At 40.3% G+C, this 144,179-nt stretch overlaps 1 protein-coding gene across 1 annotated transcript; it reads right to left on the bottom strand.

The window, feature by feature from the left end:
- Positions 1-6,108: 6,108 nt before the first annotated feature.
- LOC149257293 (P-loop containing nucleoside triphosphate hydrolases superfamily protein) lies at positions 6,109-98,239 on the bottom strand. Its single transcript, XM_089413908.1, has 12 exons — positions 97,952-98,239; positions 97,749-97,863; positions 97,543-97,658; positions 97,361-97,452; positions 39,859-39,955; positions 39,673-39,753; positions 39,341-39,573; positions 37,309-37,503; positions 37,029-37,119; positions 7,030-7,152; positions 6,790-6,940; positions 6,109-6,576 (listed from the first exon to the last, which is right to left on the bottom strand). The coding sequence occupies exons 1-12, from the start codon at positions 98,027-98,029 to the stop codon at positions 6,353-6,355; spliced, it is 1,596 nt and encodes a 531-aa protein (XP_089270034.1). The 5' UTR covers positions 98,030-98,239; the 3' UTR covers positions 6,109-6,352.
- Positions 98,240-144,179: the final 45,940 nt, after the last annotated feature.

The raw sequence follows: 144,179 nt of genomic DNA on the forward strand, positions 1-144,179 counted from the left end.
GATTTGCACAGTGGATACCATCAGGGTAGAGTTGCAGAGCAAGATGCATGGAAGACTGCTTTCAAAACAAAGCAAGGATTGTATGAATGGTTGGTTATGTCTTTTGGCTTAACTAATGCTCCTGCTACTTTCATGAGATTAATGAATGATGTACTCAGACCTTTTCTTGATGATTTTGTTATTGTGTATCTGGATGACATTCTGATTTTTAGTAAAACGTGGGAAGAACATTTAAAGCATGTTAAGCAGAGATTAGATGTTTTGAAAAGAGAAAATTTACGTTAAACTCTCAAAATGTGAATTTGGCAAAACATCTGTAAACTACTTGGGTCATATAGTAGGGGGAGGTGAATTAAAAATAGACCCCTGTAAAGTGGCAGTGATTGTGAACTGGCCTAAACCCAGGTCTGCTACATAAGTGAGAAGCTTCTTAGGAGCAACACAATATTGGAGGAAGTTCATTTCTAACTCTTCCTCAATTGTAGCTCCCTTACATGCTTTAACAGGATTGAATAAGGTGTTTCAGTGGGGAGGCAAACATCAGAAAGCCTTCGATACCTTGAAATAAAATATTAGTACAACACTTGTACTAGCACTTCCAGATCTACAAAGACCATTTGAGATCCAAACTGATGCCAGTGATTATGCCATGGGAGCAGTGTTGACACAGCACGGTAAACCCATATGTTATCATTTTGAGACTTTTAATCTTGCAGTAGTTAACTATCCTACATATGATAAAGAATTGTATGCATTAGTCAAAGTATGAAAAAGTGAAAACATTACTTAATGGGCAAAGAGACAGTAATACATACTGATCATCAACCACTTCAATATCTACACTCCCAAACTAAGTTGCAGTAATCAAGACATTATAGATGGATGGGTTTTCTACAACAGTTTCATTTAATCATCAGATATAAAAAAGGCATACATAACAAGGTTGCAGACATCTTATCTAGACCCATTATAAATGCATCTACCATACTTAAGCATAATTCTGTGCTACATGAAAGCTACATAGAACAATATGCTCAGGATATGGACTTTAAAGATGTATATGCAACTTTGAGTCAAGGCAAAAGAGTAGAAGAATTGGACTATCATATGAAGGACCGACTCTTCTATCATTGTGGGAAACTCTGCATTCCACAAACTGAGAGGATAAAGATAATTAGGGAAGCACACACTTCTCTGATATCAGGTCACTTTGAGGTAAGTAAAACAGTGGCATAGCTGTGAAGATTCTGCTATTGGCCAAAAATGAATGAGACGGTTTCTAGATATGTAAGAGGGTGTGCCATGTGTACTAAAAGCAAGCCCAGCAATAGAAAACTAGGCTTGTACACTCCATTGCCAGTTCCTTCTCACCCTTGGGAAAGTGTTTCCATGGATTTTGATGGAGGACTGCCTAAATCTAGGAAAGGTCATGATTATCTATATGTTGTTGTGGATAGGTTCAGCAAAATGTGTATTTTGATACCTTGTAGTAAACAGATTACAGTTGAACAGACTACAAAATTGTTCTTTGAACATGTATGGTTTCATTTTGAATTACCCACTTCCATTATATCTGATCGAGACACTCGATTTGTGGGGAAGTTTTGGTCCAGTCTGTGGGAACTGATGGACACCAAGCTAAAGAAAAACACAGCTTTTCATCCACAAACAGATGGCCAGACAGAAGTGGTAAACAAGACAGTGATCCAGTTACTGAAAGGTTATTGCAACAAACATCCTAAGCTTTGGGATGAACACTTGTGTTATGTGCAGCATGCTTACAACAGAGCCAAATACTCTTCTACACAAAGATCTCCTTTTGAGACCTGTTTTGGTTTCACACCAAGGTCTCTTTTGGATTTTGTCTTTGGTAAAGATACCATGGTTGATGGACACAGTGATGTGGACAAGGCAACTAGGTTCATTGAACAGATCCAGGAGATCCACCAGGTAGTACAGGAACAGCTGGAAAAGAGTCAAGCCAAGTACAAGGCTTGGCATGATAAGCATTGGATGGAGCATAGTTTTCAAGTTGGAGACCAAGTCTGGTTGTATATCAGCAAGGACAGGATGCAAGGTGAAGGTAAAAAGCTAAAGCCTATCAGGTATGAACCTTTTAGGATACTTGAGAAGATTGGTGAAAATGATTTTCGCCTTGATCTACCAGCTTACATGCACATCTACTCAGTCGTAAATGCAGATTGCTTGAGATTGTTTGAACCTTCAATGATTGAGGAGAGCAAAGACAATTGCCTTCTATTGATGCCCTGCTACTTGAATATCTTAATGAGTTACAGGAAGACACAGTGCTGGACAGGAAGGTGAGGACAACGCGCAAGGGAGATGTTGTGTACCTCAGGATTGGTCTCAAAGGTTCAAAGCCGAGCAGTGCAAAGTGGATTGAGATTCGACAAGTGAGAAAACAATACCCTCACTTAGTTGATGCTTGAAAACCAACTTTTGGTGGTCCAAAAACTTTTTTAGTGGGAAGGTCGTGATCCGAATTGGATCCATAAAAGACTGTTAAAGAACCATGACTCTATCGGGTCGAGACAAATCTCTAAAGAATTCAAAACAACGATCAAAAACACCATGAACTAGTGGCAATGGCAGCCAGCGTGGAAAGACGAGGACCTCAGTCAAAGTGCGTTGACCGAGGCCCATGGAGACTGCGCAGGAGGTCAAAGTAGCCCCTGGGAGCCCCGGATCGGGAAAATAAGGAGGTTTTTGATGCGCGATTAACGTAATCGCGCATCGCTGGGCGAACAAGGCCATGAAGGAGGAAGCCCAAGCACTCGGACGCATGGCGGAGCCGAAGAACCGTGAGCGGAAAAGGTAAAAGTGCTAAAAGTACGAAGGCGGAACCTACGCTCTGGTAAACCGGCAGTATTGATCGGGATGCCCTTAAACGATAAGAGGTTTTGGACGAGAGCGGAGCGATTCCATTCATCGATCGATGCGTGGCAAGCGGAGGTGAGAGAAAACCACCGTTGATTGCGCGCTATCGATCGAGCAAGTCAACCGCGCAAAATGTGCGTATGGCGTCGGATCTAGAGGCCCCAGATCGGACGACTGAGATCGCGCCCGATGGAGGAAGCGGAATCGACAAGGGAATACACCGCGATTTGTAAAGATTTGGAATCCATTTGACCACCATAATGGAGGAAAGATTCATCCACGACGTAACTGAGGAAATCAACCAACAAAGCAGGCTGGCGACGTTTAGAGGAGGACATGTGACCACTCCCTGAGTGCTGATGATGACGCCGAACAGGGAACTCGAAGCGCAGCTACAGAAGGTGAATCAACAGAGGCGGAAGAGCAACCGAACAGGCATTGGAACGAATGGCTAAAAGCCATGAACAGGGACAAAATACACAGTTAGACAGTTACAGAGAGAGTCAGTCCGAGAGACGAAGATAGAGAGACCAGAATCCCGAGAGGACGGAACACAGAAAACAGTAAAGCAAAGCAGAAGAGACATAGGGCCAAGCTGACCAAAGGCGGCATCGAGCACCAGAGAGCTTGAAGACTCAAGCCATCCCATAGAGGATCTGTCCAGACTGAGCACCACATTTGGCTCTTTCCACTGTAGACCAGCAGGTCACAGAGCTGGTAGGAAGAAGAAGAGTTTGTGCACTCTGGCTTGGGGAATCCAAGAACCACCTTGCCAAGCAAATCTGTCTCAGGAGAACTCATATTGAGTCCCTGTATTGTAATTCTCTACTTAAGACACAATAAAACAAGGCCACCACTGAAAGCTAGACCGGAGATGTAGCCCTGGAGGATAGGGTGAACTCCTTATTAAAATTTCTTGTGTCTGAATGTTTGCTTATTGTATTTCTCTGTTGTCTTTCTATTTAAATGTCTGTGTATTGGCAATCTGATCGATCCGTTGTTTCAATAATACAGAACACACACCAACACATGAATCTGTAATACCTTTATTCAATAAATTCTTCACTGATGTCACTCATGGGGTGAATATCAGATCATCAAATGGAAGAAGCAACATGGAAAATGAATTGTTCATGTAGAAACACCCACAAATGGTCAAGTGTTGAGTACAATACTTTTTTGGAGGGTGGGCCATGTCAAGCCTATTTAAACCCCATGCCAACCCTAAAACCCTTTATTAAGCCCTAGATATTGAGTAATTACATTTATGTTGTCATATTGTTATGTAGGCCAAAATCTCTCATGATCCCATTTTATGATAATTGTACCATGTATCTTTTATATATATATAAAATAGACCTAGTCTTAGCAGCATCAAATATTTTATTGTACATTGTATTCATTATAAAATGAGGTTACCCCCTCAAAGAGGATTGTAATTATAGGTTTTTTTATCATTTTTATGGCACGAAGTTTGTAATACATTAAACGAAAGATATTCTAGTATCTCATAACACATAAAATGAATAGTCTAGGGTTAAACAAAAGAAGAGCCTACAAAAACACTTGAACAAAAACCAGCGAGCATAAATGAAAAAAGGAAGCACATGTTGAAGAGTCCAAGAAATAAAAATCAATAGTAAAGATTGTTTTATATCGCCTCCCACACCACATGGAGAAACAACAATCAACAAGACCAAAACATGAATATCAACAAGTTTACCATGTATTAACATGGAACCAAAGAGAACACTGACATTAAGGCACATGGAGAACTAAAAGCAATGCATGGAGATATCAAAGCAACATGAAAGGCATGGATCCCATGGAAAATCCAAAATCAAAAAAAAAAAAAAAAAAAATTGAACTCCCTATCCATATTTCACTAGGATGGCTGGAGGCTCATTCATGGTACCAATGGACAACGTAGTTCACTAGGTCATATTATATAACTTATTTCCATGTTTGGGTATGAAATATGCCAGCGAGAATGAAATAAGATTCTTCTCTATATTCTTGTAATGTTTATGGTGAATGTTTTGAATATGTTTAATGTTTCAATATGTCTATAAAGTTATGGTTTATTTTCTTATATCTATCAAAATTCACACTTTGTCAAGCCTATGAAAAATAATGCATTGAAATGTTCCTCGTATAAATTGTTGCCTTATTGGTTTTAAACTTTGAATTTTCCTTGCATTATAAAATTGCATTGAATAAGCTCATGTGAGGTTTGTTTGTTTCACCCTCAATGGATATCTCCAATTCACAATCTAAATAAAGGTCTCTATACACAAAATATAGATACAAATTTTAACATTGAAACTAACATTTTGAATTCTTCCTCGACTACTTCTAACTATCACACCTCTTCTATTTATGCTTTAAAAATTGATCTGAATTTCTCTGATCATTTAACCTTATTCTAATTTTTTTAAATATGTATAAATAATATATATATATATACCATTTATTTTGTTCATTTAGCTCTTCCATATTTTTGAAGATAGGTAGAAGCATTTCATCTAATACTTAATATATATACCAGTGATTTGGTATTTTTAATAGAGACACAAACTTGTTAAATTTAAAACTTAAAAATATATATTAATTAGTTCGTAAGTCTACTTAAATTTTTCATTTTTTCGTTTGGGATGCTGTACTTTATTTTGATTATACCACACACTAATATGTTTTCAATGTAGGCGTATGCATTGTATTGAATTCGTCATCTTTACGTGTATGGTTGCCCCAAAAAGACATAATGAAGAAGTTGTACGAGGGAATAAAGAAGATGATTACACGCGGAATGTAGAACATGGAGATTTAAAGTGTGGATTTCTCTTTGTATATTATCCCTTGTGATAGAAATGAGGTACATGACAAGTTGTCATTCTTTGTATTATTTCTTGTGTTATAAATTACTTGTTTGATTTGACGAGTAGCCATTCTTATTACTGCATCTTCGTTTGTTCATACAAGCATAATCTTTATAATTTGTATTCTAGTAGTCGTTTGTTCATACCAGCATAATCTTTATAATTTGTTTTCAAATAGTTAGTCCTCATGAATTTGATTAGAATCTCCACAGCCCTGGATTTGGCCTTAAAACCATAAACTTACCATAAAGAGATGTACATGGAAAATTCTACAAAAATCTAGCAATTCGGATGTACATGGAAAATTCTACAAAAATCTAGCAATTCTTGATAGTGATAAGTAGTTCAACTTGAGAAAAAAAAAGTTAAAAATTACATTTTTGGATGCCCGAGTAGAGTTCAAACAAATAATCGAACTCTAATAAGAATATGCTGCAGTTTTTTACAGCTTTGGTTACGTTGATGGCAGAAAATATGGAAAAGGGATCTCAAGCAAAGTACATCCCATAGAATTTTGCATTGGACACATGCCACAAACAGAAATTCCAGTTATGCTTTGTTATGTTACTTCCATATTATGCATACTTCTTGGAGGTATGAACTTCAGAAGGATTTGTGGAGATGGAATCACGTGCAGGACGGTGCCTTTTCCTTTTAAGCTTTGGTAGATTCAAAATCCATGAAGGAACTTCACAGCCAGATGACACCATGACGTTAGCTATATTTCGCAAGAATGGAACATCATCCTCAGTGTATAGACTAACTGCCTCTCCAGCACGTCCAGCTCTTCCACAGCGACCTACAGATAGAAATGCAACCGGGGACTATCTTATTCGCTTGTTGCAGCAGTATTATTTAAAAATAAGAAAATGTAAAGCATCACCCAAATTAAATTTGAAAATATAACACAAAAACAGCATCGCGAATGGCTAAGATGGAACAGGATTAAGTAAAGAAGACAACTAAAGCTTATTATGCACAATCATTTAGCTTTCAAAGATGTGAAATATACCAATACGATGTATATATACAGCAGCTGATTCAGGAAAGTCATAATTAATCACACAGTTCACACCCTTGAAATCCATGCCACGAGCTATCATATCAGTTGCAATTAAAACCCATGTTTTCCCCTCACGGAATTTTTCTACTGCTCTTTCACGCTGCAGAATCCAAATAAAAGAAATCCACGAGTCAACATTTCCAGCACAACCATTGAGGAAAACTTGACACAATTACAAGAAGCATGTACCTGTGCTTGGGTCAGATCAGCATGGATACTGTCAGCTTTTATATCGTCAAACGCAAGTTCCTTGTAAAGTTCATTTGCACGCTCTTTGCTTTGGACAAATATTAATACAGGAGGTTTCAAACTCTGTCAATCAGAGATATTTTCACATTGGGTTAGAATTTCATCTCTTAGTGTGAAAAAACCAACAAACATTGCTGCACAAAGAATGGGTGAATTCACTTCCAGTATGTTCTATCCCCTCATCAAATTGTCAAAGTTTTCATATTGTATCAACAACAGAAAAGCACATTTAGAGATTGACGCACGACTCCCCCTTTATTCATCCAGAAAATAACACATTTCCTTCATGATGGTCATTGTCTCGTGCTTCTCTTGCTCTTGCTTATTTGTCATACTCCCCCTTTATTCATCCAGAAAATAACACATTTCCTTCATGATGGTCATTGTCTCGTGCTTCTCTTGCTCTTGATTATTTGTCATACTTTCACAAATGCAACTTTCTACTATTTGTTAGGAGCAGACAAAATCCCAAGGACAAAAAAATGGCCCTTCAATTGAAATCATAGATATATTATACACTGGTAGATGTCTAGAATCAATAAAAGTGGAGGAATCAGGCAATAGTAAGTGTGAAATTAAAATGAAAAATTACAAATCAACACAGGTCACACCAGAGTTCTACATGATATGTTGAACAATATAAAAGGCGTTAGTGGCTTATCATTCTGAAGCTCTCTGGATCTTCAGAAACATTTGCAAGACCAAGGTGCGAAGCACTGGACTCGTTGGATCATAAAGAAATCATCATTCCTTTGGATAATAAAAATTTGCTTACAAATCCAACCTAAGCTTCAGCTTCAGACAGGAGACATGAAGTGGGTGACCCATTAATTTTTTGATTCGTGGATATGCAGAGCTGATCCTTGATCTAAAAACTAATTCTGAAAATGAAGAAGTTCCAAAACACTGATCAAAGCAGCTTCTTTTTTAAACAAACACTGTAGAATGGCCTCATACACCTTTGCCCATGGAGGTTTTGTCAACATCAACAAACACCAAAAGTTTACGCACTACACAAACCTCATGTACTGATCCCAAAAGGATCCTTTGTAAACAGTGAAGAAATAGCCATGTTCTTAATCCTATTCGCACATCTCTCTTCTTTCATTCCCAGAACAGACCCTGGGGTACAACCTTCCATTTGTTTTGTGATTAAAAAAAGGAAAAAGAAAAAGACGATCAGAATATGCGGGAGTGTTTGTTATAGGGTGGCATACCTTTCAGCATTGCCATAATTAATCCATTCTAACAATGTCTGATGTTGTCGCTTTTGTTGGCCTTAGATAAAACCCCTGATGATGGATTAAGGAGGTCAACTCTTCAAAATGAAAACTTTAAAATTTTGATAAAAATTGCATGGCTAGACTGGGTGAGTTGAGAGAATCATTGGAGAAGACTAGTTGCACAATTATATCTCATATGGTCAGATGGATTGGAAGGGCATGACACCATAAATTTTGCAGTCTTGTCCCAAGAGATCAATATTTATTAATCTGTTGATGCATCCTACTAATGTTAAAAATGCTACAATGTTGCCAAATTTGTTAGACAACTTCATCATGGAGATAGGTATGGCCAATTTTGCCTGTGTCATAATAGATTATGTTGCCAATTAAGTGGCAGCTAGTGGAATGATAATGGAGACACATCTTACACTATTTTGGACTCCATGTGCAACTCACAGTGTCGATTTTAAACCAGAAGATATTGGCACAAATAAGCTTATTAAGGAGGTGATTGAGGAGGCTAAGACCATCACTAAACAAATTCATAACCAATGTTGCATGAAGCGGGGGCAAAGCAGGTGTGTTTTTTGGAAGCAAAGCATCGGAAGTATCATTTTCTAAAAATCCTTGAAAGTGAAATCATTATATATATATATATATATAGATATGTGTTTTTTGGAAGCAAAGCATCGGAAGTATCATTTTCTAAAAATCCTTGAAAGTGAAATCATTATATATATATATATATATATATATATATATATATATATATATGAGTTCGCTTTCGAGGATTTCTAATATATATATATAAGAAATCCTCGAAAGCAAACTCATTATATATATATATATATATATATATATATCATTGCATTTATATTCAAAAAACCTCCAGAATGTCAAATTAGTTGCAGAATATATGAAAGCATGCATATTGTACACAAATCAAGATAGAAATGGCATCCATAGTACATTAATGATTAATTATTCGAGCAACAACCATCTAGAATCTAGATTCTTCTCCTCTTGTCTAACCTTTGCATTTACCACGATTCTCTACGGATATTAATCAACATTGCCCAATTTTAATAAAACTGCCTAATCCAAGCCTTAAATATGGTAGAAAAAACCTTAACATACCTGATCATAACTTTGACTTGAGTGGGGTACATTTTCACTAAGGCCATGACAAAGGAGTTCAACAATCAACACCACAAACACTAGGGTACACATGGGGCTTGGTGCTCTTGATTAAAGAGCCCATACCCTCATACATGATTTAATCTAATGAAATGCCACAATCTCATTGATCCTGAAATCCTAAAAATTGCTAAGCCAGTTGAATTTTGAATGGGATGTGAAATTATATTTTTCTCCATAAAAAGGTCTGATGAAGTTGGAACCACTCTCAAACATCCTGAGTCATTTCATGGTAATGTTAAAAAATTAAGTAAATAGATGAAAAAGAACTTTTACTTTAAGAATTTAACATTAACAATAGGGAGCATCTAGGAAGCGTCTAGGGAGCATCAAGGAAGCACCTTGGCAGTATCTGGGAAGCATTGTTCCTCACATAGAGATTCCAAAATTCCAAAAACAAAAACAAAAAAAGTGACCCGTGAAACCGTGCAAGTGCTTCCCAAAACTACGCAAGAAGTGTAGCAAAACCATGTTGGAACTGCAATTCGGCTTATGAAATCATGACAGTTCCTACAGGTCCAAGAACTGTGATTTTCCAAGCGAAGCGCGGTTCTAAAATTCAAGTGTGCAGTTCCATCTGCAGTTCACTCATGGATCCGCAGGATTAGCAGTTCCAACTTTTGATCCGTGGGGGATGGGGAACGGTTCCTAAAACATTGTTCATAACCATGCCCCAGTACTTAGCCTCATGAGGGCATTCACAAAAAATAGTGTTGGTGTGTATCATTTCTCTTCAATCAATTCTATTTTGTCAGTTGGAGTTGAAGAGAAAGTTTGTTTCTACCAAGAGGTATACTAATCCATTCCACAGGAAACCAAAGGGGCAAGCCATTACTTCATACAATTACAAAGAATCATTTTGGTCTTTAGTATAGGAGTTTTGCGCAATGAGTGAACCTTTAATAAAAGTTCTTCAATTGGTTAATGGTGACAAGCCTGCCATGGGCTACTTGTATGAGACCATGGATAGCGAAAAAGCAATCTGGATATTTTATTACGGACACAGTGAGAAGGGACAGCTCACGACATCATGCTTTGAGATTACACTTATGACGGATGAAACTATTATCGCAAAATATACCAAGCCTAGTGCAAAGCCCCACTAGGCAATCTAGACCTTATGGCAACAAGAGATCAGCCACCACTATCATCTCAGCGGCCTTTCTCCAATTGTTTAGTGGTGAATTATATCCTACAAGGGAGGCTTCCCTATAAAGATCACCTAAAGTATTCAACAAAGAGGATTTAAGGTGATGCAAGGTCTAATAATTGAGGGAAAAGTATTGACAGAGACTAGGAAAGCTAAGATAAGATTTACCACAGTTCAAGTGCTTTATTATAAGTTATAATTTAGTGTTCGAGAGATATTCAAGCATATATGGCAAAATCTTCGCTTGTGACCACATGCCATCCCCTTACTAGACATTTTGGGACTCTAGGGCTCTAAGAGAACTGAAATTGGGTAGATACCCAATTTATTGTATTTTAGACTACTTTGGCTAAGGCTAACCTAGTTGTCCTCTTGGGCCTAGCACTCCCAACACTAAAGGTGTATAACACTCCTAATTTGTAATCATCTCTTTTATGCCTACTATTTTATCGATTTAGCGTTTGTTAGCTGGTCCCATTAGAATGTCACTTCTATTCCGTCATCTCAACAAAGAATGACCAACCATGATTGTCTTATAATTGTTGGGGTATACACTAGAAATCAATTTGTTTATCTAGCAGATAGTGTGGTGGGAACAAGTTGTGGGAAGCCTATGCTAACAACATGATTAAATAGGTCAACAATGTCATCATCAAGTGTATGAAGACCATGCTTGAACAACTCAACCTAAAACCCTTTGTTTACGACTCTATTGGTATTCATCAACACTACCCCCTAGATATATCCCAAAAAGGAATAAGTAGTGGGGGTGGTAGCAAAAGTAACTTGGGACAAAGGTTGTCTCGAGATATCAAAGAGAAAGGAAGTACAGGAGAACATGGAACTAGGATCAAGGTCAAAAGGGAGGGGAAAGTGTGAAAATTCTATCACTGCAGCAACTGATTTATTTTTCCTACTTATTTCATCATAAGTTATTCATGAAATTACTTTAACAAACATTAAAATAAATATTGCTGCAGATATCACACCGTAATACAGAAACAAACATATGCACACATTGACACAGTTATTTTGGACTAATGTCCCCGGAAAAACCCAATGTGGGAAAACCGGTGCAACAAGGGAGGATTTTATTATTCAGCAATTTTCTTGTACAACAGGGTGCCAAACTGGCTTACCCACAGATAGACAAACTTCCAACACTTTTCTAAACCCAGCGTAGGCCCTATTGACCTCTGCTACAGCCTGAAACCCTCTGCGTCAACCTGAAACCCTCTGCGTCAGCCTACTGAGGCTCTGCGCAGCCTCTCTAGGCTTCTGCGTCACTCCTGCAACCTCTGCGTGGATGACGCAGGGCCTTCTGGCTCTGCGCAGTCTCTGTTGCCTATGTGTGGCTTCCTCTAGCTCTGTGTCTGCCTCTTCTGCACTGATCTCCCATCTCTCTGTTCCGTACTTGCTGCCTCCTGACTGCTCACCAGACCATTGGTTCAATTTCTCAGCAAACACCGCTCCAAAAATTGAACTGACTAGTCTCCCTCAGTGTGTTCTCCAAGTGCCCCTCAAGCGTCCTCTTATACTTTTTCTGTTGACATCTCAACGGCCGAGATTAAGTCCCTAATCAACCACTAAGATTAGATTTGGCTTGATCCATGTCTTTTGGACCATTCTAACACTACACATTAATTTTTTATTTTCCCTAAGTTTAGACTTAGGGACTCCATTAAAAATATTAATTATTTTAATATCTCCTAATCTGTTTAGAATTTGCCCAAACCCTTTCTGGGTATTGGAGATCTTATGTGCCCCAACCTCTCCACCAAATGTCGTGGCTAGAGCACATCCAATGCTACGCCAAATCAACACTCCCTCTTAACGAGGATTGTGCTCTAACAATACTCCTTACTGAGTATTACTCTGATCATCTGGGATCGGTACCTGCCCAACATCCTCTACACTGTTGTCTCCTGTACTGCTGCCCATGACTCTACTACTGCCACTGCTGCATCTGTACGACAACTCCCTCTGCATCCGTGTTGTTGCTGGTCCTTTCTCCCAACACTGCATCCGCACTGCAACTTCCTCTGCATCTGTGCTGTTGTTGGTCCTTTCTCCCAACACTGCATCTGCACTGCAACTCCCTCTTCATTCGTGCTGCTAACACACTACTTCTGAAAGGGGTTCTTTACCATCCCCATCTTTTCCCTGAAGTAGTCAAATTTTGACTTTCCAAGGGCCTTGGTGAGGATATCTGCCACTTGTTCCCCTGTAGGAGTGTAGCTCAACTGTACAGCTCCTCGTTGGACACAATCTCTGACAAAGTGACACCGGATATCAATATGCTTTGACCTATCATGAAATATTGGATTCTTAGAGAGTTTGATGCAACTCTGATTATCACACATGATCCTGGTTGCCTCCATATTTCTTCTGAATAGGTTTACCAGCAGTTTTCTAAGCCATATGGCCTCACACGAAGTTGTGCTTGCTGCCATATATTCTGCCTCAGACGAGCTCAGAGCCACGGACTTCTGTTTCCTACTTCACCAGGAGGCTATTCCTGATCCAATGTTGAAACAGTACCCAGAGGTACTTGTCCAATCCACTGAACTTCCTGCCCAATCTACATCAGTGAATCCACTCAACCTAATATCCTTCCCTTTGTTGTACAAGAGCCCATAATCAACCGTTCCCTGTAAATACCTGAGAACGTGTTTGGTCGCTGCCCAGTGAGCCCTCTTTGGTTCCACCATGAACTGACTGAGGGTGTTGACAGCGTAGCAAATATCTAGCCTGGTATTGGCTAGATACATCAGAGACCCTATGAGTTGTCGGTATAGGGTGGGATCGACATCCTTGTCTTCTGATGCATCAATCTTCTTCCAGTTGGTGATCATTGGCGTAGCCATAGGTCTACAGTCTCCCATCCCAATCCTTTTTAAGATTTCTATAGCATACCTTCCTTGCCAAAGGAAGATTTCTCCTTTCTGCTGCCAAACTTCCAACCCTATGAAATAGTGCATTCGTCCCAGGTCCTTCATATCGAACTCTGTGGCTAGATTTTTCTTGCAGTCTTCAATGAGTCTGGATGATCCTGTCAGGAAGAAATCATCCACATATAATACCAAGATAAGTGGCTCGCTCTCTACGACCAGATAGTAGAGATTCGGATCCGCGTCACTCTTGACAAACCCCATCTTCTGCAAGCAGTCATTTATTCGACCATACCACGCTCTTGGTGCCTGCTTCAGCCCATACTAGGCTTTCTTCAATCTGCATACATGAGACTTCTTCTCATGAGTTTCAAAGCCCTCTGGTTGTTCAATGTATACTTCTTCTTCTATTACCCCATTCAGAAATGTCGTCTTGGCATCCATCTGATAGATCTCCCATCCCATCTGGGGTGTAAGAGATATCACGGTCCTAATAGATGTATACCTGGCTACCAGGGCAAAGGTTTCCTCATAGTCAATCCCTTCCTTTTGAGCATACCCCATAGCCACAAACCTGGCCTTGTATTTTTCAATACTGTCGTCCGCAGCATATTTGATCTTGTAGATCCATCTTGAACCTACCACGGATCTGTCTTGAGGCCTTGACACCACCTCCCAGACATCGTTTACCATTATGGAGTTATACTCCTCCACCATCGCATCTAGCCAGACCTGATCCTGAGCCGCCTCCTTGAAGCTGGCAGGCTCTCCATCCTGAGCTATTAACGCCTGATACCTGTCTGGCTGTTTTAGCTCCCTTTTATTGTTCCTTGGCTCTCCAATGAATTTTTCTGCATCACGTAGAATCTGACAAAGTTCCCTGCTGGTTCTTCCTCTGCCAACAGGTGCTTCTGTTCACTCCTCTTCCTCATCCTGAGAATCTTCCTGATCTAAGGAGGGATTCTTCACTTTCGTTGGTTGAAGAGGCATGACCAACGAATCCTCTTTCGACTGCTCCTTGGAAGGCATTTCGCGAGATCTTCTAAAAGCTCTGTCCTCCATGAACTTCACATCTCATCGTACTACTACCTTCCTGCTCTCTGGAAGATAGATCTTGTATGCCTTAGCGTTCTCGCTATATCTTGCCAGATACCCCTTTTCTGCAGTTTGATCCAGCTTCTTCCTCTTTTCTTCGGGTATGCAACAATATGCCAAACTCCCAAATATCTTGAAATGACTAACTTCAGGTGTCTTCCCAGTGAAGACTTTCTCTAGAGTAACCTTGCCCAATGCCAGATGAGTCCTGTTCTGAACGTAGACAGTTGTGTTGCATGCTTCTACCCACAGGAATTTTGGCATATCCTGATCATACAGCATGGCCCTAGCTACTTCTACAATAGTCCTGTTTTTCCTTTCTGCCACCCCTTTTTGCTCCGGATTGTAGGGAGTTGTCCACTCTCTTATGATGCCCTCCTTCGCGCAATAATCAGTGAAGTCCTTATCGACATATTCTCCACCATTATCTGAGAGCAAGACTTTTATTTTCTTACCTGTTAGATTCTCCACTAGAGCCTTGAACTCCTTGAATCGACAGAAAACCTCATCCTTGGTTTTCAGAAAATAGATCCAAGTTTTCCTCGAGTGGTCATCAATGAAGGTAAGGAAATACTCGGCACCGCTGACTGCTTTGACGGACATAGGTCCGCAGATAGCTGAGTGTATCAATCCTAGTACACTCTTGGCCTTGTGGTTGCTCCTAGTAAATGTCGCCTTGGCATACTTTCCTAGAGCGCATCCCCTGCATACATCATCTCGTTCCGTACTCAGATATGGAACTCCTGTTATAGTGCTCCTGAGAATTCTCAGAGCTCCATGGTGCAAGTGACCCATCCTTCTGTGCCATAATTCATTCAAGTCTTTGTCCCCATGACTGCCTATTAGTGCCATTGGAGATTCTAGTTGTAATCTGTACAACCGATTACTTCTGATCCCGATCTGCACTTTCTTTTTCTAGCTCAGGGGTTTGACGTATACCTTTTCCTTGATGAAGTAGACGGCATAGCCCTTGCCTTGTAGTTGTGACACGGAAAGTAAGTTCATCCCCAATCCTGGCACATGCAGCACATTTGTGGCACGGAACCGCTCTCTCGATTCTGTCTAAAAAACTATGGTACCCTTTCCTACTGGAGTAAACTTTGCCTTGTTCCCCATGGTGATCTGAAGTTCATCTTCTCTTCTCGATATTCTGAGAAACACTCCCTGATTCCCGTCATATGCCACGAGGCTCCACTATCTATGTACCATACTTATGATGATGCAGCACTAGTCATGCACGCCACTTGTTCTTCCAACCTAGAAGCCAACATAGAGAAATCGAAATCTCTCTCTTGTGCAATCTTTTGAAAATCTGCGTGTGCCCCCTGAGGTAGATGCCTCTGCATCGTGGTCTCGACCCATAACTGATTTTCCCTTTCTGTCTCTGATTACTTCCTCTGATATCATGTGAAAATTCTATTACTGTAGCAACTGATTTATTTTTCCTACTTATTTCATCATAAGTCATTCATGAAATTACATCAACAAACATTAAAATAAATATTGTTGCAAATATCACACCGTAATACAGAAATAAACATATGCACACATTGACACAGTTATTTTGGACTAATGTCCCCGTAAAAACCCAATGTGGGAAAACCGGTGCAACAAGGGAGGATTTTATTATTCAACAATTTTCTTGTACAAGAGGGTGCCAAACTAGCTTACCCACAAATAGACAAACTTCCAGCCTTTTCTAAACCCAGCGTAGGCCCTACTGACCTCTGCTACAGATTGAAACCCTCTGCGTCAGCCTACTGAGGCTCTGCGCAGCCTCTCTGAGCTTCTGCGTCACTCCCGCAACCTCTGCATGGATGACGCAGGCCCTTCTAGCTCTGTGCAGTCTCTGCTGCCTCTGCGTGGCTTTCTCTGGCTCTGCATCTGCCTCTTCTGCCCTGATCTCCCATCTCTTTGTTCTGTACTTGCTGCCTCCTGACTGCTCTCCAAACCACTGGTTCAATTTCTCAGCAAACCCCGCTCCAAAAATTGAACTCACTGGTCTCCCTCAGTGTGTTCTCCAAGTGCCCCTCAAGCCTCCTTTTATACTTTTTCTGTTAACATCTCAACGCTGAGATTAAGTCCCTAATCAACGACTAAGATTAGATCTTGCTTGATCCATGTCTTTTGGACCATTCTAACACAGATTCATATTAATACACATTAATATTTTATTTTCCCTAAGTTTAGACTTAGGGACTCCGTTAAAAATATTAATTATTTTAATATCTCCTGATCTGTTTGGAATCTGCCCAAACCCTTTCTGGGTATTGGAAATCTTATGTGCCCCAACCTCTCCACCAAATTTCGTGGCTAGAGCACATCTGATGCTGCCCCAAATAACAGAAAGCGGTAGAGGAAAATGGTGTGCCAAAAGGTTTTAGTACAATGGAAAAGGAAAGCACACAATTAATGCCTCATGATGAGTTGTTTCTTGTGGCTTAGGAGGCAACAATAAATGTTCCTAAGACTAAGGTAATTGAACAAATGGAAGGTCTTCCTCCCATGTAAATAGGTGCTTGAAGTTGTACATTCTACAAGTGCGTACAATCATCTCGTTAACTACCTTTCCATGTCCATCAATCTAGGGAAGGATGGTAGTCAATTTAGTCAGTTTGGTCTCCATCATGGACCAAAAGAGACTTAGTGTGAGAATATTTAATGTAAACCCAACATGACTAGTTTGCTCAACCTCTAGGACCACTTCATTTATGGTTAACCACTTTAGTAGTTATTGCAACGCCACCCACAAGGGTCTTAGGGGTAAACCCCAATCCTATTTATTGGTGAGACTCTAGACTCATTTCACATAATGCATACTATGCACCTTGCACACACAATGCATTGTGCTCTTTGGGATCTTATTATGAAGTAGTGCTTTAATGTTTAAAGGTGTTAGTCAACACCACCCATTTCACCCAATTACCATGGGCTCATCTTAAAATCTTAACATGGTATCAAAGTCATGGTTCTATGAGGATTAAAACAAAAGCCCTATTTTTATTATAGATGATATCAGTTCTATTCAAAGGATGACAACATGATCAGTAGCATACATTCATTCTTGAAGTGATGTTGAATCGCGATGCACTTCACATGGGCAACTAGACATGTCACATGTTTTGGGAAGTTTGCGTGATGGTCTTCAAACGGCTCAGTAGACATGTCACATTTTTTCCAATTCTGCATGATCATATATGAATATTTTACATTTCTTATGTGCTTAATACAAGAGATATAAAATGTAGTAGCTATCTCATTCTATGGTCACTGTCACTACAAAATCTAATAGGCCTGGTGCAAAGCCTCACTAGGTATGTCTAGACCTCGAGGTAACAAAAGATTGGTTACCATTATCACTTTAGTATCCTTTCTCCGGCTATCCAATGGTATTGAAACCAATGTTACATTTATAGTTATTGACAATTTATCATCGAGGGTCCAAAAATTATGGGCAATAATGGGAAAAAAATCAATATTATCGAGAAACTTAAAAAAATACAAAAATAATCATGTTTTTTTTCAATTTTTTAACTTTTAAAACAACATCAACATCAAACAAACACATAGATACATAAATATGAAAATAAAATCGATATATAGGATGTATAAAACGTCAGGTGATAAATCAGATATCGATATTGAAATATGATATTTATCCTGAGCCATAAGATCTAATAGAATGATGCAAAATCATATCAAAACAAAAATGAATGTATCTCATGAGATGAATCATGGCAACGAAAATAGAAGATTTCCCCCTATTTGCTTGATCGAAAATGGTCACGACATCCTCAACAATGTTATTAGAACTGGATCAAAAAATTGGTCAACAAAAAATACATAAAATGTTCAAATTTTGAAAAGACCATATAAATCATGTGCATCCATATGAATCCAAATTATTATACACAAATATGCAAAATTTCTCATATATATAGCACGGGTGCATATTGATACAGGTGGATCTTCAGATACAATGGCATGGAAAAACTAAAAATTCAAAGCGGCAGGAAAAGCAAGTATCCTGACATCAGATCGAAGTGCTCGTCGCCCTGGTTCCAACGGTGCGAACGGCACTCCAATCTGAGTCTGGATGATGAAGTTGTGGCAGAAAGAAGGTTGCCTTGTTCCTTTGTAAAATGAGGCTTTTTTCCTAAAAATGGCTTTAAGCCTTTAAAAGGCAAAATCGCAATCGGAGGGTCCAAAGGAGCGGACTTAAGGAGGCGCAACAGAACCCCCGATCAGCGATCTCCAATTAATCGGAGTCAAGAGCAAGCGATGGCCAATATCAGGACGCAAGACCCACGATCAGCGATTTCGATCGGCGATCGGAGAAGCGATCGAATTGGCGGGAGTGATCGGAACGACGGGATCGGTAGCGGCGATTGGAAGAACCAAACACTGGGACCCCAGGCCGTTGCATATGCCGATGCCATCGGCCAACGCTGATATCGGCGATCGGTGGTCGGCAAATCCCCCGCTAATAGCACTGTGGAACCAGCGATGTGCAATTGCGATATGGGGATCGGACCCGATGGGTCTATAAGCCCGATTTAAGGAAATTTGAAGTCCGGGACTTCGGTTTTCTTAGTGTTTTCTGTGTATTATCCGCTTAAATAGAAAAGGGCCATTTTAAAGGGGTTTGTTGCATAGAAAGGTCGGACAGTCGGCCCGTCGATCCTTTCAAGAAAACGGCTTCCATTATAATCAAAAAACCCCCGATTTTTAAGCAACCTTGTATTATAAAGCCCGATACACACAACAAAACGCAGAGAGAGGAATTTTTGGCACGCAGAGAGAGGCAGAGCTTACAGAAAGGGCAAGAGGTCAATTTGTCGGAATTGGGCAAATTTTATATGTTTTCAGCCCCTCTCAACGCCACGGACGCAATGGTGTTGTCCATTTCTCCATCTGAGGTCTCCATTTCACAGCCATTTTCCAGAATGGAGGTATAAGCCTCTTTTTATGTAAACTGATGAATGTATCCTCTTCTTTTCATGCCATTTAATGAATGAAGGCCTCCCCATTGATCGAGCAGGGCCCGGAGACGTAGTCCGAGTTGGAAGAACTTCGTTATCAAGTCTCATTGTCTTTTGTTCGTGCTTTTGTGTTTTCTTCTTCTTTTCTTGTGTGCACATTAATTTCTGTGTTAAGCTGCAATTTTCACATGTGATTCTTTCATACATCTATAAGCAAAAGATTCCTGGATCACATATAACCAAAATATCCCTAAGTGCAATCCATTTATGAATCAAAATAGATCAATAGAGATGCTCTATATTATAAATGGCCTCCAAAACCAAAAGAAAATCATGCTAGAAATAGTTACATAACATCAAAATTATTACCAAAATTGGGATCCTCGTCATCAAGATATCCCTCTGAGCATTAAAATAAGATAGAAAAAGCTTAACATTCTACTCAATGATTTTGCTTGAGTGAAGTATACATTTTCACTAGGATCATGGAGGAGCTCAACATCAATGTCATCAACATCGAGGTACATAGAGGACTTGGCATCTTGATTAAATGTTAGTTCCTTACCCTCATACATCGGAGAATCTAGTAGAAATGTTGCAATCCCTCCAATCCTAAAATCCTAAAAAATTGTAAATAGATTTTTGGAGCTGAACTATATGAAAACAAAAAAAAACAAAAAACAAAAAAAAAATTGTCCCTAAATATGGGCAGAGTGTCTTCCTAAAACGTTGAACGTTTCAACCTACTTACATAGCTCAGCTTCAGAAGTCTATCTATAATATGAACACCTATGAAAATGTGCATTCAAACATCCCAAAAACTATTAAGTCTACTAGATTTTGAGTGGAATCTAAAATTCTACTTTCTCCATATGAAATCCAATGAGGTCCAAACCACTTTCAAACATCTTAAGTCAATTAATGGTAATGTTAAAAATTTAAGTAAATTTCATCATTTTACCTTAAGAATTTAATATTACCATTAACTACTGTAGGAGTTTACAAGGTAAGTTCCTTAGATTAAACACCAAAAGACACCGCTCACAAACAAATCACAGATCAGTACACCAGTATTCTTGACGTGGTTAAAACCCTCAAAGAGCGAAACAGTGCGCGGCTTGAACCAACATAACCACTTCAAGCAATATTATTAATGTAAAAGAAAGAAAATTTACATACGCTTCTCTCATAAACGGTCTCCCACAAATGACCCTCCATGCTCTTTAAATAGAGATCATGGACCAATCGAGTGTTAAGCCACGGATCAAGTGTCGATAATACCAAGGAGAGAATGAACCGTCGGATCACTTCATGTCTAGAACATATTGTGACAGTGGAATTGTAAGTTGCAAAAAGTACATACTAAAGAAACACACTTTACCTAACTATACACTAGACCAAGTTATACTTAATTAATGTCTATGTGTCGAAATATCCTAACATCCCCCCTTAAGAACAACTTGGGATAGGATTGAAGGATGTACAAAGATGACACAAAAGGAGACGGAAGGAGGCATTAGAGCCTATCCCCCCTTAGTGACAACTTCCTGAACTCCAACCATAAATCGAAATTTAGTAAACTTCGCCTCTGTGAGAGCCTTTGTAAAGATGTCTACAACTTGATCATTGGTTGAACAATATTGCATTTCAAGGACAAGGTCATAAATGAGCTTTCTGATGAAGTGCATGTGTAGTTCAATGCGTTTGTTGCGTTGTTGTTGGACTGGATCTTTGCATAGTTGAATGGAACTTTGATTATCATACCAAAGTGTAGTCGGATGATGTTGCTGAAAACCAAACTTTGACAGGATCTGAAGAAGCCACAGGGCTTCCTTACTAACTTCAACGGCGCCACAATACTCTGCTTCTGCTGAAGAAAGAGAAATGGCACGTTGTTTCTGGCAAGCCCATGTAATAGGTCCAAAACCAAGAGTGAAGACACAATTGATAGTAGACTTCTAATCATCAGGGTCACCATCCCAATCAGAATCAGTGAAACCAACCAATAGAGCAGATGCTCCTATACTGTAATGAATCCCAAACTGAATTGTACCTCGAACATAGTAAAGTATTCTTTTAGTTGCTTTCCAATAACTTTCATGTGGTTTGTGCATAAATCGAGCAACAAGGCCAACAACAAAGGAAAGGTCAGGACGGGTATGGGTCAGATACAAAAGTTTTCTAACATGCTAATGTTATAAGGTAGCATCAACTTCAGGGGAAGTACAAGTGATTGAAAGTTTGACTCCAGACTGAAAGGGAGAAGGGATTGGCTTACAATCTTCCATGTTAAATTGGCATAGAAGTCACAGGCATACTTGGACTGGGAAAGGGAAATACCTTCTTTGAATTGCAAGACTTGAAGACCAAGAAAATAATGCAAGTGTCCTAAGTCTGTCATTTCAAACTGCTTTTCAAGGCTAGACTTCACATGGTTTATAAGGTTGGGATCACTACCATTAAGGATAAGATCATCAACATAAAGAACAAGAATGATAAGGGACTTACCCACTTTCTTGGAGTAGACAGTATTGTCAGAATGACACCTAGAAAAGTCAGTGTCTAAAAGAAAGCTATCCATTTTGGCATACCAAGCCCAAGGAGCTTGCTTGAGACCATAAAGGGATTTCTTAAGTCGAAATACAAGGCTAGAGTCTTTTTGTATAAAGCCAGGAGGTTGTTCCATATAGATGTCTTCATGCAAGTCCCCGTGCAAGAAGGCGGATTTAACATCCATCTGATCGACTTCCCATTTGAAAGAGGCAGCAAGGGAAAGAACAAGGCAGATAGAGTTCATTTTGTTAACAGGGGAGAAGGTTTCAGTATAGTCAATGCCTTCAACTTGTGAAAAAACCTTAGCAACAAGACAAGCTTTATGTTTAACAACTTTTCCATCTAATCCAAACTTGGTTATGTAAACCCATTTGCATCTAACAAGTTTTCATCCTTTTGGAAGAGGAACAAGGTCCCATGTATTATCTGCCAATAATGAACGATATTATTCATTCATAGTTGCATCCCAATCTGGATGGCTTGAAGCTTCTACAAAGGTGTCAGGATCATAATTCGCGGAAACTTGAGCCAGTAAAGAAGAGGCTCTATTGAACTAAGAACGTGTATGACGTTGATCTGTAGGATCACCTGCAAGAGCATTTGTTGCATCCCAAGTAGCGCGGACCTATTTTGGAAGCTGAGGAGCTGAAGGAAGATCCCAAGAAGGTGGGGGAGGATTGTCATCCTCGCTGTCATCATCTGAAGAAGGAATATTTTCAAAAGTAGAAGAGATAGAGAGAGGTGGCACATCCGTCGAACTAGGCTCGTAGGCCGATATATTTTCATCAAACTTTACATCTCTTCTAATGATTATATTTTTTGATTTAGGTTGAAGAAGTCTATATCCTTTGACATCTTCAGAATATCCAACAAAAATACCTTTTTCACTTCTAGGTTCTAAGTCTTTATGTTTCTCATCTGGAATATGGGCCCATGCTTCACTTCCAAAAACACGAAAGTGACTTACACCTGGTTTAATTGAGCTCTATGCTTCTTCTGGAGTGATATTCTTAAAAACCTTAGTATGAGTGCGATTTACAATGTAATTTGCTCAGTTAATTGCTTATGCCCAAAAATTAAGACTAAGTCCTTTAGATTGAAGCATACAATTAGCCATTTCCTTTCATGGGCAATTGTTCCTTTCAGCTACACCATTTTTCTGTGGAGTATATGGAACAATATTTTGCAATTGAATTCCATGCTCAGTGCAAAAGTTGATGAATTTGTTGTTAACATATTCTCTGCCATTATTAGATCTTAGCTTAAGAATTTGATGTCCATATTGTTTCTCAACAAAGGCCTTAAAGGCCAAAAACATGTTAAAGACTTCACTCTTGAGTTTTAAGAAGTATACCCAAGTGCGTCTGGAGAAATCATCAATGAGAGTTAAGAAATACTTGTAACCAAAGAATGAAACAACTAGAAGTGGACCACATCAATCACTATGCACAAGTTGTAAGGGGGTTGAAGCATGCCAAGAGGCACGTTTTTCAAAACTATCCCAATGATGTTTTCAGAAGTACACATCCGGAACAAACACCATCTCGGCAAGATACCATAGGAAGACATGTCACCATATTTTCTTTACATAGATTTTGAAGGCAGCGATAGTTCAAATGACCACATCGCTCATGCGAAAATTTGTTCACTTCATCATTCTGAGCAACAAATACCGAGGAAGAGTTGATGACCCAAAGTTGTTAAACTTATACAACCTTGTAGAATCACTAGCAATGCCAATAGCTAGAATTTGTCTAAGATCTCTTAGGTCCTTAATTACAACATCATGAGGTGAAAATTCAACGGTTTTACCTTCACCTGAATGGGTTATCTAAGATACAAATAAAAGGTTGCAGGATAAGGTAGGAACACATAATACATCATTAAATTGACCATTATCTAGATGAATAGTTGCAGTCCCTACAACACTAAGAGATCTATCATCACCAACATATATATTTCTGGTGTTACAATCATTTAAAGAAGAAAACATGGCTTTGTTTTTGGCCATGTGATAAGAAGCTCCAGAATCAATGAGCCACTCGTGAGAATGAGTAGAAAAAGATACATTTAGTGCATAACCAGACCGAGATGTTTGACAACCACATGCGGAAAGTGTTATTCATGAATATGAAGTTGAAGTTGAAGTTGAAGAGTGCTCCAAATGGATGTTATGCTTCTTCATTGCTACTTCCAAGGCTTCCATCTTCTTAAAGAAATTGGATTCTAAATGGCCATCACGATTACAGAAGTTGCAATGTCTATCAGTCTTCCTCCCTTTGTTTTTATTTGCCTCATCATTTTGTTGAGTTGATTTTTCATTTTGAGACTGAAATTGCTTAGGACCCTTGTTTGGTTTAGGACCATTCTTTTTAGGATGTTGCTTCTTAGGATTCTTTGAACTTGGTTGTTGTTGGGCTGCTAAGGCTTTCTTAGAAGAGTTTCCAGTATTAAGAAGACCAAGATGTAAGATTTTTTCTTGTTCTCTTATTAAAGAATCACAAAAGGAATCAAAATAGGGGGACTTGTAGTCTTATCCTCGAGAAATAAAGGCTTCTCTAGTAGAATGGAAGGTGGAAACAAACACAGAGTAGGTTGGTCCTAACTTAGAAAGAATTGAATAGATAAGGCTACCATCTTCCTTCTTAACCTTAACATCTTCCAAGAGAAGTCTAAGGGTCTTGAACTTGGACAAAAAATCTTCAATGGAAGAAAAATTATTGGGGTCCAAAGTAAGCAACTCATTTTCGAGTCGATGGGCTATAATTTCATTTTTAATTCCAAAAACAGTATTGAGCTTTTTCATTGCTTCATCGGGGGTATCCATTTCTGGGATATGGAATCTAAGGTGTTGTCACTCACTGGATTGTGATTTTTCAGTTGATCAAAGTTGCCAAAGAGCAGTGAAGTTTGAAGCCATCTTCCAGGCCACAAAAGTGCTCAAAGCCAAATCGGACCCTCTCCATTGCATAGTGCTTTGAACGAGCTTTCCAACAGTATATAGAAGTCCAAAAATGGACTCCTAGATTAGAAGTTATAGCAGATTAAAGATACCCCTTTCAAGGCCACAAAACAAAGGAGAAATGGCTAAGGGTTGAGCTCATCACAAATCGCAAATCGGGGCTTACTGAAGCAGCGCCAAAGAGGAAGACATCAAAAGTTGCTATCAGCCGATCCCCAATATCGCAAATCGCATATCGGCGGATCCGGTCTATCGGCGTATCGGGCATACCGGAGGCTCATGGCACATAGCGCATCGGTAGGTCACGGCATAGAGCGCTGATATCGCATATTGGCGATCATAGGCGCAAAGGGGTGGGCACACAACCACTTGGCCATGGAAATCGTCGAACGTCGATATCGCAAATCAGGCATATTGGCAAGACCATGTTTATTGACGATCGGCGGGCCCCAGGAGTTCATCACAATCAACGGATCAGCAATGATACCACTCTAAAACCTTGCAATATCGCGATTTTGCGATAATAGTGTAAAACGCCGAAAGGGCCAAGAAAAAGATTAACAAAGAAAAGCAAGGAAAAACAAAGGGCAGGCGGCCCCTTTCTCTCTCCTCCAGGGGGGCGCATGGTGGAATATGGTTGGTCCTGCATATCATATTTCTCGCAAATCGGCAATCCGCGATGTTGAACAAGACTAGGGCTAAATAGGTTGTGATGTGGGGAAGCGTCGATATAATGTTAAATCGTCGGGGAAGGCCAAAAACATTTAACGAAAAATTAATGCAAAAACAGAACAGAAGAGCCTTTTTCTCTCTCCTCCAGGGGGCCACGTGGCGAAATATCATTGGTCCTTATGAATCCACATGGAAGTTGACGTCATCCTGACGTGGCAGTATGAAGATGACGTGGCAGTACGAAGGACACGTGGCATGCAGATTCGGCGTTTTCAGGGGTCCTATGGGGGCATTTCCGAGTGACACATGTCACCACTCATAGGGTGACACGCGATAGTGATGACGTCACCCATCACAAATAGCATGTCGGTGATTGCTGAATTCAAGGCCCTCCTCCACCATAGTCCATCCAGGCTTGCGATTGCAATATGCGGGGGATCCTCCCGGATGCGATATTTTATTTGTCATATCTTATGAAGACTTCGCGTCCGAACAGTCGGCCTAAAAAGAGGTGAAGGGGTCTATCTCTCCCGACTTGCAATTGCGATATGCGAAAACCCTCCTGGATGTGATATATTATGTGTTATACCTTATGAGGATTTCGCGTCCGAACAATCGGCCAGCGCTATGAAAGGAGGTAAAGAGGCTTCCTCTCCCGTGTTGCGATTGCGATACCCCGGGCGGGCCCAATCCCACTGATCGGCGATCGCAATGTCAAGGGGAAATGCTAAAGGTAAAATGTTATAAGTCGTCGATATGCGAGATTCCAAGTAACAAAGGAAAAAGACCCCCGAACAAGAGTCTAAAGGCCCTAGTGCCTAAGGGATAAGCAGTTGTTCATAGCCCTCGGTCATATGAAGAATATTATAGAAAGGGGCCGAAGCAAAGGGGGCATAAAGGGGATCAGGACTCGCATGTTTTGCAACATTTTAAGTGATAAAGGCCAGCACTGGAAACTCCTCCATATTACACCATGAGCGCATCACCAAGCATATCAGGGCGTCGATAGTGCAGGACAAGGCTTTAAAGGTGTGATGGGTCGGCAGTAGCGGCTTTTAAGAAAACAGGTGGTGCATTCAAACCCGGCATGGGCTGATCTAGAAAGGCCCATTGTGACATGGAATCAGGGTCGGCGCTAACAAGAGTGAAAAGGGACTTAGTAGCTCGGGAGGATTTAATTATCAGGCATGGTGTCCCATACAAAGGGAAGACGAAGTACTGCCCAAGGGTCTCCTGTTTCAGTACTGCTGCATTAAACTGATGGCGCCCACTCCCAGCTTTGAAAGATGAATAGTTCAAGCAGTAGAGGCTGAAGCGACGGGAGTCAGCTGAGTAACATAGGAGGCCAGACCGCGAGCACAATCCAACTTGAAGCAACGGCGATCACAGGGATGGGCGCAGAGATATCTTCTTATCATGTTCATTTGATTTTGACTTGTTAAATTGGCAACTAGGGCCAAACTCTATGTGGGTCAGCTTATTTATGGCAGCTGATATTTTTATTGGATCCCTCTCGTCGAGAGGTGTAGGATTGATCTAAAGATCATCCGATTCCGATAAGTATTTATGGAGATATGAATTTATTTTGATTATGGAATTATTATCAAGCCGACCAGCGATTTGAGTAGGCTCAAAAGCCCAATAGACATGCCTATTCATCATCTACGTTTTAGTATAAATTGGCAAGGACTTGAAGTCATTTTAACACACACTCTTTAGGTGATCTCCTCTCCACGTCTTGGGTTTTTGGAGAAGGAGAGATACTAAAGAGTATGATGCCCTAGCTACCATACGATGCCCTAATCTGTTAGCAATGGGAAGCAACTATACGCACAGCAATGTGATGCCCTAGATGCAGTTATACGCAGTCATGAAAAGGAACCGTTGTCAAGGCATGGAGCCACAGTTAGAGGAGATCTGGCTGCAGTAATGGAGCAGCCCTAAAACGCAGTCAAGGGAGACATTGATACGTTGTCCTAGAAGCCTTCATACGCTGCCTGTAGCAGCCTAAACACAGACCTGTTCACGCAGTCAATGGAGGAAGAAGAAGCTGCAGTCATGTCAAGGAGATCTGGCCGCAGTTAAAAGGAGACCTATAGCTGCCAAGCCAATATGCAGTGTGAAGGTTTACGCAGACCTATACATTGTCATAAATAAGTTCTAATCACTGTACAGAACAGCCCTAATCTAAGGCTGTCATGAAACAAGGGTTTGAATATTGTGCAGCCTAACATTGTCATGGTGAGGACCTATGGAACCCCTATACATGAGAATATATATGCAGCAACAAGGATAGGTCTAAGGATCAAGCTGTTGTCATAATATTGGATCGCTGTAGGTGACAGCATGAAAATAGAAGGATAGTTTAAGATGGGTCTGTTGGAAGGTATCTGGAACTATAGCCTAGCTGCTTTGCTAGGCTGCAAGCCATAGCAAGCAGCTAAGGCTGATCTACTTATTGCTGCATAAATAAGGCTGCATGATACAAGATGCAGCATAATGGGCAGCATGATAGATGAGATCATGGGCAGCATGATGCAAGAGATCATGGGTAGCATGATGAATGGGCAGCATGATGCAAGAGATCATGGGCAGCATGATGCAAGAGATCATGGACAGCATGATGTATGGGCAGCATAGTAATCATGGGCAACATGATGATGCATGATGCAACATGATGGTGCTACACAATAAGGTGCAGCAAATGGACGAGATGCAGCACTATGATAGGTGAAGAAGTCACCTTAGAGAATCAGTTGAAGCAATATGTCTTTGATCTCTGTAGATATCAAAAAAGTGTTGACTCCTATTGTAAATGTACTCTCTTTCACTTTCTCTGTTGAACTTTGAAGAACATAAAAGAAGAATTGATCAAGGGTTTCCCCACATTGTGGGGTTTGTCCCTGGCTAGCACCACATCTTGTGTCCTCTTGTCTTGGCTTGTCTTCTGCAATTTATATTTATGTTCTATCTGCAGTTTAGTTTAATGCTGATGTGATTGCTAACTATGAAAATTTAAATAAATTGCTCTAGCATAGAACATACCTAAAATTAACATGGTATCAGAGCTGAGGTGAAGACAATGCCCAAGCAAGAGTGAAAGAGCAATCACCGAAGACAGTTGGGACAGGACAAAAGGATCAATGGGTTCCTCATCCCTCTTCTAATTCACCTAGGGTGAAGTCGAAGCAGAGAATATTATCAGAATGGCGCAGCGGAAAGTTTCTGATGTCCTACCTAAAGATCACTTCATTGGGAAGTTCGGATCAAAGGGTGGAAGGAAAGGCGAATGCCTTGAAATAAGTTCGGCCATTATGCAAAGGAGTGTCCAAAGGACAGGGACACATCTCTTGATGAAGATAATAATCATTCCAGGGACATCTTCAATGATCAGAGGAATGACAAGTAATGCAGGTCATCAAGGAAATGGTCAACTCTTCAAAGAAAGCAAGGAACCCCAGAATCTCCTTTATGTACCTGATTGCAAGAAGAACCTGGTGTCCATCTCGGAAATGGAAGTCAAAGGTTTCAGGGTGGCACTCATCGATGGAAAGGTACGTATTTGAAAATAGAATTTTCAAATACGTACACTGGGGACCATGTCCATTGACACATAGCACCGGAGGTCTGTGAGTCAGATGGTGACAGGGAAGCCTGAATTCAAAAGGAGCATGAAAGTACATGTCTGAGATGTACCGAAGGAAAATCTTACAAGGGGACCATTCCCCTCATGTAGCAAGTCCACAGGTTTGGAGCAACCCGTGGAGTTTGAGATTCATGAATGGGAATCTCATGTATACAGGTGGAAGAAAGCCCTCTATGGCTTGAAGCAAAACACCCCGGGCGTAATATGAGAGGATTGATAGCTGTTTGATGAAGCTGAGATTCACTAGGAGTGAAACCGATCCAAACCATTACCCAAAGGTTGTGGATGATAGACCTCTCATACCGGCACCTTATATGGACGAACTATTTCTGACAAGTGCAGACCCTCTCATTTGCAGAAGTAAGAGGGAGTTGGATTCCAGACATATGTTTTAGCATGATGAGCTCATATTTGGTTGAGCCTCACTAGATTGGTGCCAAGAATCTTCTAAGATATCTTCGGGGCACAATACACTGCCGGAAATATGAAAATTGCATGAGTATTCGAATGCTGACTTGGCAGGCAGTGTGGAGGATCACTAGAGCACTTTTCAGTGCTAGTTCTCTTTGGATTCTGCTTCGATATCATGGATGAGCAGGAAGTAGAAGTCGGTTGTTATAAGTACCGCCGAGACCGGATACATAACTGCGAGTATGACCTAGTATGAAGTTGCCTGGTTGTGGAAACTTTTCAATGAGTACACATTATGAATACCACTGTGATTCTCTGTGACAACTAGAGGTGGGATTCGAGTATTGAGGAATCCCATATTCAATGATTGCTCCAGCAAATAGAAATCAAATACTGCCTTATCTGGGATATGGTAAGACGATGAGCAAGGAGGCTCCATCGCACTGAGATGATGTACAGGTCGCTACACTTTTTCACAGCCCCTGGGAAAGATCAAATTTGTGATTTTCCCGGACGACTTGGAGTCGTCGAGAGACCCTTGTAAAAGGGTCCTGCATGTTACATACATTGAGCTCTGGGAGCTATGGGGGCTTGCGGTTCTTACTAGAGCAACATACGACCACAGGGAGACTCACCCTCCCCTGGTGGTGCCCACTATGAACAAGATGATTCGCTCTCTTGTGGAACAAGATGATTCGCTCTCTTGTGGGACAGGATGATTCGCTCTCCTATGTAGCAGGATGATTAGTTCTCCTGTGAGGTCTGGATGATGTGTTCTCCATGACGATTGTGTAGCAGGATGATTAGTTCTCGTGTGAGGTCTGGATCATGTGTTCTCCATGATGACTATGTAGCAGGATGATTAGCTCTTTTGTGAGGCCTGGATGATGTGTTCTCCATGGCAATTGTGTAGCAGGATGATTAAGTTCTCCTGTGAGGACAGGATTGATTAAGTTCTCCTGTCGAGGCATCCTACCCATGCAGTCTGGGACTTGTGGGAAGTACCTCTCATCTGATCAACGAGCAAGGAAATGAGGATAGGGACCATAGTAGTACCGATGGACGCATTGTTGTATCTATCGTACTCCTTATGCTAGGATGACCTTCATTGATCTGGGATCAATGATACTGGTCTGGGACCAGTGGTAGAAGTTGTACCTACTATGACGCTGACTTCGGGTCAATTGAGACTGGTCTGGGACCAGTGGTACATACACTAAGACTGACTTAGGGTTAGTGGAGGACTGGTCTGGGACCAGTGGTAGGAGTTGTACCTACTATGACGCTGATTTCGGGTCGGTTGAGACTGGTCTGGGACCAGTGGTACATACTCTAAGACTGACTCAGGGTCAATGGAAGACTGGTCTGGGACTAGTGAGAGTGGTACATGCTATGACACTGACTTCGGGTCGGTTGAAACTTGAGACTGGTCTGGGACCAGTGGTACACTCTTCTGAGACTGTTCATACTGGTCTGGGACCAGTAGTAGGAGTGGTACCCACTATGACGCTGACTTTAGGTTGGTTGAGACTGGTCTGGGACCAGTGGTACGCACTCTGAGACTGACTTCGGGTCAGTGGAGAATGGTATGAGACATTCTCGATCAATTCTTCTTCTTCATGGTTCAGCAGAGCTAAGTTGAGCAGAGTAGAGCAGAGCCAGCAGAGCAAAGCAGAGCCAACAAAGCTGAGCAGAGCTAGCAAAGCTGAGCAGAGCTGGGCAGAGCTTAGCAAAGCTGAGCAGAGCAGTGCAGGGCACTGATGGCAGAGATAGTACAGTTGGACATATGGATCAACGAATGGAGTTCTCCCTAGTTGAGAGGGAGTGTTAAATTGGCAACTAGGGCCAAACTCCATGTGGGTCAGCTTATTTATGGCAGCTGATATTTTCATTGGATCCCTCTCGTCGAGAGGTGTAGGATTGATCTAAAGATCATCCGATTTGGAGATATGAATTTATTTTGATTATGGAATTATTATCAAGCCGGCCAGCAATTTGAGTAGGCTCAGAAGCCCAATAGACATGTCTATTCATCATCTACATTTTAATATAAATTGGCAAGGACTTGAAGTCATTTTAACACACACTTTTTAGGTGATCTCCTCTCCACGTCTTGGGTTTTTGGAGAAGGAGAGATACTAAAGAGTATGATGCCCTAGCTACCATACGATGCCCTAATCCGTTAGCAATGGGAAGCAACTATACGCACAGCAATGTGATGCCCTAGATGCAGTTATACGCAGTCATGAAAAGGAACCGTTGTCAAGGCATGGAGCCACAGTTAGAGGAGATTTGGTCGCAGTAATGGAGCAGCCCTAAAACGAAGTCAAGGGAGACATTGATACGCTATCCTAGAAGCCTTCATACGCTGCCTGTAGCAGCCTAAACGCAGACCTGTTCACGCAGTCAATGGAGGAAGAAGAAGCCGCAATCATGTCAAGGAGATCTGGCTGCAGTTAAAAGGAGACCTGTAGCTGCCAAGCCAATACGCAGTGTGAAGGTTTACGCAGACCTATACGCTGTCATAAATAAGTTCTAATCACTGTACAGAACAGCCCTAATCTAAGGCTATCATGAAACAAGGGTTTGAATATTGTGCAACCTAACGTTGTCATGGTGAGGACCTATGGAACCGCTATACATGAGAATATATACGCAGCAACAAGGATAGGTCTGAGGATCAAGCTGCTGTCATAATATTGGATTGTTGTAGGTGACAACATGAAAATAGAAGGATAGTTTAAGATGGGTCTGCTGGAAGGTATCTGGAACTATAGCCTAGCTGCTTTGCTAGGCTGCAAGCCATAGCAAGCAACTAAGGCTGATCTACTTATTGCTACATAAATAAGGCTGCATGATAGAAGATGCAACATAATGGGCAACATGATAGATGAGATCATGGGCAGCATGATGAATGGGCAACATAATAGATGAGATCATGGGCAGCATGATGAATGGGTAGCATGATGAATGGGCAGCATGATGCAAGAGATCATGGGCAACATGATGAATGGGCAGCATGATAGATGAGATCATGGGCAGCATGATGCAAGAGATCATGGATAGCATGATGTATGGGCAGCATAGTAATCATGGGCAGCATGATGATGCATGATGCAACATGATGGTGCTACACGGTAAGGTGCAATAAATGGACGAGATGCAGCACTATGATAGGTGAAGAAGTCACCTTAGAGAATCAGTTGAAGCAATATGTCTTCAACTGATCTCTGTAGATATCAAAAGTCAAAGTGTTGACTTCTATTGTAAATGTACTAGCTCTCTCACTTTCTCTGTTGAACTTTGAAGAACATAAAAGAAGAATTGATCAAGGGTTTCCCCACATTATGGGGTTTGTCCCTAGCTAGTGCCACATCTTGTGTCCTCTTGTCTTGGCTTGTCTTCTGCGATTTATATTTATGTTCTATCTGCAGTTTAGTTTAATGCTGATGTGATTCCTAACTATGAAAATTTAAATAAATTGCTCTAGCATAGAACATACCTAAAATTAACATGACTGAATTGTTGCCATGTAATGTGCCTCCCTTCAATGAGGCAATTAATTTTGTAATGTTTTTGGGCCACAGAGCCATCCCTGGCCGAGACAGCTAGTCAACCTAACCGCTGAGAATCTGCCTAAGATATTTTTGATGTAATGAATGTTCAACGCTCCTCCTCTCCTGATAAATAGGAGGAAGCAAGACTTAACAAAGGTTCACAAATCCAAAAGAAAGCTCTACATGTTATTTTCGGACTGTATAACTTCATAATACAAGTCTTTTAGAATATCAAGCAAATGGTGGTGATTCCCCCTTCGAGTATTACAGTATGTTGTTCCTCTGTTAAAACTCATTATGTTCATGTTTCTTCTCAGAATTCATGTACTCATAGCTGTTGGAAATAGTTCAAGCTTCCTCACAGATTCATTGGTATTGATATGTTAATGCATATGCCTGTAACTTCCTCACAGATTCATTTGTATCGATATTGTTAATGCATGTGCCTATATGGATCATTGAAATTATATCTTTAATAGTTGCGCTCCATGAATCATAGCACCCAGTCTCTCTATTGTCCATTATATCTACCTGTAACTCAAATAAGTATAGGAATTCTTAAAGTTGCAAGCTCTATGTGTTAAGCATAGAATTCTTGATGTTGTAAGCTCCATATGATGAGTTGCTCCTTCTCCTTATCCTCTATCATTGCTCTACAAAGTTTATTAAACTATAAGTCCTCGAACTACTCGGCCTCCACTATTTTATGCATATATTTATGTGATTTGTACATGTAAAGAAGTACCAGAAATTCATGTTTTACTCCTTTAGATGAATGAACCAACCCACTCCCTTTATATATGTGTGTGTGTGTGTGCGTGTGTGTGTGTGTGGTCTCCATTTCATTCAGAATCATTTGAGACACTCCAAACTTAGATGTGCCCAGGCACTGATCTTGTAAGCAATCTGAGGCTGTATCTGAGAGCCACAACATAAGGTCTAGAGAAATAGACATCCCTATCAACCCACGTGCTTGGTCTTGCTTATTTTCTCATTTGGCTAGCTTATCTTCATCTTGAAGTTTAGACTCTTGGTTTGAAGCTATTCTATAAAGACCTTTACTTCTAAGTAAATCCACCATGTAGGATAGTCATTGGAAGCAGTTTGTGTTGTCAAGAATAACTAGGCATGGACTTTCCATTTTAAAATAAACTAAAGCTGTATATGTTAAAACTAAGTGTTCCAATAGAAAGATCTCGAAAAATTAAGTCGATTCAAAAAAAAGGCTTTGAAAACAGCTTCCGCATGAAGAAGTTATGGCTTTTCGAAGAAAAATTCTTGAAGATGCCAACGAACCACGTGAATGTTGGGAAGTTGATGATAATGTTATATTAAACCCCCCCCCCCAAACTTAATCTAATTAACTACTTTTAAAAAGACTATTTTATGTGACCCACTTTTATAAATAAGTGAAAGTCACTTTTACAATGGTACTTTATGAACTATCCACTAAATCGTAACTTAAATAAAAGATAAAGTGACTTTAGAATTATAAGTGACTAACTTTTTATAATGGGTAGCAACACTTTTAAGTAAAATAACTTTAAAACATAAGTTACATGTGCTTTTTGAAAAAGTAACTCAACAAAAAGAAAGACTTGAATCTAAGACCTCTATTCTCATAAAGTAACTTTAGACCAAGTGAGTCAATTAAAAGATTTAGTAATTGTCGAAAAGAAGGAAGGGTTTTTTTTCAATGAAGCTTTTGGGGCACGTGCTTACTTGAAAACCCCCTTTTTTGGCCTACAAAATAAAAAACAACCACACAAACCAAACAAACAAGCAAACGTATGCAAACCTTACAGCGTAAAGTTAGATTTGGGGTTAGTCCCCTGGAAACTAGATATTTTCCTCAATGTTTCTGATTTTCCGAGATCACACTATGGCGCAGTGGAAAAGAGCATACGCATGAGAAAAATCCTTTCTTTCTATTTCTGGTTTACCCAGATCGCGCAGAGTCGCAAAGCAAAGAGCACACGCAAAAATGAAAGGTATAGGTCCGGTAATAAAAAAATTATAGATGACTATAAACCGAAATAAACAGAGAGATAAATAACTATAACTGCAAATAAAGAGTATGTACCTCCAGATCTTAAAAATGACGTAGCTAGAGCTACTGGAAACCTTTTCTCGTGAAACGAAAGGGTTTCCTGACTGGAACAGATGCTCCTAACACAATAGAGCAGTCCTCTCGGCCCGAAAGCGGTCAAAAACAGTAGATCTAGAAAATGACAGTCGGATGCAGTTGTATCGGCTTCTGATTTGGATCACCAACGGATGCAGCCCTCAAATGCTCTGATACCATGTAGGAATTTACAGGGTAAGTTCCTTAGATTGAACACCAAAGGACACCGCTCACAAACCGATCACAGATCAGTACACCAGTATCCTTGACGTGGTTAAAACTCTCAAAGAGGGAAACAATCCACGGCCTGAGCCAACACGGCCATTTCAGGGAATATTATTAATGTAAAATAAAGAAAATTTACATAAGTTTCTATCATAAACGGTGTTCGAAAAATGACCCTCCATGCTCTTTAAATAAAGATCATGGACCAATCGGGTGTTAAGCCATGGATCAAGTGTCAGAAATACCAAGGAGAGAATGAATCGCCGAATCAATTCCTGTCTAGAACATATCGTGACCGTCAGATTGTAAGTTACAAAAAGTACATACTAAAGAAACACACTTTACCTAACTATACACTAGACCAAGTTATACTTAATTAATGCCTATGTATCGGAATATCCTAACAACTGCTAAGGTATGTATCTCATGAGATGAATCATGGAAAATGAAAGAAAAAAATAGATTTCCCCTTGTTTGCTTGATGGAAATAGTTAGAATATCCCCACAACTCAATCTCCTGACTCAATTTTTAAAAATTAGGGTTAAAATAAATTTTAAAAAAGGTAATAAGTTCAAATTGATAGAGACAATCACATTTTTGGTTGCTGTTTTCAGTGTAGGCCAAAATGCATAGGTTGCATAACACATTTTCAGTGATTTTTGGCTACTAATATTTGCTATTTAGTTTCCAACTACTACAGTGATACTTTTTACAGCTAGACACCCCATATAAGTAAACGCCTTCACTCTAGGTGACCCCATTTAAGGCATTGATCTAAGTAAGGAGTTACTTCAGGTTAATTAAAGGACTCCTCCCTTGCCCATTTGGGGAGTGGGGGGCATAAATAGCAGGGGCTTGGGCTGACGTGGAAGTCGGTCCCTGCCCTGTGTGAGCCTATCTAGCAAGTTGCTAGAATCTTAGCAACATTGTTGATTTGGTTGTCAACAGGTTGAATATCTAAAGTATTAACTGGAATAAGTAATAATGATTCCTAACAGCACTTCATTGGATGCCACCACTCTAATATCTGTCCCAAAGACAATACATATTCAATGCATCACAGGTCATTTCAGACTAAACAAGTTATTAATTCAGAATTTGTCTAAAATTAATTTACTTGAAAACAATGACATACGATATTGATGATAAAAAAGCAAACTCGCACATATTACAAAGATAATATACAAAACACAATACATAGCAGTTCTGAAGGACAACAGATACTCATGGACCTTTTCAAACGCACCTCCTCAAAAATCTGCCGAAGAGCAAGAAGTTTTCCTTCCTCATTTCCAACAAACTTTAATTTCTGTTGTACCAACTGTGAAGCCGAATTTCTGAAGGTTTACAGAAGAAGACATACCAGCCGGTTAAAATAGTGCACATACCTGGAAATCTATGCAATACTTAGAATGTTAAATGCATTGAAAAGTTGCTTGTAGAATAATGTTATAAATCCCAGTAAAGATCAAAATATAGAAATAAAAGGTATAAAGCAGGAAAAACATTTTCATTTTATAACTCACTTTCTACCAACAATTATTCGGACTGCATCATGCATGATGGTGCGAGCAAGCTCCTCAACAGAATCAGGCAATGTAGCACTAAATAATGAACGTACAATTGAGGGACACGAACAAGCATTTACTACTGAATCAATTTGTTCGATAAATCCGAGTTCAAACAGCTTATCCGACTCATCTAGAATAAGATACTCAACCCTGCATGAAGAGCCAATCACAAACACACAAAACATGATTATATGCAAATGCCATCAAAATTACACACACATTGTATGTAAGAAACACATTAACATACGTTGTAAAGCTTCACCACTCTCTCAAAGAACTTTAATCACACATCTACAACAAGCTGTGAACCTGTGGGATAAGAAAAAGATGACTTCCACTTTTTTGCTTCTGCACCTTTGGGTTTTCCAGTTCTTTTCTGATTTTAAAACAAAGATAAGGTTTTATGGGAGTTTGTTGCAGCTGTATGGTAAAGAACAATATACTATAAATCAAAAATAGGAAGTGCAATATGACCTGGGTGAATAATTTTGCTATAGTAATCCATGAAAGAAATTTCTTTCAGAGTCTAATCTAAGCACATGGGTAAGTGCTGCAGTCACAGATCGATCATGGGGCATTGCTGGACTGTATCAAAATCTTACAGCTAACTCGTATGATAAAAGATTCACCTACAACCTAAGATAAGATAGGATAGATAAGGTAATTAATAAATTATATTAAAGTCCAACAAGTGACCACAAAAGTAGGTCATTAAGACTAGCAGGTACAATTCAGTGTAAATACAATGCGGGAGTCCGAAAACAACTTCTATACTGATAATGAAAGTAAGAAAAGCAGAAAGAGGAAAAGCAGAGATAAATATCTAGCTATGAACTTTAACCTAGCAGTCCGACAAAAAGATATAAGTGTAGATTCAGTGATACAATAAAAGGACCAAACACTGAGGGTCTCAGTGCTGCACATGATAGCGAAATAAAATGTCAGAGCCTGCTCATCTTGATGATCAAGAGCAGGGGAGGGGATATAAGTATGGGCTTGCTGTCATATTCATCAAGCACTGTGAAAACTGAAGTAGTTGAACCTGTAAAAAGAGCTGAAGCTACTGAACACAGCATCCCTAACCTATATCTTATATTGGCAACAAGTATGCCTAGAAAATTGTTAATTTAAACTTTAAAGTAACATCAAGAAGCTCCTGAAGTCAATACTTCAAATAAAATTATAGAAATCCCCTTGTGAATATTATCCAATCAAGCATTCTCTGTCACCAAAAATGGTGCAAAACAACAGTGAAGGAAAGCTAGAGATGCTCCACATGTTTAGTAGACTAGAACTTCTGTGGACTGCACAAGGAGGTCCTGCTCTGAACTTCTGATACAATAACACCAGAAGATACCTTACCAAATGCATTGACACAATCACTCCTTATTTAGAAAATGACAACTTTACCACGTGATTATTACCAGAATGATGTTTCAAAATTGTAGAAGCCATATAACTTCACCATTAAATTGTCTGAAACTTCCCTTGTGCACATTTTAGCACCCCTGCTGTCTTTTCTTTGTGGCGGCAACAATGACAACAACTATCTAAAAGCATGAACATTAGTAATTTTCTACTAATAATGTTTCCAGGTGCTCCACTAATTACATTGTGAAATTTATTTGACTAAATGTTCTATGAAGCATTGCCTTCTCAATTTTTTAATAAATTATACCATTGGGAAGAAAATGCAGACAACGGTACCACGGCAGGGTTCATATACAATAGACCCCTCTCAACCTCATCTACAAGCACGCAATATGTCTCCAGGAGAGGACCTGAAGCTATCTCTGCAAGGTTTTCTACCATTACCACAAAAGAGATATATTGTGGCTTCTATACCTTTTCCCTTCTACGGAGCACCAACAAACTATTGATCATTACAGTATATAAATCCAGATTCCAAAATCACTTTCATCAAACAGATAACATTGCTTTCACAAATTAGCACAAGGAAACTTAAGGAAAATGAAGATTTACTTACATACTAAGGTCAAGTTTCCCCTTATTCAGAACATAATCCAGCCGAAGGGGTGTAGACACAAGGATATCAGCTGCTAGCTTTTCAAAATCACCACATCTTGCAAGAGTCTTAGTCATTAGTCTTACACGGAATTTCCTTCCTACAATAAGTTTCTTGCATTCCCTTGTTGTCTGTGCAGCTAACTCACGTGTTGGGCAGAGAATCATAGCACGAATTCCATTTTTGGAGTGTGCCTGTTAAATGCAAAGGTTAGCCTCCACTCATCATGTACACTACCATTGTCCTTTTTCCTGCACCTAAGCTAGATAGGAGATAAGGATATGACAACATACCTTCAATTTTATAAGAATGGGTATAAGAAAAGCCAGTGTCTTGCCTGAACCAGTTGGTGCGCAGGCAAAGCATTCTCTCCCCTAGAAGAAAAATATTGATGAAAAGCCGCTGGAATGACACAGGTTGCCTGAAAAGGATGTGAAACTCAAAACCCCAAGTACTTAGCATCAGTTTAGAATACTTACTGAGAGGAGAACAGGAATAGCCTGACGCTGAATAGGTGTAGGCTCTTTGAATCCAAGTTCAGCCAAATTCCTTGTCAAATATGACTTGCACCCATATCTATAATCACAGAGTAATTATAAACTATATGAGAATAAAGTTTAACTGTATTAGCTAGCATATAAATTATACTCAAAATGATATAGCACAGCACTTATCCTATAGAAATGAGGACTTCATAATATATCAAAGACTGATTAAAGGAGAAAATTAAACCCAATAATCACATCATGATTCACAAGTTATAGTCTATGATACATAAGACTCTAACTTCAATAATATTTTCTTTTCCCGGGAAAAAGTCAAGAAATTTTATTAGAGAAAGCAATATTATAATAGCGGATACAGAGTGGTAGCCCAACTGCCTCAAAAGGACATATACATATAGACTTAACAGTCTACATCAAAATATCAACAATCATATGTAAGTGAAGAGAGTCTGTCTTGCTTCTATCACTACCCTATAACCATCCCTTACCCAAAAAATTTCAGTTTCTGTATTGTTCAGAAATATACATGCAATTTCCATAAAAGGATCAAAAATTTACAAGTGTTCAGATCATTTGACCATAATCTCAGAAATAGTAAAATAATTAAAACTATGGTTCATGAAGATAAGAAGCAGATTGTCCTTCATGGGATTCAAGGGTTTCCCAAGTGCCTTCATGCAGTTCCAATCCTTCTTTGGAGAGCCTATCTGCTTCCATATTTTTGTCCCTGTAAACATGTGCATAGGAGAGGTGAGTGAATTTTATTTGCAAACTCTTGATGTCCCAAAATAAAGGTTGAAACATAAAACTTCTCAAGTTGAAGTATCCTTTCATCCATTGAATGACTAATAGTGAGTCTCCCAGAACTTGAATTTGTGAAACACCTTTATCAAGGGCTAGAATGAAGACCAGTCTAAGAGCCATGAGCTCACTGAAATTGTTTGTGGCCTGTCCGATTCCTGCTTTGAATGAGATGGTGTGAAGTGGAGAGAGGAAAATACTTCCCTTAGCCCCACCTCTGAATGGAATACCTTGAGAAACAGAAACTCCATCAAGGTAAGCCCAGGGAATTTCTTCAGTTATTTGGCCTGCCGCAACTCAAATTATGAGGGGAAGAGGAGAACTGGAAATAAGCACTTAGTATGTTAAGGCTTTGAGTGGCAAATTTGAGAGGCAGAGTGTCCTTTCCCTAGGATAACTTGGCATTTCTGGCCAACCAGATTCCCCAAGCATAAGTGAGGGGGAGAGCATTGTACCTCTTTGTATCCATATTTGGGCACCATTCCCTGATTGCTTCTTCAATAGTGTCCCCTTCCCATGTGTTGTGAAATCCTGATAAGCTTTTTATTTCTTTCCAGATTTGTTTTGATTAAAGATAGGAGATCATGAGATGGGTGCTGTTTGCAACAGCTACTTCATAAAGACAGCATCTACTAGGTCCTTGAAAACTTCTTCTTTTGCAGAATATCCCAGGAGAGCACCTTGTCATTAAGAAGAAGCCACATAAAGATTTTGTATTTTACAGGGCATTTAAACTTCCAGAGCATTGGGTTCTCCATTCCTCCCACGGCCAAGGCCTTATACCCAATTTTTGGTTTGTGAATCACAAAGGAATTTAGAGACCAGATAAGTTCATGATTCTCATCGTTTAAATTGATATAGCATTTCCTAAGCCTGTCGGATTAGGCCTTCCAAACATCTGCAAATTCTTCCCTAAGATCCAACTCCATCCACAAGAGCCACTGTTATTATCGGATATTTGCCAATAGTGTGGAGTCCTTGCTATATGCCGAAAAGTGTGGAGTCCTTTCCTAAGTTTTTGGACAACAATTTATAAGAGTTCTTGCTTCCACTCCAAGGATCAAGGCCTACCTGAACCTTGTGCCCCTTGCCTACTCACCAAATCAATTGATCCAGGTGGATGTTGGTGGCCACCCACCTAGCCCATTTGGACCCCCACAACTGTCTCTTTCAGCATTTTCAGTTTCCTTAATTGTAGCACAACTTACTATTTTTAGCAGCTTTTCAGGTCCTGAACTTTCGGAGCCGTTTTGAGGCCCTAAACGACGTTTTTTGGGAAATCTGGGGGCAACATGGGTCCATGGATCATGTTGCCCTACCCAAAGTGGTAGTGCTCGGATAGATCTTTCTAACGAGCTATTGTACGCGTCAAATGGAGATCGTATGCCAAAGTTACGACCCTGGGAAGTTGATGTACCAATTTACCTAACGGGGCCCACTATTTGGAGTTTCATCTTCTAGGGTTAGGTTTTGGAACGTTAAGGGTTTTCCATTGTTTCTCAACAATAAATAGGCCTTCGAGCCTCATTGTAACACAGTTCAGAGCCATGTAGCCACCACATCTCTTCTCAGAGATAAGCTACCATCACCCTACCTGGTTTATTTCCATTACTATTTGTAAGCATATTTCAATATTTTACATTAATGAAATGAAGTATTATTTCCACAGCATATCTGTGTTTATGGTTATCTTTGTAATTTGTTGCGTTCATGTTTAAGTCCGGATCAGTGGTATCAGAGCAGTCTGTTTTTTCTCTGTTTTTTTTTGCATGTCCCCAACGAGGTCAGGATATAAGAAGTTAGGGCTTGAACTGGTCGAACCTTTGCGAGACTAGCCTCGCAAATCCCGACGGCCTCCCATGGCAAATGAGAAGAAATACGAGGGGGCAGGAGATCCTATCAAAATCTTGCTCGAAGAAGCCCTCGAACGACAACGGAACGCGATGATGGACAGCTTTGCCCAGATCCTTCAGCGGCTACCCAAAGGTGACGCATCAGCTTCCAACAGCTACTCTGGAAACGCCACACCGTTTAAGGTACAAGTTAATTTTGAAATCTCCATCTTCGAGGGTTAAATAGATGCAGATGCCGTAGACAAATGGTTAAATCTGCTAGAGGGTTATTTTTCTGTTCATGAATTTTCGAGTCGGGAAAAGATTGTTTTCACTCTTCTCAAAGCAGCCCCCCACGTCAAGGACTGGTGGGAAACCTACTGCGAGCAGAAGGATGAAAGCACAAGCTCACTATTTTCAACCGCACCCACTTGGGATTCATTCCGGGATGCCATCAAGGAGCAGTACTACCCTGTCAAAAGCTATGAGGACAAATACATCAAATGGACCACACTGCGGCAGGGACGAGACCAAGATGTGCCAGAGTTCACCAACATTTTTCATACCCTTCGCACACAATTGGGTATCAAAGATTCTAATCTGCATCTGGTACTCAAATATCGTGGCTACCTACATAGATACATCCAAGAAGAGATGGAGTTCCTAAACATCTCTTCGCTCGGCACAGCGTACCGATACACTGTCAAAATTGAGCAAAAGTTCAAACAGAAGAAGCGAGACTTTGGATCTACAAATCCGAAGACCAAAGGACAAAGCCAAGGCGGGGTGACCCAAGACAACCCATCGAAGCTGCAAGAAAAGAACAACACCATGAAGCCGAAGAAGGACACAAGAAAGTGGTGTGAGTTTCACAAGAGTCCCACTCATAACACAAGTGAGTGTCGGACCAAGCAGTGGTTGGTGGCCGAGTTGAAGGCTTCCGAATCAGATGCATGTTCCGACCCTAAGCCAGAACCTGACAAGGGGAATGGCAAAGGAAGCAGATCATTGATGCGGATCCCAGCGCCACTATTGCCACCACCAAAATCCAAAAAAATGAGCCCGAAGAACCAGAGGAGGGGGAACGTCTTTTCCACTCACAGATGTGGGTGAAGGGTTCGCCGCTGCAATTCATTGTCGACAGTGGCAGCCAAAAGAACCTCATTTCAGCAGAGGTCGTGAAGCGGTTGGGCCTACCAACTACACCACACCCGCAGCCGTACAGTATCAGGTGGCTTCATGAAGGACGAGATCTCAAAGTTCGCCAGTAGTGTCGCCTTCCCTACAGCATCAAGCCCTTCACAGACGAGGTATTGTGTGACGTTACACCTTTGGATGTTTGTGATGTACTATTAGGCCAGCCATACTTGTGGAGGCGACATGCTGTGTATGAGTTAATGCCTCGTGCTATCATTATTTCTTTGGATAATTCATTATACAGGATACTGGAGGTAGCCCCACCTACCACCACCTCTTTGATCACTGCCAAGAAAGGCAGCAAGCTCATCTCCCAGACTAGGAAATTCATTTTCTGTCTGGTTTGCTCCCAAAGTAAAGGGAAGATCGTTGCTACATCCATGACCCCCGCAAAGGGTTCCTCCGCGCAGCAGCAGCAGCAAAGGGATATGGTCATGACAGAACACAGAAACAACTTCTCCTCACCCACAGGGGTACCACACAAGTTTCAGGTGGGCGACAAAGTTTGGTTACATCTGCAGAGAGAACGCCTTACCAAAAACTATCAGAAACTCAGACCACTCCGACATGGTCCTTACACCAGTACCAAGGCTACGAGCAACAATGCTTTGAAGCACAACACTCCTCCATTCCTTGGCTTGCACCGAGTGTTCAATGTGGACCGTCGTCGACCATGCTTCCCACCACTTCTGAACACATCAGAGATTGCAGAACAGCTCACCAGAGACCCAGCTCAGTAGAAGCTTCCTCATCTCAGGGAGGAACTCAACGCAATGGGGACCATTGCTTCCTAAGGGGTGAGGAATGATCCAGGTGGATGTTGGTGGCCACCCACCTAGCCCATTTGGACCCCCACAACTATCTCTTTCAGCATTTTCAGTTTTCTTAATTGTAGCACAACTTACTATTTTTAGCAGTGTTTCAGGTCCTGAACTTCCGGAGCCGTTTTGAGGCCCTAAACGACGTTTTTTGGGAAATCTGGGGGCAACATGGGTCCATGGATTATGTTGCCCTACCCAAAGTGGTAGTGCTCGGATAGATCTTTCTAACGAGCTATTGTACACGTCAAACGGAGATCGTATGCCAAAGTTACGACCCTGGGAAGTTGATGTACCAATTTACCCAAACGGGGCCCACAGTTTGGCATTTCATCTTCTAGGGTTAGGTTTTGGAATGTTAAGGGTTTTCCATTGTTTCTCAACAATAAATAGGCCTTCGAGCCTCATTGTAACACAGTTCAGAAGCATGTAGCCACCACATCTCTTCTCAGAGATAAGCTACCATCGCCCTAGCTGGTTTATTTCCATTACTGTTTGTAAGCATATTTCAGTATTTTACATTAATAAAATGAAGTATTATTTCCGCTGCATATCTGTGTTTATGGTTATCTCTGTAATTTGTTGCATTCCTGTTTAAGTCCGAATCATCAACCATTTCCCAATCAGTGGGAAGGCCTAAGTAGTTGCTTTCCAGATGAATGAAGCATTCTATGCTTTTTTTTAGTGGTCCTAGCCCAATCGACAATGTAATTATGGTCTAGGTATTTGTCCTTTATGACTTGCACCCACGGACCTTGTCCTTGCCCAATCTCCTTGACATTCTGGAATTTGTAACAAACGCCATGCCCTTTTTCTTTCTTGCCCAATGTTGGCACAAAGGGGTGACCCAGGGTTCAGAGTTAAGCCAACAAAACCCCCTCAAACGCCGGCATTTTTCAACAACTGCGAACAGGTGAGGTCTCACCTGATGTTATGTAAAAAATTAGTTAGTATTTAAATTTAGGTTTATTATTTAATTTTAGTTTAATCAGACGAAAGGGCACGATCATAAGATCATCCCTTTCCCCAAAGGGTGCCCATGGCGGTATATAAGCCAGGAACCCCATTGTAAACAGCATCATCTGTCAATTCAATTACTAATAAATATTTTTATATATTTTTATATATTCTCTGTGTATCGAGAAGTTTTACACTTCATCTGGTATCGGAGCAAACGATCTTATCACCTGGCAATCACCAATCTTCATTTTCGCTGCGTCATCTGTCAGCACCCCGTCCCAATCCGCCTACACCATCTCTGTTTCCGCTGCCACCGCAGTGACCCAGCATTACTAACAAACCCCCGAGCTGCGTATTCCCTCCGCTGCCCATCGCCTCCGCTTTTGTCCACAGCGCACCGTATTTTTTTCTACACCCATCCACTGTCTCCATCTACCCAGAAGACTGCGGCCTCCGCCTTCCCATCCGCTGTGCGGGCTTACCCTGTCTGCTTCTGCCCTTCCGTCAGCACATTTTTCGTGCGGCCGTCGTACCCTGGTGAACGCCAAGTCATCCATCATAAATCTGTGGTAAAATTCAAGTTTTATGAACAGTCAAAAGGATACGTCGTCACTGTTCCGAGTGGTAGTAACGCATATGATATATATATATATATATATATATATTATGGTATCATATACGTATATTATAATTAAATTTAATTATATTATATATATATAATTAATTATATATAATTATATATAAGTTATATATATAAGGTTAATTTAATTAATTTTTTTTAAATTAATTAATTAAAACCACAAAAAAAAAAAAAAAAAATTAAGCTGGCAGATAAATACATGCCCCCACAAACTCGCTCAATGTCGACAATGACAATGGCGGATTTCCAAAAAAAAAAATTGGACGCGGAGCATAGGATAAGTAACAACCACGATGAGGTCAGTAAAAGATTAGATGAATTCAAGATCAAGCTTGAGGGGCTGGCTAACAATATCAAAAAACAGGCTGACAAAATAAAAAATCTTCACGATACGACAAATCGAATGGAAATAAAGATGGAAAATCAACATGTCCAAACAGAAGTAGACATCAGAGAGGCCTTAACAACGCTGAAAATTCTGTGTAAAAAGGCGAATTGTACACCCAAACCACTACTAAAAGAAAATGAAGAGAATCAAGAACACATCTCATCAGATTCAACAAAGTCAACAGACTCTCATGAAAAAGTTGAGTCCCTAAAAAAATCAGCGACACCCCACCAAGAAGTGAGTAACGCAACCCTTACAAAAAAGCAACTCTGGGATACCTTTACCAATCAACACCTCTTTTTCGCTCAACCATTAGCAACATACCAGCGAAGGGCAAAAGTCAAGATGCCTAAATTCGATGGAAACGAATAAGGATGTTCTTCATGCTTCTAGGTCTTTGAGCCAAAGTCCTATTTGGACCGAATGTAAATGAAAAGAAAAGAAAAAAATTATGTAATTTTGGGTCAGAAACACCTCTAGATGCCAAGTCAGCCTACATGTCAAATCGACCTTGCCACAAAGGACATGTTTATTCACACCCCTCCAAATTATATAAATAAAGGGAAGACGAAGCTCATTTGGACATACATTCTTGGATGGTTTTGATCTGAAATATCGCAGAAAGGGCAGAAAGGATATGGAGAGTCGAAATCTGGAAAAGAAAATATCTTCTTGTGCTAGAACTTGTGGAAGATAGGTCTTGGTTTGTCTCTTGTTGTTGGTCTCTTGCCGATGAATCTGCTGGAAGGAAGGAAGGTTTAACTTGGCATCCGGAGGTGGAAGTTTTTATGGTTATGGGTCTTGGATATCTCATTTGATATGATTCTATAAGAATAGAATTTTTTGGGTTTTCCCCTTGAGGGGTTTTGCCTTGGGTTGAAGCCTATATCATGTGTTCTATTGTCTTTTGTGATCTTCATGTTTTATGGTAACTGCTTGATGAAAAAGGAATACATATTGATAAAAATGCTAACAGTCTCACAAGTAATTATCATGTAATGGAAATCTAATAATAAAATGAAGAACCTCCTGATTTCCAACATGCTATCAGAGCTAAGGTTTGCTTACAGAGGCTTGAAGATCACCTTTTATTTGCATTTAGAAGTCATCAAGTCTGTGACATCCAAGGGGAATGAAATCTACATTCTTTGTTCATGTGGCTTATATGATTCAATCACTTAGATCTGTGACCGATAATCTTTGGTAACTTGAAGGATCACACTCTCTTGTGGTTCGTTATATGACTAATCTATGGCATCTATGATTCAACTATATGGCTCAGTGGCTCATTTTAATGGATTATACTAAAATAGTAGATCAAATGTTGTGATCGATCAAATCTGAAATAAGCCTGCATAAATTTCTATGATTTTCAATGAACTAGATAAAATTTGAGCATATTCCTGTAGCTCGTATCTCCATTGACTCATTACGGATATCACATCTAGCTTGTGTTTCGTAAAGGGATCGAGTTGATGGTTCACATAAATTACAGTATAATATGATTTGAACATTATGTCATCACTCAAGGATTCGTTGGCTTGCATTCTATATCGTCTTGTGGCTCGCAAGTTTGTAGCTCACTTTCTAACCCTGCGTGGTTTTCATAATTGCCAGAAACTCCTCATTTTAATGGATTATACTAATAGTAGATCAAATGTTGTGATCGATCAAATCTGAAATAAGCCTGCATAAATTTCTATGATTTTCGATGAACTAGATAAAATCTGAGCATATTCCTATAGCTCTTATCTCCATTGACTCATTACGGATATCACATCTAGCTTGTGTTTCGTAAAGGGATCGAGTTGATGGTTCACATAAATTACAGTATAATATGATTTGAACATTATGTCATCACTCAAGGATTCGTTGGCTTGCATTCTATATCGTCTTGTGGCTCGCAAGTTTGTAGCTCACTTTCTTAACCCTGCGTGGTTTGCATAATTGCCAGAAACTCCTCGTAAATACTTTATGGTTCAATCTCAATATATTCAAAGACTCGCATTATGTGGCATCGCTTAATACAGAAGACGCACAACTATGCTTGGATCCACTATAACACAGTGGCATCGTTTTGTTCTACAATTCGATCTTTGTAACAATTGATTGACAGTGGCAAAGACATCGCATACATAGGTCTATGGGATCGGCAATAAGTGTGGCTCATTCTTGGTGACTATATTATTGGGCCATTGCTCCATACACTATAATGGCTTGAGAGTTATGTGTCTACAGTACAATGGAATTGCTTACGTTCTCATGAACTGATTTGTGACACAAAGGTTACAATACATGGTTTGACAAGCATAAATATTCAATAGCCAATATTTTGTATAGCACGTATCTCCTATGGCACACAAATAATTGGCTCGTGACTCTCTTTTGCAAAACTTGACAACGAGTTTGTTAAGACAGTGACATGGCATTAAATCTACCTAGGAATGACATATAATTGATATGTTGCATAAAAATCTGACTTGTAGATTACTTAATCATATATGTGGTTCCAGTTCGTAAGGCACAAACTTGAAGTATGAACAGTCAATGACTTGAAGGCATATGTGAGGAATGGCTATAATGTGCATAAGCAAGTAATCTTGAAGAATTATGATGGCCATGTCCTTAATGATATACAAGTGACCTTGATCTATAATATGGCAGTAAACGGATAGACCATGACAGCAATGACGATTATTGACAATAACAATCAACAGATAGTAGTATGGATCATTTCCAAGAGATATGATAACTCGGTTCAAGAAAGGAATGATATCTAAAGGTTGGCATATCTTTGGCTAGGCCATTTGTTGAAGAAGTGTTGACACATGGAGAAAGATTGAATCTTTAAAGGTATGAGGTATGTACAATAGTTTTGAGCATTTCTTCTTATGTGTCTAGAATATGGTAATGATCTTTTGAAAAGAGTCTGGATCGTCTTTAGGGCTTTTGCAAGCATACTTTGTATGATAAAAATCTAGGGTTTATAAACCTTACATTCTTGAAGGATTTTGGTATCTAGGGTTCATAAACCCTAGATGGGAATTAGATTAGAAAACCCTAGAAAAGGTGAAAAACCCTAATTCTAATTGGTTATTCGCTCTAAACCCTAGCTCTTAATATTTAGGGTTTGCAAGAAGAATCTAGGGTATATGGTAAAACCCTAGCAAGGGTTGAAGTGAATAAAACCTAGGACTTGAAAGTTGAAACCCTAGGACTAATATTTTCATTGAAAAGTAAAACCCTAACAAAGGTTTGTAACTAAAACTCTAGAAGTGCACCCTCTGAAAAGCCATGGAATCCTAGATTAACAATATTGACATCATGCTCCTATCTTTGTATATTTTGCTTGGTTGTACTTGTTGGTAAAAATTGCAAGTACATAAAGGAAGCAAGATAAGAAGGATAGCAACACTCATGCTTGTGGATTACTTGAAAATGATGAGCATGATGGAAGGAGGGAACTGTAAGGACCTTGAAGGAATTGATGCTAACAAGTTCATTAATGATTAAAAGAGTAAGCATGCATCGTTGCATTTTCTAAGAGTCTTTGTTGTTATGAAGCATGGCATCATAGAAGAAAGCATATGATAGTAGAAGACTTAAAATCTACATGATTAAGTTGCTTTGGAAATAGTCATCTAGCTGACATGAATGAGAAGATTTGGATCATCTTGCATATCATTGTTCATTCAAGTATTTTCTAAATGTTAGAGGTAGTCATTTTGCTCTCTGATGAGAACCATCATTTAGGAAAGGTTCTTGAAAGAAGCATTATGACATGACTGAGTATATTCCATCTAGAACAATGAAGGCATGCAGATGATCATGTTGCAGTTTGAAAGGCATAATTGAAGTCTTTTCATTCAAGGGAAAGATGACTAAATAGCCATGTATAAGAAAGAAAGAAGGTAGAATTCATATCTATAAGAAGTTTACAGAAAGAGTTGGTTATAAGAGCATAAGAAGTCTTCCATATACTTGGAAGGAGTTTGATATGCTTTAGATCAAGACTTTGTCACAAAATAGCATGGCAAACATGATAATGTTGATCAACATCAAGTATAGTCTCTAGAAGAAAGAAAGGGAGTTAACAATGACAACTCCAAGGAAGATATTACAGCTTGTTAATCAAGCTCGATCCATGGGCACTTTGATGATTGTATGGAGAAAGATTCATATGAAGATGAATCATGCAAAAGGATGTTGATCTCGAAGAACTCAAGTAAGTTGATACTTTGATAAGAAGGGCCATCATGACAAGGCAAGTCTGATATTTAACATTTTGATATCGGTTATTTGGTAACATATTGTTTTGCTACCTAGTAAGATATTGCAGGATAAATGATGACCACTGAGGCAAGATCAACTGTGGGTGTTAAACTCAATTCAACAAACATATGAATTAACCATATGGCCTTGGCAATCAAAGGTGTTCACATTATCACCTTGGTATTAAAAGGTAGCAGTGAAAGAAGATAACCTGATCACTCTCATGAGGGAGCTATGACTAGCTTGAAGTTTGACAAGGTTCAATATAATGCCTTCACTGATGATGACGAAAGGAAAGTGATGTGAAAGGTTGATGGCCTGAACCCTGTCACAAGATTGAAAAGGATGGCTCTAGAATTCCTAGGAAGGATGTTAAATTTGGACAACTAGGTCCAAACTCCATGTTCTGATGCTCAGATTAAGAGGCTAATATTTTTGTTGGATTCCTCTTTCTGAGAGGTGTAAAATCCATATAAAAATAGTCTTAATCCGATGAGCAGAACTTATATTTTGAATTTATTATTCTTAATAAATTATATGTGCAAAGGTCAGCGAGTTTTGTAATGTAGGCTCACATGCCCAACAGATGTGTCACACACCCTCATTGATGGATATATATATATACAGGAAAAGTTGGAGAGAATTTGATCACAACACAACTCACATCTTCCTCTCTCATCCTTAAAAGTACGAGCTACCTGGAGGACGAATTTCAGCCACACGTGGGAAGGACGAAGAGGATTTTTCTGCTGCTAGGGTTTCGCAGAAGTTTGACCAGCGTTGACTTTGGTCAACGCTTGGTCCAAACAAGCTGAAAACTTGTGGGAGGTTCGATTTTTGAAGGCCATACTACCTGGCACAAAAATCGAGGTCAAAGGGTTGACCGTTTTGCTACTGCGTTGACTTTTAGCTTGCTGCCCCTGCGTTGACTTTTCAGGACAGCATTGACTTTTGTAGAACTGACTTGGGTTGACTCATCTACTGGTTGGAGGGTTGTTGTGACACATGTTGGGCTGGCTGACCAAAGGAGACTTTGCTGGTTGAAGCATCCTGTTGACCGCCGAAACAAACACATACATTTTTCTTGTTTCTGATTTGTCTTCTGTAAGATCTGCTTATATGTTCTATCTGCATTTTGCTTATCTACCTGTATGATTGCTGTGAGAAAAGTGAAATTGCTCTTAGCATAGAACATCTACAAAACTTTACATGGTATCAGAGCTGAGGTGAAGACAAACTCTATCTATAGCAATCATCATCGAAGGAAATGGATTCCTCTAAGCTTGAATTCAGGGAGAATGACAAGCTGACTGGAAGTGATGACTTCCATGCCTGGAAGATGTTATTAGATCTCAAATTAGAAGATCATGATCTCCTAGATCATGTGACAGGGAAGATTCAAGAACCTCCATCAAATGCCTCTGCTGCTGTTAAACACAAGTATAAGAAGGGAGAAATCAGAGCAAAACTGCTGATCAGGGAATCCATAAATAAGAGTCTGGTTGCCTACATATCTGAACTAGGCACATCCAAGGAGATGTATGACAAACTGATACTTATGTTCCGAGTAAACAATGTGAACCAAGTGCTATTCCTCAAGAACAAGTTGAAGAATATGAAGAAGGGCCGAGACGAGTCTATTCAAACTTTCTTTATGAAGTTGACCGAAACCAGGAACAATCTGCTAGCTATTGGGGAGACAATAGCTGATCGTGAGATGGTTCTCACCGCACTTGGAGGACTTCCATATGAATGGCAAGTATTCACAACTACCATTCTCAACAATAATACCATCCCTAACTTTGATGAGCTTCTGTCTAGATGTATGCAAGAAGAAACAAGGATGAAGGAATTTGATAATGAAAGAAATGCTGCCTATGTTGCTCATTCCCGAAAGAAGAACTCTGGTGGTTCCAAGGACAAAGGAAGGACTAAGACTCAAAAGAAGAAGGGAAAATGTTTCACCTGCCATAGGACTGGACACTATGCTAGAGAATGCCCCTTCCAGAAGAATTCTCCCGATAGTGACGACAACAACAACAACCGAAGGAATGGGAATCAAAGAAATGACAAATCCAAAGGAAAGAGGAAGGCTCACTTTGAAGGAAACCATCCACCTTCTAAAAGGACCAGAAATACCATGTATGAGGAGTCTAATGTTGTTGATAAAAGAAATGAGTATATTCTAATATCTGCTCTCTCAGCTGCATCTCCGCCCGATACTATGGATGTCTGGCTAATCGATAGTGGTGCCTCAAGACACATCACTGGATTCAAGGAAGCACTTTCTGACATGGTTGAAAGGGATACTAATCTAGAAATTACCCTTGGGGATAATGCCACTTATCCTGTGAAAGGGACCGGGACTGTGACCCTCCACTTGTCTCAAGGACAAGTCCTCCATCTACAAGATGTACTCTATGTACCCAAATTGAAGAAGAACCTTGTGTCTGTATCTGCCATGGAAGACAAAGGATTCAATGTAACTTTCTCTGATGGAATGGTACTCATGTGGAAGAAGAGCTTCAAGGAAGCTATCTCAATTGGTTTTAGAGTTGGTACACTCTACCAGGTTGGAGGGAGTCCGTTGGGAGCTATGACTTGTGATACTATCCGTCAAACCGAACTATGGCACCGAAGATTTGGACACCTTCATTACAAGGCTCTTCCCGAAGCAAGGAAGGTGGTGACAGGGATGCCTGATTTTGGAAATAATCATAAAGGTGTATGTAAGGGCTGTGCTGAAGGAAAACATACAAGGGGACCTTTCCCCTCAAGTGTCACAAAGACATCTGAGATATTGCAACTGGTCCATTCTGATCTTTCCGGTATGTTGCCTGTAACATCCCTGGGGGGATGTTCTTACTATATGACATTTACTGATGACTTCTCTCGCAAAACCTGGATATACTTCTTGAAGAAGAAGGATGAGGCTTTCATGTGGTTCCGTACCTTCAAAGCCTTGGTGGAAAATATGACCGGAAAGAAGATCAAGATTTTGAGGACTGACAATGGCACTGAATATGAGTCAAATGAGTTCAAAGACTTTTGCAGAGAAGCTGGCATTAAGAGGGAGACTACCACTGCATATACTCCTGAGCAGAACGGTGTTGCTGAACGCAAGAATAGGACTATTGTGGAAGCTGCCCGTGCCATGCTATGTGACCAGGGTCTTCCAAAGTTTCTGTGGGGAGAAGCTGCAAATACTGCTGTGTACATTCAAAAACCGATGCCCTCATTCCGCTTTGGACTCCAAAACTCCCGAAGAGGTTTTCTCTGGTAAGAAACCTGATGTCTCACATTTTAGAATTTTTGGATGTCCTGTCTATTTTCATGTGCCGAAAGAAAAGAGAAGTAAGCTGGATGCTACTGGGAAGAAAGGAATGTTTGTGGGCTACAGTGAGACTTCTAAGGCATATAGAGTCTATGTACCTGGTCAAAGGGAAGTAGAGATAAGTCATGATGTCACTTTTGACGAAGATGCTTCCCTGAAGAAAGTAGTAGATCTTCCTAGATCTGAAGAAAACCATGAAGAAAGACCTGGAAATCTGGAAGAACCCCAGGATGAGACTATGCCTGATGTTGAAGAGCCAATGGACCCTGTTGATCCTTCCCCTTCTCTAGGAAAGAGGCCATCATGGCTCAGGGACACCCTCGAAGATGCTGAGGGTCATGCTGCCCCAAAGGGAACATTCCGAGAAAGCAAGAAGCCGTGTAGATACCAAGGGTATCTAGCTGCCATGAGTACTATTATACAATCTGAACCTGGATCTTTTGAAGAAGCCATCAAGCATCAAGTCTGGAAGGATGCTATGCATGAAAAATATGAGGCTATTATGAAGAATGATGTCTGGGATGTGGTCCCGAGACCGAAGGACAAATCTGTTGTCACCGCTAAATGGCTCTACAAGATTAAACATGGATCTGATGGGAGTGCTGAAAAGTTTAAGGCAAGATTTGTTACCCGTGGCTTCTCTCAAAAGGAAGGAATTGACTATGACGATATATTTGCACCTGTGGCTCGATATACCACCATCTGATCCATCATAGCCCTTGCTGCTACGCAAGGATGGAGTCTTCATCAGATGGATGTCAAGACTGCTTTTCTGCATGGTGCAATAAAGGAAGAGGTGTATGTAGAACAACCTCTGGGATTTGAAGTTCAAGATCGAGACACTTATGTCTGCAGGTTGAAGAAAGCCCTCTATGGGTTAAAGCAAGCACCCAGAGCTTGGTATGAGAGGATGGATAGTTACTTGATGAAGCTGGGCTTCACTCGAAGCAATGCTGATCCAAACCTTTACTTTAAGGTTGAGGAAGGAAAGCCTCTCATTCTAGTGCTGTATGTGGACGTCCTCTTCCTGACAGGTGATGACCCTCTCATTCATCAATGTAAGAAGGAGCTTGCTGCTGAGTTCGAGATGAAAGACCTAGGGCTGATGCCGATTGGGCTGGCAGTGTGGTGGATCGTAAGAGCACATCCGGATGTTGTTTCAATCTTGGTTCTGCTTCGATCTCATGGATGAGCAGGAAGCAGAAGTCGGTGGCTTTGAGCACCGCGGAGGCCGAATACATTGCTGCTAGTATGGCCTGTTGTGAAGCAGTTTGGTTGAGGAAGCTCTTTAGTGAGCTGTTCCAACATGTGCTAGATACCACTGTAATACTCTGTGATAATCAGAGTGGGATTCGTATGACTGAGAATCCTGTGTTCCACGACCGATCCAAGCATATTGATATCAGGTACCACTTTATCCGAAATATGGTACAGCGAGGCGCCGTAAGGCTCGATCATATAGGAACTGATGAGCAGGTCGCGGATATTCTCACTAAGCCCCTGGGGAAGGTCAAGTTCCTAACCTTCCGTGAGAGTCTTGGTGTCGTGGAAAGACCCTATGATGTGGGTCCTGTTGGACGATGAGCTCTGGGAGCTCTGGGGGGCTTTGGGGATAGCTTCTCGGAGCTATAAGCACTCATAATGCTTCTGCCCCACCCTTGTGATTATTGAGCTGGTTCGCCACTCATTTAATCTGTGCCCCGTATGCATCCTACCCATTGAGTTCAGGGCTCATGGGAAGTACCTCTCATTTGGCCAATGAGGTGTGGAAAAGCTAGAGACTATTAGCAAAGACTGATGGACGCATCAGAGATTGCCGTACTCTCTATCTAGGATGGCATGGTCCAACCACTTGATCTGGGATCAAGATTTGTGAGGTCTGGGACCTCTGGACTGATTATGTCAGTCGGGGAATGATGTCTTTGTGACTGACCCACTTCTGTTCTGAAATAAAGAAGCCAGCAAAGCAAGTTTCGGCGGGATGACTCACGATGTTAATTGCACTAATAGATGGAGTTCTCCCTAGTTGAGAGGGAGTGTTAAATTTGGACAACTAGGTCCAAACTCCATGTTCTAATGCTCAGATTAAGAGGCTAATATTTTTGTTGGATTCCTCTTTCTGAGAGGTGTAAAATCCATATAAAAATAGTCTTAATCCGATGAGCAGAACTTATATTTTGAATTTATTATTCTTAATAAATTATATGTGCAAAGGTCAGCCAGTTTTGTAATGTAGGCTCACATGCCCAACAGATGTGTCACACACCCTCATTGATGGATATATATATATATATACAGGAAAAGTTGGAGAGAATTTGATCACAACACAACTCACATCTTCCTCTCTCATCCTTAAAAGTACGAGCTACCTGGAGGACGAATTTCAGCCACACGTGGGAAGGACGAAGAGGATTTTTCTGCTGCTAAGGGTTTCTGCTGCTAGGGTTTCGCAGAAGTTTGACCAGCGTTGACTTTGGTCAACGCTTGGTCCAAACAAGCTGAAAACTTGTGGGAGGTTCGATTTTTGAAGGCCATACTACCTGGCACAAAAATCGAGGTCAAAGGGTTGACCGTTTTGCTACTGCGTTGACTTTTAGCTTGCTGCCCCTGCGTTGACTTTTCAGGACAGCGTTGACTTTTGTAGAACTGACTTGGGTTGACTCATCTACTGGTTGGAGGGTTGTTGTGACACATGCTGGGCTGGCTGACCAAAGGAGACTTTGCTGGTTGAAGCATCCTGTTGACCGCCGAAACAAACACATACATTTTTCTTGTTTCTGATTTGTCTTCTGTAAGATCTGCTTATATGTTCTATCTGCATTTTGCTTATCTACCTGTATGATTGCTGTGAGAAAAGTGAAATTGCTCTTAGCATAGAACATCTACAAAACTTTACAAAGGAAGAAAGCTCGACATAATGAGATGCAACTGAAAGAGGAAGCCATGCAGCCATCTCCATGAAGAACTAGTAGTTGGTATACTTATGGAAACTAACAAGAGAACTTGTGGTTAAGGCTTCCCAATTGAAAGAAGTCTGGAATCTCCTCTATATTTGGGAGGGAGTAAAGGAGTCTCCTTAAATTCTTAAGAAGGAGCAAGGATCTATTTCCTAATCAAGAGGAAATAGGGATCTAATCTCTGGTTGAGAGCGAGTGATGATGGACATCACATTTGTATTCTCTCCCTCATGTGTCATGCACTTGACCAAGACTAACAACCATAAGTCTAAGTGAAGGCCATTAAGAGAGAATGGAGAATGGAGGATTAGATAAGCATCTGCGATTTCCTCGAGGATAGAAACATCCATGATAGGAAATGTAATGACACTCTTTGAGGATTGGACAAGTATCCAAGAAAAGAGTGGTCTTATAGGATTGTTATGTTTTGACTATTGGGAATCCAAGATCAAAATAGTCCTAAAATGACATACCTGGTGAATATTCAGATGGGGTATGTGCCTTGTAGAGGTAGTGTGGTATCTCATGTAAAACCTCCTAGCATTATGCTCTTGTATATGAAAGAGCTTGTCAAAGTTAAGGCCTGACTATGTTGACAATATTGGTCATGATGTTGATGCTTAAAAATGGCTTACCGATCTCACTCTTCTTATGAGAATATTTCAATTTGAGAGTATCCATGTACCATGTGTACAATTATGAATACCTCCCTAGTTAAGAGGGAGTATTGGAGAATGTAACTAGTTTCGATCTTCATAATTTGTACCATTACGTATTTTTATGTAAAAAAGGCAAAAGAAAAGAAAAAGAAAAATTATTAATATTTTTCTAGATAAGCATGTTCTTCATGCTTCTAGGTCTTTGAGTCAAAGTCTTGTTTGGACCAAATGTAATAGAAAAGGAAAAAAAAAATTATGGAATTTTGGGATAGAAACCCCTCTAGATCCCAAGTAGGGCCTACATGTCAAGTCGGCCTTGCCCCAAAGGACATGTCTATTCACACCCCTCCAAACTATATAAATAGAGGGAAGATGGAGCTCATTTGGACATACACTCTTGGATGGTTTTGATCTAAAATATCGTAGAAAGGGCAGAAAGAATATGGAGAGTCGAAATCTGAAAAAGAAGATATCTTCTTGTGCTAGAACTTGTGGAAAATCTGTCTTGGTTTGTTTCTTGTTGTTGGTCTCTTGCTGATGAATCTGCTGGAAGGAAGGAAGATTTAACTTGGCATCTAGAGGTGGAAGTTTTTGTGGTTATGGATCTTGGATATCTCAATTGATCTGATTCTATAAGAAGAGAATTTTTTGGGTTTCCCCCTTGGAGGGGTTTTGCCCTAGCTTGGAACCTATATCTTGTGTTCTATTGCCTTTTGTGATCTATATGTTTTATGGTAACTGCTTGATGAAAAAAGAATACATAATGATAAAAATGCTAACAGTCTCACAAGTAATTATCATGTAATGGAAATCTAATGATAAAATGAAGAACCTCCCGACTTCCAACAAGTGAGAGACTATAAGAGCAAGTCAATGGGACTTTGGAGAACAAATTCAAGCAGTTCGACTTCCTAGTTGCAGTGATTGGTAAGGGCACAGTTGAAGTGGAGGGACACCAACAACAAGGGTTTCAGCCAGAAAAACTGAGGAATGATTATCGAAGGGATTCTTCACAAGATTCTAGCATTCTGAGAGAAGGGAATAGAGGCCGGATTATTTTGCAAAGAGGCTACACTAGCTAGTGTGAATTATCCAATGCACATTATTGGGCAGTTATTCAATTTCCAGTTGTCAAAAATAGTTGCCAAGAGAAAAGCGAATAGCTCAGTCGAGTTGTACGCAGAAAAAGGAGTTGCAGGAAAAATTTCTTGAGGCAGTGCGATTACAATGTTACATACTTGACCGGCATGGGAATTGAACCTCAAAGTGAGAGGGTTCCCTTTACCTCTTCCATCCTTAGACCCCATGGTGGTTGGGACCTTATTCCTTAGAGATAATCTAGATCTCCCTGACGAGACCCTTGATAGCGATTGACTTGGTTCTAACTCCACTCTTTTTCTCTGATTCGGGAATGCAGTTGATCAGTTTAGTCTCTTAGAGCAAAAGTTGCCCTTCTTAGCGATATTTTCATTGATGAAGATCTCACTAGAACACAATTAATTTGGCCTATAAATTCTGCACTTGAGTAATACAACCTCTGAATATTTCGGCCCTCCTCTTCAGCTAACGCGGGCTCTCTCTTTCCTAGCTTCGACTTCATTGAAATTTTATCTTGAAATTCCTTGTTGCAATTCTCCCCGCTTCTCTTTAGTCTAATCGAGCCTCTAGCTCTTAAGAAAATCCTTTCCTCAACATAATGTATCTTCACCTCTCCCTTAGGGTTATTTTGTAATTTCATCAGACCAAAGTCCCTAACGCTAATCTCCTACATGATCAATGGCTAGAATTAAATCCTAAGCCTCCCTTGAGATCAATGATTAAGATTATATCTAAGTCACTTAAATAATTTTATTATTAATCATTTTGGCCTCATAGTCCACAATAACTAATTAAATTAATTATTGTACTTTTATTAAGTACACCTTAGAAAAGAAATCATAAAATCACTTACTCCACCGAGAAAACACCTAAAGAGGCAATCAAATATCTTCCACATGCTAAGAGACCAAACCAATGTAGAAGAGCTTCTAAGGCTACAAAATCAACACTACCTCCTGGCAAGGAACTACCTCCTGGCAAGGAAGGGCTTCTCCACCACCCCCAGCTTGTCTCTGTAAAACACAAACTTACCTTTCACTAGAGGATTGGTCAGAATATATGCTACGTACTCCTCTATGGAGATGTATTGCAATCTCACTACACCTCTCTAGACCCTGTCTCTAATGAAGTGGTATCTTATCTCTATATGCTTGGACTTGTCACGAAACATTAGACTCTCAAATAGTTTAATGCAACTCTCATTGTCATAATGAATCACAAACTGCCCCATCTCAAGACGAAATAATCATGTGAGCATCTTCTGAAGCCATATGTCCTCAAAACTCGCCAAACTTGCTACCATGTACTCGGCCTCTGCTGAGCTAAGTGCCATTGAGTGTTGCTTTTTGCTATACCACGAGACCATAGTTGATCCCAAGATGAAACAACAACGTGAAGTACTCTTCCTATCCAATGCAGTCCTTGCCCAATCTGAGTCTATGTAGCCCTGCAACTTCACTCCACCAACTCTGACATGCCTCAATCCACACTCCATTATACCACAAAGATACCTGAGCACATGATTCGTTGCCACCCAATGAACCCTCCTTGGTTCCACCATGAACTAGCTGAGTGTGTTCACAGCGAAACAAATATCTAGCCTAGTGTTTACCAGATACGTCAAGGACCCAATGAACTACATGTACAATGTGGCATTCACTAGCTCACCCTTAAAAGCACTTAGCTTCCTCAAGCTGGGGATCATAGGTGTAGACATCGTCCTGTAATCCTCCATCCTAAATCTCTTTAGGATCTCAATTCTATACTTGCACTGCCCTAGGAAAAGCTCTTTTCTCTACTTCCACACCTCTAATCCCAAGAAGTAATACACCAAACCAATGTCCTTCATCTCGAACTCCAAAGCAAGGTCCTCCTAGCACATCCCTATGGACCTCTCTCAACCCGTGAAAAAGAGATCATCAACATACAATACCAAGATAAGCGGTTCACAATCAACAAGTACATAGTACAAGTTGGAGTCTGCCTCACTCTCGGTGAAGTTCAATCCATGTAGGTAGCCAAAAATCCTAGAGTACCATATGTGAGGTGCACACTTAAGTCCGTATAAGGCCTTCTTCACTCTGCATAAATGGGACTCCCTCCCATGCACCTCAAAGCCCTGAGGCTACTCAATATACACCTCTTCAATTATCCCATTAAATAAGGTAGTCTTCACATCCATCTAATGAATCCTCCACCCAATCTCTAAAGCAATAGAAATGATCGCCCTAATAGATGCATATCAAGCGACAAGAGCAAATGTCTCCTCATAGTCTACTCCATCCTTCTATGAGAACCCTCTCGCCAGGAACCTCGCTTTGAATTTCTCACTTCCATTCGTTGCAATCTTATAGATCCATCAAGAAGTGGTTGTTAACTTCCTCTTAGGCATCAGTACTATCTCCCAAACACCATTCCTTATGATGAAACTATTGTTAAAATTGGCAACTAGGGCCAAACTCCATGTGGATCACCTTATTTATGGCTTTTGATATTTTTCCTAGATTCCTCTCATCGAGAGGTGTAGGATTGATCTAAAGATCATCCAATTCTGATAAGTATTTATGGAGATATGAATTTATTTTGATTATGGACAAATTGTCAAGGTTGGCCAGAAAACTTATGTAGGCTCAGAAGCCCAACAGTCATGTCTATTCAACCTCAACATTTTCATATAAATGCAAGGAGCATTCTCCTCATTTGGACAATTCAATTCACTCATCTTCTCTCTCTCCCCTACGCATAAAAGGAGCCTCTCTCTCTCTCTCTCACACGTGTGGCTGAAAGGAAGACGTCCTAGGGCAAGGAAGACGCAGAAAGGAGGACGCTAGGGCAGCAGGTCATCTCTTTGACCAGCGTTGACCAAGCGTTGACCTTCCTGAAGTGCGGATTGGGTGTGGTTGCCTCTCCTAGGCAGGGCGCAATTTTTGGCACGAAAATCGAGGTGATCTGACCTCTGGTTTGACCGGTGTTCACTGCCCTAGTTTAGGGCTGCAAGTTGACTTCAAAAATCTGCAAATTGACTGAACTTTTGGGGCTGTTCAAGGGTTGTTTCTTCACGCTGTTCGAGGACAAGTTGACCGGAAATTGACCAAGTATTTTAGAGGTCAATTTCAGCTAGTTTGACCAAGTTTGACTTCGCTGATCTAGGGTTTGCTGTTGCTAATATAAAATTACAAAAATCAGATTTTGTAATATTTCTCTCTGTTGAACTATTGGAAGATAAAAGAAGATTTGATCAAAGGGTTTCCCTGCATTGGGGTTTGTCCTTGGCTAGCCGCCACATCTTGTGTCTCTTGTCTTGGCTTGTTTTCTGTTGATCATTTAATGTTCTATATGCACTTTACTTAATGTATGTGTGATTACTAATCTGTGGCTAATAAGAAGAAAAATAAGTAAACTACTCTAAGCATAGAACATGCCATAATTTAACATGGTATCAGAGCTGAGGTGAAGTCAAAGCCCAAGCAAGAGCAATCACCGAACAGAAGGTTGGCAAGGCTATCTTAAAGAAATCATGGGGTCCTCAACACACTTCCCTTCTGAAGACAAACTCTGTGAGAAGTCTCACTATCACGGATGGAAGATGTCTCTCGATCTAAGATTAAAAGAGCAGGAAGTGTTGGACCATGTGAGAGGCGAGATTGTTGAGCCTCCGTCAAATGCATCCGCTGCTGCTAGGAACAAATGGACCAAGGGAGAAGTCAAAGCAAGGAAGATCATCCGAGACTCTATCAACAAGCACTTGGTGGCCTATGTTTGCGAGCTGAACACCTCCAAGAAAATCTACGATAGACTGGTGAGTTTATTTAAAGTTAATGATGCAAATCAAGTCTTGTTTCTTAGAAATACGCTGAAAGAAATTAAGAAGGGAAAAGATGAGAGTATGCAAGCATATTTCTTAAGGATCACCGAAATCAAGAACGATCTCCTATCTATTGGGGAAGTAATTCGTGACAGGGAAATGACACTCACAACTCTTAGAGGACTGCCATTTGAATGGTATATATTCAGGACTACTCTTCTCAACAATAACGTAATTCTTGGATTTGAGGAATTAATGGCCAGACACATTCAAGAAGAAACGAGGATGGAAGAGCAAGAAATGCCCATACTTAAAGGTCATCCCTCTACCTTTTCTGCTCATACTAAAAGAAGAAACAATTATGGGGCTAAATTCAAAGGAAAGGCTAGACCAAAGGGTGGAAGAAAAGGACGATGTTACAATTGCAATAAAACGGGTCACTATGCAAGGGAGTGCCCTGATAAAAGGGACTCACACCGAGACGATGATCAAAATCCCTCTCAAGGCAATCAAAGGAATGGTAGGTCAAATGGCAGAGGTAAAAGAAGTGTCGGAAATCAAGGAAGAGGAAAACCATTCAAGAAGGCAAGAAATTCCAGGTATGAATCTAACACTGTTAACAATAAGCAAGATGAATATTATCTACCAGCAGCTCTATCTACTACTGCTCCTTCGAACTCGCTGGGAAATTGGCTTATTGATAGTGGTGCCTCAAGGCACTTCACTGGTTACAAAGAAGATCTCTATAATCTAATAGAAAAGGAAACCAACCTCGAAATTGTTCTTGGAGATAATTCAAAATATTAAATGAAAGGCGTAGGAAATGTCACTCTTCAATTGAATCAGGGTAATACCATCCACTTACAAGATGTATTATATGTACCTGATCTCAAAAAGAACTTGGTGTCCATTTCGGCAATGGAAGACAAAGGCTACAAGGTGGCCTTCAGCGATGGCAAGGTACATGTATGGAAAAAGAACTTTAAAGATGCTTTTACTCTTGGATTTCGAGTTGATTCGTTATATTAGGTCGGTGGAAGTCCGCTAGTTGTCATGTCTTGTGACACATCTCTTCAGTTCGAACTATGGCATCAGAGGTTTGCTCACCTTCATTATAAAGCTCTACCCAATGTAAGAAAAATGGTGATCGGGATGCCCGAGTTCAGATTAGAGCAAGAAGGTGTATGTCCAGGATGTGCCGAAGGGAAGCTCAAAAAGGGACCATTCCTCTCAAGCCAAAGCAAGACCTCCGATATATTGCAGTTGGTTCACTCAGACATATTCGGTATGATGCCTATGAACTCCTTGGGAGGATATTTATATTACCTCACTTTTACAGATGATTATTCTCGCAAGACTTGGATATACTTCTTGAAAAATAAGGATGCAGTGTTCTTGTTTCGGGAATCAAACCGAAAAGAAGATCAAGATCTTAAGGACTGATAATGGGACGGAATATGAATCCAATGAGTTTCATGACTTTTGCAAAGAGGCTGGCATTAAGAGGGAGACTACTACACCATATACTCTTGAACAAAATGGTGTGGCGGAAAGGAAGAATCATACAATTGTGGAAGCTGTCTGTGCTATGCTCCATGATCAAAGACTTCCGAAGTTTCTATGGGCCGAAGCTGCAAATACCGCCGTATATGTACAAAACCGATACCCTCATCAAGCATTGGGTTCCAAGACTCCTGAAGAAATGTTCACCGGTAAGAAACCTGACGTATCTCATTTTAGAATTTTTGGAAGCCCTGTATATTTTCATGTGCCTAAAGAAAAAAGGAATGAATTGGGTGCATCTAGAAAGAAAGGAATCTTCGTGGGCTATAGCGAAAATACTAAGGGCTATAAAATCTATGTCGCTGGCCAAAGGGAAGTCGAGATTAGTCATGATGTCACCTTTGACGAAGATATGGCTCTTAGCAAGCTAGACAATTTTCCCACGTTAAGGGGATCTAAAGAAGCTGACACCGAGGAAAAGAAGGAAAAAGAAGATGAGACGATGCCCGATGTGGAAGAACCTATGGATCCTATTGATCCTCCTCCGCAAGAGACTTCCTCTTCTAGGAAGAGGCCTTCATGGCTTAGGGGGACACTTGATGATGCTGAAGGACACATTGCACCCCAAGGAACCTTCCGTGAAAGTAAGAAGCCGAACAGGTATCAGGGATACCTGACCATCATGAGCGCGATCATCCAAAATGAGCCTTCGTGATTCACAAATGTCGTCAAGCATCAAGTATGGAAGGATGATATGACCGAGGAATATGAGTCCACTATGAAAAACAATGTCTGGGATGTGGTCCCCAGACCCCGGGACAAAGCAGTTGTCACTTCAAAATGGCTTTAGAAGATAAAGCATGCAATGGAAGTGCGGAAAAGTATAAGGCTCGTTTTGTCGCTCATGGCTTCTCCCAGAAGGAAGGTATAGACTATGACGAGATATTTGCACCTATTGCCCAATATACCACCATCCGCTCGATCATAGCCCTTGCTGCCTCGCAAGGATGGAACCTACATCATATGGATGTCAAGACTGCGTTCTTACATGGTTCTATCAAAGAAGAGGTCTATGTGGAGCAACCCGAAGGATTTGAGATTTATGATTGAGAATCTCATGTGTGCAGGTTGAAAGCGGCCCTCTATGGGCTAAAGCAAGCACCCCGAGCATGGTATGAGAGGATCGATAGCTACTTGATGAAGCTGGGATTCACTAGGAGTGAAGCCGACCCTAACCATTACTTTAAGGTTATAGATGACAAGCCTCTCATACTGGTGCTATATGTTGACGACCTCTTTCTAAGCACCGCCGAGGCAGAGTACATTGCTGCTAGCATGGCCTCCTGTGAGGCAGTCTTGTTGCGAAAGCTCTTCAGTGAGCTGTTTGGATTTACATTGGATACCACCGTGATTCTGTGTGACAACCAGAGCGGGATCCGTTTATCAGAAAATCCCGTATTCATGATCACTCCAAGCATATCGATATCAGGTACCACTATATTCGAGATATGGTGCAGCGAGGAGCAATAAGGCTCCAGCATATCGGTATAGATGAACAGTTCGCCAACATTTTGACAAAACCCCTAGGAAAGGTCAAATTCCTGACTTTCCGAGAACGACTTGGTGTCGTTCAGAGACCCTCTTATGAGGGTAGAGTATGATGTATTGAGCTCTGGGAGCTCCAAGGGGCCACACGATACTTCTTGGAGCGACATGTGACCACAAGGCGACTCACCATCCCCTAGTGGTGCTCTATGTACAGGGTAAAGGTTCAACCTTCCCCTGTGACACCCCGTGGCGACTGTGGAATAGGATGATTAGTTCTCCTGTGGGCTAGGATGATTCGTTCTCCGTGGCGACTGTGGAGCAGGATGATTAGTTCTCCTGTAGGCAAAGAGGATTAGTTCTCTGTGGCATCCACTGTACAGGATGATTCGTTCTCCTGTGGACAAGATGATTAGTTCTCCTGTCGAGGCATCCTACCCATGCAGTTTGGGACTCATGGGAAGTACCTCTCATCTTATCAATGAGCAAGAAAATGAGGATAGGGACCATGTAGTACTATCGATGGATGCATCGCTATATCTACCATACTCCCTATGCTAGGATGACCTCCATTGATCTGGGATCAGTGGGAGTGGTTTACACTCTGAGACTGACTTCGGGTCGGTGGAGGATGGTATGACAAATCCTCGATCATTTCTTCTTCTTCATAGTTCGAGCAAAGCAGAGTGGGGTCAAGCTGTACAAGATAGTGCATTTGATGGATGGATAGCAGCGATGGTCTGACAAATTGCAGATGAAGTTCTCCCTAGTTGAGAGGGAGTTTTAAAATTGGCAACTAGGGCCAAACTCCATGTGGATCACCTTATTTATGGCTTCTGATATTTTTCCTAGATTCCTCTCATCGAGAGGTGTAGGATTGATCTAAAGATCATCCGATTTCGATAAGTATTTATGGAGATATGAATTTATTTTGATTATGGACAAATTGTCAAGGTCGGCCAGCAAACTTATGTAGGCTCAGAAGCCCAACAGTCATGTCTATTCAACCTCAACGTTTGCATATAAATACAAGGAGCATTCTCCTCATTTGGACAATTCAATTCACTCATCTTCTCTCTCTCTCTCCTACACATAAAAGGAGCCTCTCTCTCTCACACACGTGTGGCTGAAAGGAAGACGTCCTAGGGCAAGGAAGACGCAGAAAGAAGGATGCTAGGGCAACAGATCATCTCTTTGACGAGCGTTGACCTTCCTGAAGTGCGGATTGGGTGTGGTTTCCTCTCCTAGGCAGGCCACAATTTTTGGCACGAAAATCAAGGTGATCTGACCTCTAGTTTGACCAGTGTTGACTGCCCTAGTTTAGGGCTGCAAGTTAACTTCAGAAATCTGCAAATTGACTGAACTTTTGGCATTGTTCAAGGGTTGTTTCTTCAAGTTATTCAAGGACAAGTTGACCAGAAATTGACCAAGTATTTTAGAGGTCAATTTCAGCTAGTTTGACCAAGTTTGACTTTGTTGATCTAGGATTTGCTGCTGCTGATATAAAATTACAGAATTCAGATTTTGTATTATTTCTCTCTGCTGAACTATTTGAAGATAAAATAAGATTTGATGAAAGGGTTTCCCCGCATTAGGGTTTGTCCCTAGCTAGACGCCACATCTTATGTCTCTTGTCTTGGCTTGTTTTCTGTTGATCATTTAATGTTCTATCTGCACTTCACTTAATGTATATGTGATTGCTAATTTGTGGCTAATAAGAAGAAAAATAAGCAAACTGCTCCAATCATAGAAAATACCATAATTTAACATGGTATCAGAGCTGAGGTGAAATCAAAGCCCAAGCAAGAGCAAGAGCAAGAGCAATCACCAAACAGAAGGTTGGCAAGGCTATCTTAAATAAATCATGGGGTCCTCAACACACTTCCCTGCTGAAGACAAACTCCGTGAGAAGTCTCACTATCACAGATGGAAGATGTCTCTCGATCTAACATTAGAACAGCAGGTAGTGTTGGACCATGTGAGAGGCGGGATTGTTGAGCCTCCATCAAATGCATCCGCTGCTGCTAGGAACAAATGGACCAAGGGAGAAGTCAAAGCAAGGAAGATCATCCGGGACTCTATCAACAAGCGCATGGTGGCCTATGTTTCCGAGCTGAACACCTCCAAGGAAATCTACGATAGACCGTCGAGTTTATTTAAAGTTAATGATGCAAATCAAATCTTGTTTCTTAAAAATACGTTGAAGGAAATTAAGAAGGGAAAAGATGAGAGTATGCAAGCATATTTCTTAAGGATCACCGAGATCAAGAACAATCTCCTATCTATTGGGGAAGTAATTTCTAACAGGGAAATGACACTCACAACTCTTGGAGGACTGCCAGCTGAATGGTATATATTCAGGACTACTCTTCTCAACAATAACATAATTCCTGGATTTGAGGAATTAATGGCCAGATGCATTCAAGAAGAAACGAGGATGGAACAGCAAGAAATGCCCATACTTAAAGGTCATCCCTCTGCCTTTTCTTTTCATACTAAAAGAAGAAACAATTATGGGGCTAAATTCAAAGGAAAGGCTAGACCAAAGGTGGAAGAAAAGGACGATGTTACAATTGCAGTAAAACGGGTCACTATGCAAGGGAGTGCCCTGATAAAAGGGACTCACACCGAGACGATGATCAAAATCCCTCTCAAGGCAATCAAAGGAATGGCAAGTCAAATGACAGAGGTAAATGAAGTGTCAGAAATCAAGGAAGAGGACAACCATTCAAGAAGGCAAGAAATTCCAGGTATGAATCTAACACTGTTAACAATAAGCAAGATGAATATTATCTACCAACAGCTCTATCTACTACTGCTCCTTCGAACTCGCTGGGAAATTGGCTTATTGATAGTGGTGCCTCAAGGCACTTCACTGGTTACAAAGAAGATCTCTATAATCTAATAGAGAAGGAAACCAACCTCGAAATTGTTCTTGGAGATAATTCAAAATATCCCGTGAAAAGCGTAGGAAATGTCACTCTTCAATTGAATCAGGGTAATACCATCCACTTACAAGATGTATTATATGTACCTGATCTCAAAAAGAACCTGGGGTCCATTTTGGCAATGGAAGACAAAGGCTACAAGGTGGCCTTCAGCGATGGCAAGGTACGTGTATGGAAAAAGAACTTTAAAGATGCTTTTACTCTTGGATTTCGAGTTGATTCATTATATTAGGTCGGTGGAAGTCCACTAGGTGTCATGTCTTCTGACACATCTCTTCAATCCGAACTATGGCATCAGAGGTTTGCTCACCTTCATTATAAAGCTCTACCCGATGTAAGAAAAATGGTGACCGGGATGCCCGAGTTCAGATTAGAGCAAGAAGGTGTATGTCCAGGATGTGTCGAAGGGAAGCTCAAAAGGGGACCATTCCCCTCAAGCCAAAGCAAGACCTCTGATATATTGCAGTTGGTTCACTCAGACATATCCAGTATGATGCCTGTGAACTCCTTGGGAGGATATTTATATTACCTCACTTTTATAGATGATTATTCTCGCAAGACTTGGATATACTTCTTGAAAAAGAAGGATGAAGTGTTCTCTTGGTTTCGGCACTTCAAAGCCTTGATCGAGAATCAAACCGAAAAGAAGATCAAGATCTTAAGGACTAATAATGGGACTAAATATGAATCCAAAGAGTTTCATGACTTTTGCAAAGAGGTTGGCATTAAGAGGGAGACTACTACACCATATACTCCTGAACAGAATGGTGTGGCGAAAAGGAAGAATCGTACAATTGTGGAAGTTGTCTGTGCTATGCTCCATGATCAAAGACTTCCGAAGTTTCTATGGGCAGAAGCTGCAAATGCCGCCGAATGTGTACAAAAACGATGCCTTCATCAAGCATTGGGTTCCAAGACTCCCGAAGAAATGTTCACCGGCAAGAAACCTGACGTATCTCATTTTAGAATTTTTGGAAGCCCTGTATATTTTCATGTGCCTAAAGAAAAGGAATAAATTGGGTGCATCTAGAAAGAAAGGAATCTTCGTGGGCTATAGCGAATATACTAAGGGCTATAGAATCTATGTAGTTGGCCAAAGGGAAGTCGAGATTAGTCATGATGTCACCTTTGACGAAGATATGGCTCTTAGCAAGGTAGACAATCTTCCTACTTTAAGGGGATCTAAAGAAGCTGACACCGAGGAACCGAAGGAAAAAGAAGATGAGACGATGCCCGATGTGGAAGAACCTATGGATCCTATTGATCCTCCTCCGCAAGAGCCTTCCTCTTTTAGGAAGAGGCCTTCATGGCTTAGGGGGACACTTGATGATGCTGAAGGACACATTGCACCCCAAGGAACCTTCTGCGAAAGTAAGAAGCCAAACAGGTATCAGCGATACCTGACCATCATGAGCGCGATCATCCAAAATGAGCCTTCGTCATTCACAAATGTCGTCAAGCATCAAGTATGGAAGGATGATATGACCGAGGAATATGAGTCCATTATGAAAAACGATGTCTGGGATGTGGTCCCCAGACCCCAGGACAAAGCAGTTGTCACTTCAAAATGGCTTTACAAGATAAAGCATGCAATTGATGGAAGTGCGGAAAAGTATAAGGCTCGTTTTGTCGCTCGTGGCTTCTCCCAGAAGGAAGGTATAGACTATGACGAGATATTTGCACCTATTGCCCGATATACCACCATCCGCTCGATCATAGCCCTTGCTGCTTCGCAAGGATGGAACCTACATCAAATGGATGTCAAGACTGCGTTCTTACATGGTTCGATCAAAGAAGAGGTCTATGTGGAGCAACCCGAAGGATTTGAGATTTATGATCGAGAATCTCATGTGTGCAGGTTGAAGAAGGCTCTCTATGGGCTAAAGCAAGCACCCCAAGCATGGTATGAGAGGATCGATAGCTACTTGATGAAGTCGGGATTCACTAGGAGTGAAGCCGACCCTAACCGTTACTTTAAGGTTATAGATGACAAGCCTCTCATACTGGTGCTATATGTTGACGACCTCTTTCTAACAAGTGTAGACCCTCTCATTCACGAATGTAAGAGGGAGCTGGCTTCTGAGTTCGAGATGAAAGGCCTAAGACTTATGCACTATTTCCTAGGAATGGAAGTCTGGCAGAAACCAGGGGAGATTTTTCCTATCTCAAGGAAAATATGTGGTGAAGATATTGGAGAGATTCGGCATGGTGAACTGCAAGCCCGTAACTACCCTGATGGAGATTGACTTCAAGAAGTTAAGCAATAGTGCTGCCGGACCTATTTTACGAAATGCAACCGAGTATCGTCAACTCGTCCGAGCATTAATGTTCTTGGTGAACTCCCGTCCGGATATATGCTTTGCAGTCAACACATTGAGTCAACATATGGTTGAGCCTCACCACTCACATTGGATTGGTGCCAAGAATCTATTGAGATATCTTCGTGGCACAATCACTCATGGGTTGAGATACACTGTCGGAGATGTGAGACTACTTGGGTATACTGATGTTGATTGGGCAGGCAGTGTGATGGACCAAAAAAGCACTTCCGGGTGTTGTTTCTCTTTGGGATCTGCCTCGATATCCTGGATGAGCAGGAAGCAGAAGTTGGTGGCTTTGAGCACCACCGAGGCAGAGTACATTGCTACTAGCATGGCCTCCTGTGAGGCAGTCTAGTTGTGAAAGCTCTTCAGTGAGCTGTTTGGATTTACATTGGATACCACCGTGATTCTGTGTGACAACCAGAGCGGGATCTGTTTATCAGAAAATCTCATATTCATGATCGCTCCAAGCATATCGATATCAGGTACCACTATATTTGAGATATGGTGCGGCGAGGAGCAATAAGGCTCCAACATATCGGTATAGATGAACAGGTCGCCGACATTTTGACAAAACCCCTAGGAAAGGTCAAATTCCTGACTTTCCGAGAACGACTTGGTGTCGTTCAGAGACCCTCTTATGAGGATCGAGTATGATGTATTGAGCTCTGGGAGCTCCAGGGGGGCATGGGGTACTTCTTGGAGCGACATGTGACCACAGGGCGACTCATCATCCCCTGGTGGTGCACTATGTACAAGGTAAAGTGTCAACCTTCCACTATGACACCCCGTGGCGACTGTGGAACAGGATGATTAGTTCTACTGTGGGCCAAGATGATTCCTTCTTCGTGGCAACTGTGGAGCAAGATGATTAGTTCTCCTGTAGGCCAGGATGATTAGTTCTCTGTGGCATCCACTGTACAGGATGATTCGTTCTCCTGTGGACAAGATGATTAGTTCTCTTGTCGAGGCATCCTACCCATGCAATCTAGGACTCATGGGAAGTACCTCTCATCTGATCAATGAGTAGGGAAATGAGGATAGGGACCATAGTAGTACTATCGATGGACGCATCGCTGTATCTACCATACTCCCTATGCTAGGATGACCTCCATTGATCTGGGATCAATGATACTAATCTGGGATCAGTGGGAGTGGTTTACACTCTGAGACTGACTTCGGGTCAGTGGAGGATGGTATGATACATCCTCGATCATTTCTTCTTCTTCATAGTTCGAGCAGAGCAGAGCAAAGCAAAGTGGGGTCAAGTTGTACAGGACAGTGCATTTGATGGATGGATAGTAGCGACGATCTGACGGATTGCAGATGAAGTTCTCCCTAGTTGAGAGGAAGTGTTAAAATTGGCAACTAGGGCCAAACTCCATGTGGATCACCTTATTTATGGCTTTTGATATTTTTCCTAGATTCCTCTCATCGAGAGGTGTAGGATTGATCTAAAGATCATCCGATTCCGATAAGTATTTATGGAGATATGAATTGATTTTGATTATGGACAAATTGGCAAGGTCGGCCAGCAAACTTATGTAGGCTCAGAAGCCCAACAGTCATGTCTATTCAACCTCAACATTTGCATATAAATACAAGGAGAATTCTCCTCATTTGGACCATTCAATTCACTCATCTTCTCTCTCTCTCCTACACATAAAAGGAGCCTCCCTCTCTCTATCTCACACGTGTGGCTGAAAGGAAGACGTCCTAGGGCAAGGAAGACGCAGAAAGGAGGGACGCTAGGGCAGCAGATCATATCTTTGACCAGTGTTGACCTTCCTGAAGTGCGGATTGGGTGTGGTTGCCTCTCCTAGGCAGGCCGCAATTTTTGGCACGAAAATCAAGGTGATCTGACCTCTGGTTTGACCATTGTTCACTGCCCTCCTTTAGGGTTGCAAATTAACTTCAAAAATCTGCAAATTGACTGAACTTTTGGGGCTGTTCAAGGGTGGTTTCTTCAAGCTATTCGAGGACAAGTTGACTGGAAATTGACCAAGTATTTTAGAAATCAATTTCAGCTAGTTTGACCAAGTTTGACTTTGTTGATCTAGGGTTTGCTGCTGCTGATATAAAATTACAGAATTCAGATTTTGTACTATTTCTCTTTGCTGAACTATTTGAAGATAAAAGAAGATTTGATCAAAGGGTTTCCCCGGATTAAGGTTTGTTCCTGGCTAGCCGCCACATCTTGTGTCTCTTGTCTTGGCTTGTTTTCTGTTGATCATTTAATGTTCTATCTGCACTTTACTTAATGTATATGTGATTGCTAATCTATGGCTAATAAGAAGAAAAATAAGTAAACTGCTCTAAGCATAGAACATACCATAATTTAACAGCTATACTTTTCCACCACCCTCCAAACCTATTAGTTCTTGCCTCCTTAACATGCTCCTCAACATCTCTCAATGTTTGCTCAACCCATCTCGACCTTCTCCTGATCTGAAGGTTATGCCCCAACTACTGGTGCAGTTGGTCCCTGCTCAACCTTTAGAGCCTCTTGCTCTAAATCCTCTGCCATTGGTGGAACTGTCCCATGTGAACTCCTCGCGGTCCTAACCTCCTCAAATCTGACATCCTTCTTAACCACTATCTTCCTCTGCCTTGGAATGTAGACCTAGCAGACCTTTGAAGTCTCATTGTGTGCAACAAAAATGCCCTTGTTGAAGGAAATGTAACTAGGTTCGGTCTTCATAAATGTACTTTTGATATTTGTATTTGTCCAAGAAAAAAAATATTATTTTTATGATATATGTCAATGAGTTTCTTGCTCATTAAAGTAGATCTAGCACATGTTAAAGTTTTATAGGTAAGTCCAAAGGTCAAAAGAATTATGTTAAAGACCTTACAGGTATTTACATTGTGTGTAAGAGTCAAAGAAGTCACCTCCAAGCAAAGTCAAGTCTCCTCCTAGCAAAGACACCATCAAAAGAAGCAATGGCACCATTAAAAGCACCCATCGAAGCAAAGGAAGTCAAGTCGGCCTCAAGGCAGCAAGTCGGCTTAAAGGAGGGACAGTCCTCTATATATAGAGGTTGTCCACTCCTCCAAAGATAGTGCAAATCATCTCTGAAATCAGCGACTAAGTGAAATCAAATAAAAGGTGGAAAAGTCGAGTTTAAAGGAGCCTTTAGTGCAGCGAAGGAGGAGGAAATATAACCGAAGTATAAAGGATTGTTTTAGGGTGAATTGCAGTCACACATGCAAGGAATAGGAGGGTTGTTTGCGGTCACTACAGCAGCAACATTAAAGTTGCTCATCTCTCATTGTTTGGGCTACAAACTAGGCCTACTAGGCCCCCTATCCAAGCGAAGAAGGAAGGACCTCAAGCAAAGGAAAAAGAAGCCATATAACATCAACAAGAACTCTCACACGTGCAAGAATTAGGGTTGCAGTGTTGTCACACTAAGCCTACCATTATACATCAAGAAGGGAATCGATTGCCCAAGAGAAGGAAGGAGTATTCTTAGGTGAAGGATATCACTAAAAGATTAGTATTTCTTCTAGAAGTGTCAGAATAAGGACGAAGTGTCGAGGAACGAAGAGCCGGAATAAGGACAAAGTGACGAGGAACGAAGTGCCGGAAGGAGGTGGACAAAGAGTCGAGGAAACAAAGTGCAAAGGAAAGGAAGGACTTGACTTGTGCTTGGAGGATCTTCTAGTCAAGGGTCTAGGGTTTCGCATTGATCAAGAAAGAAGCTTCAATAAGAGTAAACTTACTGAAGGGTTTTTCTCTCAAGAGAAGAGAGGTTTTGGCCCTAGCAGAGAGCCAACATCTTGTGTTCTTGTTCTTATGTTTTAGATAGCAGTTTGATGAAGTACACATACATCCATTAATAAGAAGAAGAAGATTAATCATTAAGCTAACAAGAAAAGTGAAAAGACTCCAAAAATTGTTATCAAGTCAAGAAGAATCATACTAAACCTAATTGCCATAGATTCTTCAACAGCCCTCTCTAGTGAGGCTCCAATTTAGTCTTCTCTAAAGGAATGTGGACATACAATGGACTACTAAAGATGCGCAGATGGCTCTCCTCTAGTTTCACTCATGTAAAGCCTCCTCAGGAGTCATGTCCTTCACTGCCCTATAAGGAATCCTATTCTACAAGTATACAACCATTTTACATGCATATGCTCACAAGAACATAGGCAGATCCTAATCATGGATCATGGTCGTTGCTACTCTGACTATAATCATGTTCTTCCCCTCTTCCACTCTATTCTGCTATGGATTGTAAGGAACTATCGGCGCTTTCTTAATTCCTTCTTCCCTACAGAAATCCTTAAACTCATTGCAAGTATACTCCCCCCATTATTTGATCTCAAGACCATAATCTTCTTCCCAATCTGGTTCTCCACAAGAGCTTTGAACTCTTAAAACATATTGAAGACCTCATTCTTAGCCTTCAAGAAGTAAATCCATGTCCTCCTAGAATAGCCATCTATGAATGACACAAAATAACTGCTCCCCGAGATAGACTCCACTGACATATGACCATAGATGTTGGAATGCACCAAATCCAACACTTCCTTGGACCCGGTCTCGCTCTCAGGTAACGCTACCTTAGCCTGCTTGCCAAGTGCAAATCCCTTACACACACCATCATGATCTATATTGAACTCCAAAAACTAGTGAAAATATCCCGTAATAATGACGAAGCCTTCTGGTGTAGATGTCCCATCCTCCTATGCCAAATCCCTCTCGTTGTCACTTCTATGTACTAGGGCTTTCACTAGCTATCCTCCCAACAGATGTAGGTTATTCTCCCTGCTGCCTATAACTCACCTCATGCTAAGATCAGCCACTTTCGACCTAATAGCTACCTCACCTCCCATGAAACTGACCTCAAGTCCTCTGTCTTCCATGGCCAAACTAATAGTAAATTCTCTCCCAACCCAGGAATATACATTAACTCCTTCACTTCCATGAGACTTCCTAAGTCTAGGGGGAACTTTATGCTACCAGTGCCCTCAACTGCATACCTAGTATTGTCACCAAGCTCCACATGTAGATCTATGTGCTCCTTGACTATACTAGTGAAGATATCATGAGATTTCATCATATGACGAAACTAGCCTGCAACCTAGACAAACTAGGGCTTGGCCTCCACAAAATTTTAGAGTGCACAGACCATATTGAACAAACCTTGACCTCCTCGGAAATTCGAACTTGCAAAAAGGCATAATTCAGCCTCTAAAAACACTAATTTTGGCATGCAACAAAGAGCAAATTTGGGTTGCAACAAGGTTGACTTTAGGCCTGTTGAAGTCTACTCCAAGGCACAAGGACGCAATGTTGAAAAATATCCCCAAAACAAAGTCAAAAAGAGCCACCTACAACTTGAGTAGAGGTAGGGAATACCTCACTCAAACTTCTCTAGTTCGGCTTCACTTCTCTTCTTATTGGTTCATGAGGTATGAACCTCAGACCTGCTACCTCTTCTTCTAATATCATAACCAGAAATGGATGCTTGAGATTAGTCCTAAACTCCTACATACAACGCCTATTTATAGTGAGATTTGGATACTAGGTTAGGGCAGACCTTAGGGTCAACTTGAGCAAAAGGCAGGATATTTAAAGATATATAAATGAATACATTCAAAAATGATGCAGGTCCATAGATGGGGCAATAAATTTGATGAACACTGGACAAAAGTTTGCCAATGTGATGGGATGGTCACATGATGATGTTGGGAGAAATTTAAATATTTTTGTAAGAAATTGTAAATATTTGCATAAGGAAGTGAGTTTTGTTTTAGAATAAATTGGAGGAATTATTCCCTAATGTAAATGTAGTTTCAGCTTCCCTTATTTTGTGGAGAAGAGTTGTTAAAATTGGCAACTAGGGCCAAATTCCACTTTAGGCAGCTCCTTTGAAGAAGATAATTGTGGCATTGAATTCCTCTTTTCAAGAGGACCAAAATCGACCTAAAATCAATAAATTTGGATAAGCAAAAATATATTTTTGAAAGTAAGCCCTCACATATGTAATTTATCAAGGTCGACTTGGGGTTAATTATCAAGTTGAACCCCTCTCTGTCTTATGTAAATAGAGGTGACCTCCAACCTCATTAGACATCCTATGGGCATTAAACTCAAAGGAAACATCTTCTGTGGCAGCCACAGCACAAGGAGGACAGGGCCGAGGTAGCAAAGGGTTGTTTGGAGGTCTGTTTGTGGGTTTTGGTAGGTCCGAAGTGCAGCAGAGGCAGGCTGAGGCATATCTGGTCAGATTGGTGGATGGTTTGAGTGGTATTCTCCCTGTTTTGATAGGCCGCAAGCCTGGAGGTAATTGCAGGAGCACCACGGGCCTGTTCTAGGCTAGTTGGAGGGGTCATAAGGTCTAATTCCCATAGCAAAGTCAAGCTACAGGCAGCATGAGCAGGCTACATAAGGAAGGAAGCTAGCCGCAGTGATTGGAAGTACTGTTGAAGGAAATTGAATAAGCTAATGCGGACTATAATCAAGCCCTAGCCAGATTCCAGTTCTACAGTTGTTACATCATCACATTGACCAGGCTTGCCTGTCCAGTATAGAACTGTTTAGGGTTCATTATTATCAGTAAAGAAGGTCGCACTAACTGGACTAGGACGAAGCTCCTTTTTGAAGATTTCTTTGTAGCTGCTTTGTCTACTATTGATCACTGGTTAGGGCAGAGTTTGACTGCTATTGTTTGAAGGCAGAATGGAAGATTTGCCTGGGCTACTTTGTCATTAATTGTGTTCTCTCCCTCTCTCTCTGTTGAACATTTGATATTAATAATAAGAAGATTCGATCAAGGGTTTTCCCCATCTTGGGGTTTTTCCCTGGCTTGAGCCAATTCCTGTGTTCTCTTGTCTTGGCTTGTCTTCTGCATATGTTATTTATGCTCTTTCTTCAATTACTGTCAATGTGATTATGGTTTATGTGACTGAAATTGGGCTCAAGTGGAACATTGAAGTAATTGTCCTTAGCAAAGAACATGTTAACCAAAATTAACATGGTATCAGAGCTCAGGTGAGGACAAGCCCAAGCAAGAGTGAAATAGAAAGCATCACTGAGAGAAGTTTGTTGATCATCAGCAGAAACAACGATGGATTCCTTTGTTTTGGATCTGGTGTGGATCAGAAATCGAGGAAACCTTGTGCCAGACCAAGTCACAACAAGGTCTGTTTTAGAGCTCCTACAGTTGAAGAATATGTATGGAAGGAATGAGATCAGGTATGGAAGTAGCCACAGTTGAAGTTTCAGATCTGTGGTTTCCCAAAGTTTCAGAGAGGGATGAAAAGAAGGTCATTTTCATAGTAGCATACCTAGAACCAAGTTCCTAATACAAGTTAAATCCAAGTGCATCATTTCATAGCATTCTGATCAAAGTGAATGATCTGAGACACAGAATTCGTTGATTCTCTCTAAACATTTGTGGCCCCGAGGTTCTAAATTCTAACGCACAAGATCAAAGTGAATGATCTGAGACAGAATTCGTTGATTCTCTCTAAATATTTGTGGCCCTGAGGTTCTAACGCACAACAAAGATTTTCTCTGAATGATCCATTCATGATATTCTAATGCATAGCAAATCGAAGTCTTTGGGCTATCTTTGGTGGTTTCCCTAGCCCAAGGGTTTTTGTTTTTCTTCTAGACCAAGAAGCTGTATATTCTGCAGCCTTGTATTTTGTTGGGATTTATTCCTTTCTCTTGCAGGTAAAGAACCGAAGTTTGAAGTAGCTCTCCTATTTTGGCCCTAATATCCACTTCAGAAAATTAAATTCAAATAACCCAAAACAACAAGGTATATTACAGGACTGTTGAAGACTCAACAGATAGCAAGAGGTATTACTTCTGATCTCAGGACCTTCCTTCAATTCGGTCTATCAAAAAGGATACGTGCTTGTTTACTGAAAAAGGGACCTTAGCCCCCATTAGGGCACCATTTTTGAGATCCTACATCTTTGATTCTCTGCAGCTTGAAGGAGAAAGAATCAATGCCCTTCGGTGGTTATTTCACCGTGACTTAGGGCTTTATTATTTCTTCTGTTATCAAGGGATTCACTCTAATTTACAGTGATGAAAAGCATTGATGTCTTCTAGGCATCTGTGGATTTGAACGAGGAATTATTAAATTGATTCAGTCCTGATCGAGATAAATTCGTGGCTCCATGAAAGATCAACCTTTTTTTCCCAATGTCATCCAAGCAAATCTGTCATAAATGGCCATGAAAATTCTTTAATCTATTAAAGTTGGATTCATATTATTTGGAAGACTATTCCTTATCATGGAACATTTCTGCTCAACCCTAATGCATGCCTAGGGCAGTAGCTAAATATTTGTATCCCTGAACTATCAATCAATACTTCTGCAGCATTGCAAATCACAAATTGGACACAACAGGTCTGAAGTATACTCTTGAATTGATTACTCCTAGTATGGTTTGTTTCAAGGTGGAACACTTGCATCCCTGCTACAGATAAACCCTCATACAAAATTATAATAAGATCCATTAACAGAGTAATGTGATGAGTTTTGTATTGATCAGAAATATGGGCCTTGATTTGTCCACAGCACAGCATATCATATCCTGATCTGTTGTGAAGTGCATTGAGACCTTTCTATCTTTTGTTTGGGTGCCTTTTTGATGTATTGAATTTTCCAATATTGATACAATGGATATAGTTGAGCAGAACTTGTGAATTTGATGGCAGAGGTTGTGGGCTCAAGCTTAACATTGTATTTGAGCTATATGGGGGTTGACATAAATACATTTAGGGTTTGACCTTGATGGAGTGATCTGCTTAATTTTGACCTTGCATATGACATCAACCTTGAAACAGAATGTGACCTCAATTGATATATGTAGTGATGATTGCAGCAGTAAAACCTTCATAGCAGCAACCTTCTGATATGTGACAGTGTCCCTGAACTTTATATGACAGTGTAACCTTGGCAAAGATTGTGACAGTAATGATTTCTCCTTGATAGTAAAGATACTTAATGATGTGACAATGCAGTCTACATCAGTAGGTCCTATCAAGAAGTTGTATAGATCTATGATATCCCTGTTTAGAGTCTAATCAGAAGGAAGTCTTGAAGCAGTCAAAAGCATGGAAGTCTGTTATATAAAAACTAGTTATTTGTAATTAGTGGTTAATAGGCAAAGAGCATGATCAAAGATCATGCCCATTCACCAAGAGGCACCCAAGGCTGTATTTAAGCCAGGGCCTCTCATTCTGTAGATGATCATTTTTCAATAATTAATAAAATATATATGTAAATATGGATTTCTGAGTTTTTATGTTTCATCTGGTATCAAAGCGAGTCGATGCTAGCCTTTTGTTGTCCGTACAACGCTTTCACACCCTCCACCCCGAAGTGTGCCACCACCCATCCGTTCAGCATTGTCCCTGTCTTGACGTCGTCTTCCGCCTAACATCACAACTGCCTGAATTCCAACCACAATCAGTCATCCGCGTCGCCTGCCAACGCATTCCCTCTACCCACCCGCGCCGCCTACCACCGCATTCCTTCTGCTCACCGTTTGCTTGCTGCGAGTGACGCTATCATGTGTTGTGCACGTTCCTTCTTCAAGCCGACAACCCTTCTCCACCGTTGAGACCCCCGCTACCAATGCGCACATGTCCAGCCGTTCCTGTTGCCTGCCACCATTCCAACCGTAGCTCGAATACTTTCAACACCTCCCTTTCCGTTGCCCGAATCATCAATCATCCGCCATTTCTCACCCATGATTCCCGTCATTTTTCTATCAAAATCGTGCCTCTCAGCCTCCTTGCCACCCACTTCACATATTCGTCGTCGTTTCTAGCCACAGGCCAAACGATACAACCCTTATCACTCCTTGATTAAACCCTCGATACTTCCTCTGCCAACCATCAAAAGTAGTTTATAAAATTTAAATGGGAAGGGCAAAAATACAAATTATATGGTTTCCAAGCACCTAAGAATCAATCGTATCATCATCCCAAATGATGAAAATGATTCGAAGAGGAACACCAGCCTCTATAGTAAAATGTCACCAATTAGAAATGTTAACTTCAAAATTGATCAGCGAAGAAGCACCAGAAGTACAAGAGCTAATTTAGAAACACGAAAAAGTATTCCAAGACCTGCCCATGAAAATGCCCCCTAATAGATAAGATAAGATAAGATAAGATAATTTTATTAATGTCCAACGAATGACCACAAGGTAGGTCAAAGGGACTGTCGGTTACATAAGGGGGCCGTGCCCATTAGGAGAACCAATCGGTCTCCTCAGAAAGACAAATCGAGCATACAATAGAAGTCAAAGCAAGATCAAACTCCGTCAACATCAAACCGTATCGATATCCCCATCATCAAAAAAACAGAAATTGAGAGATTAATCCAAGATCTTTAAAAGGGTGGCATCATCTCAAAAAGTAAAAGTTTGTATGTTGCTCCAGTTGTATTGGTGCGGAAAAAAGATGGATCGTTCAAGTTATGCATCGATTATCGAGGACTAAACAAAATAACAATTAAAAACAAGTTCCCAATTCCCTTCATCGATGAAATGTTGGATGAACTACATGGCGCTAAATATTTCTCAAAATTGGACTTAAGGTCAGGATATTATCAAATCAGAATAAGGTTGGAAGACATACCAAAAACTGTGTTCCGAACACATGAAGGTCACTACGAATTTAAAGTAATGCCTTTTGGGTTAACCAATGCACCAGCAACATTCCAAGCTACTATGAACGAGTTATTCCGTCCATATCTAAGGAAGTTCGTGTTAGTGTTCTTTGATGACATTTTAATTTACAGTAAAACTTGGAAGGAGCACCTACAACATTTGGAGAAAGTTCTTACGCTATTGGAAGAGCATCAATTCTATGCCAAGAAGTCCAAATGCACCTTTGGGAAGGAAGAAGTAGAATATTTTGGACACATAATATCCCATGGAGGAGTAAAAGTGGATCCTAATAAAATCAAGGCTATAAGGAAATGGACCAAACCAGTTAATATATCCAAGCTAAGAGGATTCTTAGGATTGACTGGATAATATCGAAGATTTATTAAAAACTATGCACATATAACCGCACCCCTAACAAACCTTTTAAAGAAGAACTCATTTCAAAGGAATGAAGAAGCAGGAAAGTGTTTTGAAGAATTGAAGGAAGTTACGTCTAATGCCCCGGTGTTGGCAACTCCAGATTTCTCGAAACCATTTATCATTGAGTGTGATGCTTCAGGTTTCGATATAAACGATGGGCATCCAATAGCTTTTGAGAGAAACTCAATAAACGAAAACGTCTTAAATCTACATACAACAAAGAAATGCTTGCTATTATGCACGCACTAGCCAAGAGGAGGCAATATCTTTTGGGAAGTAAGTTTTCCATACAAATAAACCATAACAGTCTCCAATACCTCCTCCAACAAAAAACACTTTCCGAAGAACAACAAACGAGGATTGAAAAAATTGTTGCCTTTGACATGGAGATATTACACAAAAGGGGAAAGAACAATATAGTGGCAGATGCCTTGTCTAGGAAAGACGAAGAACCGACACTACTTGCAATTTCAGTTATTGTTCCTGGATGTCTTAATGAGATTCAAAGTGAATATGCAGAAGATCTAAAAACAAACATTATAATCAATAACCTTCCGCACAACTCAAAATGGGAATGGAAGAACGACATTCTATGGTACAAGGGAAGAATCTATCTGAATTCAAACTCCAAGTTTAAGAGCAAGATCCTTAAGGAGTCATATGATTCACTGTCAATTGGACATGTAGGATTCTTTAAAACTTACTATAATGCACGCCAGTCATTCTTTTGGAAGGGGATGAGTCACAATATTCAGACATATGTAGCAGAATGTGATAAATGTCAAAGGAATAAAAGTGAAAATATTATGACGCCCGGACTACTTCATCCCTTAAACATTCTGAATCAAAAATGGGAAGAAATATCTATGGACTTTATTGAAGGTTTACCTGTATATGATGGTAAGGATAAGATTCTTGTAGTAGTCGACAGACTCACCAAGTATGCTCTCTTTGTTGCAATGAAGAAATTAAACAAATCGCTGAGATATTTTGCAAAAATATTTACAAATTACACAGATTTCCAAAGGCCATTGTAAGCGATAGAGATGCCAAATTTAAGGGTAATTTTTTGAAGGAATTATTCAATCATATAGGAACCTACCTCAACATGACTTTTGCTTACGATCCTCAAATAGGTGGCCAAACAAAGATTGTCAATAAATGTTTGGAAGCTTACCTACATTGTTACGCCACAGACAAACAAAATAAGTGGGTTCAGTGGTTACATCTCATTGAATGGTTGTACAATTCTACTTACCACACGTCAGCAAAAATGACTCCATTTCAAGCTATGTACGGGTACAAACCTCCAAAATGGAAGGACCTCTAAAATGTGAAAATTCTATCACTGCAGCAACTGATTTATTTTTCTTACTTATTCCACAATAAGTTATTTATGAAATTACTTCAATAAACATTAAAATAAATACAGCTGCAGATATCACACCGTAATACAAAAACAAACATATGCACAAGAATTAACACATTGACACAAATATTTTGGACAACAGTCCCCGAAAAAACCCAATGTGGGAAAATCGGTGCAACAAGGGAGGATTTTATTATTCAGCAATTCTTTTGTACATCAAGGTGCCAAACTGCTTACCCATAGAGAGAAATAATTCTCCAGCACTTCTCCCAATCCCAGCGTCAACCCAGCTGACCTCTACGTGGCTCTCAAACCTTCTGCGTTAGCCCTAGGCCTCTCTACGTCACTCACGCAGGCCCAGCAAGTGACTGCGCAGTCTTCTGCTGCCTCTGCGTCTGCCTCTCCTGCCTCAGCGCTAATCTCCAGTGGCTGATCCCGCCTCTCTGCTCCGTACTTGCTGCCTCCTGACTGCTCACCAGACCATTGGTTCAATTTCTCAGCTAACCCCGCTCCAGAAATTGAACTGACTGGTCTCCCTCAGTGTATTCTCCAAGTGACCCTTAAGCCTCCTCTTATACTTTTCTCGTTGACAAATCAATGGCCGAGATTAAGTCCCTAATCAACAGCTAAGATTAGATCTGGCTTGATCCATGACTTTTGAACCATTCTAACACAGTTTTATATTAATACACATTAATATTTTATTTTCCCTAAGTTTAGACTTAAGGACTCCATTAAAAATATTAATTATTTTAATATCTCCCAAACTGTTTAGAATCTACCCAAACCCTTTCTGGGTATTGGAGATCTCATGTGCCTTAGCCTCTCCACCAAATTTCGTGGCTAGAGCACATCCGATGCTACCCCAAATCAACACTCCCTCTTAGTGAGGATTGTGCTCTAGTAATACTCCTCATCGAGTATCACCCTAATCATCCGACATCGGTCCCTGTGCTGATGCTAAGCCTTCATGCCCAACATCCTCTACACTGTTGCATCCTGTACTACTGCCTATGGCTCTGCTACTGCCACTGTTGCATCTGTACGACAACTCCCTCTGCATCCGTGTTGTTGTTGGTCCTTTCTCCCAACACTGCATCTGCACTGCAACTCCCTCTGCATCCTTGCAGTTATCACTCCCATTTCTGCTACTAAAACGGGTTCTTTACCATCCCCATCTTTTCCCTGAAGTAGTCAAATTTTGTCCTTCCAAGGGCCTTGGTGAGGATGTCTGCCACCTGTTCTCCTGTAGGAGTGTAGCTCAACTGTACAGCTCCAAAGTGACACCGATATCAATATGCTTCGACCTATCATGAAACACTGGATTCTCGGAGAGCTTCATGCAACTCTGATTATCACACATGATCCTAGTCACCTCCATATTCCTTCTGAATAGGTTCACAAGCTGTTTTCTAAGCCATATGGCCTCACATGAAGTTGTGCTTGCCACCATATATTCTGCCTCAGATGAGCTCAGAGCCACGGACTTCTGTTTCCTATTGCACCAAGAGGTCATTCCTGATCCAATGTTGAAACAGTACCCAGAGGTACTTTTTCGATCCACTAAACTTCCTACCCAATCTGCATTAGTAAATCCACTCAATCTAATATCCTTACTCTTGGTGTACAAGAGTCCATAATCAACTATTCCCTGTAAATAAAAGAGAACAAGTTTGGTTGCTGCCCAGTGTGCCCTCTTTGGTTCCACCATGAACTCACTGAGGGTGTTGACAGAGTAGCAAATCTCTGGCCTGATATTGACCAAATACATCAGGGACCCTATGAGCTGCCTGTATAGGGTGGGATCAACATCCTTGTCTTTTGACGCATCAATCTTCTTCCAGTTGGTGATCATTAACGTAGCCATAGGTCTACAGTCCTCCATCCCGAATCTTTTCAGGATTTTTGTAGCATACCTCCCTTGCCCAAGGAAGATTTCTCCCTTCTGCTACCAAACTTCTAGCCCTAGGAAGTAGTGCATTCGTCCCAAATCCTTCATATCGAATTATGTGGCTAGATTTTTCTTGCAGTCCCCAATGAGTCTAGATGATCCTGTCAGAAAGAGATCATCCACATACAATACTAAGATTAGCGACACTTTCTCTACAACCAGATAGTAGAGATTCAGATCCGCGTCACTCTTGACAAACCCCATTTTCTGCAAGTAGCCATCTATTCGACCATACCATGCTCTCGGTTCCTGTTTCAGCCCATACAAGGCTTTCTTCAATCTGCATACATGAGACTTCTTCTCATGAGTTTCAAAGCCCTCTGATTGTTCAATGTATACCTCCTCTTCTATTACCCCGTTCAGAAATGTCGTTTTGACATCCATCTGATGGATCTCCCATCCAATCTGAGCTGCAAGAGAAATCACAGTCCTAATAGATGTATACCTGGCTACCGAGGCGAAGGTTGCTTCATAGTCAATCCCTTCCTTTTGAGCATACCCCTTAGCCACAAACCTGGCCTTGTATTTCTCAACACTGTCGTCTGCAGCATATTTGATCTTGTAGATCCATCTTGAATCTACCACAAATCTGTCTTGAGGTCTTGGCACCACCTCCCAGACATCATTTACCATTGTGGAGTTGTATTCCTCTACCATCGCATCTAGCCAAACCTGATGTTGAGCTGCCTCCTTGAAACTGGCAGGCTCTCCATCCTATGCTACTAATGCCTAATATCTATCTGGATGTTTTCACTCCCTCTTATTGTTTCTTGGAGCACCGATGAAGTCCTCTACATCTCGCAGAATCTGACAAAGTTCCCTGCTAGTTCTTCCTCTTCCAGCAGGTGCTTCTGTTCGCTCCTCCTCCTCATCCTGAGAATCTTCCTGTCCTAAGGAAGAATTCTTTACTTCTGTTGGTTGAAGAGGCTTAACCAACGGCTCCTCTTTCGACTGCTCCTCAGAAGGCATCTCATGAGATCTTCTGAAAGCCCTGTCCTCCATGAACTTTACATCTCGTCGTACTACTACCTTTCTGCTCCCTGGAAAATAGATTCTATATGCCTTAGCGTTCTCACTATATCCTACCAGATATCGCTTTTCCACAGTCTAATCCAGCGTCTTCCTCTTTTCTTCAAGTATGCAGCAATATGCTAGACTTCCAAATATCCTGAAATGACTAACTTCAGGTGTCTTCCCTGTGAAGACTTTCTCAGGAGTAATCTTGCCCACTGCTCAATGAGGAGTCTTGTTCTGAACATAGACTGTTTTTTTGCATGCTTCTGCCCACAGGAATTTTGGCATATCTTGATCATACATCATGGCCCTAGCTACTTCTACAATAGTCTTGTTCTTTCTTTCTGCTACCCCATTCTGCTCCAAATTATATGGAGTTGTCCACTCTCTTTTGATGCCCTCCTTAGTGCAAAAATCAGTGAAGTCCTTATCAACATATTCTCCACCATTATCTGAGCATAAAACTTTTATTTTCTTCCTAGTCAAATTCTCCACTAGAGCCTTGAACTCCTTGAATCGAACGAAAACCTCTTCCTTGGTTTTCAGAAAAATAATCCAAGTTTTCCTTGAGTGGTCATCAATGAAGGTAAGAAAACACTCGGCACCACTCAGAGCTTTGACGAACATAGGTCCGCAGATATCAAACTGTATCAATCCTAGTACATTCTTGGCCCTGTGTTTGCTCCTAGGAAATGCTGCCTTGGCATACTTTCCTAGAACACATCCCCTGCATACATCTTCACGTTCTGTACTCAGATCCAGAACTCCTATTACAGTGCTCCTGAGAATTCTCAGAGCTCCATGGTGCAAGTGACCCATTCTTCTGTGCCATAGTTCGTTCAAGTCCTTGTCTCCATGACTGCCTATCAGTGCCATTGGTGATTCTAGTTGCAATCTATACAACCGATTATTTTTTATCCCGATCTGCACTTTCTTTTTCCAGCTCAAGTGTTTCACATATACCTTCTCTTTAATGAATTAAACGTCATAGCCCTTGCCTTGTAGTTGTGACATGGAAAGTAAGTTCATCCCCAATCCTGGTACATGCAGTACATTTGTAGCACGGAACCGTTCTCCCGATTCTGTTTGAAAAACTATGGTACCCTTCCCTACTGGAGTACACTTTGCCTTGTTCCCCATGGTGATCTGAAAGTTTATCTTCTCTTCTCGATATTCTAAGAAACACTCCCTGATTCCCGTCATATGCCACGAAGCTCCACTGTCTATATACCATACCTCTGATGATGCAGCACTAGTCATACACGCCACTTCTTCTTCCAGCCTAGAAGCCAACATAGAGAAATCGAAATCTCTCTCTTGTGCAATCTTCTGAAAATCTGTGTGAGTCCCCTGATGTGGGTGCCTCTGCATCATGGTCTTGACCCATAACTGATTTTCCCTTTTTGTCTCTAATTACTTCCTCTGATACCATGTGAAAATTCTATCACTGTAGCAACTGATTTATTTTTCCTACTTATTCCACAATAAGTTATCTATGAAATTACTTCAATAAACATCAAAATAAATACTGTTGCATATATCACACCGTAATACAGAAACAAACATATGCACAAGCATTAACACATTGACACAAATATTTTGGACAACAGTCCCCAAAAAAACCTAATGTGGGAAAACTGGTGCAGCAAGGGAGGATTTTATTATTCAGCAACTCTTCTGTACAACAGGGTGCCAAACTGGCTTACCCACAGAGAGAAATAATTCTCCAACACTTCTCCCAAACCCATGGTCAGCCCGGCTGACCTCTGCATGGCTCTCAAACCTTCTACATTAGCCCTGGGCCTCTCTGCATCACTCACGCTGGCCCAACGAATGATTATGCAGTCTTCTGCTGCCTCTGCGTCTGCCTCTCCTGCCTCAGCGCTGATCTCCAGTGGCTGATCCTGCCTCTCTGCTCCGTACTTGCTGCCTCCTGACTGCTCACCAGACCACTGGTTCAATTTCTCAACTAACCCCACTCCAAAAATTGAACTGACTGGTCTCCCTCAGTGTATTCTCCAAGTGACCCTCAAGCCTCCTCTTATACTTTTCTCGTTGACAAATCAACAACCGAGATTAAGTCCCTAATCAACGACTAAGATTAGATCTGGCTTGATCCATGACTTTTGGACCATTCTAACACAGTTTTATATTAATACACATTAATATTTTATTTTCCCTAAGTTTAGACTTAAGGACTCCATTAAAAAAAATAATTATTTTAATATCTCCCAAACTATTTAGAATCTGCACAAACCCTTTCTGGGTATTGGAGATCTCATGTGCCTTAGCCTCTCCACCAATTTTCGTGGCTAGAGCACATCAGATGCTACCCCAAATCAACAATTTTGCAAAAATATTTACAAATTACACGAATTCCAAAGGCCATTGTGAGTAATAGAGATGCCAAATTTAAGGGTAATTTTTGTAAGCAATTATTCAATCATATAGGAACCTACCTCAACATGAGTTTTGCTTACGATCCTCAAACAAATGGCCAAACAGAGGTTGTCAATAAATGTTTGGAAGCTTACCTACGTTGTTACGCCACAGACAAACAAAATAAGTGGGTTCAGTGATTACATCTCACTGAATGGTGGTGCAATTCTACTTACCACACATAAGCAAAAAATGACTCCATTTCAAGCTATGTACGGGTACAAACCTCCAAAATGGAAAGACCTGGCTATCATCCAGACAAAACTACCAGTTGTTAAAAACCAACTAGAGAAAACCCAAAAGGTCATCCAAACTCTAAAAGAAAATTTAAATAATGCAAGAAACCAAATGAAGCAGCAAGATGACTGAAACAAACCGAGAGAGAATTTGAAGTTGGAGAATGGGTATTTGTCAAGCTCCAGTCATACAAACAGTTGTCCTCAAAACAAAAAGGAAAAAATAAATTGGCACCAAAGTTCTATGGGCCATACCAGATCAACAAAAAGATCAACCAAGTTGCATATAGTTTAAGCCTTCCGATAAAAGTCGTGTCCACGACGTCTTCCATGTATCCTACCTTAAAAGGACAGTTGGTGACCATCAATCAGCACAAACAACGTTTCCATCCTTAAATGATGAAGGGTGGATCATTTTAGAGCTAGAAGGTATCATATCCACCAAGGAAAAGAAGCTTCGATCTTGTGTAATCAAGGAATACCTTATCAAGTGGAAGGACTTACTAGAAGAAGAAGCTTCTTGGGAGACTGAAGCATTTCATCAACAACATCCGCCGTTACATATGCTTTGAGGACAAAGCATTTTTTGGGAGGAAGGCAATGTTATATAAAAATTAGCTATTTGTAATTAATAATTATTAGTTAATAGGCCCATTCACCAAGAGGCACCCAATGTTGTATTTAAGCCAAGGCCTCTCATTCTGTAAATGGACATTTTTCAATAATTATTAATATATATATAAATATGGATTTCTGAGTTTTTATGTTTCAAAGCCAAAAAAGAATATGACGAACAAGGTTGCAATATGAGCAACCTTGGAAGTTTCCTCTTTTAAAGAACATGGACCAGACCCCTGCAGCAGCCCCTACAATCATGAAAGACAGTGATCAGATCATTGGAAAGCCTAGATTTTATGGAGAATGTTTGCATAGATACAAATGCCTGGATGAGAAGGTCCCCCATTTGATGGATTGGTAGTTGTCATGAAACAACTGGTTGATTGGATGATCTCAAAGGAGGAATTCTTCACTCTGGTTGAAGAAGGACCATGATGATAATTTTCTCTCTGATTTGGATTTTTACTGATGCAGTTGCAGTATAATAAAGATTCATATTAAAATGAGGCAAATTTACGAAGGCTTGATGTTTAACTAAAGTCAGACGCAAGAGGGAGCTATAGAATCCTTGGCATAATATCTTATGTTTAACTCTGATGATCAACTATATCTCCAAAGCTGCACGGAAACTATATGATTAATTGAATGGATGACTTTGACTCATGAACCAAAGGAATAATGGCAAGAAAGATAGCAAGTTGCAAATAGCTCGATGGTTATGTTTTGGGCAAGGTCACTTCCCCGATATTTAGAGGGAGCCATGGTCAAAGATGCAGCCATTGATGATATCTGATCCTCTCATTTATCAATATAAAAGGGAGTTGACTTTTTGAAAGACAAACCTGATAATATGGAGGAGCTACTAATTCAAATATAGACAACTTGTGGGGATCCTGGTGTTTAGGTTAAACACCTGATCAGATATATACCTTGCTACTATTTATGGTTAAGCTCGCATATTAGATAGCTACCTATTCATCGATGGTCTGACGTACTCTGCCAGGAATCTAAGATTCCATGGATTTTTCGATGTTTGACTGAGCTGGCAATGTGAAATTGGAAAGAGCAAATCTAGGTGTTGTATCTTCTAGGATCCACCTTTATTTCGCGAATGAATCAAAGATTGAAGTCTGTTCCACTGGGAGCACCTTTAAGGTTGATTATATAAAGCAACAAGCATGGCTTATTATGAAGCAATTCAGTTGAAGAATCTCTTCAGTGAGCCATTTGCGCACATTTTGGAAACCACCATTATATATTTGGAATTCGTCTTTCAGAGAACCCTGTGTTCCACAACCGTTCCAAGCATATTGGCATCACGTACCACTTTATTTGGATATGGTACAACAGGGAGCAATCAAGATCCATCATTTCAGGATGGATGTGCAGGTTTCCGACATACTCTCAAAGCCTCTTAGTAAGGTCAAGTTTATCTTTCTTCAAAGAAAGGCTGGAAGTCGTGAATAGACCCTACTAGGAGGGTCACGGTTGAACATTGAGCTCTGGGAGCTCCTGGGGGCCTACGGTACTTCTTGGAGCTGTGTGTGACCATAAGGTGAGTGGTTCACCTTCCCCTATAGGTACGTTGTGTACAGGGTGAGTGGTTCACCTTCCCCTATGATACTCCATGATGATATATGCATAGGATGAGTGGTTCACCTTCTCCTATGGCATATGAGCAAGATGAGTGGTTCACCTTCCCCTGCGAATACCCTAGTAAGAGATGCATATATGCATCTATTGGTTGTCACATGTGGACATGTCAGTGGGATGTGGTTCATCCTTTCCCCACATGTAGGATGTTCATTCCCTACTATCGATGGTTGACATGTCGGTGGGACGTGGTTCTTCCTTTCCCCACGTGTAGGATCTTTCCTACAATTGTTGATTAGCATGCATGTAGGACGTGGCTCATCCTTTCCCTACTCTCGATGGTTTGCATGCGCGTAGGATGTGGTTTATCCTTTCCCTACGATGGTTGTGACATGTGACTATAGGATGTCGTTTATCCTTTGCCCACATGTCGTTGTGAGCAGGATGTGATTTATTCTTTCCTTGTTGTTGCCCCAGCATCATCCTACCCATGTAGTCCAGGACACATGAGAAGTACCTCTCATCTAGCCAATGAGTTGGGACCACAGCACTATCGATGGAGGCATCATGTATTGGCGTACTCCTTATGTCTAGGATGCATGATGTTCACCAAACTTGATCACTTGGGATCAAGTCTGATTAAGGTTCTACACCTGGTTATGTGGACTGACTTTTGTCAATGGAGAGTGGTAAGGTCTTGTGACTCACTCTCGATCGATTCTTCTTCATTATCTATATCAGTGTTCAGCATAGTTGAGATGGGATGCAGAGATGGTTCATTATGACAGGATAGCCAAATTCCATTTTGGGTATCTCCCTTGAAAAAGATAATTGTAGCACTGAATTCCTCTTTTCGAGAGGACCAAAATCGACCTAAAGATCACTAAATTTGGATAAGGAAAAATATATTTTTGAAAGTAAGCCCTCACATGTGTAATTTATCAAGGTCGACTTGGGGTTAATTATCAAGTTGAACCCCTCTCCATATAATATAAATAGAGGTGACCTCTAACCTCATTAGACATCCTATCGCATAAAACTCAAAGGAAACATATTTTATGGCAACTATAGCACAAGGAGGATAGGGATGAGGTAGCAAAGGGTTGTTTGTATGTTTGTTTGTGGGTTTTGGTAGGTCCAAAGTGCAACAGAGGCATATTTGGTCAGATTGATGGATGGTTTGAGTGGTATTATCCCTGTTTTGATAGGCCGCAAGCCTGGAGATAATTGCAAGAGCATCTGGGCTACTTGGAGGGGTCGTAAGGTCTAATTTCCATAGTAAAGTTAAGCTACAGGAAGCGTGGGAAAGCAACATAAAGAAGGAGGCTAGCCACAATATTTGGAAGTACTGTTGAAGGAAATTGAATAGGCTGATGTGGACTATAATCAAGCCCTAACCAGGTTCCAGATCTACAGTTGTTACATCATCACATTGACCAGGCTTGTCTGCCTAGTATGGAATTGTTTTGGGTTCATTATAATCAGTAAAGAAGGCCGCACTAACTGGACTAGAATCGAGCTCCTTTTTTGAAGATTTCTTTGTAGTTGTTTTGTCTACTATTGATCACTAGTTAGGGCAAAGATTGATTGTTATTGTTTGAAGGCAGAATGGAAGATTTGCCTGGGTTGCTTCTTTGTCATTAATTGTATTCTCTCCCTCTCTTTCTTTGTTGAACATTTTATATTAATAATAAGAAGATTTGATCAAGGGTTTTTCCCTGGCTAGAGCCAATTCTTGCATTCTCTTGTCTTGGCTTGTCTTCTGCATATGTTATTTATGTTCTTTCTTCAATTACTGTCAATGTGATTATGGTTTATGTGATTGCTAATAAAAGAAATGGAATTGAAATTGGGCTCAAGTGGAACATTGAAGTAATTGGCCTAAGTAAAGAACATGTTAACCAAAATTAACAAGGGGAAATGATTCATCTTGTGACTCTTGGTTGTCCCATGTTAACTTTATTTTTAAAGAAGAAGAGTGTTTGAGAAGAGAGGAAGAGAGGAGAAGCTCTAGTGCGAGGAGAAGAAGCAGAGGTTGAGAGGCCTGGGCTTCACATGCCCGCACTGTATATCTGGCCAATTTAATGTATAATTGAATTTGATTATGAGTTGTTGTTTATATGCCTGTGTGTGTGTTAATTTCTCTATCTGCATATTGTTAGTGAAGTTGTTTGCTTGCACTTGTTGAGTCGATTTATGTTAAGAATTTGAATGTGTTGAGAAGTGTAGTGGTTGTAGATGTTATGTATTGATGGTATACTGCTATTGGGCCTTATATTGTCATGAATGGCTGAGTACTTGCTATTGATACGTTGTTGGTGCTAGTATATTGTATGTTAAGTTCATATTGAAAGGAAACCTGAATATTGTGGCCTCAACCAATGTGTAGTTGTGCATGTTCTTTTGTATTTTGGTTCAAATACCCGTGGAAGTGTCCCTCGTGTTCTGACGCAGTGGTTGTGTGATATTTACAACGACTAAGTGTTGTTACTATAGTACATAGCATTGTGTTTTGGAAACGTTGTTAAAATGCCTCTTTGACTGATTTTCGAATGGCAAAGTTGTAAGGTGAGATTGCCCATTGTGTCTTTTTGGATTTCGTCGTAAATTCTATAGAAAATGTGTGGTCGCGCCTTGGAATAGTAGTTGTGTGATTCTTTATTAATGATAGAGCAGTGTCACGGAAGAAAACAAAGCACCCTGTGAGAACCCTTTAGATTTGAACCTGTCCAATAAATTTGAGTTAGCCTTGGAAATCCAGTGAAGAAAGGTGTATGAAATCACTCATTGTGTTAAGGAGCGAGCTAAGGACATGGAGAATCGATTAGGAACCAAGTCGAGTAGTTTCAGCTACCCCAAATTCGAAATACATTTTTTTTGGAGCACCACAAAATCAATTCGCAGCAACTACAGGTTTCTTCACTGCGCTACGAAATTATTTCGCAACGCCTACAACCCGCAATTTTCAGGGCTGCATATTAGGTTTTGAAAGCTTGTTTTGGCCTGTCCGTTGCACCATTTGCTAAATGGACATGTATTAAATTGGTTGAGGTGAGGAAAATATTGGAAGGTGAAAGGAAGCCCTATCATGGAATTTATCAAAGACAAATCCATATTCTTATCTTGACTGCATATTTTAAATAGTTCATGAAACTCCAAAATTGGGTGAATATAGAGTTGTGTGTGGTGTAAGCCCTCGATTAATGGCAGTCGGGGTAACCCGACATGTCATCAAAAAATTCATTTCTCCTCAATCGTGAGGAGTTAGAAGGTGTACCACCTATCATTGGAAAGGTCTCAAAAATACCAGTTGATTATGCAACTTTCCCTTCCATTAAGATTGCCTTTGACATCAATAACAACCATTTTCAACACACAATCCCTTGCGCACACCATCATGCTTTATATTGAACTCCAAAAAACCAGTGATTGTCTCCGGTAACAGCAGTACAGATCTATAGTGTAAATGTCCCATGCTCATGTGCTAAATCTCACTCTCACGGTCATTGTTATATATTAGGGCATTCACTGGTTTCCCTCTCAACGGATACAAGTTATTCTCCACACTACCTATAACTCGCCTCATGCTAGGATCAGCCCCTTTCAGTCTAACAATTACATCACCTCCCATGAAATTGACCTCAAGTCCTATGTCCTCCATGGCCAAAACTGATAGTAAGTCTTTTGCAACCCAAGTACATACATTACCTCCTTCACCTCCATAAGACTCCTTGAGTCTAGTTGGAACTACATGCTGCCAATGCCCTCCACTAAATACCCCATGTTGTCCCCAAGCTCCACATGTTGATCTTTGTGCTCCTTGGCCATATTGGTGAAGATATCACAAGTTGCCTCATGTGATGAGATGTTCCATTGTCCACAAACCATACCCCTCTTATAATGGTTTCGGATAGAAAAGATACTAGAGCAAATTCCTTCTTGAATTTTTTCTCCAACTCATCCATCTGTGCAGATGCATTTGTTGTTGTCGTCCCCTTACCTTTCTTCTTGTTTGGACACTTTCTGGCATAATGACCAAACTTATAACATGAAAAGCGCTTGACTTTTCTCATGTCTTTCTTCCCTTGTGAAGGTGCTCCTCCATTCTAGTTCTATTTGGCTTTACTCTTGCCCTTCTTTGCTTTCCCAGCAAGAGTGGAGTCCACATTTTATAGGTTGAATCGTTCTTCGTTATGTGAGAGACTATGTGATCCTTCACACCATCCAAAACGATGCCCCTAGATTTATATATTTGATCTTATGTTCAGTGGCTTGGGTAGCATCCTAAGGAAATTGAATCTCTTGGCTTGTAATTTTTCACAAACCATTTGCGATTAAAACCATGGTGATTTGATTCTTGCAAGGGCTAAAGTTTACAGCCCCCTCCAACCTGTCTTCATACCTCAGACTTGATGATGCCATATTACCATATCTACTTTAACCACAAAGCCCTCGCTGCAAAATAAAATTTTACTGCAAAAAGTTTTGTTATCGTAAAACTCTTATGATATTTGATCCCCCCACAAAGTTTCTATTGCTCTTATACCATGTCAAATTCTTTTATATCAGATCTAATTTATTTATTTCAACAATTTATTAGGAACCCATAAATATTTATCTCAAATATATTTTAAATTGTTGATAAAATAAACACATTGTTATATTAACTCAAAAAATAAAATGCAACGGAAATAAAATGGAGAAATCAATCACACTACAATAGCAAATATGTTCCCAACACAATCTTCCTTCATATTAAATTTCCCAGGAGAATTTGGGCCTAGACCCACAAAGAATACATAGGAAAAATACAAATGCTAAGTAGTAAGAACCTAGAACTCAGCCCCACTAGGAAAAATCGACCTCAAGGAAATCAACCCCTAGAAATGGCATTGTTGAAGAAACTCAACCTCTGAAAAATTCAGCCTCCCTCACCAGCAATTCAATCCCTCTCTTTTCCCTCTTACAGCCCTTGCGCACTTGAGAAATTCGACCACTAAATATTTCAACCCTCCTCCAATAATTCAGCCCTCCTTTTCAGTGAACTCAGCCCCTCTCTTTCCTAGCTTCAACTTGCTTGAAATTTTCTCTCGAAATTCCCTATTACAATTCTCCTCACTTCTCTTCAGTCTAATCAAGCCTCTCGCTCTTGAGAAAATCGCTTCATCAATAATTGTGTGTCTCCACCTCTCCCTTAATCTTATTTTAAGATTTCATTAAGCCAAAATCCCTCACCCCAATCTCCTAAGTGATCAATGGCTAGGATTAAATTCTAAGCCTCACTTGAGATCAATGGTTCAGATTATATCTAAGTCACTTAAATAATTTTATTATTTATCCTTAGAACTTTGGCTTAATAGTCCACAATAGTTAATTAAATTAATTATTCTACTTTTCCTAAATTAACCTTGTGAAATAAATCATGAAATCACTTTACTCCACCAAGCACGCACCTAGGGAGGCAATTAAATATCTTCTACCTATTAAGACACCAAGCCAATGTAGAAGACCTTTCGAAGCTACAAAAATCAACAGTCTGAAATGCAACTAATTCATGAAAGTTATGCAGCTAGTTCATTAAAGTTATTACCAGACAAGATAGTGTTCAATGTCCTGCCTAAGAAATGTAGCGCTCGTAATCCCTGCTGTATTCAAGCCAAATGAAAATGTACCGCTTGTAATCCTCGATGTATTCAAGCCAGCCAAATTAAACATTTCGGAGGTTAAAGAAAGCACATTCCGAAGGTACAAGAAAAAAAAAAAACAAACAAACAAATTACACCACACCTAAAAAAAAGTAGCAAACATCGCGATCAATAGGTCATTTGGAAACTTATTTATGAACATCAATAGGGCAAAGGGCGGGTAGGGATCAAAGCCAAATTCCAGGCCTGGTTGCTAGAAACACTAGCCATACAAAAGTTCGTCGCTAAATAAGTCGGTTCCCACCTCGCTACAAAAAGAGTGGCATATTAAAGGTTTTCTCCCAACATAATTTTGACATTAAATCGCGTTTTGTTTTAAAAGGAGAAACCTTCACCCTGAAATCATTAAATCACTATAAAACGTTTCAAGGGAGCTGTAATAAAGTTTGAATGTCCCACCTGGCCTTTAATTCGTGGAAGTTTTCGAGTGGAGGTGGGATGTTTTCACCTGCCACATGCACTCCGTATTTCTTTCGCAGGGCTACGGCTACCTGAACATCGAAAAACCCTAAACCCTGTAAATGCCTAGGTTTTGACCAACACAACCCCGATAAAATGAAAACAGGCGTTATTCCCTTTACCTCCAGCTCTCTGAAATGTTCCTTCTTCTCAACAAAGGCCTGCGACTGAGCCTCTGCCTCTTCCTCCTCCTTTTCTGTATCTGGCGCCTTGAATAAGTTAAACGTCACGCCGGGTTCTGAATTCACAGCCATTCACAAGATGCTTCAGCCACCGTCACTTGATCAAAACAAAAATCAATAAAAACCACGAGTAAATTTCAAATTACCATCGCGAGACTTGCGCTTCGCTTTCTTCTTCTTCTTCTGGCCGTGCCCCTCTTCTTCGTCGCCGTTGGATTGCGGAACTTCTGTTCCTTTCAAATCTTCCTCAGATTTCTGATTCTGCAGAAGCCAAGTTTTCCATTGTTCAGGAACTTCCTGCGTCTGTTATTCTCTTAACAAGTATTAATAGTGAGAACTCTATACAAACCTCGAACTTGGCAAAGTCTGCTGCAAACCTCTTCTTGTTGAAGTGAGTACCTGCAAACAGTAGCGTAGATGGATCCATGGCAGGAGCTCGAACGAAATTACTTGCAGAATGGCAAATAATTTATGGCCTGAATATAATTAATGCGGTCTAAATACAAAATAGCGCGGCAACGTATTTCTATCAATATAGCTTAATGTCTGATCTAAGACTAGTAAAATGCCCGTAAATATAGTCTCTCCGCACAGAGAAATCTTGAACGTAAGTGTTGATATGGAAGCAACTTTTTGTTTTCACATCTCAGCCATATTTGTAATGTGTATTTTGTTTCCTATGGTGTTTTAAATATATTAGTGGTTTGATTCTTCTAACTTTGGTGTATATATAGTAGTATTGTTATGGTGGCTAGGATTGTTATTGTTGTTGTTATTGACTTTGGTGTATAGATAGTAGTATTGTTTTTGGTGTATATTAAATTTGTTTTTATTAGTCTTTGCCATGGGCAATGGCCAGGGATTATAGTAATCGGTTTGTGATGTTATTACATTAATTTACTTATTTGTTATTAGTCGCTGCCACTTATAAACTAAAGTTTTCAGAGACATATGGTTTTACTATTTTATATAAACCAAAGTTTCCAGAGGCATATAGTTTTGCCATCTTATTTGGCCTCTTCCCGAGGCGGAGAGGCAAAAACCATATGTTATGTGTACTTATTTTTTTAAAAGAGGTTTGTATTTTAAGAGGTTTGATTTTTTATAGTGTCCCGTAGATATAGATATAGACTAGTTTAATTGTTAATTATAATTTAGTAGATATAGATTTTGCTAATTTAATTGTTGATTCTAATTTATTTTATATTTATTTTAGTTTTATATTTTTTGATTGTTGATTATGATTTAGTAGATATGGATCTAGGTTGGTTTAATTGTTAATTATAATTTATTTTAGTTTTATGTAAGTTAATTTTTTTTTTAAGTTAAAATATTAAACAGGACATTACAACATCATCTCTCGTTGCAATTATTATTTTTAACCATGGTAAATCAATAAGTTGTTGAAGTAATTTGGGTGAGAGTTAAGATCAAACCTAGCGGCTACCACTATAATACTAAGAGCATATACAACAGCCCGTAAGCCACATATACCAAGAATTCGTAACTTAGCAAGAGTTGAGACTCCACGAGAGTGGGGGGCCTACAATTTGAGCCTTATAACAAAGGGCCAAGGATGTTCCCACATGGGATTTGAAACTAGGTGGAGGGGATAACATTGTTAATGATAAGTGACCAATTATTTGGAAGATCATCAAGCTTGTGTCTTTTATCCTCTCTATGATTTATTAGTGTGTATTTGTATAGTGGTTTGAGTTCTCAATTAAAGCATCATTATTGTGTGTGGGGTGTTGCATGGATCAATTGAGTTAAAGATGAAATTTAAAAATGCTTCTTAGTGCAATTATATAGAGAATGATTAACATTCGAGGTGAACTTTCAAATTAACAATATATGTACACACATTCAATGGTAATGTTAATACACACACAATTGAGAAGATTAGTGTTACTGTGGCACAAATGATCCAGGTGGATATTGGTGGCCACCCGCCTATTCCACTTGGACCCCCACCATTGTTTATTTCAGTTTTCCAGTTTCCTTATTTGTAGCACAATTTACTATTTTTGCCAGTTTTTCGGGTCCTGAACTTCCGAAGCCGTTTTGAGGCCCTAAACGACGTTTTAGTGTTAATGTGGCACAAATGATCCAAGTGGATATTGGTGTGGGTCGTAGACCCATGTTGCTCACTCAAAAGTTGTATTCCTCATATAGATCTTTCTAACGAGGTATTGTGCACGTCAAACGAAGATCATATGCCAAAGTTATGACCCTAGAAAGTTGATGTACCAAGTTACCCAAACAGGGCCCATAGTTTGGCGCTTCATCTCCTAGGGTTAGGTTTTTGGATGTTTAGGGCTTTCCATTGTTTCTCAACAATAAATAGGCCTTCGAGCCTCATTGTAATACAGGTAAGAGGCATGTAGCCGCCACATCTCTTCTCAGAGATAAGCTACCATTGCCTGAGCTAGTCTTATTTCCATTCTGTTTGTAAACATATTTCAATATTTGATATTAATGAAATGAAGTCTTATTTCTATTGCATCTTTGTATTTATGGCTATATATGTAATTTGTTGCATTCCTGTTTAAATCTGGATCAACAAATCCCTCACATGAGGATATATCGCTATAGAGAAATAATATAACATCACACAAATAACACTCAAGCACCAATAAACCCCACAAGGCATGACATTGAAACCACCAACAATGTTAGTACCAAAGGGAAGGAAGAGGTTATCACATCAACCTGAGAAATTACTACCAAAATCCAACTTCTAGATAATGGAATGGACCTGTGAGCTTCCCTTCAATGGATTGTGGCCACACAAAAGGCAAGAGACACTTATATAAGAACACACTTAATTCCCAATGGTATATGAGGGGCTTAACTACTAAATCTTGTTCAACAAAATGGGTTATTCTACACAAGATGAGCACCTTAAGCAATTGCCCACATAACTAGATCAAAGATTAGCACGTTGCTTTTATTCAGTGAAAACCCTTTGAGAGGGAAACAATCCACACCCCCGACAAACATAGCCACTTAAGGCAATGCATTAATGCAAAGGAAAAATTGTACATAAGAGTTCCTCGTAATCGATCTTCAATAAATGACCATCCATGTTCTTTAAATAGTGACCATGGGTCAATATAGTTGTTAGTATCAAGGAGAATACAAGGCGTTGAATCACTTTATATCTAGGACTTATCATGGTTAATGGATTACATTATTACAAATGCATACCATAGAAACACACTCTTACCTAAAGACACATTCGACCAAGTTGACCTTAACTAACTCTTAAGTGTCTAAATATCCTAACATCCCCCCTTAAGAACAACTTATGACGGGATTGAATGATTTACAAAGGTGACACAATAGGGGAAGGAATGAGATATTAGAACATATCTCACTCATTAACAACTTCTTGAACTCCTAACATAGATCAAAGTTTGGAAAGTCCCACTTTTGTAACACAGGCAATGAAAATGACAACTTGATCATCTATAGGGAAAAAGAGCACTTCAAGGACACGATCATGAATGAGATTTCTAATAAAGTGCATTTATAGCTCAGTGTGTTTGTTGCACTAAGGTTGAATTGGACATTTGGTGAGATTGGCAGCACTCTAATGGTCACACTAGAGCGTGGCCAAATGTCGCTACTATAATCCAAACTATGAAAGGATCTATTGAATCCACAAGGCTTCTTGACTTACATTAACAACTACTTGATACTTTGCTTCTGTTGAAGAAAGAGAAATAACATGTTGTTTCTTACAAGCTCGACTAACAAGTCTAGAAGCAATACTAAAAAACATAACCTAGAGTAGACTTCTAATCAATAAGGTTGTTAACCCAATCAAAATTAGTGAAACCAACCAATAAAGGAGTCCCCCCAAATTGTGATGTATCCCAAATTGAATTGTATATTTGATATACCAAAGTATCATCTTTGTTGCTTTCTAATGGCTCTCATGGAGTGTTTACATATATTGGGCATCGAGACTAACAATAAGGGAAATATAGGATGGGTATGACTCAAGTACAAAAAGCTACCAACTAATAGTGATACAAAGCGACATCTACTTTAGGAGTACTATAGATGGTAGTAAGGACAATAAGTTTGACTCCAAACTAGAAAGGAGAAAGGATTTCTTTATAATCTTCCATGTAAAAGTGGTGAATAAGATCACATGCATACTTAGACTAGGAAAGATAAATTCATGCCATGATTTGCAGTATTGAAGGCTAATGAAATGATGCAAATAACCTAAGACTCTCATTTTAATTTTTTACTTGAGACTGGATTTCACATGGGTCAAAAAATTAGGGTCAATACTTGTAACCACCCCTCCCACTTTTACCCACTTTTGCAAGCTCTCCAGGGTAAACATGAGCTAATTGTCACTATGATATGACCCAACCTCCAAGTTTCAGTTATGGAAGTGGGGCCAACTAACCAACAACTTACAGACATCCCTAGGGAACTATAAACCACTTAAGAACTTGCAAACCACCCTAGGTGATCAATACTTGAGTTGGAACTCCTTTTCACGCAGATCACCCTCCAACCGCACCCATAACATTACATGTATGCGGTTGGGAGGCTATAACTGCACTCATAGGACTACCTGCTAGCAGTTATGACCCAAATTTCTCAATTAAGTGCATGTGGTTGCAAGATCTATGCCACTTTTTCAAGAAAGGCTCCAAACCACTGCCCATAAATGCTTGTAACTTTCGACAATCATACACTAATGATAATGATGCTAAACAATCAAAACTTAAGTAAGATCTTGATGTAGACATGCCTAATACACAATAGATGTTTCATCAAACAAATGGTGAACATATAAGTTATAGGTCATGAATGCATATCTGATTATAAACTTTTGAGATTCGTCTAAGAATCACCAAGAAGGCTCCAAGCCTTCTCTAGCTAGCTGCAACAACTCTTGTTAACCCATGCATTCATCAACCATCCAGTACTAAACAAATCAAAACAAGAGCCATAACTAGAGAACATCAGATAACCAGCATATAACCAGAATAGTGACCATAATAAATCAACCATAACATCATTAGGATATCCCATAGAAGTGCTCATAGATCACATTAGAAAAGTATCTCACATTAACATATGAAAATGCCAACCAAGTCAGGGACTTCCATGTACCACCCGACCATAGATTGGGTTGAACCAAATCTCTCTTTCATCCAATCACCCCCGTGCCATATTCCAAGCATGAATGTGGGATCATATGGGTTAAACCAAAACAAAACCAACCAGGGCTTCCAGAGGCCAAACCACCTCAACCCTCAACCACAACGATCTCACCTACATGATCCATAAATCACTAACATCAACTAGATTGGTCTCTACTGAAGTTGTCTAGGGCTCCAGGAAATAGTAACTCAACACACAACGAACTCGAGGGTCCAAAACGTGTGTTCCAACCCACGACTCTAGGGACTAGTAACTCAACCCACAAGGCTCCATAGTGTTTGTCCCAACCTGTAGGCTACAGAAACTAGTAACTCAACCCAGTTGTTCCAAGGCTCCAAAGCATTTTTTCCAACCCCACAGCCATGGGGAACTTGAGAACCAATCAGAAAACGAGTGGGAAACCCACAACACCATGGTTATCCATGAAATGGAAAGGCAAGGTTGAAACCACTGTAAATCCAGACAAATCTCCATGCCAATGACAACGCATAACCAAGGAACTACATGCGTATACCATGCATCCAAAAAACAACAAGGAAATATTGCACGCAACCGGTTACCTGCAAAGTAAGCATGTTGTAACTATCGATCCAATTGTTTCCTTGCCCTCCCTTGCTTTCCTTTGCTTTCTTTCTCCAAATCTAAGTGAATACTATAGTGCTCCAAGAATTCTCTAAGTGTGCAAGAGTACGAGAGAATGAGAGAATGAAAGGAGAGAGCTAAAACTGAACTAACAAAAGTTGTAAAAACCAAAACCTGTGAATTGATTCTCTAATGCCTTTTTTATTATTGATGTCTTTGTTTTCTTCATTTTCCATCATTTTCCCTCTAATTTCTTTTGCATGCAAGTTTGTGTCTCTTCACCTTCCTTTTCTCCTATTTTCCTTTATTTTCATAATTATATGCCATTTATTGCCTCTTTGCCTTTGTCAATTTCCATAACCCTTAATAATCCACAAGTGATGCCCACTAAAGTGTTTTGTCCAACATTTAGCTTGGAATATGTGTCCCATGGTCCTGGTCTTATTTTATTTACATCGGAAATCAACTAGGGGTTTTTACACTACTAGTGAGGACAAGGTCATTAACACAAGGAAAAAGTATTATGAGATGGCTTCCTAATTTCTTGGTATATACATTAGGATTAAATGACATCTAAAAACATTGGTGTAAAAAAAAGGTTTTTCATTTTTCACATACCAAGTTGGAGGAGCTTATTTAAGACCACTGAGAGAAGTCTGAAGGCAACAAATAATGTTGGAGTCATTGTAAACATAGCGAAGAGGTTCTTCCATGTAAATTTCTTCTTGCATATACCTGTGCAAGGGGGAAGGTTTAACATCTAAGTGATAAATCCCCCATTTATGTGAGGTGGAAAGGGCTAGAACAAGGTGGATGGAATTCAATTTGGCTACTAAGGCAAAGTTTTCATTTTAGTCAATGCATTCAACTCGAGATAATTCATTAACAACTAACACAACATTATGTCTTTCAACACTTCATCTAATGCATACCTAGTTCTATATACCCACTTACATTGAATAAGTTTACTTCCTTTTAGAGGAGGTGCAAGATCTCAAGTATCAACCACCATTAGGGAACGATATTCTTCATTCATTTTTGTGTCCCAATATCAATGGTCATGAGCTTTTTCAAATATTTCTAGATCACGAGTCTCTAAAAGTTGAGTCAAAATAAAGAAGGCTCATCGAAATTGTAAACATGTACATTACCAATAGATAAGATCACCAACTACTTCTTGTGCTGAATAGACCCAATTAGGAAGCTATGTTGTTGATGCAAATTCATGTTCAATGGACTTAACTAGAGGAAGGTGAGTAGGAAGTCGTGGATTTTCCATCCTCACTGTCATCATCTAAAGAAGAAATTGTAATTGGATCAAAAGACGACACAAATACTAAACATGCCTCGTAGGTTGAACATGTCACACACATAAAATTAGACTCATAGGCTGAGACATCTTCATAAAAGTTAACATCTCTTTTACTAATTATTTCGCTAGAATGAGGTCGAGGAAATCTATAACCATTTACATCTTCAAAATATAGAACAAATGTGTACTTCTCACTTGTTGGGTTGTAATTCTTTCCTTTTTTTATTGAGAATGTGAGGCTAGGCTTCACTGCTAAACACATGAAAGTGGCTTACATCTCTCTTAACTTTGGTCCATTTTTTTTTCTAACCTTCGTGTAGGTGTGACTAACTATGTAATTGGCATACTTAATGGCTTCCATCCAGATGTAATCCCTCTAATTATATTGTACAACTTGTCACTTCTTTTGATGTGTGATTCCATTTTGTTGTAGTGTATATGGAACAATATGTTGTATTTGAATGCATTGTGCAATGCAGTAAGTTGTGAAATTGTTGCGAACATATTCACCTCCATTTTATGTTCTTAATCTCTACAATTGATGTCTTAATTATTTCTCTGCAAGGCCCTTATAGGCCAAAAACATGTCAAACACTTCATTATTAATTTTTACAGAAATAAACCGAACTGCATTTGAATAAGTTACCAGTGAAGGTTACGAAGTACTTGCATTGAAAGAAATAAGCAAAAAAAAACAAACCACACAAATCACTATGACAAGATACAAAAGTGTGAAGGCATGTTAGTCAAAATTGTTTTAATGATGTTTTCCAAGAACACAACCATCATAACCCCCATCTATAATAAATGAGAGGAAGACTAGTCAAAGTATTTTGACTACACAACTACTACAATGAGAAAGTATTTAGATGACCAAATTGTTCATGCCAATGTTTGCTCAAAGCATCACTATGAGCAATAAAAATTGATGGAAAATATGGTGAGCCAAAGTTGTCAAAATTGTATGATCTAGTAATATCACCAGCAATTCAAATTGCCTAGAACATGTTTAGGATCTTTAAATCACTGATTACAACTTAGTGAGGTGAAAACTCTACTTTTTTTACCTTCACTTGTGTTGACGGTGTTGGACCCGCCAACATTCAGGGGATCTCCCTGATATGAAGTCCCAACTAGAGCTCACACCGTTTGGTGTAGGAGTCCCATCTGGTATGATGGCCTGGTTGCCATTATCTTAAAGATATGCCTTAGCTCTTGCTTGTCAACATGTGAGAGTGGTCTGATTTGTCTTCAAACATCGAGGTTCGTGTGCCTGGTGAATGCTTTGGTGTTACTTGTGTCAAAGTTCCTTCACTGCAGAGGGAGATGGTGGAAGTGAGTATCAGGTTGAAAGGGAATAGGACCAACTCTGTTAGAGACACATGACACAAAAGGACATGCACAACTTCCGGTAGAGTAGTCCACATAGATGCCGCAGCCACAAACATAAGGTGAACATATAACACGTACAACACCCAGCGGAATAGTCCACATTAGCATGACGAGCGTTATAACAAGTTTACAAGAATGAATCTGTCAAGTGTCTAGTTGGATAACCTGCACGGGCGAGACATCGTTAGCAACTGATACAACACATTTCCCATAGCATATGTACTAAAACAACCGAAATAGTTCAACTGTCTTAATACAAGTCAAAGCAACATGCATTACAAGCATCCAAAGAATAGTCTTACAAACGAATACAATACATGTGTGAAAGCGTTCTGCCCCTTTAATAGGCTTCTGAATTAAGTGAAAGTTCCAAGACACATCCGTACACCATTACATCACTAGCCCCGATAGTGGAGCATTGGAGCCACTGCTCGCTCCTCAAAGAAAAAATTACATGCTCTCAAGGTTATGTGGGAGGAGCCAAGGTGAAAAAGTCCTTTGCATGTACAAATGAGGGGTATTTATAGTCAAGGGTAAACTGGCCCTTATGACTGTTCGACTTCCCTCATGACTGTTTGACTTACATGAGTCTTCAACTTTACATGAGTATTCAGATTTACATGTGGGTTTATTGGACTTCCACGTTACATTACATTAATTACAACTGTGTGGCCCACAGTAGTGATGTGGCCGAGATGACTCGTGACACGACTCGACATGACAGTGTTGGTATGTTCATGCTGCTAGTGGCGTGCATATCGAGCGGCTTAGTGATGGATGTCCTCTTGGTGTATCATAGCTTCACCTCTACATGGCAAGGTGTGCGAAGTCTTCGTTTGTCTTGGTGTTCACTTGATGTTGCATGTGCATGTCGCTCCTTCGCTTGTACTTTGGCATGCTTCATGTGTTTGTCCGTTCGCGAACAAATCTCCTTTCATGCATTCCTCGTTCGTCCGTTCATGCAACAATCTCATCACATGCATTCCTGGTTTGTCCGTTCGCGAATGAATCTCCTCGCATGCTCTCCTTGTTCATCTCGTTCGTCGTCATGTCATGTCTCATCCATGTACCTATATTTGCAATCACTCATGACGAGATGACATCAAATCCATAAATATCATAGTCTACCATGATGCATTGTCATTCGCTTTCAGATGTAGGTGATCGAGAGAGAGGACAAGGCTCTGAAACTGCACAAGGCATATTTCAAGTCGGGATGCGGGCTCCGGGCACTGCTACTGAAAATTACGCAAAGGTCATTGGGAGAGTAAGATGGACAATCTCGATCAGCAGTGACTGTCCGCGGGATCTCGTTCGACTGGAGGGAAAATCTGCGCAATTTTTTCAGGGAGGCAGTGTAGGTGACAAAGGGGGATTGGTAGCAAAAACTGCACAATTTCTTCGGGGAGCTAGCAGCGGACTGCAGGAGTGTTGCTGACAAAAACTGCACAATTTTTCTAGGGAGCTGGCAGTGGCCTGCGAGAGTGTTGCTGGCAAAAAAAGTGCAATGTTGGGAGGCTAGCCTGCTGGACATCCTTGCGCAGTTTCTGAGTTGAACAGAATGTTGGGCAGCTAGGGAACTGCTCATGAAAATTGCGCAGTTTTCTGAGCGAGCAACAGGCCTGCTAACTGGGTGACTGGCTGGAAAAACTGCGCAATTTTTTTAGGCAGATAGTGACAGACACAAGGTGTTTATCTGGCATGTCTGCGCAGTTTCTTCAGTTAGTGGAGTGGGCATGCTTTGCAGCTTTCGCGCAATTTTTTAAGGGAGTGAGTCTCGGGTTCATTGCACGGTCAAACTCTTTGGTTGACCAACTGGAGGCTCGGTTGATGTGCTGCAGGAAGCGCAGATTGAAATGGCTTGCTGGGAAACTTTTGCGCTGTTCTCAGGGACAGTCATTTGAGTCGATTCTAGGGTTGCGCAATGCAGACTTCCTAGGAAGCAGCCTTAAGGTCTGTGCAATTATGGGCAACAATACATAATCATTGAGAGCTTAAACTATGCAATGCAGCTCAACGGATATCCGCTTGTTGGAGGATACTCCGATCGACAAAGCTTCAACAAAATGACCAAGTGTGTGAACGAGTGACTTCGTACATGCATGACCTCGCGAACACACACTCAACATGACTTGACAACATACACTTAGTGTGACTGACAGACGGTGTGAGAGACAAGCGCGACACTTGTGATAGATCGTCGAACGACCATGACGATGCTTGCGTGATAGTGCATACAACTTCATGTGTGAGTGTGACAGATGTTTACATAGCAAACACAACTTGTACACACGAAGGTGGACCTTGTGCATGGCCAGAACATGACTGCAAGCATGACATTGTGACCAACATGCAAAAAGATGTTCGTTGAACGGTCAAGCGAGGAGGGTGCAAAGACTCAACACAAGCTCATGGGATGAGCCTGAGTGCTTGCAAACATTAAGGAAAAACCCAAGGAAGGCTTTGAAATTGGATGCAGGCCAAAATTTTGGAGGGTGTTGCAGCCGCTACAACACTTGGCAACAAAATGGTTGAAATCTAGCTTCTTTGTTTGGTCTATTGACAGCATAGGGCCTTGGTCTTTCAGGGAGTATTGAATCGTTGTGCGGGTTACTTCAGCTTCCCCACTTACCCCGTGGACAGACATGGTTCACCTTTCACCAACTCAGTCAAACACAACAAGAAGTTTCAACTTGATCACAATGTTTCAAAATCGAGAAGGGTAGTTTGGCTCGCGAGTTAAAAAAAATCAGAGTATAAGTTTTCATCTCTGGTGTTGCTCCGCTGCGAGTAGGCTTGGACAATACCCCGGTAGAGTCATGCAGGAACACACGCATTGCTCTACTGCTAGCGAGCCTGGTCAGTACCCCAGTGGAGTTGCAGCTTCACCTCTCTGCACAGGAAGCCTTTATCTTCTTTTGCCTTTGTATTTTTTAGGAGGACCGTGCATAGGCACTTATTTATTTTTGGGGCCGAAGAGGGATCCTGACTTATTGAGAGCAGAAGAGGTTGTTCCTTCCGAGAATCATGTAATACCTTTGAGATAAGTTTTCTCGTTTAGATTTTCCCCTTATCCGCTTCTACTAGTTGTATGAGCTTGATCACACAGAGTAGAAGGCTGAGTGCAAGCATGGGGTTTCCCAATGTGGACACAGGTTCATGGTTGGACCCAAGCTTCCATTGCAGATGGCTCATATTTCCCATCAAAACTTCATTGGTCAAAGGTTATAACCAAGCACAGAGAAGATGGAAGCAGGATTGGCCAAGTGTTGTAGTGTCACAAGACTCTTTGGATCTCAGCCACATACTCATTCAAAATCCAGAACTCAATAGAGGGAAGCACTTATTTACAAAACTAAAAATAGAATGATACTAAGCAAACAAAACAAAACAAAATAAACATAGTAAGCAAAGAAAACAAAATAATAAGCAAGCAAACAAACCAACCAAATCAACAAGCAAAAAACCAACCAAATCAGCAAGCAAACAAACATGCAAACCATAAAGCAAAGACAAGAAAGAAAGCAAACACTACTCCTACTCCTATGCTAAACAATGCATGGGCCTACTCATGTGAAGTGATATTTCCAATGCAGGCACCGACACATTGGCTGACCCATGTTGGTGAAGGCAAGGTTCGCGAGAAGCATAGTTTAGCGAACCAACAAACATAAAAGATATAACAATGAAGCCCAACACACTCCGAGTTTAAACGCGTCCACATAAAAGAAAAAGGTGAAAGTGCAAGACAAACACTTTGTGGAATTACCATGGTGTTGTGACACACTGCGTATAGATGATAAGCATATGCACTCTCTTGATTTTGGCAGACGATAAAACATGAGAAAAAGAGACAACTTACGCCTTGCAAGTGTGCTTGCTACGAATGATTCCTACAGGGCACAAGCGATGGGATCATGTGATTCCATTGGAGGAAGCGAAATTTGTGTGTTGGATTGATCTTCAGTGCATACAGACGAGTGATGAGGAGCCTTGGGTGTTTCACAAATTCTTTGATAGGAAGTGGAACAAACATTAGGAGAGAGAGGGCCTGACATAACCATCAACTCAAGCTGAAGTGGCTCGACAACCTGCGGCGTTTCCAGTTCGTCAATAAATAGATCATCGGAGACCAGTGGCTTAGACAGATTAACAACAAGTGACTCAACATCGTGATCAAATGAAGAAGTACAGAGATCATGACAACCATGATCAAAAAATTCAAGATTTTTGTCGGCATCCTCATGATTTGATGAATCATACAGAGGGGTAGATGAGAAGCAAAAATGTTCACCCTCTGTGTTTATGGAAAAAGCAGATGAAAAATCAAGTGGATTTTCAATGAATAATTTATCCTCTCTATTGTCAAATGATGTACTGACATCCGGTGTGTTCTGGGAATGATAAGAAGTATATGCATCCGTGGATGGATTGACACAAGGATAATTAGAGATGAAAAAATCACCAACGATGTCAAGAGAAAAGTGAAGGAGGCGCGGACAAAAGGAGGTCATCCTTCACCGCAGGTTCATGCTCAGATGCTCGGTCATACTCTTCGTGAATGATAGTGTAGGTTGGTTATGCAACATAAAATCTGTCGATGACTTGATCCTCGTTCACAACAAGTGTAGAGTCCAGAACGAAAGAACACAAGACAGTGTAATCCGGAGGATCCACAAAACACGGAGACGGAGGTTGAGGTAACAAGTGTGTATGACAACCCATGGGCTTCCCAACCAAATCTGCGCAAAAATTGATAGTAGTGAGGGTGGGAGGATGTGACAGTTGAATAATTGTGTGTGCATGCTCTCCCAAATCACTCCGCGGGGGTGGAGTTGTTTGATGAGGGGAAGGCAGACAGTCACTTGTGACAACGACGGTGTCCACTTGTGATTGCACAACTCCATCACCGAAGTATGCTGAGCGGGGTTTGAACTTTAGCTTCATCTTGGGACATAGTGATTTGGTGAGGAAATATTCAAATCTATCCATGAGATATTGGAATTTCATCTGACTTTTCGAAGCTTCAAACATGAATAGACGGAAGTGCTGCCAAAAATCCATAGGTGATTCATGCGGGACCTTCCATTGTTTTAACAACTTTTTATCAAGTGCTTCAGGATCAAAATGGTGAAAAACAGATTCAATTAGATCACTGAACTGCTTGAATGAGTGCCCGAAGTTATGAGACAATATGCTACACTATCGCAATGGGTGGTCCCGAAGAGTGTGTGTGAGTAACAAACAGACCTCTGTTCATTAAAACCTTCTACGTTCTCCATGAGCGCATGGAAGTCATCTAAGTTCTCAGGCCATGCCACTTTGCCTTCACCATCAAACGTGATTTGTGACAAGTCATCCCATAACTCCCTCTCAACGTGAAATATATGTCCATTGGACAAACATTTCGGAGGGTAAACTATAACAAACCCCATGATAGATGTGCGAAGATTCAAAATAGATTGTGAGGACTCAACTTGTCATCTGGCCCTCCTTCTAGCGCAAAAAATGTTGACAGTGATGGACTCGCCAACATTCAAGGGATCTCCTCGATATGAAGTCCTAACTAGACCTTAAACCGTTTGGTGTAGGAGTCCCATCTGGTACGATGGCCCGGTTGCCATTATCTTAAAGATATTCCTTATCTATTGCTTGTTAGCACGTCAGAGTGGTCTTCTTTGTCTTCGAATAGCAAGGTTCGCGTGCCTGACAAATGCTTTGGTGTTACTTGTGTCAAAGTTCTTTCACTGCAGAGGGAGAGGGTGGAAGTGAGTCTCAGGTTGAAAGGGAATAGTCCCAACTCTGCTAGAGACACACAACACAATAGGACATGCATAGCTTCCAGTGGAGTAGTCCACATGGATGCGGAAACCACAAACACAAGGTGATTAGATAACACATACAACACCCAGCGAAATAGTCCACACGAGTGCGATGGCCGTTATAACAATTTTACAAGAATGAATTTGTTGAGTGTCCGGCGGGATAGCCTGCACCGGTGAGACATCATTAGAAAATGATACAACAGATTACCCATAGCATATGTACTAAAACAACCGAAATAGTTCAACTGTCTTAATACAAGTTAAAGCAACATGCATTACAAGCGTCCAAAGAATAGTCTTACAAACAAATATAATACATGTGTGAAAACGTGTTAGCTTGTTAACAAGCTTCTGAATTAAGCGAAAGTTCCAAGACACATTCGTACACCAGTACATCACTTGCCCCGATAGCGGAGCGTTGGAGCCACTGCTCGCTCCTCAAAGAAAAGATTACAGACTCTCAAGGCTATGTGGGAGGAGCCAAGGTGAAAAAGTCCTTTGCATGTACAAATGAGGGGTATTTATAGCCAAGGGTAAAACTGGCCCTTGTGACTGTTCGACTTCCCTCATGACTATTTGAGTTACATGACTCTTCAGATTTACATGTGGGTCTCTTGGACTTCCACGTTACATTACATTGATTACAACAGTGTGGCCCACAATAGTGATGTGGCTGAGATGACTCATGACATGACAATGCTGGTATGTTCATGCTGTTGGTGGCATGCATGTCGAGTTGTAGTGTTGCTGAGTGATGGATGTCCTCTTTGTGTATCAAAACTTCACCTCCACATGACAAGGTGTGTGGAGTCTTCGATGGTCTTGGTGTTCGCTTGATGTTGCATGTGCACATCACTCCTTTGCTTGTACTTTGGCATGCTTCATGTATTTGTCCGTTCATGAACAAATATCCTCTCATGGATTCCTCATTCATTCGTTCATGAAACAATCTCTTTACATGCATTCTTGGTTCGTCCATTCGCGAAACAATCTCCTTGCATGCATTCCTCGTTCGTCCATTCACGAATGAATCTCCTCGCATGCTCTCCTTGTTCATCACGTTTATCGTCACATCATGTCTCATCCATGTACCTATATCTGCAATCACTCATGATGAGACGACATCAAATCCAAAAATCTCCTAATCTACCATGATGCAATGTCGTTCGTTTTCGGATGCAGGTGACCAGAAGAGAGGATAAGGCTCTGAAACTGCGCAAGGTATATTTCAAGCCATGATGCGGGCTCCGGGAACTACCGATGAAAATTGCGCAAAGGTCACTAGGAGACTGAGATGGATAATCCGGATCAGCAGTGACTGTCCGCGGGATTGGCTCGGCTAGAGGGCAGATCTGCGCAATTTTTTTAAGGAGACAGTGCAGGCAATAGAGGGGGACTAGTAGCAAAAACTGAGCAATTTCTTTGGGGAGCTGGCAGTGGGCTGCAAGAGTGCTACTGAGAAAAACTGCACAATTTTTCTAGGGAGCTAGTAGCGGAATGCAGGAGTGTTGCTGGCAAAAACTGCGCAATTTTGGGAGGCTGGCTTGCTAGACATCCTTGCACGGTTTCTAAGCTGAATGGGATGCTGGGCAGCTGGGGAACTGCTCATGAAAACTGCGCAGTTTTCCGGGCGAGCAGCAGGTAGACTGACTAGCTAGAAAAATGACGCAATTTTTTGAGGGAGACAGTGATGGATATAGGGTGTCTGTCTGGCATGTCTGTGTAGTTTCTTCAGTCAGCAGAGTGGGCATGCTTTGCAACTTTCGAGCAATTTTTTGGGGGAGTGAGTCCTAGGTTCACTGCCTGGTCAAACTCTCCAGTTGATCAATTGGAGGCTCGGTTGATGTGCTGGCGAACAACGCAAATTGAAATGGCTTGCTGGGAAACTTCTGCACTGTTCTGGGTGACAATGGGTCGAGTCGATTCCAGGATTGTGCAGTGCAAACTGCTTGGGGGGCAACCTCAAGCTCTACGCAATTTTGGGCAGCAGTACATAATCACTGAGAGCTGAAACTATGCACTGCAACTCAGCGGATGTCCGATTGTTGGAGGATAGTCTGATCGACAAAGCTTCAACAAATGACAAAGTGTGTGAATGAGTGACTTCGTACATGTATTACCTCACGAACACACACTCAACATGACTTGATGACAAGACACCTTGAACCAACAAGAGAACATACACTCAGTGTGACTGACCGACGGTGTGAGCGACTGTTATGAAACCAGCTCTAGAAAAGATAGATCAACGCCTTAGAATTCAGCCTCTTCGAGGGGGAAACCTCCTTTACATTACATAAATGAACAATTCTTCGATGATTCAAATGACAAAACCTCCTTTCTATATATAGGAGTCTAAGGAGTCACAATATAATCTAGCCGACCTAACAATAATAATATAAAGCCACAAAAATAACAATAGAGGGATTCTATGGGCACATTAATAACAATATGGGGGCAATGGGGGCACAACAATATAAATAAGGGGTATAACTACAATAGTAATGGGGTAATCACTAGTATTATAGGGACCTAGCATGCCCCTCGCCTTCAAAAAAGTGTTTTCCTCAACACTTGAGTAGTTCTGGATACTTCTGCATAAAATTCTCATCCTCCCATGTGGAATCTTCAGCGGATAAGTTCTTCCACTTGATAAGGTACTCTGAAATTGATCGATTTCGTAGCTGTCGAGTTCTTGTTTCTATAACTGCTTCCAGTTCCAATATAATTTTTCCTTCCTCGTCAAGTTCTGGCAATATTGTTTGAACTGGGAGCTTGTCGCCTATAACCTTCTTTAAGCATGAAACATGGAAAACTGGGTGCAATTGAGAAGCTGCAGGAAGCTCCAATTTGTATGCCATAGTACCAATCTTTTGCAACACCTTGTACAAACCATAATACTTTGGTGATAATTTATTATCCTTCTTAGCTTGCTTGAGGGACATTTGCTTATATGGTTGTAGCCGTAGGAATACCCAATCACCTACATCAAAACTTCTTTCACTGTGATGTTGATCTGCCTGTTGTTTCATTCTATTTTGTGCCAACACGAGGTTATCCTTTAAGAGTTGGAGGACTTGTTGTTGATGTTCGATGTGATGTTCCACTGCCTGAACCTTAGAATTTTCTCTTAAATATGATGTGATGGATGGCGGTTGATACCCATAAAGTGCCATAAATGGGGTCATTTTTGTTGCTGTATGAAAGGAAGTGTTATATCACCATTCAGCCAGAGGCAACCAATTGACCCATTGTGTCTGTTTATCAGATACAAAGCAACGAAGATATCCTTCCAAACATTTGTTTACTATCTCAGTTTGCCCATCAGATTGAGGATGATAAGATGAGCTATGAGCTAACTGAGTACCAAGACAATAAAATAATTCTGTCCAAAAATTTCCAGTGAAAATGGGATCTCTGTCACTTACAATAATCTTTGGGTTTCCATGTAGCTTTTGAATTGTTTCCATAAATGTAGTAGAAACTGTACTGGCTTTACATGGATGTGATAATGCACAAAAGTGTGCATACTTGGTAAGTTTGTCAACTACCACCATGATGACACTCTTTCCCTCAGACTTGGGTAAACCTGTGATAAAATCCATTGATACCTCCTCCCAACGTTGGCTTGGAATGGATAAAGGTTGTAATAGACCCGGTGTCTTAATTGTTTCAACTTCATTTTGTTGGCAAACCAAACATTCTGCCACAAACTTTTGAATATCTGATTTAAGGCCATCCCAAAAAAATTCCTTCTTAACCCTGTGGTAAGTTTTTAAAAATCCTGAGTGCCCTCCTAAGGGAGAAGTGTGCAATTCCATAAGAATCTTTTGTTTTAGCTGGGAATTCTTACAGAGGTATAAGCGATCTTTGTACCATAACGAATCATTTTGCCAGCTAAATGTATCAGACGTACTGGAATCTTGTTGTAGCTTTCGAATAAGTGCCCACACTTCTTCGTCATTCTTCCATTCCTCCCTTGCTTCATTTATCCAATCTGGTTGGATGATAGAAATAGCGCACAACAATGCTTCCACATCCTCATCCTTTCTTGAGAGTGCATCTGCCACCACATTTTGCTTCCCTTTTTTGTAGATGATTTCAAAGTCATAACCCAACATCTTTGTGACCCACTTTTGTTGCTCTTCAGAGGATAATCTTTGTTCAAAAAAGTATTTAAGGCTATCATGATCCGTTTTTACCTTGAAGTGTCTTCCCATTAGGTAGGGTCGCCATTTCTTAAGTGCATGGAGTATTGCCAACATTTCCTTCTCATAAATAGCTTTGCTTAAAAACTTTCCCTTGATTGGACGACTTTCAAAAGCAATGGGTCTTTCATCTTGCATTAGAACAACACCAATTCCATTTCCTGAAGCATCACATTCCACAATAAAGGTTTTTGTGAAGTCCGGTGTAGCTAAGACCGGTGCTTGGCACATTGCCTCTTTAAGATGTTCAAAGGCCTTTGTTGCTTCTGGAGTCCATGAAAATGCATCTTTCTTCAATAATGTTGTTAGAGGTGCTGCTATTCTCCCATAATTCTTAACAAAGTTGAGATAATACCCTGTCAACCCAAGAAATCCGCGCAGATGCTTTATGGATGTGGGGATTTTCCATTCCTTAATGGCTTTGATTTTGCTAGGGTCTACCTTAACTCCTTCATGAGATACAATATGACCCAAATATTCCACCTCCTGGACTCCAAAGAAACATTTGGATCTTTTTGCATATAATTGTTTCTCCTCCAATAGTTGTAGCACCCTGTCAACATGTTCAACATGATCCTTCCAAGACTTGCTGTAGATAAGTATATCATCAAAAAATACTAACACAAATTTTCTAAGGAATGGTTTGAAAATTGAATTTATCAAACCTTGAAATGTTGAAGGTGCATTGGTAAGGCCAAAAGGCATGACCAAAAATTCATAATGACCCTCATGAGTTCTAAATGCCGTTTTTGGAATGTCTTCAATCTTCATTATGATTTGATGATATCCTGAACGAAGATCCAACTTGGTGAAGTAAATTGATCCATGCAATTCATCCAGTAATTCATCAATGACAGGAATGGGGAACTTATCTTTAATAGTGAGCTTGTTGAGCTCCCATAATCCGAACACATGTGCCATGAACCATCCTTCTTGTGCACCAATACTACTGGAGCAGAGAAAGAACTTTGACTCGATTGAATTATACCAGCCTCTAGCATTTCTGCAACCATATGTTCAATTTCACTTTTTTGGACATAGTGATATCTGTACGGCCTGATGTTTGGAGGAACACTTCTTGGAATCAGATGAATAGCATGATCATGATCACGCATAGGTGGGAGACCTTTGGGAGTCTCAAATACCTTGGAATGATTGTCCAGGACTTTTTGGAGATCTAGAGAAATAGATGATTCTAATGTGGAAACATCTAGTGAACATAATTGTGCAATTACACCCCTTTGCTCCTTTTTTAGAAGCTTTGTCATACCATGAGAGCTGATTATCTTTCCTGGTTTCCCTGCAATACCCCTTAATTCAACTTCCTTTCCTTCCGTAGAAAATTTGATGAAAAGTTCTTGAAAATTAAAAGCTATTGTACCCAAGGATTGTAGCCATTGGACTCCTAGTACAACATCACCACCTCCCATTGGAATGGAAAGCATTGGGCTAATCAATACATATTCTCCCATGGATAGCTTGATATTATGGCACTTTCCAGAGCAATTTATTGTTACTCCATTTCCAATCATCACTTGACACTCTGGTGCTGGATATAGGAAGCAATTCAATTCTTTTGCTACCCTACAGTGAATAAAATTGTGGGTGCTTCCTGAATCAATCAACACTATTACCTTTTTCTTCTTGATTTGTCCTTCTATCTTGATGGTTTGAGGAGTGGTAATTCCCGCCAATGCATTACAAGATATGGTCGGATTTATTTGTTCTTCATCTAGGATTTGTTCCTGGAGCATATCCTCTTCTTTTGACCTTTCTTGCTCCTTTTCTTCTTCCTCTTCACAATCTATGTAGAATAATTTCTTCTCAACACACTTATGACCTTTAGTGTATTTGCTCTCACAACTGTAACAAAGCCCTTTTTCTCTTTTTTCTTCCAATTGTTGTGGTGTCAACCTTATAGGTTGTGGAAGACTAGGGGCAATTGCGCTTCCGTCTTTATAGTTGTGAGTGGTATGCTTCCTGGTTGCCATAATTTTGCTTTCCATTTTTCTTGCTAACCTGAATGCCTTATCTAATGAATCGGGTTCCCAAAGGCGAACATCATGTTGGATATTATCCTTTAAAGACCCTATGAACACATCAATCCTATGCTCCTCTGGAATATCTTTTACCCTTATGTTCAATTTTTGGAACTCCTCAATGTGCTCCATTATTGAACCCTTTTGTTTGAGACTTATCAATTGGCTAAAAAAAGTGTTGCTTTTTGTATCCTCATAATGTGCTATCAATTCTTCCGTAAAAATTGCCCAAGTGATAAATTGTTTACGAGAGAAAAACCATTGATACCATACAAACTGATTTGGTTCCAAATATAAAGTTGCCATATGTACCTTTTGTGTGTTTTGCACATTATTGAGATCGAAGAACTGCTCCATCTGTAATATCCATGTGGCGGGATCCTTGCCATCAAACTTCCACATATCGATTTTTGGAATATGGTGGGTCTTCGATCCAACATTAGAGTCTATGGAATCATGATTAACATTTCTTTTGTTCACATCATGAGTTTCCTTTACAACCTTTTCACCATTAGTAAGTATTTCTTGTAGAAAATTTGTCAAATCTGTCTTTAAATCTGCCATGTCTGTCTTCAAATCTGTCCTCAAATCTGTCTTCAAATCATCCATCTTAGCTTCCATGCCCTTTATCTTAGATTCCACGCCATTTATCTTAGATTCCACGCCATTTATCTTAGATTCCACGCCATTTATCTTAGCTTCTGTTAGCTTTTGTGAGCGTGACATTTGTTGCACTTGTTCTTGTAATTTTGATATATCATGTAGCATTTCTTCCTCTTCTTCATGAGTCATGCTAGAGCTTTCAGGTTCCTTACTAGGTGTTTGCATTTTCTTTCCTCGGGGCATTAGTTACCGATAATAATGCTTTACTATGCCCTTTGAATTCCTTCAAACCAAGCTTATGCAAAAATAAAAAAAAAAACTACACACCTTTTTTCACTTTGTAGAAGCCTGATATTGAATCTGATGTATCTCTGTAATTTCGGATCATCCAGTTCTGAAATTTTGACCTGTAGTAGCCTTCTGAGTTCTCTTTCCAATGCCACAAGTCTGACCCAAATTGGTTTCTCCAAGGAAGAGTTATGCGAAATCTCCCACAGTGACTTGATTATAGACTAGTTCAGTAGAGCAAACTTGTACGACGTGCCACGAGTCATTGTTTTGACCTATGGATCTGAAAAATGCATACAAGAAACTACAGTCCGTCCTCTTTCTGTACCTTCTTACTAAATTTCAATCCGATCCTCAGAGAGAAAGTTATGACGATTTTCCCCAGGTCACCTGTTTTGAATGTAATTCAGGAGTCTGCAAAAACACCAACTTCCTCAGATCATATCTCCGAAAATATCGCGCGAAAAGCTCTAAAATTCGGACCCAAGGTTCAGCGCAATTTCTTCTCAAATGGGCTTTTTTTGCGACTTCTGAAACGTCACAGAAAAAAAGTTATAGCGAAAATGCCACGATGACCTGTTTGGAGTAGCGAAACCCTAGAATCCAAAGCTCTGATACCAAATGTTATGAAACCAACTCTAGAAAAGATATAAAAGATAGATCAACGCCTTAGAATTCAGCCTCTTCGAGGGGGCAACCTCCTTTACATTACATAAATGAACAATTCTTCGATGATTCAAATGACAAAACCTCCTTTCTATATATAGGAGTCTAAGGAGTCACAATATAATCCAACCGACCTAACAATAATAATATAAAGCCACAAAAATAACAATAGAGGGATTATATGGGCACATTAATAAAAATATGGGGGCAATGGGGGCACAACAATATAAATAAGGGGTATAACTACAATAGTAATGGGGTAATCACTAGTATTATAGGGACCCAACAACGACAAGCGCAACGCTTGTGATAGATCATTGAACGACTGTGACAATGCTTGCACCATAGTGCATTCAACTTTGTGTGTGAGTGAGAGAGATGTTTACTTAGCAGACACAACTTGTACACACGAAGGAAAACCTTGTGCCTGGCTAGAAAATGACTGCAAGCATGATATTATGACCAACATGCAAAAAGATTTCCGTTGAATGGTCAGGCGAGGAGGGTGGAAAGACTCAACACGAGCTCATGGGATGAGCTCGAGTGCTTGCAAACATCAAGGAAAAACCCAAAGAAGGCTCTGAAATTAGATGCAGGCCAAAAAATTAGAGGGCGTTGCAGCCGCTACAACAACTTGAATAAGTGGTCTAATATATTGATAGAAGGTTGTGGGAGAGACTTGCAACACATGATACATTATTAAAATGACCATCATTTAATTAAACTATTTTAGACCCTACAACAGTAAGAGCTTTATCATCAACAACAAATATTCGATCAACATTACATTCACTAATCACGTAAAAATGGTTTTATCCATGGTATGATAATATGCCCTTCCTAAAATCTTTCCCTAATTCATCATTTGGACTCTTATTCCATAAAAGCCTGTTCTGGTAGCTCAAGCCATTAGGTTTCTTTATCTACACCAGGATGTTTTTGTTCTACAATGTTTGTATCAAATGACTAAGCAGAGCTCCCTTTGAAGTAGTTCTACTTCAAATATTGCTTGACGATAATGAACAACAATCAGTAGAAATAAGCGAATAACCACCCCCAAAACTCATTTCTATTATTCGTCTCTTGTTATTATGATGAACAAGGTTGGACCAAAGAAGCTTTGAATGGTCATTGTTGTTGAAAGGCCACACAATTTCCACTCTAAACAATATGAATATGACTAATTTGGGAACACTTTCATACAAGTTCATGGAAAATTGTGAGACGATCAAGTTTGTAGGTGTAATGAGAATATCATCATATCGATATAATCTAAATTTAACCACTTATATTTATGAAAATGTCGTTTCATCAATAAGTGTAACCCGTGATGGATATCATATGACCAAAAATAATGTATATGAGCAGGATGTCACATGGTCAACAAAGCATGTGAACACATGGATAATAGATGAAACTACTTTGCATAAAGGTATGCAATTTGATTAATGGAAGAGACTTTGACCAATATGTATATATTATAATAACGTAGGGCTTAAATGTTTAGGAAATCTAATATATAATGCAATGGTAAGAGAAGGTTAAAAATATGAAAAAACAATTGATATGTCTATAATAATTTAGTAGTGGGATAAATGATTGTTGGGTTTGTATTATATTCTTTCCACGACTAGCCCCCCTCTACGGGATCTGGGCAGCACCCCGGGATTTTTTTTTTGGACCCTATATTAGGTGGGTGGACCTACCTATTATTTTGTGCATGGTTTTCGCACATGCTTTTGGGCGCGATGGTTTTCGGTCCATGGTATTTTGTAGATCCGGTCAAGGGACTACGGTTATGTACTAATCAGGATTAATGGATTGGGGTTATGGATGCTTCGGCATGTATATATATATATATATATATATATATATATATATATATATATATATGTAACATTGAAACGAACATAATGAAAAATCAATCTGGTAGTCCTGGTTTTGGGATCTAGGGGAAAATCTCTGTGTATATTTGTTTTATGTGTTATGCTCTCTCGCCTTTGTTTATTTTCTTTTTTAGAATTCGTATTCAGGTAATTTCTGTATGAGGTTAAAACCTACAATGATAAGGCAATAAGTATAAGAGAGTTGCAAAATAAATTTTTCGTCGTTCTTAATAGATTAAAAGAATCTAGAAAACTTAGTTACCTCACAATGTCAATTACGCAGTTTTGCAATCATATGTGCATGGTTTGAGTTGATGCAGGAGATGAGGACTCCAATGTCGTTGTCACATCTGATGTTGTAGGTGCCTCGAATATGGGTTTCCAGTACAGGTACAAGAATGTTGTAGAATTCTGAAAAATATACTAGTACAAGTACATAAATGAAAAACATTGTTGTTTTGATATTATGTTGTTATGGATTCACTATTGTTTTGGATAAAGGTGAACAATGTAAACTTTGAAATAGGAACTATAAATTCAAAACGGGGACTCTAGCCAACAAAACCCCAAAAAAACATGAAAAACAGTGCTAAAAACGAAAAGTGTATGATGTTGGAATACCACTTTTTTTTTCTAAGGTAAATTTTCAACATGTTTTAAAAATGACACTGAAAACCAATTTTTTGTGCAAAAAACACCTTGAAAACGAAAAGTGTTATGCTGAAATAACAAATTTTTTTTTTTTTTTTTTTAAGAGTAAATTTTCAACATTTTGAAATAATGGCCTAAAAGATTTTATCATGACTTCGAAAAAACATTAAAATTTCAAAAGAATAATGAAAACAAAAATTAAAACAAAGAAAAAAAAAGAAAAAAGAAAAAGAAAAAAAGAAAAAAGCATATATATATATATATATATATATAAAAAAAAAAGAGATAAAAAAAATTCAAACATATAAAAAAGACAAAAAAAAATCAATCATAAAAATGTTAAAAAAGAAAAACTAAAAATAAATAAAAAATATAAAGAAATAAATAATAAGAAAAACATATTTTCAAAAAAATCATATAAAAAAAAAAATAAAAAAATTGATCTCGTAAACCCTAAAAAAAAATGGAAAAAAAAAACCACCAAAATTTAAAAAAACTATAAAATTAAATAAATAAAAATACAAAAATTTAAAAAACCATTAACAAAATACTAAAAATATAACAAAAATTAAAAATAAAAACAAAGAAGATTAAAAAAAATAAAATTAAAAACAAAGTAGATTAAAAAAAAAACTAGAAAATTAACTAAAAAATATTTTAAAAACTACTAAAATTAGATTAAAAAGGTTTAAAAAAAACTTAAAAAAAAATATACTCAAATTTAAAAAATAAAAATAAAACAATTAAAATTTAAAAATATATGTATATATTTTCAAACTTTATATAGATATAGATATATATTTTAAATTTGAGTATTTTTTGTTTTAAATGTTTTAAATCTAATTTTAGTAGTTTATTTATTTACTTTTTTGTTAATGTTTTAGTTTTTAGTTTTTAATTTTTTTTTTTTTTGTAATGGTTTACAGGATATTTAAAAAAAAATTGGACATAAAAAATTTTAAAGTGTTAAAAAATGTACCATTTAAAAAAAATTATCCACACTTAATATATTAAAAAATTTAAAGTGTAAAAAATAAGTCCTATAAAAAAAAGGGTTGATGTTGCTTCAACACGTTTAAAAAACAACATGAAAATCACTAACATTTAAAAACAAATATTTATATTTGATACATAAGAAAATTTAAAGTGTCAAAAATATGCTCCGGAAAAAAAGAGTGTATTCTACATTACCACTTTTCAAAATTGGTTGACTTTTTTGCCACCTCAATGTTAAGGGATAAATTCCCCCAGAGTCTTGGGTTGATACCCTAGCAGATCAGAGGTTGTCTATACAGAGAAACACACATTCCATACAGCCATAATGCTAATATAAGCAAACTATACAATAAGGGGCGTACCTGGGGGTCCTTCGTTTGAGAAGATCCTGCCAGGGTCCAAACCCTCTTGGAGTTCCTTTTGCTCCTTCAACCTGCAAAACAATCAATTCAAGAAAGTACAACAGTATATGGACTAAACATCATAAAGAAATCATCTTCATAATATATTGAAAGGTAGTTAGTTATGCAATTAAACAACCATTCATATATGAATCATAACATGGATATCATAAACATGAAGAAGATTTATATCAAGAACAAATACAAGTGTTTCTTTTATTATAGACAAATAAAGTACAGAAAAGAATAATTTCACCTGATTCGTCCTTTCACAGGCTCCAAGCGGAACCATCCTCCGGATTCGTCCAGTTTCAAGCCTTTAACAAACTCCTTCCATGATATCTCAAGTAGTAGATAGACATCATCACACAAGGAAACAAGGGTTTCCTGTAAATGAGGGAAGTGTAGGAGGCACTAGGATCTTCAGACCTGGTCAGTGAAATCTCAGCAAGTAACCTTTCTCTCTCTTCTCTCCTCCCTTAGGCCTTCCCATTGAAGCCTTTTTATACTTCTCCCAAAGTAGTTTTTTAGTTGGGAATTCGTTGGGAACAGTTGGGCCACGAGCACTTATAGGTAATCAGTTGGTAAAACCCGCGATCTCCGCCCGAAATTAAGGAGTTTTAATTTTTGTTAAGCGTTTTAAGACATATACGCGGGTTGGGTATACACAGACCCGCGTACACATGCGTTAATCTCAGGGCAATGTCGCGTATAGGGAATAAAACACTGTTTTTTCAATTTTGGACCAGGTCTGGAAGGAGGGGTTGCCTTGGGTCATGAATGCAGCATCACAAATCTCAAGAGTGAGATTTGGAGCTATAACAGATGCCCCCTAATATATGAGGTCAGAAGGGGTACATGATGGCCGAAACGTATTAAGCAAGTTCATGGAAAGGAAATATGTCAAAAACTAAGAAGGACTTCACTAAAGTTCAGCCTACCAAGCCACAAAAGGAGATCAGAAATAAACAGTCTCTGAGGCGGGCATACCCATGCTCAGAGAAAGTAAAGCATGTCCGCATATCAAGTACAAGCGGATCCACTAAGTATACAAGTATAAAGAACTGGAAAATACATAATGGATCATCTGATCATGATCGAACAAGTACATGTCTGAATATCACATATAAGAATGTCAATGATGTTGAAAAATGAACTGGATCACTGATATCAAAGACTGATCACAAAAGGTACCAAATGAACATGATGGAATAGGATGGTACTACGCTGCAAACTCAGGTGCCAGCATATAGAATGTTGCCATGAATCACTGCAACATATAAGGTGGGGTGGTATCAACTAGCAGCAACAGGAGCAACTGTCAAGTGAACCAATGAATCCTGATGTAACCTGAGGTCTTCACCGACCGCCGTGGTACATTTCTGCACTATGGGAATAAATGATTTGGAGTCGACCATGTGAGAAATCGTTTGATTACTGGTCATTAATGTATACCGTTAACAAACGTGAGACTACTCACCAATAATGATAATGAGCATCAAGGTACCGAGTACAATCTAACAAGTGTGAATAGATGAGCTGGAGTCGAACATCTGTAAGAATCTATCAATCAGGAGACAATGATGGTTTCCCATTGTCGATAGCGAAGGATCTGCCACTAATGACTACAAACCCCAAGGTACTGCCAAATGGACTCTAGATCTTTGCCCCAGAGCAATGAGTCGAAGTCGATAGGGAAAGATCCACTAGAAGGAAGGCATTAAGGCATCCTTCATCAATGTAGCGCGAGTGTAACCCGTAGGCCAATAATGTGGAAGGAATCGGACGAAAAAGATGTAGTAACCTAACCGAAGTACGTTTCCGGCATACACAAGATGTGGCTAGCGCAAGACAGAAACCCTCTGAACCAACCAATAATGAAAGTTAACACAGAGGCGAGGTATCCACCAATAGGGTCAAATGGAAACCAAGGTACTGCACGAATCCCAATGTGTGATAATGTAAGCTGATGTCGAACACAAGGGAAACCACTCAGTCAAAGACCCATGATACTGATCGATGTTGAGCACAAGGTGACCTATCAATAATGAAAATAGGGCCAGGGTGCAGCTCTAGGCCTGTCCTCAGAGCAAGATGTCGTCGTCGATAAGGACAAGACCAGCCAGCAAGAAGTCAATGGAGACCTTCTCAAACCAGCACAAGTAAAGGACCAATATGGCTGATGTGATGATAGACATGATACTGACAACCAGGGATGGCCGACTGAAAAATGAGTCAAGAGACACCGCAGAGAGGCCCACTTAGGCTAACTTCCCTTGAACAAAAGCATGACTCAATGTGACTATGTGGTAGCATACGATGACTCTGTATAAACTCATTGTGCAAGAGGCACGAACGAACCCTCCATATGATTAGAAGAGATAACCAATCAGGGGAGAACTGACTCTATAACAAAGTTAAGGTGTGCGTAGGTCAAACTAAATCTCGCCCAAATGGAGGAGACTTTGCTTTGAGTGCTTTGTTCAAGGGCGACACCACTGACTCTAGCTGCCAAAATTAAGTGGAAATATTGTCCCGTTCCCACTCTTTTTTTGAATAAATAATTTTTTTGTCTTTTTCTTTAAGCTGGAAAAGGAATAAAAGAATGCTATTGTATATTGGAAAGAACGAGTGTCGGTGAAACAGATGATCTAGTTCCTGGGATTGGAACATTTCTATGCTCAATGCAGGGAGGTGAAAACTGGTCAATGACACTCGAAGGTGTGTTCCTTCCACGGGTCAAGGTGTGTCAAATTGCAGAAGTTAAAGGTATGCAAGTTTGATTTTGCAGTCGTCATGGTCAAAAGGTTGCTTAAACATGAGTCCAAGTGAAGCCGGCTAAAGGCGAAAAGGTGCAAATGGTCAAAATGCAATGCAGTAGTACAACTCAACACAAAGGAGCATCTAGGGTATAAGGCCAGAACGAAAGCGAAGAAGCAAAGAGGAATGAGTCTTCATCGCATAAGTCATGGCGGGACTACAGAGGACTTCCGAGCCTACTCAAATCGGAGTAACATGGGAAACAAATGTCAGTGAGGTGCTAACTACGATTCCCATGTAAAGGATGGCTTCTACCATCATGTCATGATTTAAAGAATCGGCGAGTGAAGATGGTTTACGAACCATAACATGATGGGATCGACCCTATGGCAAATGTATCGACAAATGGAGGCTAGTATGCATAATGCAACGGAAAAATGGCTTCCCTAACCTATATGCCAGTGAGAAAACGATACCTGCCATGACGGGTCAACAGTCATGGAATCGTCTCGAAACCGTCGAAAAAACGTCCAAAATGTCCTGAAAGTCAAACCATTCTCGACATTCCAAGCTCCCAAGTTAAAATTTACATGAGACCAAACAAAATTAAGTTTTGAAAATTTTTTGCATTTTCAAAGCCTATAAAAGAATTTTTGGACTCACCATTTTCACCATTTGAGTTTGAGAGCAGAGAGGTGGAGAAAAAGGAGCAAACTTTTCCATACGCCAAATTCAACCATTCAAATTCTCCCAAAATCCCTAGGTAACTCTTATACTTGTCTTGCAATCAATTGTGACTAGTTTTAGAATTTTTAATTTATGTTTTACTGTTGAATTTTTTGTCATAAATTTCATCGCGGCATATACGCGGGTTGGAAATATGAAACCCGCGTACACGCGATTGTGTGTAAATGGACCCGTGTATACGCTGCGAACATTTCAAACAAAAAAAACTAACGGTCTAAAATCATTTTTTCTTCAAGACGCCAGTCACTTGGCGAGAAAGAGAGCATACCTCAGTGGATGATGAGGTCATGAACGATCCTAATGCTTTGGATGCCTTACAGGGATGTGGTTCGCTAAAATTCTTCAAATTGCCAAATATGAAAGCAAACACACGTCTACTTGAGATGTTCATTGATTACTAGAGTATCGAGGATGATGCATTTACGATTGACCAGATGCCACTCAGGATAGAAGTGGAAGATATTTATTTCAACACAGGCCTTTCCCAAAGGGGAGAGGTAGTACATTCCAGGGGCAGGACACGAGGCAGTCTCTCGATCGAGGACTACGTACATATATATTGCCCGAGACATCCAAAAAAGGTTGGAAGTTAGATTTCAATCACACATGTGGAGAGTTTATCGCTGAGGATAATCCTGTTCACCATAGCTAGGGTGAACAGATCAGCTTCTCTACACCAGGCATCACAGCTAGCCATGAGCTTGGCGGTTGACTGTCTCACCACTGTATTCGACTGGTGTACTCCTCTTCTAGCCAGACTGAAAAGCCAGCTCACTTCTATCAAGAGAGGGTAGACCAAAAACTTCAGATATGGGACTATTTTGTGTTCTTTCTTTTTTGAGAGGGTCCCAGCACTTCGTCCTAGAGTGCCGGTTTCAATCAACACCCCACGAGATCCACGCATGGGCAGGTGGGCTGACCTGATGAAACGTCTAGGAGGTGGGGACGTCCCACGGACTGCATTTGACGATGACTTCTTTTCCTGGTGGGATTAGCAGATCATCGCCATAGATGACTACCCTTATGCTATGTTGGATTTCTGAGGAGATCCCGATCTAGTATTACCATCGACTGCAGCATGGGGCGACATTGGTAAGTGTTTTTTTATTTTTGGATTTTGCAAATATAATAATGAATTTTGAAAATTATTTTTGATTGGATTCAAATGACTAATATGATGATCATGTTCCAGATATTGGGCCGGTACGACTCGATGGGTTCCCACAGCATGGACGTCGTAGCCGACGGGCCGAAGAGGCGGCTGCAGATACAGAGTGACTACTACACACAGTCCAGCGGCACTTAGTGAGACTAACTCACCGAGTACCGATGGCAGCCATAGAGGATCTCCCTGAAGATATGTAGCGTCATGTGGTTGGCATGCCACGTGACTGGGTTCGCACTCTTAGGCGTGTGGCCAATGCGATAGTTACCTACTTAGCTGCTCATCTTGAGCCGGGGCATTAGATGTACTAGACATGATTATGGGCATTTGAGTCCCAATTTTGTATATTATTTTTGGATAGACTTATGTACACTCGAGATGTTTTATGATATATATATACAGTTCGACTTTTTGATGCTTGATTTTATTGTGATGAATGATTGATGTGCCAGTCTAATGCTTGATTAGCGATAGAATCAGCTAACCAATTATGAGATCTTGGAATGTGCAAATAATTAATATAAGTAAATGATCTTTGCAACAACCTCACCCTTAAATACTGGCAATATAAACATGGATCCCTTACCTGATAAATGTTATTCAATTGTGACACTATCAATTGTGAATCAAGATAAACTACCAACGAGTTGATTTCATGAGAAATTGCCTCGGATAGTAAATTAATGACGGCAGTATACTCAGCCATATTATTTGAAGCGGGACCAATGCATACTCCCCTTGATACCATCAGCTGACTAGTTGGATAGTAGAGTACCCAAGCTGCGGAAGCGAGGTTCCGAGTGTGCCGACTAGCACCATCAGTGAATCCAAAATAGACCAAGTCATCCATCAACACCTGCCACAGCAGACCAAAAAGTGTTGATATCAAAAACTCTCGGTGAGATATATACATAATGTACAAAGAAGCCATTGCCTAGCTGCTACTTAAGCAAAGTACTTCTTGAGGTAGAAATCGTTTCGGGGCTCCGCCAACTTGTTTCCTTCAAAATCGATAAACTCATATGAACCTTTTTCTAAAACTCGTTTAATAATGAAGGGACCGTACCACATAGGCTTAAACTTGCCTGCCCCTAAGGTGCCCTTATCTTGGTCATAGACCAAGACAAGGTCACCTTCAGAGAAGACTCTAGGGCGGACAGGTTTATCATACTGTGTTTTAACCCTTTTCTTATGAGCCTCATTCATCGTGGCGGCATCTCGACGCTGCTCATCGAGATGTTCCAAATGAAGGAGGCGCTCTTCGAGACTAGAAGTCTTTGGAAGGAGCTCAACAACTAACTTAAGAGATGGGATTTCACATTCGATAGGAAAGATAGATTCCATCCCATAAACTAACTGAAAAGGTGTAAAACCAGTAGCAGTCTTCACGGAGGTTCAGTATGCCCAAAGGGTCGGATACAACATAAGATGCCAATTGGACCAATTTTTGTCGATTGTCCGTTGCAGGATCTCTCTTGGGATGCCGAATCTTGAGATAATCTGATTAAAAAGGAAGAATGCTGCCATTTCACTATCATTTTTATAAGTGGGCATGGCCTCGGCCCACTTCGTAAAGTAGTCTACAACCATGATAATGTACTTGTGATTCGCCGCTGAAGGCAGATTACAAGTTGTAAAATCGATACCCCACTTAGTAAAAGGACCGACAGTGACAGCGGGAAAAAGAGGAGCTGGATGTGCGTGCATCTTCCAAGTATAGATTTGACAGGGGTGACAGAGTTTGACCACTTCAACCTAGTCTTTGAAGAGCGAAGGCCAAAAATAGCCGACACGCAAGATATGTTGGGCTATAGATGGCCCTGATAGATGACCACCACAAGCTCCACTGTGGCAGTCATTGAGAACTGACTCTACTTCCTCTAAGGTTAAACAGCGCCAAAGGATTGAATCAACCCCTCGACGATATAATGTATCACCTATGATAACATAGTTCTTGGCTAGGTGACGTAATTTCCGGCGTTCATCCTTAGAGAAAGTAGAGGGGAACTTCGAAGTCTAGAGATAGACAATGATATCTCCATACCAAGGGTCGAGTGAAGAGATGAGGAATAAATGTTCGTCGGGAAAACTTTCCTCATAAATAGTACCCTCTCCACAAGGTAGCTCAGAAATTAGCTCGGCGAAAACCATGGATTTCAAAGGAAGTCCCTACCATAATCCAGTGGACTCAAAAGCGGGGCAGAGACTAATGCCTTTTTCAAAGCATCGAACAACCGCTGCGCAAAGTTGTCCCACACGAATGGAACTCCTTTGTGTAGCAACTGCATAAACCCTTTAGTGATCTCGGCATAATTCACTATAAACCGTCTTAGGAAATTAGCCTTCCCTTGAAGACTTTGAAGTTGTTGAATTGAGGACGGGGGAGGCAACTAAATTATTGCCTCAACCTTGAAGGGATCAACCCGAATCCCTTCATTTGACACGATGAACCCTAATAACCGACCAGATGTAACCGCGAAAATGCACTTGTTGGGATTCAACCGGATTTTATAAAAACGACACGCTCAAAAACCAATCAAAGAGGACCAGGGTGATCAGTTCTCTTTCGAGAACGAGCAACGAGATCGTCCAAGTATGCTTCGATGATATGTTTAATGTCATGGAAAGCATATGACATGGCCCACTGGAAAGTAGCTCCAACACTTTTAAGACCAAAAGGCATCTTTCTGTATGCAAAGGTACCCCAAGGACATATAAAAATTGTCTTATGTTGATCTTCAGGACGGATAGAGATCTGATTATACCCAGAAAAACCATCCATGAAGGAAAAAATCTCATTACCTGCACACTCGTCAATAATCTGATCAATAAATGGTGTGGGGTAATTATCTTTTGGACAGGCCTTATTTAGGTCTCTAAAGTCGATGCATACTCGGATTGTTCCTTGCTTTTTATCCACAGGGACTGGATTACAAACCCAATCGGTAAGAGGAACAGGGTATATGAAACCTGCCTTGAGCAGCTTCTCTACTTCAGCTTTAATGGCTGCTGCTTTCCTAGGATTAACCAGCCGAAGCCTTTGATGAACTGGTTTGGCGTTTTCATACATCTTGATCTCATGTTGAACTATAGATGGATCAATGCCAGGCATTTCTTCATAAGACCAAGCAAATACATCTCGAAATTCCTTGAAAAGGTCAGTGTAAACTTGAATTTCTTCAGGGGAACATTTGACTCCGATGAAGAGATTCTCGATCACGTTAGGGTTTGTAGAGATGTTTATAGGTATCGTTTTTGAAATCACCGACATGTTACCTTCAGAACGAAAGTGTGTTGGAGCCAAAGGATTTGATACCATACAAACATCACTAGTAAAGAGCTCGGAGAACCTAGACTCTACTTCTTGCAATGGAGGAAGAAAATATGAACGATGGTGTAAGTCTTCCCAAGGTCGATCTACACCCATCATTACTTCTAGGATTGCTTCTTCAGAAGGTAAAACCATATCTAAGCAGTCCAAGGTAGAGGTAGAATCAAGGGTCCAGGCCGGGGCCACATCACCATCTAGCTCCTCCTCAGAAAAAGGAGTAGAGTGGTCGTCTGCAGAGTTAATGATAGACTGGTATCTAAGCTCAACTGCAGACATAGGGAATGTCATTCCATTAACTTGTCCTTCAGCTAATGTGGTCGTAGGTGAAGGCAAGGTCCAAGGGTCCAAAAAATAATGAGTTCGGAAGAACTCTTTTCGAGGAGACTCCTTAGATGATGAAACAACATTGATTCTAGCGATAGGAGAGGGAAAATCAAAGGTACCCATCAATGAGGAATACATCCCAACTCCTAGATTCTTAGTAGGCGGATGAGGGTTATCCACTAAATGCGCAGTAGAGTCAGAAGTTGCTTGGAGATCGACTGGACAATAATCCAATTGATCAACCTTAACGATTTTCCCTTCATGAGGAAAACAAATGACACGAAAGAGAGTCGAAACAACGACGTCCATTTCGTATACCCAGTTCCTTCCTAAGAGGAGATTGTAGTCTAGGTTAGCATCAATGACTTCTACTTCAATATTAACGACCTTCCCCCCAACACATATGGGAAAGGCCGGGATAATCCCATGTGGCTTATGAGAATGTCCATCGAATGTAGTCAGGACGGTAGGTGAAGGAACAACCGAAGGCGATCCAATAGCCTTCTAGCATGACATCGACATGACGCACGTGGAAGCTCCTTCATCAATAACGGTTCGAAAAATGTTAATTTTCCGGTATGTAGACTTTATTTGGAAAGCCATATAATGAGGGAGTCACTTTTTGACATTTAACATGTCGAAAGTGAGCACTAAAGAGTTAGTTGGATCAACTGCCCCAATCGCCAAAAGTAAAGCACTTCGTTGAGCTAGACACGACTGGAGAACCTCTAAAGCGGACATGGTGCATGGACTCTGAGCCAGATCCTCAACAATGGAGTAATTCTGGGCGACCCTAGCATTAGGATTAATAGTTGCGCGTTTAGCAGAACCTTTTGGTATCTGTGGTATATTCTCAACAGGGGGTCGCTCAATATGAAGGTCGGTATTTCCGGAGCAGTTTTGTCCTTGGAAGTTTCAGCTTCACCGTAATCACGTGACTGAGTGGCCACCTAGACATTAGAACCCATCATGAAAACATTTGATGATTTTTCCCCTTCCTGGCTGCGCCCTGTGGAGGTACCAGGGTTTGAACTCGCACCAGCAAGAAGTTGTTGCCCTTGGGGAAAAGGGTTGGTTAACACAACTTGAGAACTAGAAGTCCCTTGTTGCCCTAACAAGCGTTGAGCGTCTTCAATCTTGGGGCAGAGATGAGTTAAATGGTCTCCACTGCATAACTTGCTTGGAAAGTTGACTTTCTTTTTCGACTCATTTCTACCACCACCAGTGTTATTTCCAGGATTATTTGCATCAGTATTCCCATCTTGACTCTTTTTCTTACCTTGTCCTTTCTTCTTCCCATTGGAATTTTGATTTCCTTTGGGGTTGGTAGATTGGACGGCATTGACTGAAGAGGGTTGGGAAGACGAAGGGTTAGACGATGTGACTTGGTTGTTAGGAGCAGTTTGCAAAGACAACTGCTGCAATTGGCTCAACAAGTTCACTGCATTTGTGTCTACCGATCCAATGATACCATCCACATGGGGACCTGGCTTCGACTTGGCTATATCAACCTTAGACCCAGGAGCATCTGGCAAGATTTTTTGTAGGATCCCAGACTGAGAGTAAATCAATTCTAATTGTTGGGCCCTAAAAATAGCTTGCTCCTCAGAATAGACTCTGGACATGGAGACATCCTTAGATATTTCAGGTTGTAAAGATTTCAAAAACCATTCGAGACGGTATTTCAGAGGGATTTCGGCTTTAATGAGCCTCTTTCTCCGTCTCCATTCCTAAATATGGTCAGAAATGTGAGTTGCAGTGTCCTGACGAAAAGTGGCCAGAAGTTCAATTCCGGCATCATAATAGACAGGCAACTGGAAATGATTTAAGAAAATATTAGCTAAGTCAGCGAAAGATGTAAAGCTGCCCCCTGGCAACTCTATGTACCACTTGGCCACATTACCAGTCAAGGTGCGTTGAAAAAGTCTCAATCTAATCGAGTCATCAATAAGGGAGTTTGATGAGCACCACAAATGGAATGTGGTTACATGGTCGCCTGGGTCGTCACCGCCCTTCCATTCGAATTTTGGAATGTCCGAAGGGAGTTTGGTTGGGACCGGAGGCCAGGCCGGATTGTATTTGATTAGATTGTTTGTTACTTTCGTGAGATCTGGCAAGTTCAAAGTTGCCAGAAAAGGAAGCCTAGGAGGACCTTGGGGGTTCCACCCTGACTAGGCGGAGTTCCCAAAGTTCTGAAAGGATTGGCCTGGATTTTGAAAGGCACCAGGCTACCCGAAGTATCCAGCATAACTAGTTGAACTAAAAGGCAAGCCTTGTGATCTAGCGAAACTCGGAGTTTGATCAACTCCAGCCGCAAAACCTCCATAACCGGTGAAGCTTCCTCCTAAAGGATTATAAGGAGTGGATAACCCTTGATAAGGATTCCAAGCAGAAGCTAAGGGAGGAATACTTTGAAACGAACTAACTGTGGAGTACGACCCATTCCCTTATTGGCCAAAAAACGGATTCCCAGTTCCCATGACACTAACTGCAGGGTTAGTCCAACCTTGGAAGGGATTGCTGCTTTGTCCTGTAGAAGAAAAAGGCATAGATCCTACTGTAGGGTTGGAATGTGATATATGACGACTTCCGAAAGGAAAACCCTGGAATGAAGCCGATCCACCCATCATGGATGTGGAGGCACCAAATGGAACTGACGGAATACCCTGTGAATGGGTGCCAAATGGGAAAAATCCAGTACTAAAAGCATTGGCTTGGGAATTTCCACTCGTAGAAGGAATGGAAGTAGACCCAACAAAAGATGTGCTAGAAAAAGACCCAAATAAAGATGCAGAGGGGATGGAAATAGTTCCTCCCCCTTGTACTGATGTTGGAGTCTGCATAGTTGTAGCACTTGTAGTAGAAGCCATGCTTCCAGTAGTGGTCATCGATGGTAAGTGCGTAATGTGACCTGGACTTGACGGTCTATGCGTCGGAGTCCCAACATATCGTAATACTTCTGGATAGCTAGAAGGTAAGGGAGAATTCAGAGCCGCTAACGACTCTTGAAATTCTTCTACCTCTATGTTATCTTCCGTTTGAAAGAGAACTCGAGAAAGAACTGGAGTGTTCCTCTCTTGTTCTGTGGAAGTACCAGGCCTATTCTGAACACTAATGCCCCCGAGAGGAGGATCAATCCCCGATGCGTTAGCTGCCATGGGATGAAACCCACCGGCAGTATTACCTCTGCGCCTTCTAGGAGAAGGCTCTAAACTTGGTGGTGAAAGACCACGAAGTATTCAAGACCGTCTAGGTGATCAGTCAGCCACTTTGAATTTTTTATTAAGATCTAGCTAAAGACTCAAAAAATTGAAAGCTAGGCCAACTAGGAGCATAGAGCACACATGAAAAAGTCCCTAAAAGATATCAGCCAGTCAAACAACTTTCCAGTATTTCCGCTCCGGGTGATGAGGACCAGACACCAAAATACAATAAAGTGAAGTAAGGGGCCTTCCGAAGATAGTTTGGGATAATGATGGTCTAGTCCTATCAACGAAGGTAACAGAGGAAGTTACGCTGACCTCCTAACAACAGCCTGTGCCGTTGCAAGCCCCTAAGCTTCGCAAGGGTGCCCTCCAGTAGTACCGTTGAGAGTGATACAACGTCGACCTCAGGTGCCACGGGATTCCCCTTCGCAGCCATCTATGTAGATCCCTAGGAGTAGCAACTAAGGTTACCAACTCGTATCAAAAGCCAGGCGGAACAGTCTTGAGGTAAGATCCGACAAGTAGGAGAGGGGGTATCTCTCTTCCCTGTCTTCAAAAATCCTCATGCTTAACTCCCAGATCCGGAGCTTTCCTGGTCTCCCTAACGCTATTGGATTTTCACTCACTATTCAGACTCTTATGTTTGACAGTTTAAATGGCCTTGGAGAGTTATCTCTCCACTCGCCTAATCCAAGGCCCTAAAATATCCTAAAACTTGTTGGTGTGTCTAACTAGACAATTATAAAAAGTTATAGTATATTTTAATTAGCGCTTGTTTTTAAATGGGCTGTTCTTTAAGTCAAGGGATAAGCGGAAGTGAAACTAGTGGTGTTTTGACGCAAAAGAAATTAATAAAAACCAAACTACATGCAAATGCACTTGTTTTCGTTTTTCGATGAAAGAAATTTCTACTAGGTTCAGAGGAACTTCAAAGAAAGCAACAAATTTTTCTTTTCTTTTCTTTTACTCACGCTTCACACTCACAAAAGTTAACAAAACTATGGATGCCTAAAAAGATGTGCAAATTTATCCTAATGCAATGAATACATGCTGATGCAAGACTTAAGACTACTCTAAATCAAGAAATGGAAGTAACTTGTTTATCAATATGATTGGCCACTTAAAATGTTTAGATGGAATATGAGTTACTAATGCTCATTTTCGTCTCTACATTAAAAGAAAGTTTCAAGACAAATAAAAATGCACTTTCATTCAGTAAAAGGAAACTTAATGAAAACAAAGTTCAAGAAAGCAAAACCAAGTTTTTCAAAAAGTTTTCTTCAAAAGCAAAAGCAAAAACGCCTTTTCAAAAGTGCTTTCAACAAGACTGAAACTTTATGATTGAAAAATTGGCAACAAACACTTTGCAAGCCGACAACACAAAATGGATGAAAACTCAACAACAAAAATGTGTTTCGAGATGCTCTTAACAATCAAAAGCAGCAATGAGAGCTTTGGCAACAAAGACCAAAAGATCAAAAAGACAATTTTCAAGAAAGTGTCAATCAACAACTTTCGAAAGCAAGAAAAGTAGATGGTCACAAAAATGTAGTTTTGACAAGCAAACACAAAAGGTCACCAAAACAAGATTTGACACAAAGATTGAGATCAATCTTTCTGCCCTAAAGGATCAGAGCAGCCAAGATCCCTAGCAAGAAATCTTGCGTGCTTAAACAAAAACGATGACGCTTGCAAAAGAACAAGAACAAGACCAACACTTCTCACAATCAGAGAGAATTTGAAATCAGATACTTGTTGTAAAACTAAAGACTGACACAGAAAAGTAACTGTTCAGGACTGAATCAAACCAGCAGACAAACCTTCAAAAACAAAAAGATTTGAAAAATCTTGAAAATTACAAGATATACGCGATTGTATTGATGCACAATTGCGTGTATACGCGACTGAGCCTAAGGAAACCTGCGTATACGCGGGTTTACTTAAGGAAACATGCGTATATATGCTTATGTAAACGAGAAAAACAACGTATATAAAAGATTTCAAGGAAAAATAAAAAACAGTCTGAAGAAATTGACCAAACTTACAATTCAAGTTCCTACAGGAACAGACTACACATTAACAACAAACAAACAGACAGCTGAACCCTGATTGGCTTGAATAAACCCAAACTAGGAACAACAATATTGTTGTCCCCAGTGGAGTCGCCAATTCTGTTAAGGGATAAATTCCCCTAGGGTCTTGGGTTGATACCCTAGCAGATCGGAGGTTGTTTGTACAAAGAAACACACATTCCATACAACCATAATGCTAATATAAGCAAACTATACGATAAGGGGCGTACTTGGGGGTCCTTCGTTTGAGAAGATCCTGCCAGGGTCCAAACCCTCTTGGAGTTCCTTTTGCTCCTTCAACCTGCAAAACAATCAATTCAAGAAAGTACAACAATATATGGACTAAACATCATAAAGAAATCATCTTCATAATATATTGAAAGGTAGTTAGTTATGCAATTAAACAACCATTCATATATGAATCATAACATGGATATCATAAACATGAAGAAGATTTATATCAGGAACAAAGACAAGTGTTTCTTTTATTATAGACAAATAAAGTACAGAAAGGAATAATTTCACTTGATTCATCCTTTCGCAGGCTCCAAGTGGAACTGTCCTCCAGATTCGTCCAGTCTCAAGCCTTTAACAAACTCCTTCCATGACTTACTCCATGATATCTCAAGTAGTAGATAGACATCATCACACAAGGAAACAAGGGTTTCCTGTAAATGGGGGAAGTGCAGGAGGCACTAGGATCTTCAGACCTGGTCAAGGAAATCTCAGCATAGTAACCTTTCTCTCTCTTCTCTCCTCCCTTAGGCCTTCCCATTGAAGCCTTTTTATACTTCTCCCAAAGTAGTTTTTTAGTTGGGAATTCGTTGGGAACAGTTGGGCCACGGGCACTAATAGGTAATCAACAGGTGAAACCCGCGATCTCCGCCTGAAATTAAGGAGTTTTAATTTTTTTAAAGTGTTTTAATACATATACGCGGGTTGGGTATACACAGACCCGCGTACACACACGTTTATCTCAGGGAAATGTCGCGTATAGGGAATAAAACACTATTTTTTCAATTTTGGACCAGGTCGGGGTTGCCCCGGGCCATGAGTGCAACATCACAAACCTCAAGAGTGAGATTTGGAGCTATAACACTCAACGAAACGGGTGGTTGTATCAGTTCCCGTTTCAAAGTTTAAATTGCTGATGAGTGAAACCCAACCTTTATGCATGTTGTAAAACTTTGAAGTCTAGAAATGTTTGAACTTGTCCATACTAAAAACAAATTAGAACCAAATAAAGGGATTGTTAAAAGTTTTTTGTTGATATTGTTAAAGCATATAGTCTTCAACCACTACCCAAACTTGAGATACAATTACCATAATGTGAATAATATGTTAATGTCAAGCAGGAAGAGAAATTGTTGGATTACGACCATTAAGGTATGTTGTTAACCAACGTGAAGCAAGTCACCTTTGATGACAATGAGTGCTAAAATACCTTAGTTCATTTTTATAGGTACGAAAAGATGTGTTGATGTCAAGTCACGTGCAAGCTTTGTCAATCAAGAGGCATTGATGAATCCCCATGATTGTGTCTTACTATTTCTCCTCCCCCAAGTCACAAGTGTTGGGAAAACTTAGAAAATAATTAAGCTACTAGTACTCTAATCCCTTTTTACCCCCTCCTCGACAACGATGCCAAAATGTTGGATAATATTATTGCCAACTATTTAATGTCAATCAAAGCTCATAATCTTGTGAAGTGCAAGCAAAGTATACACGGAATTAGAGCCTATTGGAGCCTATACTAACAACTAATGCCTGCAAAACACACGACAAAGAGCAAGAAAATCACACTTCAATCAACACATCATTCATCCAAGCATTAAGAAAATCGAGTAGAATGAAATTTTAACATTTTCACTATGTCCTTGTGACTAGTATTAAGCATGAGCATAATTTAATGGCTTTGCATGTTATCATGTCCAGATCAATGATCTACACATGAACATGTCTATAAAATGTTCTCTTCTTAACAATTAGTCAAGGAATATTTGAAATAAAATATGAATACTAATAAACAATTAAATTCAAAGGCCAACAACCAATTCTCTCTCCAAATCCCACTCAGGGTACAAGGTATAATCTTTCACTTACTAACTTAAGTATACATGCTACCTTATATGAGGTTGGATTTGGAACAAAAGAGATTTCAACCGATTGTCCACAACTAAAGGCAATGTGTTATCTAAAGGCAAACACAGAGTTTCACCCAATTTGGCATTCAAATTGGTTAGCATGATAACGTTACACAAAACCTCATGTGTGGGCAACTGATCTAAAGTGGAATTTACTAGTTTTAAGAGCAAAATCTCCTCTAAGTCTCAGACACTTGTATTCACAAATAACACATAGAGCACAACAAGTCTTAGTGGCATTGTTTCACCTTTGCATCTAGAGTGTCTGTCTACATGCAAGAAGGTGGCTCTAACTAGATCATGTTAGCAATCTTGACATATTCACTTGTTTATAGCGGAATGGCAAAAGTCCTAGGGAAAATCAATAAGTAATAACTCTGTAAATTGGCATTAATCAAAGATCCAACATAAGAACAAACTATAAAACCGTAAATACTTATCCCTGTGAAAGTGCAAATGTTGTCGCCAGAGATGGAATGATCTACAAAATACATAAAAAGATACATGTTAAAATATCCAAAAGATACTTCAAGAAATCTTATACTCATATTTGCAGTTCATATTCTAGCTTTACGTGATATAATCTAAGCACAAACATCAAACTAACTAATAAAAATACAAAGCAACTACATGTCCCAGATGGTGGGCCCTTTCCATATAATAAAGAGCATAAAAACTTACAGTGAGGATATTAAAAGAACACCATTGAGTAGAACTGATGTTTTGTATTAAAAAAATAGAGTATAAGATTGCAACATGCACTCCATTACTGATCCAGGTGGATATTGGTGGCCACCCACCTATTCCACCTAGACCTCCAGTTGGTTTCGTCAGTTTCCTTGATTATAGCAGCATTTACTATTTTTAACAGTTTTTTGGGTCCTTAACTTCTAGATCTTGTTTTGACCCACTAAACGATGTTTTTTTTAAGACCGCAATAGACCCACTGTTGTAGGTAGGGGCCTGCTGCAAATCCTGTAGTACTCGGAGAGGTATTTCCAATAGGGTATCGTACGCACTAAACAAAGATCATATGACCAAGTTACGACCCCAGGAAATTGGCTGCCCAACTAACCCCAATGGGGCCCACAAACTCTTGGCATTTCATCTCCTAGGGTTAGGTTTTTGGTTGTTTAGGGTTTCCCTTTGTTGTTCAATAATAAAAAGGCCCTTTAGCCTCTTTATAACATAATTCAAAGGCATGTAGCCACCACATCTTTTCTCAGAGATAAGCTACCATCGCCCGAGCTAGTTTATTTCCATTTTGCTTGTAAGCATCTTTTAGTCCTTTGATATTAATGAAATAAAGATTTATTTTCATTGCATCTTTGTGTTTACATTTATAACTATATTGTGTTGTGTTCCTGCATAAGTTTGGATCTGTGGTATCCGATCTATTTGCTCTTTCTCTGTTTTTCTTTGCATGTACACAATGAGGTCAGGTTATAACGAGTTAGGGCTCGAGTTGGTTGAACCTTTACAAGACCAGCCTCTCAAACCACAACAACCTCCCATGGCGGAAGAGAAAGATGAGGGAGCAGGAGATCCTTTCAAAATATTGCTCAAGTAATCCCTCGAGTAACAGAGAAACGCAATGATGGATAACTTTACCCAAATCCTTCGATGGCTACCCACAGGTGACACATCTTCATCCAACAACCACTCTGGAGGCGTCACTCCTTTTAAGGTACAATTCAACTTTTACATTCCCATATTTGAAGGCCAAATAGATGCAGATGTTGTAGATAGATGGTTAAATCTATTGGAAGGATTTTTTCGGTTCATGACTTTTCCAATCGGGAAAATATTAATTTTTCACTCCTCAAATCCACCTCCCATGTCAAGGACTGGTGGGAAAACTACTGTGAACAAAAGGACGAGAGGGAACCCTCACTGTTTTTGGCCACACCCACTTGGAATTCTTTCCGAGACATCATCAAGGAACAATATTACCCTGTCGGGAGCTATGAAGATAAATGCATAAAGTGGACCACATTGCAGTAGGGAAGGGACCAAGATGTGCCAGAGTTCACAATTATTTTTCATACCTTTCGTACGAAGTTGGGTATCAAGGATTCTGAGTGGCATTTGGTACTCAAGTATCATGTTTTTCTGCACAAGTACATCCATGAAGAGATGGAGTTCCCAAAAATCTCCTCGAGCATAAATTTAAACAAAAGAAGCAAGACTTTGGATCTATGAACCCAAAGTAAGAGAAAGGCGCCTGCAAACCGCAAAACAAAGGACAAAGCCAAGGCGGGGCGACCCAGGACAACTCGCAGGAGCTGCAAGCAAAGAACAACACCATGAAGACAAAGAAGGACACATGGAAATGGTGTGAGTTCCATAAGAGCCCCACTCACAACACAAGTGAGTGTCAAGCCAAGCAGCCACTGGTAGTCGAGCTGAAGGCTTTCGAATTAGATGCATGTTACAACTCTGAGTCAGAAACTGACAAGGGGAATGAAAAAAGGAAGCAAATCATTGATGCAGATTCTAATGCCACCATTGACACCACCAAGATCCAGAAGATTGAGCCCGAAAATCCAAAGGGGGTAAAGGGTTCTCCGTTGCAGTTCATTGTCGACAGCGGAAGCGAAAAGAACCTCATTTTAGCAAAGGTTGTGAAGTGGTTGGACCTACCGACAACAACACACCTGCAATAGTACACCATTGGGTGGCTTCACCAAGGAGAGATCGCCACGTCAGCCAACAGTGTCGCCTTCCCTACAACATCAAGCCCTTCACAAATGAGGTATTGTGTGACGTTTCTCGTCTTGAAGTTTGTGATGTATTATTAGGCCAACCATACTTGTGGAAGCGTCATGTTGTGTATGACTCTAGGCTTCACACTATTATTATTTCTTTGGGCAATAAGTTATACATGATAACAGAGGTAGCACTGCATACTGCCATCCCTTTGATCCCTACGAAGCAATGCAGTAAGATCATTTCCCAGACTAGGAACTTTGTCTTCCTTATGATTCGCCCTTAGGGCAAGAAGAAGATTGTGGCCACATCCGTAGCCTCCAAAGTAGGCTCATTCACACGATAGCAACAAATGGACAAGGTTGTGGAGGAATATTGGGACATCTTCACCTCACCCACTGGGCTATCCCTGCACTGTCAGGTTAAGCACTCCATCGATATGACCCCGAGCGCGCCGCTACCTAATGGACCATTTTACTGATGCTCTGTTTTGGAGAATGATGAAATTAAGACGTATATTTAAGAGTTGTTGCGAAAAGAGCACATCAAGACAAGTCCATCATTCTCTAGGAGCCTGATCGTGTTGGTACAGAAGAAAGACGACACCTGGAGACTCTGTATTGACTAGCGGGCATGTTATAGGTCATTTTGTCACATATGGTCAATAGGCCTTCAAGTAGATCAATCAAAATCCTTTGACCTCCTTCTCATCATCATAGCACAAGGCCCTAAGCATGACTCATTCTTATCCCTGAGTTTCTACCTGAAAACACTTTATTTCAGTCATTTTAAGGACCAACGCTCCCTCGCCTCCTGCTGGACAACATTGAAAACCTGGTTTCTCTACTATGGACTGCATTAATCACCTACAGGTTGCTCCACTATGCACTTGTGTTGGTTCTAGAAATTCGGGAAAAACTGAGAGAATCCCGAAGCCTCTTATTCTAGAAGCTTCTAGGATCTATTGTAACTATTTACCTAAGATAAAAGTCTCGAATCCTATCCTATCCTACCTAGGGGTTTTCATCCCTTATCCTTTAATCATATCCTCCCATCAAGAGTGGATCCAAAGCCCTAAATTGGTAAATAGATACGAACTCCCAACTTACCCTCCTTTTCTATATATTTGTGGCCATCCACAAGCTAGGGGTTGGCTTTTGGAGAGTGATTATACCCTTATGTTGTTGAAGTGAGAGATATATTTCCATGAATTAGGGTGATTATAGGTGCACTTTATGACAAATAAAGTACAAGTCAACTTGGAGGAGCTCTTTTACAGGATCAACGCCTAGTTTTGGTTGTAACTCACTCCATTCCTATTAATGCAAAGAGTTCTTTGTTTTCCTATATATGATGTTATGGTTTCACACATTTCAATACCATGCTCATCTATTGAATAAAGTGATTAGATGATGTTACATAGATTTCGTGGATCATTTGTTTGTGTTATTTGATTGTGCAGGTTCTAATAATAGTGATTGTAGCTAGGATTGGAGTATGAAATCCAAAGAAGGAGCAAAGCATACAATGAATTCCAGGTAGGCTTCATCCCATTGTCTATTTACTTTAAGGAAAACATTAGTGCCTTTGTCTTTTTGTTGTTCTAGGTTAGTCCACCAGGCCTAGGGAAGATAATTTTTTCCTTAGTCATAAATTTCATATTACAAATTGGTGACTCCGTTGGGGAGCAGTGTATTCCCTTGGTGGTTTATTTTTCCATTGTGTTTGTTTAACCTCTTTTCCATACCTTTACTGCCTTATCCAGTTAAGAACAGACCTAGGAAGACCTTTCATTGAGTCTCAATTTCAATCCTTGTGCCGAAACTTTACATCCCTAGACCAACACACCCTCTGGTCCTTTCGCAGAGCGTTGCACCTCAGTCATGCCTTCTTTGAGCCTGCGTTGCATAGTAATGGTGCCTTCTCTGCACCTGTGTTGGCCCCTATTCATGCACAAGCTTTGTAGAAATTCTCACTGTAGATTAAACTAATTATGCAATGTACTAAAGCAAAATACTTAATCTACTTCTACAATAAAACTTGTGGAAGCTTAATCGATTTTGAGCAAGATCAA

Source organism: Pinus tabuliformis, chromosome 6 (genome assembly GCF_031772625.1).
Source record: "Pinus tabuliformis cultivar Carrire ecotype Pingquan chromosome 6, CPIR1, whole genome shotgun sequence".
Taxonomy (NCBI): domain Eukaryota; kingdom Viridiplantae; phylum Streptophyta; class Pinopsida; order Pinales; family Pinaceae; genus Pinus; species Pinus tabuliformis.

Bases quoted from the DNA above. Each gene is read 5' to 3' on its own strand.
- LOC149257293 (XM_089413908.1), bottom strand. From the start codon at position 98,029: ATGGATCCATCTACGCTACTGTTTGCAGGTACTCACTTCAACAAGAAG. The intron at 97,453-97,542 runs GTAAAGGGAATA...TTCGATGTTCAG, and splicing joins AACATTTCAGAGAGCTGGAG to GTAGCCGTAGCCCTGCGAAA. The intron at 39,754-39,858 runs GTAAGTATTCTA...TTTTTCTTCTAG, and splicing joins CTATTCCTGTTCTCCTCTCA to GGGAGAGAATGCTTTGCCTG.